General features: G+C 35.8%; 5 protein-coding genes, 2 long non-coding RNA genes and 1 pseudogene across 9 annotated transcripts in view; 2 read left to right on the forward strand and 6 right to left on the reverse strand.

Moving 5' to 3' along the window:
- The window catches only part of LOC145127463 (protein FAR-RED ELONGATED HYPOCOTYL 3-like), a 1324-nt gene extending 721 nt beyond the window's left edge, over nucleotides 1–603 (reverse strand). The window contains exons 1-2 of the mRNA XM_079062655.1: nucleotides 583–603; nucleotides 40–466 (exon numbers count right to left, since the gene is read on the reverse strand). Coding sequence (XP_078918781.1) covers nucleotides 40–466; nucleotides 583–603 — 448 coding nt within the window. The remainder of the gene's footprint in view (nucleotides 1–39; nucleotides 467–582) is intronic.
- A 3772-nt stretch (nucleotides 604–4375) lies between these two features.
- Nucleotides 4376–6376, forward strand: LOC145125235 (uncharacterized). 2 transcript variants are annotated; one of them, XR_013715879.1, is made up of 2 exons: nucleotides 4376–4446; nucleotides 4893–6376. It is a non-coding gene; the product is annotated as an uncharacterized LOC145125235 (long non-coding RNA). The 2 variants fall into 2 exon arrangements; XR_013715878.1 differs by having other exon boundaries at nucleotides 4382–4556.
- A 10728-nt stretch (nucleotides 6377–17104) lies between these two features.
- LOC145125300 (DNAJ heat shock N-terminal domain-containing protein) lies at nucleotides 17105–20221 on the reverse strand. Of its 2 annotated transcripts, XM_079060774.1 has the most exons (10): nucleotides 20087–20221; nucleotides 19600–19712; nucleotides 19402–19461; nucleotides 19202–19284; nucleotides 18958–19123; nucleotides 18527–18656; nucleotides 18151–18309; nucleotides 17892–18064; nucleotides 17627–17707; nucleotides 17105–17306 (listed from the first exon to the last, which is right to left on the reverse strand). In XM_079060774.1, exons 2-10 carry the CDS (start codon nucleotides 19684–19686, stop codon nucleotides 17214–17216), a joined length of 1032 nt encoding a protein of 343 aa, XP_078916900.1. In that variant the 5' UTR covers nucleotides 19687–19712; nucleotides 20087–20221; the 3' UTR covers nucleotides 17105–17213. The 2 variants fall into 2 exon arrangements, with proteins under 2 accessions (XP_078916900.1, XP_078916901.1); XM_079060775.1 differs by lacking the exon at nucleotides 20087–20221 and having other exon boundaries at nucleotides 19202–19327; nucleotides 19600–19617.
- A 1261-nt stretch (nucleotides 20222–21482) lies between these two features.
- LOC145127464 (uncharacterized) lies at nucleotides 21483–22417 on the reverse strand. Its single transcript, XM_079062656.1, has 2 exons — nucleotides 22330–22417; nucleotides 21483–22249 (listed from the first exon to the last, which is right to left on the reverse strand). Exons 1-2 carry the CDS (start codon nucleotides 22415–22417, stop codon nucleotides 21483–21485), a joined length of 855 nt encoding a protein of 284 aa, XP_078918782.1.
- An 11408-nt stretch (nucleotides 22418–33825) lies between these two features.
- LOC145126308 (TATA-box-binding protein-like) lies at nucleotides 33826–36249 on the reverse strand. Its single transcript, XM_079061700.1, has 10 exons — nucleotides 36011–36249; nucleotides 35612–35700; nucleotides 35376–35463; nucleotides 35130–35201; nucleotides 34984–35034; nucleotides 34769–34813; nucleotides 34575–34667; nucleotides 34369–34470; nucleotides 34210–34283; nucleotides 33826–34083 (listed from the first exon to the last, which is right to left on the reverse strand). Coding segments are annotated over exons 2-10 (603 nt in total). The 5' UTR covers nucleotides 35689–35700; nucleotides 36011–36249; the 3' UTR covers nucleotides 33826–34082.
- Nucleotides 36250–43751: 7502 nt separating this feature from the next.
- LOC145127465 (uncharacterized) lies at nucleotides 43752–45680 on the reverse strand. The gene is made up of 6 exons (XM_079062657.1): nucleotides 45343–45680; nucleotides 44649–45231; nucleotides 44537–44560; nucleotides 44330–44439; nucleotides 44090–44239; nucleotides 43752–44013 (listed from the first exon to the last, which is right to left on the reverse strand). The coding sequence occupies exons 1-6, from the start codon at nucleotides 45678–45680 to the stop codon at nucleotides 43752–43754; spliced, it is 1467 nt and encodes a 488-aa protein (XP_078918783.1).
- Nucleotides 45681–60172: 14492 nt separating this feature from the next.
- On the reverse strand, nucleotides 60173–61729 carry LOC145126081 (uncharacterized). The gene is made up of 3 exons (XR_013716299.1): nucleotides 61656–61729; nucleotides 61444–61509; nucleotides 60173–60592 (listed from the first exon to the last, which is right to left on the reverse strand). It is a non-coding gene; the product is annotated as an uncharacterized LOC145126081 (long non-coding RNA).
- Nucleotides 61730–76990: 15261 nt separating this feature from the next.
- LOC145123376 (pentatricopeptide repeat-containing protein At4g21065 pseudogene) lies at nucleotides 76991–78906 on the forward strand (annotated as a pseudogene).
- The last annotated feature ends 65273 nt before the right edge of the window (nucleotides 78907–144179 follow it).

Raw genomic sequence — 144179 nt, forward strand, 5'->3', positions numbered from 1 at the left:
CTTTATATATTTCTTTTTGCACCTCAAAAAATAATGTACTTGTATAAACCTTTGATGCTTGCAGTTCTATTTCTCGAGGTGTTTGCATTTTATATGATACTTTCTTTGATGCCTTATCAAGCTCACGTTGAGTATTCCTTTGCTTTTGAATGGCAGTGTCGTAATTCATCATGAAATTCAAAAGTAAGTTCCCACTTTCTGAGTATGTATTAAAGAATGAATTCATACTCTCTGACCTCGACGTAGTCTTCATCAAACCACACATTGGAATATCACTAAAATATTCAGGTATCCATGAATCACGAATTGTAAACATGTCTTTAAACCATCTTGTGTCTTCAAGATTGAATTCCTTCATAAGCAAACCCCACTTCACCTCAAAAACATCAGGTTTCATATTAATGTCCCAAACAAGCTTCGAAAACCTTTTTCTAAAGTCCGTGTTCGTAAATAAATCATCTGATATCTGTATTAAAACAAAAATATTCATAAATGAATAAATAATAATAAGTAAAATAACAATCAATATTCATAAATGAATATACTAATAAGCAATATATTTGAAATATATTAAAATAATACCTTTTTTTTCAACTTTTTCATTATATGCCACATACATAATCAGTGCTTTGAATTAGGAAACACATTCTCAACGGCTTGTTTTATTGCAGTATCTTGATCGGTTAAAAAAAAGTGTTGGTTCTTTCCCATGAGTTTTAAGAAATGCTTTAAGCAACCAAGAGTAAGACTCAATGCTTTCATTGCTTAGCAACCCCGATCCAACAGTAACTGATTTTTTATGATGGTCAATAACAGTAAATGGAACAAAAACCATTCGATACCTAACACACAAAAAAATGTTCATTAAAGTTAATTTTTGATGTATTCATAAGTGAATATAAAAATATTAATATATGAATAAGCTATAAAAAAATAGATAGAATAACTTACTTGTTTGTTCGGAAAGTCGCATCAAACGAGATAACATCACCAAATTCAGCATAATATGTCTTCTCCATTTCATCAGCCCAAAACATACAGTCCAAAACATCATCTTGATAATTAAACTCAAATGAGTAATTTGGATAGTGAGCTCGACGGTCATTCATTGTGTTTACTATCATTTGGACATCTTTATAACCAATAACCCTGTTGATATCTCTCTTTAAATTTTTATAGTCAACTACTTTGGGCTTTACAAACTCATACCCACCTCTCAGACTTGCCCTCAACTTATGAGCCATAGTTGGACCTATTTTTGATGTGGAAGCACGCACAATAAACTCTTTTTCTGAATATGACATTTGCCTCGCTTTTTTTAAAATCGCTTCTCTTCTCAAGTGGATGGTTGTGAAGTTCATCAAACTTAAAAACTTTATAATCTGGAGTTCCATACACAGATTCAAATATAATCTTTGCTTGACAACCAATAGCTCTTGGATTTGAATTTCGTTTCCTCCTAACACCACTTGTACCCAATGTGTCACAAGATTTCTTTTTCTGTTTGCCACCATGATTACATATAATATGTTTCTTCTTTATAATCTTGTTATCAAACCTTGACTGTGTGCTCAGTCTAACATCAAAACCACCAATTTCAGCATACTCAGAATACATTTTGATAGCCAACTTTAATGATTTGAAGATTAAACCCTTAAATGGAATAAGTTGAACAGGTACATCTGGCTTATAGACATGTTCTCCAATTATATCATCACAATATTGCGCATCATGTACTGAACTTGAAGATTCACCACCTAAAATAATAATGCATGAATAAAACAATCATATATGAATACATGAAACTCATATAAATAAAACAAAAAAACATTCATATATGAATACATAAAATTCATGAGGATTCAAAATATATAAAATAAAACATAACTTATTCATATATGAATAAAACGAAAAAAATAATAAATTCGAAATTACAATTATCACACGTTTATTCATATATGAATAAGACAACAATTTATTCATATTAACATATTCATATGTCAATAAATGATAATCAACAAAATTAAAAACAACAAAATAATTCAATAACTGATACCTTCAAAAAATGAGTTCTCAACATCTTCTTCTTCACTCTCACTCATAGAAGAATACAAATCACCATCAATAACACTAGAATTCGACATAATAAACCAAATGATCTGTATAAATAAACAAAAACAATCTTAATATCGAATATATCTCACAAAAAAGTCGTAAATATGAAAACCTGGTTAATTTCGAATATATCTCACCTCAACATACAAAATATCTGAAAGAAACTTAAATCAGATCGATCAGATGATGTAATTAAGCAATCTCTCTCAGTTCAGAGCGTAAACACTACAACGATATATCCGATTAAAATTAAATCAGCTCCGATTTGAAATAAATATCTCAAACTACTTAACAAAAATCCGATGAAATAACTCCAATACATATTCGAAACTTTATAATCTTCATAACGAACTCCGATGAAACAACTCCAAAACGAAGATAATAAGCGTAATTCCAAAAAAAAATATAAAAAGCAATAATCTTGATTATGAACTCCGATCTATCCGATTCAAACGATATACATACCTGATCAAATCGGAAACTGAATATGAAGAAGAAAACTGAAACACATATGCGAAACTTCACGATTAATGGAATGAATACGTATAATTGCTAACGAGTTATATAAAAAAAAGAATATTGATAATGAATTCCTCATATCCGATTCAAACGAGCTAAAGATATCATCAATTTGGAAACCGATAACAACGAAAAGGTAAGTTCTATGTAAAAAAGTTGCTAATTTACAAAGATACCCTTAATGAAAATGGACACGCGTATTTTTTTTAAGGTGAACATGTTAGATAAATGATTGACTGAGAATGATTCCTCCATTCTCAACCTTTTTTATTTTCTCAATTGAACTTACCTCTCTCTCTCTCTCTCTCTCTCTCTCTATATATATATATATATATATATATATATATATATATATATATATATATATATATATATATATATATATTGAAAGGTTTATTATTAAAATAATGAAGAAAAGATAATGAAACATACAGATATTATATGTTTTAATTAAGACAGAAAATGTCCAAATATTACATACATGTATATTTATATACTTGCTACAAATTCATGCATATATGCATATATATATACATGCATGAGATGTAAACCTTAATTATACATAGAGTATAAGAATAGTATGAACATGCCAGTACTATATTTATATTCATACTTCATACACATAGTTAATATGGAACATACAACATCCGTACTTCATTAATATTATACATGCATGATGTTTTCTGGGTAATATAAACCCTAGCTGCAACACAGTAACATATACATATAGATGACAATTATCTCGAAAACTTATAGAGTAACGCATATAAGTAATACTCCAAAAGGCATATATATTATATATATCGCTAACTTCATAGATACTGCATGTGTAGAACGTGTAGCTGAGCTCTAAGGCGGTGCCTAGTTTGGTATGAGTTTGAAAGGAGGCTTGACAAATGTTGGTGCAGGATCTGGTCGTCCATAATCTTTCGTATTAGCCCTTAGCAGCCTCTCATGAATATTGTCCCTCTTTGAAATTTGATCATCTTCTGAATATAAAGATTCCTATATATACATATACACATATCAATTTATATGATCAAAACCCCATAAAATATGAACAGCTTTTATGTTTAATGAGTGACAAATTTAACCTGATTCTGATCAGTTGCACCAAGTTTCTTCATTGGAATGGAGGATCCACATCGGGCTGTTTCACATGATAATCATAAATGATTCAGAGAAAACTAAATTTAAAGGCATTCACCATGGTTACTTAATTATGGAAGAAGATTTATGCAATTGATGAATTATAAACCTGCAGATGATGATGATACAAGCGATGCTACAATGAGAAAAGTCAGGAGACATATCTTCAAACCCATGTTTATTTTCATCAACTTGATTGATTCTCTCTCTTTGAAAGCTTCTTTCCAGACCAGAGGATTCAATAAATGATGCAAAGTTTGTATATTGTATACAACAACGGGAGGGGGTGGGGTGGGGGGTTATAGATGAAGTTAATTAATCACAGTAGTGGTGTTGGGGATAAGAGCTAAGAATTGATTGTTTAATCTAAAGAATTCTATCACAATGCAATGCTTTTTTGCTGTGCTTAACTTTTGGATTAAATAAAAGCCTAAAAGGTGAGAGGAAACCACTTTGCTGTTGTTGGGGCACTAAGTCCATAGGGTTAGTGGAAATTAAAATCTTAGTGATTAATTTAATGTGTTAATGGGGAATGGACCCTTATAATTCAAATTATTGTTAACCAATAATATCACATCCTTTTTTGTCTTTTCATCGATAAAGAGGAGAGACTCAACCTAAAATGCGTGGAATTGAAGGCTAAAGTAGACACATATATTGTTGGTAAGAGTTTCTTTATCAACTTAGTTTGATTGATTAATGTCAACTCTCAAGACATTGGTTATATCCAATACCCCCCACAATGATCTTCGTTGTACGTACAAAAATAATATGTAAGTTAGTAGATTATGATTGCACTAAATGTCTATTCTTGATATTTCTTTAATTATAAAAGCCATATTTATATTTTTGGAAACGTAGTAGAAGGCAACTTGACATATAGTTAATGTTAATGAGTACTTATATAGGAAATCTTATATACGATCCCCAAGTAAATGGGATGAACAAAAGCTTGTTCATATAAGCCTTATTTTATTTTGGACTCATCTTTAAGAAAGACACATCAAACAATATTTCAAGGAGAGGGAATTGAATGGAATCTTTCATTACGTAGAATAATTGTGTGATCCATTGTGTGATCCATATTTGCTTCGTTAAATTGTCAAAAGTAATTAGGTCATGGTTCCCGTGGGTCCCTTAATTACGGCTGACGTGGCAAGAACGGGAACCCCATTGGAAATCGCAGAAGATGTTCTTTCTTATAGATTTTGCTTCCGAATGAAGGTTAGTCAGCACAAATCTTTTTCTTTGAACAACAACAAAAACTTTCATAACAACCATCTAGCCCAGCAAGAAACTGGAAGACCAAGTCACGATTACATGCTGGATAAAGCTAAAACTAAGTGGGTTTTTAAGTCACTCGGTCCACGATGAATTACAAGGCCTTTCCGATTAAATATTAATTCAACAATTGAGAAAAAGGAAAAATATCACCCTGCTTAGGTTGCTAAGCTCGAACCTTATTATTCAAGATTATTCGTATTTTCTTTGAATCAGGTACATAGATTAGCTACACACAAAAACAAAGGTATAGCGAAGAATTTAAATGGGTTGATCCTAATTAAATTCCCTTCTTTCAGGTTAAATGACTCAAAAAGCACTCACATATGCCAACCTCAACATATATAGAACATCCTCTAGCAGATTACTAAAAGAAAATGCATCGTTTGAGTTCTTAAGAGAAGGGTTAACGTTCTTTAATTGATTCTATTGCAGTATTACTGATTGAATATGAACTGCGTTACACAAAATGTGAAACGTCTAACGAAAAGAGTGATCGGGGAGATCATAATCTCCTCCTTTTGGATCAAAAGGCACATAAAGTCAACTTGGAACACTAAACACCAACTCCTGCAAGATCACTAAAGGAAGCATCATGCTTGATAAGTTCTTGAAGAGCTAAGTGAAGGTTCTTTAATGGATTGTAGCGCATTATTACTGACTGAAAAATCGCAAAAGGCAACTAATGACCGCTTTAGAAACATTAGGGTTTTGTGTTTTGTCCTTTAACTGATTCGCTAGGGTTCCAAAAATATTTAAAATAATTAGTGGGTTTTAAAAAGGGTTTAAATCTTGGATGGTTAGTGCTTTCAATTATATATATGGACAAAGACTTGGCACCAAATACCATCGAAAGGACAGCGATGGAGAATAAAGACACCACTCTCTTATTTTATTCATCTTTTCTTTTCCCTTTTTTAGTCTCATTATCAACATTTTTTTCTCGAGTCGTCTTAATTTATAGGTTTATATATCAAATGTCTCTTCTATCGACCTAATAATTTTTCTCCTTTTGAATGATAGATGCAACTCTTTTACAAAAATGCACAAACAATAATGAAAACTAAATTTTCTACATGCAAATATGTTAGATCTCACCTCGATCCGTAGAAGACATTTAACTTTTCTTTTATCGTTTCAGGATACCCCACCTCCCAGAAAATGAAAAGACTTTCTCTTTAAGAAGAAGGAACACTTGATTTGTCATTTATCTTTAAGCTGATTAATTGCTTTTGCAATTTTATTTTATTTTTGTACATAATATAATAGCATTTAGATTTGAAAGAAATATATAAATGATTTTACCTATAAATGTTATATATGTAAGAAATGCACAAAATTTAGTTATATATCCATATTTAATTTATTTAGCAAGGTTTAATTAAAAAGTAAATCATGGTACTCTTTTAGCATCTTTTATCTACAGTCACTTAGTGATGCCTTCCTAATCACATCATAATTTGCATGACCTTTAAATGATAACCCAATTCGTGAAGACTTTTGGGCAACTTTAATAGTATCATTTATTAGTGTTTAACTGAATTTAGGTTAAATGAAATCATACATTATTTAACTAAAATTATCTCCTTATGTTTGTTTTAAGGCGATTCTAAATATATTTTCTTATAGTTACCTTGTATATATCTACTTATATAAATATAGTATTTTATCTAATTTATTAGGGAGAATTTCGTATATACCCTTTATAAACATCAAAATATCATATTTGTCAAACCTTTTTTTTTTAAACGGCAAATCTAACCTACTCCTAAACTACACCTTAAATCCACATATGTCCACGACGGGACTTGAACCCTAAACCTCAAGGAGGGAGAGCAACACCGGATACCACTGGGCTAGAAGCATTTTCTATTTTTTAAATAGTTTTTTATATTTTAAAATCGTTATTTACATTTTAAAATCTTTTTAATTATAAAATAAAATAAAATGACCATATTAGCCCTATTATAAATTGTCCATTCTCCCTTTGTATTCAACTCAAAGGCCTCATTTCTAATTCTTCCACATCTCCGACCGCCATTCAATTTCTTAAACGAGGTATACCGATTCATCTTAATTTTTCATCATTTTCCACACAACAATTGCTCAAGAGTATTCCATTGATTTAGTAGTATTGATTGAAATTTAGTTGAAAAAAGAGTGATTATTGTTGTTCTTCATTTTCGGTGAGCAAAAAACAACAATACGTAAGTCAAAATCTTTTATTAGTATTTTACAATGTTTTAAAACCCTAAAACTGGAACAAGTATTTTTAATGGATGGAAGAGTCATGTAAGTATCTCACACATTTAGAGGAAATTTTTTATTGTAACGACCCAAAAATCAAGGGTAAAAATTTCATTTTTATTATAGTCAAAACAGATATCTTTTAAATCCAAGTATTCCAAAAACATTGCTAGTTAAAAGATTATCAGAGTTCATCCCAAAATCACATATTGCGGAAAAATAGGTGTGTGGGTTGCGATCAAGCTGGACCTTTCCTTTTCAAACCAATGATACCTGAAACCATAAACAAAATTGTAAGCACGAAGCTTAGTGAGTTCCCGAGAGCATACACCACATAATCCACATAATCACATAAACTATATCAATCACATAAGTCATGCATATAAACATATAAGGATGCCCTGGAAACTAGGGATGATATTTAAAACCGGAAAACCGGACCGGAACCGGAATCGGACAGGAACCGAAACCGTTAGAACCGGAATATATAGAACCGGTTCTGGTTCCGGGTTTAAAAATTGGCTTTATCTGGGTTTCGGGTAATCCGGGTTTGGGTCCATCGGGTCCGGGTAAATCGGGTTTAAAAACCGGAACCGGTGTTACGAACCGGAACCACTTTAAGGGCCGGAACCGGTTTTTGTGAAACGTTTAAAAGATGCATATCTCATCCGTTTAAACTCCGATTGACATGCGGTTTTTTCCAAAGTGTAGTTTAGAGTTTGTACATGATTTTAGATTATAAATCTTCCATTTTTAGTTTTATATTCATTGATTTACAGTCCCCCAAATTCGAGATATCAAAGCTGAAAGTTTTTAGTTTTTCAGTTTTTTTGTATTCTGTGAAAGTTTTAAAACATGCATATCTAATTCGTTTGAAGTCGGATTGACATGTGGTTTTTTCCAACTTGTAGTTTACAGTTTGTACATGAGTTTAGACTATAATTTTGTCATATTTGGTTTAATATTCAATGATTTATAGTCCCCCGAAGTCGGGATATCAAAACTGAAAAATTTTCAACTTTTCAGCTATTTGTTTTTTTTACTTTTATTTTGTGAAAATGTTAACACATGCATATCTCATTCATTTAAAGTCGGATTGACATGCGGTTTTTTTCAGAGTATAATTTAGAGTTTGTACATGATTTTAGACTATAATTTTGTCGATTTTGGTTTCATATTCAATGAGTTACAGTCCACCAAAGTCGGGATATCAATATGAAAATTTTCAAAGTTCAACCCACTAAATAGTAAGTAATTACCAAAAAAAATTCCGGTTTTTCCGGGTTTTCCGGTTCTAAACCCACTTTATCCGATTCCAACCTACCCACTTTGATGTTTCCGGGTTTTCCGATTCTAGACCCACTTTACCCGGTACCGTACCTGGAACCGAACAGGAACAGGTTCCTATATACCGGTCCGGTTTCTGGTTCTACAAAATCCCGTTAACCGGTTCTGGGTTTTCTGGGTCCGGGTCCATCCGGTCCGGGTTTGGACCCACTTTCATCCCTACTGGAAACCCTCAAGGGTCTTACTCCGGGTGCCATGGGAACCCCCACATGGTCTTAGCCCACTACCATATAAACCATACATACAAACATATAAGGATGCCCTGGAAACCCTCCAGGGTCTTACTCCGGGTGCCATGGGAACCCCCACATGGTCTTAGCCCAATGCCCCGGGAACCCCCGAGGTCTTAACTAAGGATGCCATAGAAACCCTCCAAGGTCTTACACCCTAGTGCCTAGGGAACCCCCCGAGGTCTTTACTTAGGATTCCATTGAAACCCTCCAAGGTCTTACACCCAAGTGCCTCGGGAACCCCCCGAGGTCTTTCATGCAAGTATCACAGAGACAACTAGCATACAACATAATCAACTAGCATACCACATAACACATATTCAACTGGCATTCCACATAGCACATAATGGGCCGAACTTTGTCTTCGACCCATTGGTATGGTGAAGAGACTCACCTCACACTGCTGAAGTCCCACGAATAAATCCCTGACTGCTGGCTGACTGATCCCCGTATTGTCAATCATCAAGACAAAACCCAATTAACCATTTGGGTTTCAATGCATAACCATAAATCCACACTTCGGGTAAATGGACCATTTTACCCCTAACCTAGCCTGGTTCAAAACCAAGGCCCAAACTTACACCCTGAAAGCCCAAAAGCCAAATAATCAACCAAGGCCCAACATATGGCCCAATTTTCCAAATTGGGCCCAAACCTCTACATGGTCTTACCTTAAGGCCCAACCATTTATTCTAGTCCAAACACTTGCCATTCCGATAGTCCAATATCTCATAATCATCAAAGCCCAATTATAGCCCACTTATGGCCCAATTTTCCAAATTGGGCCCAAGCCTTTCCAATAGGCCTTATCCTAAAGCCCAATAATTTCCTTAGTCCATAAACTTGTTTCCAATTGGCCCACGAAGGCCCACAACAACCTAGTCCAAGAAATGGCCCAAACTAAGGCCCACAAACGCGAAGTCCAATCTGACTGAGTACGTTGGGCGTACTTAGTTGTACGTTGCGCGTACTTGCTTGTACGCCCAACGTACTTCCCTCTTAAACCCACTTTTGCCATTAAGCACTTAATGCTTAAGCCATAAGTCCAAACTACAGATCTGAATCCCAAATAACGTCTAAACCGATAAAGTCACTGACTTGGTGACTTTGCATGCCCTAAATGAACCCAAACTCCAAAAATGACATTCTACTTCCATGGAAATGACTCAAACTCTAACATAGATGGTCTTAAACCTTAAAGGTGCCAACTTTATGGACCTTGAACCTTAGAAACACTAAGAGGGGTAACTCAAAGCTCCTAGAATGAAATCAAGACCACTAGATCTCATACTTGGGACCAAAATGAACAAAAACCCGTAAATGGTAGATCTAAAACATCAATGATCAAGTTCAAAGATTTATACCTTCATCAAGCTAAAAATGAGTCACAAAAGCCAGATCCATAAGCTTTTCCTTAATCCCCATCTTTGCATCAAACTACACCTTCTTGAAAATGGGCCAAACACTCCAAAAATGGACTCCATAAGCTTAAAATGCCACCATGAATGATTAAGGATGATTTCTAGGGTTTTAGAAGGTGGGGGTGACTTAGAATGAAGAAGGAGGCTTAACATTATGCTTATATAGGGTACAACCCTAAGATTAGGGTTTTTCAATCTAACCCTCGTACGTCCAGCGTACCTTCTCGTACGCCCCGCGTATGAGGCCGCGCACCCCGACCCAGCCTCGCATCTACACTACGCGTTCCTCCTAGCTACGCCTTGCGTAACTCCTTCTCCTTGGTACGCCCTACGTACCACCTTGGTAATCCCCGCGTACTAATGCTTTTCCCAAAATCCTAATTCTTCCGAAGACCCTAACTCACTCGATACAACTCTGATTCCAACCATTCATATATCCATAGAAAGGTATCGAGACACTCAACACTAATATCAATTTATGCCTGCCATAAAATATCCCGAACTAAAACCCACTTCCCAATAAAACCCAAGCTGATAAATTACCGAAATACCCTTTTACCCAAAAACTCAAGTGAATACCCGAGCAACCAAGATACATTATCTAACTCCAAATGGGTCCAAAACTCAACCCCTCACTTATCCATAGCTTGATAGAATTTAATCCTTTGATCACCAATTCAAAATGGAAACAATTCGAAACAGGATGTTACGTTTATAGTTTTAAGCTAATTAATTTTCTTGAATGGTCGCAGGTGTATGTAGCCTTTGACCCACATCGCAAAAACATCATATGTGAAGCTTTTGGATGCTTTTACTTCAAATATAAAAGCTTTACTACGGGATAGATGTGTATTTTTATATTTCAAATTCTATACCATAATAAAAGGTTGGCTTTTTAATCCTAAAAATTGCACAGTCGAAATTTTCCTTTACTATGGAAGAGCTAGGTAATATTATTAAATGTCGCAAAGCAAAGGATTACATTTGAAATATTTCTTCTTTATCATGCCGCATGTATAATTTCTTGTATTTGATAAGTTTGTTTTTTATCATTTCATAGATTTATGAACATCTAGTAGACGACGATAAAGTGCATAATAGTGAAGGGTAATATGGTCAAACTGTTTATTGATAAGTTATAATGGTTTTAGAATATAAAAAAAGATTCTGAAATGTTTTAAAAATAAATAAAAAATAGATTTGGGTAAATATGAGATAGGGGTATGAATAATAAACCTTTATTTTAATGTATGTTTGTGTTAAGGATAAGAATGTAAATTTTTATAAATAACGTTTCTGTTAAAGCCTAGACATCAACTTCTTTATTGTGAAATTATTATGATTCACTTCTTCAACATTAACTATAGAACCGAGTTGTGAAAACACCCAAAAATGACTTTAAAAAACAATATAGAAAAACACAATGTAATTGATTGTAATATCGAACAAAATCATTTTGTTAATAGAAAAAAGACAAATTTACCCTAATTTCTTAATCATTTTCTAAGAAATAGAAAAAAAAAGAAATAAACCCAAATAGCCAATGAAATTCCAGATGGTCCTTCACATGCTACGATTTATGTCATCTGGGCTACGATTTCGTCAAAAGTATATAAAAAATCGTTTTGTGCAATATTCACGTGACAACTGTATAAGACATTGTCATCTTCAACTCCTTCTCCTTAAATGAGATTGTACATGTGTATAATGCATAACCTTATGCATTATATACATATACAATCTCATTTAACGAGATGAAGACCCATATAAGATTTTGGAGAGGAAATCATAAATTTTTGGAGAGAAAATTATAGATGATAGGTTTCATTTGCGCTTTAGCCATGTAAAAATTGCAAAAAAACATAAATATATATATATATATATATATATATATATATATATATATATATATATATATATATATATATATATATATATATATATATATATATATGGGCCAATCAAAATTAAAAAATTATTGTGTTATCGTATGCATAAATATGGGCCAATCAAAATTAAAAAAAAATTAAATAATTTAATAAATAAATAAGGGTAATTTAGTAATATGATTAACAACTTCCAAAAATAATCCCTATAATCATGGTATTGACTTTTAATCCTAATTTCTCCAGATGCTTCATCTAACCGTCCATCTATAAAACCAACCAAGGGGCACCTTCCTCCTCCACATGACCGCTTCCCTTTTTCGAATCTCTAGAAACAGAACGAGAATTTGAAACCAAAACTTCGACAAATTCAAAATTCTTACATAAAATCAAATCAAAGATCGCGTGGATCGGATTATTAATTTGAATTTGATAAGTGTTCGGATCATACAATCATCTAGAAATCGATCTGTTTTTTTCTGCTAGGTTTAGGGTTTGTTGATTTTCGATGTACGATTTAGTCTTTCATCCCGTGGTAATCAGTAGCTTTTTAATCTTGGTAAAAGTTTATGTCTGATTTTTTTTTACGTTTTCCGATCGCGAATTGGTATTTTAGGGTTTTAAAACTTTCGTTGTAGTGAATCGTCATCGGAGTTCGGAGTGGAGATGAATGATCAAGCTCAGATGATGAATCAGTCGCAGCAGCTTCCGATAATGCAATCCCATCAGTTGATGAATAATCAGAACTCCCAGATGTTGATGAATCAGTTAATTAATCCTTCTCATATGATGATGAATCGGTCACAGTCGCAGGGGATGTTGAACAACCGAGGTGGTCGTTACGGGATGTGGCCGTCGGCGCAACCGGAGCAGCTCAAGTTCCAGAATCCGAACACAAAGCCTTCAGGTTTTGTTCCGTCTTCGATGTTTGGTTAGATTCGATTTTTGATATAATGAAGTAACATGAAGCTCTTTTCGAGTTAATTTTCACTTAGGGTTTTTTCCTTCCGTTTTTGTTTGTTACAGGAATCGATAACTCAGCTTTATAATTCCAATTCAAGTGAAATTTGGGGGTTTTGAGTGATATGGAGATCATCTGTGTTTCTTTCAAATGGTCTAATTGATGCAGCAAAGGGACTGATTCAAATGGTCTGATTCATATTTCAATTTATTTTTTTATTTTTTTTTTCTGATTTAACACTTCATTTATGTGGACAGTGCATGATCTTGACAAGGTTGAATTCTGAAAAGGTATCAAGTATGTTTATGTAGATGATTCAATGGATGATATTGGTGAGATTCTAATTCTATTGGAAGGGAATCACGTATTCCAATTCTGTTGGAATGGAATCACGAATTCCAATTCTGTTGGAATCACAGAAGTTGATGCTTGAAGAACGGACCACAAAATTGAAACGGATCACATTATTCTTTTAGAATGTATTAGTCTTTTTTAGATTTTGATGTTTTCTTTCCCATTTTGAAAGTTTTTTTAGTTTTATTCTTTAATAATAAATGTAATTCTTAACAATTGTTACCCGTATTCTATAAGAAATAATGTATTTTTTGTTTTTATTCTTCAATTGATTGTTCAAGAATTTGTTATTCTACAAGAAGTTCTTAAAGTCATGATCAAAAAATAGGTTCAAGAATATTTTTATTATTTATTGTTCAAGAATATTTTTATTTTTGAGTTAAATAATTAAATAAATAAACATATTCTGTCAGAATGTCCGAATTAAAATAGTTATAATTCGTAAAATCGGATTTTTAAAATTAATAGAATCTATGATCCCTTAAAATATGCAATTTTCCTTTATTAAATCTATATTAATTGACTAAAATACCCTTGTAATTAAATTAGATGATATTTTTCAATTACATTTAATTCAATAATATATATTAATCATTTTCTTAAAATAAGTAAAATTGATTGGCCCACAGTTATACATACAATAACACAATAATTACTTTGAATAGAATAACCTACGCATATATATATATATATATATATATATATATATATATATATATATATATATATATATAAAAGTCCCAATATTTTGGGCAAATTTTTAATAAAGTCCTAAATTTTATTTTTTGAATAAAAAAAGTCCTTACTTTTTCACATTTTGAATAGAAAAGCCCAAGAAACCGACTAATTTATTCATTTTAGCCCTTTTTGACCTGTTCAGCAGGTCATGAGACCAAATTGTTAATTTTTCGAAAATAGTGGGACTTTTTTGCAGATTTCGTCAAAACTTTTATGTAATGTATAAACATATTTTTTACATATCTATATCTATTTTTACGTATTTTTGTATTTTTTATGTTTTTATATGTATATATTTACGTATTGTTATGTATTTTAAATGTATAAACGTATATTTTTACTTATTTATATGTCTTTTTAACCATTTTACAGATTTTTTATGTATTTTTATGTGTTATTTTTTATGTATTATGTATTTATTTGTAGTTTTATATATTTTTACGTATTTATGTATTTTTTAAACTTTTTATATAGATGTTTATGTATTTTAAGTGTATAAACGTATTTTTTACGTATTTATATCTATTTCTAAGTATTTTACATATTTTTTATGTATTACATATTTATGTATTTTTTATAAAGTTTTTATATAGATGTTTTTGTATACTGATGTATTTTAAATGCATAAACGTATTTTTTTACGTATTTATATATATAGTTTAAGTATTTTACATATTATTTGTGTGTTTTTATGCGTTTTTTATGTATTATGTGTTTATATATATTTTTACGTATTTATGTGTTTTTTTTAGTTTTCTTATATAGATGTTTATATATTTTTATGTATATTAAATGTTTAATTGTATTATTTTTACGTAAAAAAATATAAACACGTAAAAATAATACAATTAAACAATTAAAAAACATAAAAATACATAAACATATATATAAGAAAACTTAAAAAATACATAAATACGCAAAAATACATATAAATAGATAATACATAAAATCACACAAAAAATATGTAAAATACTTTAAAAAAATACATATAAATACGTAAAACAATACGTCTATACATTTAAAATACATAAATATACAAAAACATCTATATAAAACACTTAAAAAATACATAAATACGTAATATGTAAAATACATAAAAATAGATATAAATACATAAAAAATATGTTTATACATTTAAAATACATAAACATCTATATAAAAAGCTTTAAAAATACATAAATACGTAAAAATACATATAAATACATTATACATAAAAAAATAACACATAAAAATACATAAAAAAATATGTAAAATGGTTAAAAATACATATAAATAAGTAAAAAAAATACGTTTATACATTTAAAATACATAAAAATACGTAAATATATACATATAAAATACACAAATACGTAAAAATAGATATAGATATGTAAAAAATATGTTTACACATTATATAAAAATTTTGACGAAATCTGCAAAAAAGTCTCATTATTTTCTAAAAATTAACAATTTGGTCTTATGACCTGCTGAACAGGTCAAAAAGGGCTAAAGTGAATAAATTAGCTGGTTTCTTGGGCTTTTTCTATTCAAAAAGTGAAAAAGTCAGGACTTTTTTATTCAAAAAATAAAATTTAGGATTTTATTAAAAATTTGCCTAAAATATTGAGATTTTTCTGAAGATATCTCATATATATATATATATATATATATATATATATATATATATATATATATATATATATATATATATATATATATATATATATATATATATATATATATATATATATCACATAAGAGCCTTCAAAATTGCATGCCATGAAAACACACCTAATATTTCATAGGCTATTTTGGTTTTCTCTTAATTTTTTCACTAAATGGTTAAAAGACCGCAAAAATTTGTCTTTTTTCTCTTTTATTAACTTTATATAGAAAAGCCGTTATTTTTTTAATTTATCTTTAAATTTGATTAATTAGTAGGTTTAACTAAAGTTATAAATAACGTTAGGTGTGACTTGGCGGCAATGTCAAGACTCAAGTTTTTACGAGTTGATGACGAGTCACATTGTTTGTAAGGGGTGACTTAAAACGCCAATTTTGTATATAATTTACGATTCTATATATATTTTTTTCTAATAGTATATATATATATATATATATATATATATATATATATATATATATATATATATGTGTGTGTGTGTGTGTGAGAGAGAGAGAGAGAGACGTACAACCCTTGAAGTCATGACGTACTATTTAGAACCTTGATCAAAGTGAAAGACATGCCATAGTGCACACCAAGGCATGTCATGGTGTGGGGCACGACTCCGATTCATGGCATTGCTGTTAGGCATGACGTGTGACAGGGTGTGATATGGTGTGTCATGACGCATATTTTTTCATTTTGAGACACGTTTTTTTGCTCTTTGTTAGGTCTTTTTCTAATCGGACATACAAGTATTGAGGTTTTTGTTAACTTTTTGTCATTTATTGTTGATAACACTTCTAAAAACTAGTTATATTTGATATCAATTTATATTTATTGGCAATATAATTATAAATTAATATAAAATCACCACATTGCATCAGGTCTTGAAAAACGCCAAAACCCGTAATAGGTTAGGCCTTACCGTCACGCCATGTGTTTCGCCTTTTAGAACCGTGTGTATACTATCATGAACCCCATCTAGTAATTTCAATATTGTTGCATTAATTTACATGAAATTAGCGTGCTTTTTAGTTCTTTTTTGTTTATTTTATATTACGCAGATTTCTGAAGATTTGATTGAGAATTTTTGTGTATATAAATCAAAACTATAAAATTAAAATCACAAAAACGTGAATAACTTAAATTCATGAAGAATGGCAAATTCAAGCGGTAAAAAAAACATGTAATGCTTTTTTCGCTAAAAAAATCAACATGTTTTTTTCGGTAAAATAAAAACATGTGTCATTTTTTAGAATATTAATATTAATATAATACAGTACACAATGTTAAATGAATATGAATAGTCGACATTTGAAATTATTTTGATGAAGAAGATGAAGAAGCAGCTGTTTTTTGCACGGTGGTTTCCTGGCGCAAACTGTTATCTCTTCTGTAATTCGACTTTGCTCCCTGTAAAAATCATATCAAGAATAATTATTTGAAATTAATACTGAAAAGAATAATACCCTTATGATTACTACACTAAAGTTCTTTATTTATTTATTATTTTTATGAAGACCAACACTCCACTTTCCACTAAATGAAAGAAGTATATAATAATCAAATCTTGCACTACTCCCCAAATACGTCAAACTATAAAAACCCTTTTCTAAAAATAATTACTTAAATTTAATCGGAGACAAAAAAAAATATAAATAAAAAAATAAATAAAAGTTCTGCCCACATATTAAGTACGTCCCTGGATAGGATGTTACTAATATAACACTTACTTGAAATATTGTTCCAAGCTTTTTCATTCCTCTAGCCCTCTGCTTTAAAATATCCTTTGAAACACTAGAATCTCTAAGCACCTAAAGTGGAAAAAAAAATTATCTCATAATTTAATAATTATATTAACCACAGTATCATACGAAATTTTTTTGACAGGACATAATAGAACAGACTGTATTGTGTTTGGTATTAGTCTTGGTCCAAACACAATACAAGTTCATTATGTTCTTGTTCTGTCTTGTCCTGTGTGATACATGAACTCACAGCTTGACAAACATGGGACAATGTTGTTTCAATATCTACAACATTAAGCTGCCACAAGGAATTAAACATTGCGTCTTTTTTACTTTCAATAACTTTTATTATCTCCTCTTCTTTGGCTTTTGATTCATTTAACTTCTTCAGCTCCTCAACGGTATGAATTAATTGAACAGCGCCTACATAGAATGAAAAGGTAATAAACATTTCAGGTTCATTTAATATATCAATAAACGTAATTGTTGACTTATAAAAAAAATTGAACCTGAAGCGGCTGAAACTTGTGATTTAATTTGGTGTCCTTTGTCCCTAACCCATTCTGCAAAAAATGGGACACTCATATACCTTCTATCTTTTCCAAGTTCTTTTGCAGCCTGCCTTGTGTAGATGTAGCCAACAGTGTGTAGCATAGCCTCACCAAAAGCTAACACAAGACATGAAACCTTTATCACACTGAACTGATGAGACTGGACTGGACAAACTTTTTTGCATCATATTTTATGATAAGAAAGAGAAAGGTATTCTCGTCCTTTGTACATATTAAAGATGAAAAACGAGTCACTGCCCCAAATAACATAGCAGATAGCAGATAACAGATAGCAGATAGCAGATAGCAGATAAGGATGTAACTAAGAACGTACTTGTGGGTGAAAGACGTTGAGCTTCCGATGTGGCCCAATCTACAAATTCCGCTGTTTTGCCTTCAACAAATAGTCGAAGGCGATCTTTAAGATTTGCTATGAGCTTGGATTCTCTCTCCTTTTGTAATGCCTAAGCAACACAGATCACCAAAGCTTCAACATGTATTTAACAATTAGCAATTAAGACCTTTTGGTAAGGTGTTGTATCTTTTTTACTTAATAGAATTTTTAGGGACATGACTTAATCTAGTAAACTATATATATGTGTGTTTCTTTTTTACGTCTTTTTTACTCAATACAGAAAAAACAACTTAATAAAGAAAGTTAGGGAAACAAATCTTTCACGTTGTGTACTTTACGAATTAACCCTTATTTACTTTTTCCTTCAATTTTCACAATTCACCCTTAGCACTTAATGGGAAAAAACAAACCTTCATCCTCTCCTGAATTTTTTGTCTGCGAACTTCAGGAACCTTTGACTCTTCTTCAAGCTCTACAGTCTGTATAGAAGCCATATAAAGCTCCCCGATATAATCCTCGAATAAATCACTACCAAATACCATTCCAAAAACAGCTGAAGGATCCACCATTGTCTCCCTATAAAAGGTAGGAATTGTTTCTATTAAAAATCTTCATGATAAAGAAAGCTGTAATGAAATAATGAATTATACTTACTGTTTTAATCCTTCTTTTCCATTTTTGTCATATGCTTCACGCTTTTGAGGATCGCTTAGAACCTGGTAAGCCTCTCCAAGCACCTTCATGATGAAGAAATACAAGCGAATTCCATTTATCTTCAATCTTCAATATTTAAAATGGAAGATTTTGAGAAATTTAATGTAGAATTTAAAAGATTATAGACCTAAGCAACATACCTGGAAATTATGAGCTGCTTTTGGATCCCCTGGATTTTTGTCAGGGTGAACTATCCTTGCCTAAAATATAACATACGTTGTATAATTACATAGTGTGATATCAATCAAGCAACACAACATTTAAATGAAAAATATTATCTTTTTGAAAGTTTTAGCAATTGGAGTGAATCATGATTCATGAGAAATGAGTAAACGTACTTTGAGGTAGTAAGCCTTTTTAATATCAGATGCAGATGCTTCAGGATTGACTCCCAATGTGTCATAATACTCAGTTTCCTTCACCATACTTCAGAAATCACAAATTTGGAAGCCTACATTGAAGAAACGCGTTTTTTTACATCAACCCTAACACAGAAGTTGTTAATCAGCACGATTTCTTCCAACTTATACACGTTTTGTAAAGTTTAACGGGATTATCAAAGAGCTTACAAGCCACAAAAAAACTGAACTTGCAAAGTAACACATTTGATTTTCAATGTCGCGATTAAGCACTTTAGCGTTGGAACTTTGTGGGGATGATCCAGGCGAGATAGATTCATTTGTTGTAAATTGAAAATAAAAACCAATTTACTCGAATCATTGCTAACATATATGTTTATTAACAAATTTGAAATGTTCGTCGATGACAAACAATCACAAAATCGCACATACATCAAAGATAAACTGAGAGAGGAAGGAAGCTTACGATTGTTCCAATCACGGGAGAAATTCAATCGATCAATGTACGAATATGAAAAGAAATTCCGGAAATTAACGCAATAAGTCCTTTGATTCTCTCGGAATTTCTCTGTTTTCTGTTGATAAACTTACGTATGTCCAATTGTTCGTGACGATTGACAGTCATTATCAACGTGTTCGTTAGGCTTTATGGATTGTTCCTTGACGACGTGGTTTAAATTTTTTTTAATAAAAATTGTATTTCAAAAATTGATGGACTTATTTAATAGAGTAAATAACGGGAATGGTCCTTGTGGTTTAGTATAAATTGCACGCTTGGTCTCTAACTTATTTTTCTAACTCGGACTGTCCTCAAGTTTTTATTGTGTAACGCGCCTAGTCCCTATTTTAACAATCCGGCAATTGTTTCCGTTAGACACCCCACGTGCCTTGCATGTTGGGGGTATAATAGTCATTTACCATTGCTAACGATCTTTAAATAGTCGCTTTTTCATCAGATCGACCCTAATTTTGAGTTTCTTTCAATTTCTCCATCGTTGAATCGTTACACCTTCTCTCCTTCAAATCAGGGATGGTTAAATGCGATTGTGGGCGTGTTGCTGTAATTCGGACTTCAACTACTAACAATAATCCAGGAAGACCCTATTACGCATGTCCAAGTAAGGTATATTGTAGTTGAGAATTTTGTAATCGTAACCCTAGATGGAGATATCATTGTATGCGATTGTGGGTATTGTAATCGTGGCTTTTGAAATTGACAGGGACCACGTAAAGGATTTATTGATTGGGTAGATGATGATGAAAAGGATCATGTTGACGGATTAACAATCTCCTGGCTTGTGAGGTTGAACAAGAAGCTGAAAAATGAAAATCTATTCTTGAAGATATGTTTATTTGTTAGTTGGGTATTGTTCTTGGTGATACTTGTTTACAAGTTGTAAGGTGGAGATGAGTTGTTATTGTAATGGTAAAGTCTTTTGTAATGGTTAGGTTGTAGTAGTGAATGTAATGGTATCCTCTTCTGTAATGGTTAAGTTGTCTAAGTATTGTAATGCAAATGGTTAAGTTCTTTAAGATCAATGAAAATGGTATTGTGTTGTATTGATTATGTTTTAAAGTGATGTATAAGCAGCATATTGACCAAAACAAGTAGCAATGGTGCATCATAAGAAGAAAACATTCCATTAACTAGTACCAAACTATTACAGGGCAATGAGATTTAGTTGTTACAAACTAGTTCATTCAAAAGTGCCAACATATTGGCCAAAACAAATAGCAAAATACTAGCCCTATTACAAACTATTCATAAATAATGTACCAAAATATTAGCCCTATTACAAGTAGCAACATAAGACAATCCATTCATATTGAAAGTAACAAAATACTATCCCTTTTACAAACCATCAAGTTGTTGCCTTCCCTTTCCCTTTTCCTTTGACTTTTGACTGTCCACCACCCCCACCAACAATTGGTCTTTGCCCTTTGCAGGTTCTTGCATTGTGACCAACATTGTTACACTTCTTACATGTTACTGATCTATGGGCTCTCGATGTTGTGTTTCCTCTAACAAAGTCCTCATTTTCCACAGTTGATATCGTTCTCTTCTTCTTTGGTCTTCCTATGAGAACACAATGTTTTGGAGGCAACAAAGTTGTTGGTATAACTGACTTCTCCCACATGGATCTTCCATTGATTGGACTAACTTTAAAAGAATACATCTCTTTCCAGCTTGATAACCAGTAACATGGATGCACAAATGATTCTGGGATACCCACATCCTTATTATTCCTCCCCATGTCCCAAATAGCAGCCACACCATGTTTACACGGTATTCCTGTTAATTCCCACCTTTTGCATGTGCAGCTTTGTACACCTACATCCACAATACACTGATCTTGCCAAGGTCCAACAACTTGATATTTTCCATCACCACAAAATGTTGCAATATACTGTTCTGCCTTACTCTTTATCTTATCCAATATTGTTGTAGCTGTAGGAGTCAAAGGACCTACAACTTTCTGAATTTCCTTGTCAACTTTGACTATCTTCTTCATAATGTAATCTCTAATGAACTCAATGCAGTTAATGATTGGTGCATCACGACCTTCTTCTAGCTTGCTGTTAAATGCTTCGCACAGATTATTAGACAAAGCATCACAATGTGCTTTCCCTGAACATAGACAAGTTCTATGTCAGTATTCAATATACCTTCTTTTAAAATTATTAATTAGAGAGCGAAGATCAATATACCAGTAAAGTGGGAGCGAGCCCAACTTTGAGGAGGTATTTGTTTCAGCCACTCGTAAGCATCATTGTTAAGCTTCTTCAGTTTTTTCATTGCTTGATGAAATTGTTGAACATTAGAGGTCGTGGAACATTCCTAAATAAGATCTTTGAACTCCTTTTCCCTCCAGATCTTTTTCATGTTCGCGTGTATGTGACGAAGACAATATCGATGCTCTGCACATGGAAATAGTGTTGAAATTGCAGGCAACAAACCCTAGCAACATAACATGTTTGTATGTTAGTAAAACTAAATCAAAACTATAAAACTATAAAACCTAGTTTGGATAGGTTTGAATACCTTTTGCCTGTCACTCATAAACGTGAAATTGGAATTGGTTCCCAATCCTAAGTCATCACCCAAATTACTTAAAAACCAAGTCCAAGAATTCAATGTTTCTGATTCAACCACAGCGTAGGCTAAAGGATATATCCCATTATTACCATCCAATGCCTTTGATTACATACATAAATTGCCAGAAAACATTGGTTAGTTAACACTACTTTCAATAAAGAACAGATAATACAAAAAGAAATAAGAAGATCTTACCACAGCAGACAAGATTTGGCCTGGATATGGACCTTTCATGAAGGCTCCATCAAGTCCAAGAAAGTCCCTTCTTCCCGCTGCAAAACCTCGCTTCAAAGCTCCAATGCAAACATAGATACGTCTGAATGTTCTTGTCTCAGCAGTTGGATTCTCTTCACTTTCAACATCAATTTTAACTGTAGTATCTGGGTTACGTGCATGTACCTCTAAAACGTAATCCCTCAACAACCTGTATTGGCTGGCATAATCTCCTTGAACATGCTTTAAAGCTTCCTGCTTTGCCCTAAAAGTTTTCATATGTGAAATGTCCATCTAGTACTCACGTTGGAGTTGATCTCGTAAAGCCCTAATAGGAATCTTTGGGTTTGTTTCAATAACTTGTACTATATGCTCTCAAAGGAACTTATAGTCACATGTTTTGACTTTCCTTGTTTGTAGACATCGATGCTCTTTCGTGTATGTCTTAACCATCCAATCTATGTCATGCTTCCACTTACTACAGTAGATAACCCATGGGCATTTCTCTTCTTCATTATTAGCAAGATTTGGTATAGTTGTTGGATTAATGTCTAAGTCCATAACTATAATTGGTAAGACTTGACCCGGCCCGGCATGGTCCATTTGGGTTGCATGGCATCATGCATTTATAATGAGAGAAATAACACTTAAGGTTGGTTAATATATTATAAGTTCTAATATATTAATAAGGTTATTTAATTAGTATTGATCAAGAATTAATTTGGAATTAATTAAGTGATCAAAAGGAGACTAATTAAATATATGGGTTGATTGTGTAAATCATTCATTCTTATATATGTGGGCTTGTGATCCAAGATTCCTTATGTTGGACTAAGTCCATGAGGTGACCCATGGATACTCCATGGAGGTTAAAATCCATGGAGCATAAGGAATGGGTAAAGTTATGAGTTACATGGTGTAACCCTAATAGCCACCATATAAAAGAATCCCATGGCTCAAGAAATCGTGCACTAATGTGTGAGTGTGAGGGCTAGACGATTTCAAGGAGTGTTCAAGTTTCTCTCAAGTTATTCCAAGTGTATTTGGTGTTGTGTGAACCATTTGAGGTGTCACACTTGGGGCACTAGGCACTCAAGCTTCATGAAGACATTCTACATCAAAGAGGTATGTATTCTATCTTGTTATATTTATTATTTTGTATGCTAGATTAGGATAATACCTTGGATGTTCATAATTGTATGTATAATAGAGAAAACATAGATCCAAGGTATTTAGGGTTGCATGTACACTTAGGAGTGTTAGAATGCTCATAACCCAATAGTGGTATCAGAGCCTAGGCTTGTTTTCTTGTTATACTTGCAAAAGTAGCTGAAAAATCGAGTTGGATGCATATATTCGATTGTTTTGGCTGGAATTGGACTAGGAACATTACCCTAAGATGTTTTTGGACTTATAAACTTGTTTTTGATGTGGTAATGTTCATGCTAATCCAATTTCTAAGATAATTGTCATAATTTCAAGATTTGTATTAGTTTGTATGTTCATGCTAATTTTTTGAAGATTGATGATTTGAATTATCTTGTTCTTATGAGGTTCTTAGATTAATAGAAAAGTTGTGTGAAATAGTTGTTTTCAATCCATTTTAATCTAAGAGTTGATTCCAAATTGTGTTTTTGTAACTTGTCCTCAAGTTATATGAAAAGTCACATTTAAGAATCATAAAACTCATAAAAGTTGGCAAAGGTTACAAAATGAAGAGTCTAGTTCTAATTAAATGGTTTTATGACTCCATAACTTGTCCTCAAGTTATGGAGGTTCAAGAGTCTCTTCATTAAATTAAAAAAAAATGTAACCTTAATTAGTTCCATAAGTTACAATAAAAAAAAGTTATTTTTTTTTATTAATTAGTTTAAAGTCTTCCATAACTTGTCCTCAAGTTATGGAACTTGAAGAGTTTTTTTTTTAATTAAAACTACTTTAAACTCATAAGTTATGGAATTAATTAGTTTTGAATAGTTTCAAAACTTGCCCTCAAGTTTTGGAATTTGAAAAGTTTTCACTTATGAATACTTTAATTCCAAGTTAGCCCTTAGAATTTTAAAAGTTAAAATTCAACCCTTATACTTTATAATATTATAAGTTAATAATATTTATATATATGTATAAGAGTAAAGTCAGTCTTACCATTAGTAGGCCTCATTCACGAAGCCGGTCTATAAGGGGGGTATAAGGTTACTGCCGATAAAATGGCAGTTTAATGGGTGTCCACTCTCACCCACCGCTTCCTTGACTGGTGGAGGGTCGTTAGCCGAACGGGTAGGACAAGGACTATAATTCTCCTTTCATTAAAAGTATTAATGATAAATACTAAGTAACTAAACTCTTATTAATACCCAATCTTAGTTACTTAGGAAAATGTGAATTTGGTGCTAACCCATGAAATTACACTTTGCAATTTGCTTAAGTCGTTAGTGGAGCGTGTGTGGTTAACCGGCACACTAACCTGGACTTAACAAGGTAGGCGAAGGGTAATTTAATATTTATCATAGTATCGGTGGAGCGTGTGTGGTTAACCGGCACACTGATTAAGGGGTAAATATTAAGGGTACCAAGTATATTTGCATGGTTATTCACACCTTGTTTTGTGATCCTCGGCATCCCAGTCAAAAAACCTGAAGGGCACACTCGAGATTGAAACATGCCTTTGAACAGTTCAATGAATCTCAAAGATCTAGGACTTTCAAATCCAATTAAAACCTAATAAATTATTTCGTTTTTCATGGTGGAAATTGGTGAATCGTCATTCACCTACCTTCAAATATTTTATAGCTTGGATTACGGCATCCCTCTTCTAAGTTATAAAATAGTTTGTTGGGTCCTAGCCTTAATATTTCATATTGGGTGTCATATTAAGGACTTTAAATCAACTATCTTGAATATCTCCCAAAAAGATGTCTGGTCTAGACATTTATGATCTTCCCAAATCTCTTGAAACAAGCTTTCCTAAATGAAGATGATGTCCCATGGATATCATACTTCTTTCACCTCCTCCAATTATTCTCCCTAACCCACAAGTTCCTAAAAAGTTTAAGGTCACTCAAGCCCTATTGGCAAGGCAAGGTCTAGGTGTGATCACATCTTGGAGATGTAGTCACATATTGACAAGCCGGGAGAGTTGGGTGTCAAAGTCTTGAGAAAGTTGGTGGCTCAACTACTTTCTAAGTCACATAGTGAGTTCTTTTGGGAATCCTATGAAACAGACTAAGACAAGACCCTTAATGATCTTATCTATTTGCTAAGATCAATTTCCTAAAACGCTATGGACATTGACAATGATGACATTGGATATCCAGTAAAGCTCTCTCTTCCCAATGGAAAGGGATCGGCCATAGTCAACTCGGTTGACCCAATGGTAAAGAGAGAGGCGAAGTCTGAGATAGTCCCATTATCAAGGATCCATAGGTAACTATTGCCAAAGGAAGGGGCATTGGTTACGAAGCTGCCAAATTTACCTAAGGATGTTAAAGTCAATAAGTTTGGCTCTACTTCAGGTAAAGTCCATTGTCTAACTCTATTAAGTACATGCTGATTCTGATCGCGAAGATGGATTCCAATCGCATGGTTCGGTGATCAGAATTTTGGGCTATTACTTAAGAGTTATGATATTTATATTGCTTAGGAATAGATAACAACAAGGTTTTCATATGGATTGTAAGGATAAGTTTTTCCGCAAAGTTTTAAAATAAAAGAAAAAGGTTTTGATTTTATTTATTTTAAGTATCCTTACAATGGCATTTGTGAAAAGTTGTTGCTTATAAGATTCCATTGATAGCAATATTGGAAAAATGGATTTGATTCTTTCGGTTGTGGTAGTGTCTAATATTACCAAATAAGGAAAGATTCGCATCACGCAAGGTTCAATTGGACCGAAACTTGGAATCATGCAAGTTGTATAGTATGATGAATGAGAACTTTCAGCTTGGAAAATTAAGACTAATTCCTTATGTGAATAAGGAAAGGACTAAGGGATCGAGTACACATTCTTGTGCACTGGTCAAGTCCACCACAAAAGATCAAGAAGACTATTCGTCATGATTTACTTAAGTTCAGTAAATATGGTTATACTTATAAGTTTAAGTATAAGTCTGTAGCATTGGAGAAGTTTCAATGTGAGACAGAACGAATAAGAAGAATCAAAGTATGGCAGAAAGATAAAAGTTTCTCAAATCTGAAAAGATGGGAGAGTACTTTAGTATCATGTTTATGATCATCTTAATGATTAAGATACCATATCACAATTGGTCCTCTAAAGTCAAGAAGAGGAGTCATGAATTGTTGAAATGGTTAAATCAAAAAGATGAGTCATACTTCGTTCCAAAACAATTCTTAGAGTCATACTCCAAGATTGTAACTTGAGTGACATATCTTAAAGAGGGTTTGTTAACACTAGTCAAATGTAAGAGTAAAAGGTTATCTACTCTTGTACATTTGAAATTGGTAAGTTGTGATGTTTTGGATAAAACAGAGACCAACTTAGGCCAATTGTGTAAAGTGTTAGTCTTGATAAAGAATCCGCACTATCTCTTGAATATTTGACAAGGGAGTCTTATATGTCAAGAGGACAGTGGGAGTCTTAAAGCTCTTGAAAGTTTCAAGACTTAATCAAGAATAAAACCTAAAGTCCTTCACTAGCACACGACTTGAGGTTTATAACCTATCGTGTTGAAATTTTTGTGCCTATTCAAGTTGGCTTTGCATAGGAGTTCTGAGAGTTCTCAATTGGTTGCACAACTACTTGGAAGCAATGGCAGGCACCTGAGCTGCCAAATGGCAAGAATTTAAGATTACACAAGTTTAATCAATATGAGTTTGGATTTGTCACTAACCTTGTCTTGTGATTATGGTTTTGACAAATTCACATGGATAAGAACACATACACTATTAAATCTAAGTGTCATAAGGTTTCTCTCCGATTCATGAAAATGATGGTGAGGAAACACTTTCACTAAGTAGATTTTAGCTAGATAGCAATTGTGATATTTGCATTCTCAAAGTCGTTAGTGGAGCGTGTGTGGTTTACCGGCACACTAACATGGACTTGTGAGAAGTGGCAAAGGTCTAAACAATTGAGACTATGATTACGGCATCCCTTTTCATAGTTCTAAAATTGTTTAGACACACATGTGAGCTATCTAAGAAAGGTGTATGATTTTGATAAAGTTTTATCAAAACAATCTAGTATCAGAAATCTGAACTTTGGTAAGAAAGTCAGCTGATTTCTGAGTACATGTCAAACCTGGTGGGAGCATAAGTGTTATGCTAATAATCATCATGTTAGTGGGAGCATGATAATTATGACAAAGGTTGCAAGTTAGCAATGTTAATTATAGAAAACAAAAGTTTCAATTCGTGAGGTTGCAGGGGTTGAAAAAGTTGTTTTGCTATAATTAAGGGAGAGGAAATTATACTTCATTTCAATTCTAAAAAGCTTAGATTGAGATTTTAATCGTATTTAATCAAGGATATATATATGAATTTCATGTTGGAATGGCTCAACATAAGGAAATTCTATATATGGGTCCATTATTTGCGTTCTAAAATTCGATTATGATTACGGCATCCCTTTTCATAATCTGAATTTTGAGAACTTGGCAAATTGAAATGGAAATATTATAGCAAAAGACTGGTTTAGTCTTTATGTGAGACATCATGAATCGTGTCCCATATGCTTCGGATATAGGATCGATTACATGTGCTATATTCATCCTTTCTAAAATTTTCCAAATGCCTGGGGCATTATGAAGGGAAAAGGTCTAGAATTGGATATGACTAAAATGATTAAGCAATTGTCGAGGACAATCTAAGGTTTACCAAAGATTGGTTGCTCAAGGACAGTTGGAAGTATAATGTTAATTCTAGAAGGACCATATTGACGTAATCTGTAAGGAGGCAACTCTTGTTCAGAAGTGATAGTCCAAATGGAATATGGAAATGTTTCAAAGTTAGAAATTATTCAATCTGTGTAAGATTAGGAAACTTAATGAAAGAAGGATGTTTCCAAGGAGCTGATCTCCTTTGGAATGCTCTGTAATGATTGTTGTCAAGTCTTTCTGACTTTGTGCATAATCATTAAGAGGATCAATGCATATAAGTTTAGAATCTAACAGATTTCAGTAAATGGCATGAATTTGGAATTCTTGCATTTGCAGTAAGGATTTGGGACTGTGAAAAGAGGATCATTGGAGTGATGTTCAATTGATCTATTTTACAAAGTAAAGATCATAGACAAACATAGTATGCATACTTGGTGTATGGCATGACTAGTGTTTAGAAAACATAGTGTACATGCTTGGAGCATGGGACAACTATTGTTTTAAATTCAAGTATAAAGTTGATAAAACCGAAACAATGAATAATGAGTAATTAGTATGGTGATAAATAAAAGTGTTTATTTATATTCATAGGGTTTGATACCATATTTGATTCATTTATTCTTGTGTTTCACTTTGCATGTTTTGACTTCCAGAATACCTAAGTCGCTCTTCCTGAATGATTAAGTTATTCAAACCATCCACAGTCGGTCATATGTTGGAAGTAGATATTAATTAAGACTGTCATGGGTTGGTTTGTAGAGGTCCAAGTTGGTGGACAAAGTGGTGCTACAACACTCATGAGTGCTCATAAGTTCTGAGTATTGGATTCAACCCGCGCTCATTTGAATCACTTCATGGATTTTATCACGAGTGATCATGAGACGATAATATCTTATATTCTTCAAACCTAGAGATATGAGTTGTTACTATGAGTTGGTTATACATTGATTGCACGAAAACGCATTGGTAACTCGATGTTATAAAACATGCCTTTGTGTATGATTCAACAAGTAGTAGAACAAGCCATATGAGTCGAAGTTTATCCATTCCTTTTACCTTCGGGATAAAAGCGATATTTGTGGGCCCCTCGATGATTTAAAGATGATACATGTGAGTGCTTGGCCAAGCAAGGACTGATTTGATTTGTTCAATCAGTTAGTCATCATGAATCGGAAATCTGGAAACAACAAATGGACAGAGAGAATGATTGATAATCCATGTCTCAGTCCATATGATATCTGGAATGGAGGAATATATGATCCCTTATCTAATGGACAAGTCATTGACAAAGGTCAGAGTTCATCGACAAGGTCAGAGTTCGACAGAAGCTTTTGAGAGCTACGATTGCTGATCGGTTCCTGAAGTCATACGCAATAATAGTTTTAGACTTATCCAAGTGGGAGACTGTTGGATTAATGTCTAAGTCCATAACTATAATTGGTAAGACTTGACCCGACCCGGCATGGTCCATTTGGGTTGCATGGCATCATGCATTTATAATGAGAGAAATAACACTTAAGGTTGGTTAATATATTATAAGTTCTAATATATTAATAAGGTTATTTAATTAGTATTGATCAAGAATTAATTTGGAATTAATTAAGTGATCAAAAGGAGACTAATTAAATATATGGGTTGATTGTGTAAATCATTCATTCTTATATATGTGGGCTTGTGATCCAAGATTCCTTATGTTGGACTAAGTCCATGAGGTGACCCATGGATACTCCATGGAGGTTAAAATCCATGGAGCATAAGGAATGGGTAAAGTTATGAGTTACATGGTGTAACCCTAATAGCCACCATATAAAAGAATCCCATGGCTCAAGAAATCGTGCACTAATGTGTGAGTGTGAGGGCTAGACGATTTCAAGGAGTGTTCAAGTTTCTCTCAAGTTATTCCAAGTGTATTTGGTGTTGTGTGAACCATTTGAGGTGTCACACTTGGGGCACTAGGCACTCAAGCTTCATGAAGACATTCTACATCAAAGAGGTATGTATTCTATCTTGTTATATTTATTATTTTGTATGCTAGATTAGGATAATACCTTGGATGTTCATAATTGTATGTATAATAGAGAAAACATAGATCCAAGGTATTTAGGGTTGCATGTACACTTAGGAGTGTTAGAATGCTCATAACCCAACAATAGTTCCCTTACACACAAACCTAACCCTGTTCTTATCATTTTTCTCTAATTGTATTTCCCTTCTTGTCCTTATGGAATGTAGTTTCACTTGTGTCTTACAGTCCTTATATGAACTGAAAGTTTGAAAAATGTAGAAAGGTTCACTAACCAAAGCTGCATCATTTTCATAAGCCCTCTGTATGGCTCTCATAGTTTTCCTTCGCTTACCATCATTTTCCTCATCTGATGAAGACCCAGACAACAAAACCTCCGTGTTAATCACTTCCAAGTCACCTTGTTGTGTATCTTCAGATACATTACTTTCAGAAGAACCTCCAACCCAGTCTACATCCTTGTCAATGTTCATATGGAAATCTTTCATATCCACATCAACATCGTGTATGGGATTGTCCTCATCAATAAAAAAAATCACTATCTTGACTCTCACTATCATCATCAAACTCATCACTTCCACTACAATTGTTGTGTCCACTACCATCATCATCATCATCCTCATTCTCTAAATTCATTTCAAAATCAACATGGTCGACCACAGATGGTTCTTTGTCTAAGTGACTATCATTCTCAACTTGTGTTTGGTCTGGAACACTCTCATGGTCAACTAGGGTTAGGTCTGGAACACTCTCATGCTCAATTGGAGAGTTATGCCACTCCAAGAACAACCTTTTAGATCAAGCTGGTGGCTCTTTAATTTCAACAATTTTAACCTTACTAAGGTTGGGGGACATAGAATAAGTATGTAAGTTTGTTTTCCCATGCTTAATATATACGTCTATTAGCTTATGGTTACCAACATACATACCCAGATGCTTAACATCCTGATCAGAACCCAAAGCAAATAACCCAAAATCCAAATCGCCAAACGGTCTCAGGAAATGATAGTAGAGCAGGAAATGATAGTAGAGCAGGGTCTGGTCTGAATCAATACGACCAAGTTCCTCCATCATCTCGTCAATGTCGTGAATGGAAAAGGTGTCAATGTCTAGTAAATCAACGTAATTTTGCTTGCCTTTGATGTACTTTCTTCCAGGGAACTGTGTAAATTGTCCACCATAGTGTAATCGAACAGAGAATATCATCGGATGTCCAGATGTAGATTGAGGGGAAGATACATCAGTCACATATTTTTTTGTTTAAGTTACTAACTGATCGAGGGAGTGAACACTTACCATATCGACGAGCAACGTCAATCTCGTCCATGGTAGCACATATCCTCCAAGGCGCCATCGTCGTCTTCAAATGTAGGGTTCTTTCGATCAAAGGTTTTCAAGGGTTTTTCAATGGTTTTGTCTGTGAATGTTTGTGTCTGATCACACTAATAACCGATACGTCTTTTATTTCTTGGCGGTAGAATGTTGGCAATGGTAAATGACTATTATACCCCCCAACGTGCAAGGCACGTGGGGTGTCTAACGGAAACAATTGACGGATTGTTAAAATAGGGACTAGGCGCGTTACACAATTAAAACTTGAGGACAGCCCGAGTTAGAAAAATAAGTTAGGACCAAGCGTGCAATTTATACTAAACCACAGGGACCATTCGCGTAATTTACTCTATTTAATAAGTCTATAATTAAACATTTAGTAAACTAATCATAATAAATTGAATTGTGATAATTGTTCTCTTATATGCGATTTATCTTTTTTACACCAACAAAATAATAAAATTATATGTGAGTTAACATATAGTTCAACAAAAGTATATGTAATTTGTCTAGTAGGAAGGAGCTAAAAGCATGTTTGAAAATGTTTTGTGATAAGCTAGAATTTGTTGGAAGAATTAAAACTCAAACAAATTGAAATAAAAAGAATTTGAATATGCCATGAACCATGCCTTTGGTTAACATAAAATGAAACCGAATTCTTTGACTATTTGGTTTATAATTTGAATGAGTTTAATCTAATCATATAAGATGAACAATATGGTTTTCATGATGGTTTGTTATGTTTATTTTGTTTTAGAAAGTTTATTTATTAATTATTTTTAAACAATTGTTCTTTTATGTAATTTTATACATTTTAAAAACTCTATTTTTGACAAACATCCATGTAACAAATAAAAACTACAACTTTCAATTACCAACTAGTTTTATCAAAAACATCCTAAGTTTTTTTATATATCTGTGAAGCTATATTTTAAAAACTCTTTTAGTAAAGAATAAAGAATGGTATTAGATTGTGGTTTTTAAGCTCTATAAAATAGGTCTGACTATAGGTCATTTATCGATGCTACCTAATAAATAAAAATAACTTATGTCACATGTTATTTTTCTAGATTATTAGTTTAAAATTTTATCTTTTATTCTCATCTAGTAGTAGTCTCATATATTTTTCTTTATTAATTCAGTTTTTTAAATTCAAATAAATCAATATATATATATATATATATATATATATATATATATATATATATATATAAAATCCAACGAGATTTACTTATATATACACAAACCATCTATACAACTATTTAGAATATTTATTCTATTATTATATCTAAAATTTATAAACTTTATTTTATTGACATATATTATGAGAAAATGTAAATAATCTCAAATCAATTTTAATAAATAAAAAAAAATTACCACATGTCGTACTCTCATTCATTTTGGCATATGTTATTTTTTGGCTATAAAATTAATTTTTTTTTAAAAACAAGTGATTTGCACGGGTCTCTAACCTAATAGACTAATAAATGAAACCAAAATTCGTTTTCCTCACTCATAGGAATAGCAAAATCTTGATTTTGATGGATTTCAAATGAATTCAACTCTTTCGAATTCACATGTTGACAAAATCTTCCATTTCAATTCCTTCAAAATTCATGATTCTGAGAAACATTTATGAGTAAAAGAAAAAAATTGTAATTGAAAACTTATCCAAAACCTTCATGTTCCCCTTCAACCCTAAGAGATGCAAAAATTTGTTTCTCCGATTGTATAAAACATTATATTATTTTTATATATAAGTTTCTGAATTCCAAAAAAAAAAAAAAAAAAAAAAAAAAAAAAAGTGGGCTAATTTGCCTCACTTAATCCCTTCCATTCCATTTCCATTTCCACCATCATATTTACACTTGCCCTTCCTTATACCAGTAAAAGTCCCATGGCAGGTCAAACCCTAAAGTCAACTCCAGCCCCATAAAAAAACCATTTCACCCAAAATCAAGAATCTGCAACAAAAAAAAAACAACACATTCTATCAAGTCTTTGCATACCCTTTTAAAACTATTTGAGGGAAATATCAAAAAAAAAAAAAAAAAAAAGATTCAATGGATTTTACTGAAAGAAAAACATACCACTGCTGATTCTTTCTGAATTCTGTAAGCACAGGATATATGTTCTCAAATGCAGTATAAGTTTCATCTCTAACCTGAAAGGGTAAAATTGGAAAAGATTAAAGTGAACTTATTACTTATGGAATCAAACATTCAAAAAGGTTAAATAAATTATCACACCTTAGCTCCTGTAAGAACAATCTTCCCAGAAACAAAAATTAACAGAACAATTTTCGGTTGTTTCATTCGATATATCAGTCCAGGGAACAACTCTGGTTCATACTGTATCAAGAAACAGACATGTCATGTCAAACACAGTACAAACTTATCTGTCATGTCATGTCATAACTGTTATGTCATGTTATGTTATGTCATGTCAGACTTACACTTGAAAAGGCACCATGAGAGTATGCAAGGCCTTCAAGTCTAATGGGAAATTTTACATCACATGACCCCACAATGTTTTGAATTTTGAAATCCTACAATCCATCATCATAAAACAATACATCCTGTTAAAATGTTTTTTAAAAATTTTTAAGACTTTATATAATGATAAGTGTGATTTATGGTGAGTGGTTACCTTAAATTTGGCTGGAAACCCAAGTTTCTGAATAATTCTTGCATACTGAAGCACCAACATTATGCGTAACATGATAAGGAGAAAATAAGAAAGGAAATTAAGAGAATACGATGTGTTGTTGACTTGTTTCTTTTTTTACTTAATTCATTAAGCTACATATTGGTGTGTTTCTTTTACTTAAGAAGAAAAGAACGACTTAATAGAAAAAAGTCAACCTTCCGTGCTGCCAATTTTGACTGTTGTTCACTCTTGGCTCCTGTACATACCTAAAAAAAATACGTGTCAATTTTCTTTTTATTGATTTTATACATAAAATGTAAAAGAAAGATTATTTTTAGAACAATGGAGAAAACTAACTTACCATTTTTCCAGAAGCAAAGATTAAGGCTGTTGTTTTTGGTTCTCTTATCCTCATAATTACAGCAGCAAAACGCTGAGTAACAATAACAATAAATGAATATATTATCGAATTTTATTTTTATAAAGAAACACAATTATCAGTTTATATATAGAGTAATAGAGGAAGCTTCAATTTCCCCAAGTGTGTCGCCATTTCCTCAAATGATTTTTAAAACTTCATTAATCTAAACAACATCTTAACTCGTACCTTTGGATTATATTCAGCATTACGAGCTTGCAGTGCAATTGCCTTCAGGTCTAGCTTGCAATCAAGATTCACAGTAGACACAATGTTCCTATAACAGTAAATTTCCATCAATCAAGAACATGATTAGCTCATTACAACATATATTGACACACACACGAGTATGCTAAAGTATTCAAACATAAGGAGATGATTATGATGATGATAACACTAAAAGGGATAAAAAAAAAATTACTTACTGAAGAGTAGGAACGATTCCAGATGGGTGCTTGGTTAGATCAACTGGTTGGCTACCCTCCAACACATGCTCTGCCATATAATCCCTTTACTGTTATGCACAAAAGTTAGGTTAAAAATGTAATACCCAGACACCAAAAATCAAATAAATTATTTTCTCCGACATTGAAGGAGAAATTACAGATGTATACATAAAAGATTCACGAATATAGACGAAATTAGGTTTATTAAATTCCGATATAAATGAGTAGCTACAGTTACAATTTACAAATTTACAATACTAACGGATCGCTCAGCCGCTTAGTTCTAAATCGATCACTATAAAACTTCGATTCATCAACATAAAACTCGTTGGATTAAGAAAAAAATCGAAAAATCGGAAGAACGGACATGTATTTGACCTTTTGGGGTGTGGGGTATCACTAATGATCCAAATCTACAGCAGAAAACTGAATTGAGAATAAGACAGGATCTAGATCGGTGGAAATCGTGAAAAGGGGTTGAATAAAAAGCGGTGAAATTTTGAAAAGGGGGATCTTTTATATGAACAGATGATGATTTATAGGTTCTTGTGGAGAGGGATTTGAGACAAAGAACACGAGGTTTGCGGGGAAAGATCTAGATGCGATGAAGAGTTTGTGTGGTGGGTGGATGATATTTCGCGTTTGGGGTTTCTTTTATTTATAAAGTTCCGAAAACACCCTTCGTGAAATTTATTGTTGCTGTTGAACCGTGGGTATAATCGTAAATTGAGGACTATCAGACATCAATAGTTACAGTGTGGTTTTGACTTTTGAGTTTTGGAGCTTTGGGAATTGGGCTGTGACAAATTCGCTGTTTTTGGGCTTTAACTTATAAAGAGTGATAACTGATGAGCTTTTACATGTAGATTACGAAAAATGGGCTCATAGTGCAAATAAAAACTGGGCTCATAGTGCAAATAAAATTATGGCTTATCAAGGGTACGGGTGGAGAGTTTCACTCATTTTTTGTGGGTCACACGTTATTTCTTTCACTTTTCTTTCCCTCATCTAAAGCCTAAAACTCAAGGAATAGGTGGGAAGCTCCCTTTACTATTTTTTTATTTTTTTTTTTAAATATATTTCATACATATATTATACTCATTATGTAGGGAATTAAAAACCATGAATTTTGATATATTTTTTATATTTTTTTAGTAGGTATATAATTTTATAAATATTAAAAAAGATTTAAAAAAAGAACTGACCAATAGAATGAGAAAAGAGAGTGCGGCACCCCCTCCCCCACCTCTTTCCCGCGGGTTGCTCCCCTCACCCACGGTATGGTGTTCCAGTGAGAGGGAAGCCTTCCCCCTCCCCTTTCCCACTCCATACCCTTCGGCCTGACTATTAGAGGTGCACAAACCGGTTTTTATAGAAATCGGATCCAATTTAAAATCGGTTCGGTTTGAGTTAACAAAGTCAAAATTGGATTGGATTAAAACTGGTTCAAACCAAAAATTATCTGAACCTAACAAACTGGATTGGACCGGATCGGGAAAAACCAATATGGAAAAAACCGACATATGCTTAAATAATCAAACTTTTAAAGATTTTTTGATTTTGAAAAATACATAAAAACATGAAAAATAATATTTATAATCGCTTGCGGTAGGCGTTTTTGAATTTTTAGATATTTGAGAGTGATGTGATTAAACTAACACATCCATTATGCAAAGAACAACTCTAAAACAGCTATATGGTCGTTGGGTATAAAATAAAAAAATAAAAAAAAAGGGAAATAATTGATAGTTTCCCAAACCAATTCGACTCAAACCGGCTCCCAAACCGAGTTCAACAAAAATACTCTTTCAAACTTAAACAAACCATTGGTTCAGAATGAAACCAGGTTGGTTTAGCTCAAACCAGTTTCTGACCGGATTGGTTTTCAAATCCTAAGCATGTTTCGTATAATGGACTAGTTTTTTTGTACACATTTATGTCTATGGAGTTATGGCTTATGCTTTTGATATATTTTTAGAGTAAAGTGTAAATTAGGTTTTTATGCTTTATCAAAAAATCATAACTTTAGAGTAATTTTTAAAATTGTTACAAATAGTGTTTTTGGTTTTGTATTTTTTTGTGCTTATGGTGTTTGGTCCATATAAAATGGTTTCATGGTTTACGTTAAATCTGCAGTTTTTGAGCAAAACATATGGACCATATCTGCAACAAAATACAAACTTAAGGAAGACACGGAGACAATTTCAAAATTTACATTGAAATTGCAACTTTGTGTAAACCATACAACAAAATTTGTAATTTACTTTACTTTTCATGTTCAATCCTAATAGTCTTCAGTCACTAACGATAAAGTCATAACTTCATTGTTTTAATAGAAAACGACAAAAAACTGGTAATTGCTTACAAAAATGACAAGAAACCAACAATCATTGACATATTTTGTCTTGCCTTGAGTTGGGTACAAGTGACACATTTTGCAATAAACTACGTATTCCTCGCATTCATTTTTAGCCACCAATATGTCTTTCTCAAGTCACAACACATTCATTTTTAGTCTTTTCAACGATACTTGAATCTTAAGTCGCGGTCAAATAGCTTGAGCCTAATGGGTTGGGTTGGTCGTCTGCGAAGTATGTGGGGCGTACTCAACTCGTACGCTGCATGTACTAGCCCCGGAAGGAGTACACTGAGCTGAGTACGCCAAGCGTACTCAACAGTTTGACCTTTCGGTTGACTTTCACGGGTTTGGGCCATATTTTGGACTTTTAGGGTTTGGGCCTTGTTGGGCTATTGGACTTCTGACTTTGGGCCATTGCTAGGTTATGGGCCTTCTTGGATTTAGGCCATGATGGGTTTTGGACCCATTTAGGAAGTTGGGCCATATTGGGCTTTGGGATGTCATTTAGGAATTTGGGCTTTTTTGAGCAAATGGGTTGGGCCAAGTAAGAAAAGGGTAAAATGATCTTTTACCCTGGATGTTGGACAAGCAATTTAGATTCTTGAATATGGGTTGAGATCCAATTATTAATTGGATATTATTTGATGGTGTTAGCACGAGGATTTTCCGAATCAGTAGACCGAGATTTAATTTGAGAGATTCAACAAATTGAGGTGAGTTTCCTCACTGTGTTTGGCAGGTCAAAGACACCAATATTGGCTCATAGTTTATTATGATTAGGATGCTAGTTTTTTGCATGACTCTTGCATGTATGATATCTAACATATATGTCAGGTGGGGCCTGATGATTATATTGTATGCTATTTATATGTGATTCTTGCATGTGTTTATGTGTTGTATGTATACAATGCCAGGCGAGGCTTGATGATTGATAGATCTGTTTCGAGCGGGGCCCGATGACGAGCGAGGCCCATTATATTTTTGATATGTATGGTATGTAGTAATTTGGGGAACTCACTAAGCTTTGTGCTTATGGTTTTCAGTTTATGTTTCAGGTACTTCCGGATCCGAGGTGAAGAGCTCGGGGTGATCGCATCGCACACATCATGATTGTTCCGCATTTTACTTTACTCTGATGTATTTGGATGTTTTGATCATACTTGGATTTTATTATGGTTTATGGATATGTTTTGAAGGATGGTTTTTATTATAATTAAAATGAAATCTTTGGCCTTAATTTTGGGACGTTACAGCATCTTTATGGGCAACATTGTCGCCAAAAATCTTTTATTCTTCAAGTGAAAATAGTTGTAGTTTTTTCATAGTGTTCTTTTTATCATTATCAATACGCATTTCTTTGTATCGAAAGAAGCTAGAACTTGACGAAGGCATTTCTTTGTATTGAATCGAAATTGATTTTGGTTTTCAAAACATGGATGCGAATAGTCAAAACTAAATTCAAATTCGACCCGATCAACCAAATTATAATTCAGTTGAATTGGTTTTAACAATTTAGTATTCAAGAACCAAGATATTTAATATATATATATATATATATATATATATATATATATATATATATATATATATATATATATATATATATATATATATAACTTGAATATTAGTCAAACATTATAAAAGAAACAAAAATAAATCGTTTAGTTGTAAATTAAAATTTATAAACACCTATTAAAAATATTTTTTAATTCAATTAGATAAATAACTTTTGAGAAGAAATGCATATTAACATTTTTTATTGGGTTTAGTAGATTTATAAATGATTAAAGGTATAAGTACAAAATTAAAGATATAGATAAATAAATAATAATTTGTTATTCGAATTTTGTTTTATAAACTAAAACTAATCCAAGATAATAATAAAATCATTACCCATATATATAAAAGAATTGAAATTAACAACCCTTTTAGAGACTTTTACTGTTCACTCATGCTATTTGTCTATAGCAGACCATAAAAATATATGTTGTGTTTAATCCCAAATCTCGACCAGTTTTTAACTAACAAGAAATTAACCTACTGGTGTCTTCTTCTTATGCTGAATATACACCGTCTTCTTTCATATATTGGTCATTGGTGCTGCTTCATTATGATAAACAAAAGCTTATGTATTTTAAGTTTTCAATGCATGGAAACAGTTCTTGACATACAAGAATTGACTTAAATTCTATGAAAAAACTTATTATTGCTGCTTCATTACAGATTAATATGGTTTGTGACTTAAACTATTCAATGTATATAATTGTACCATTTTAGCATAATAGAAAGTACCATATATTTTATAGGCAATTTCTGCTATCTTCTAAAATATTTGAAGAATTTTTAAATTTCAATATTTGGTATCGATATAAGGTCTTACAAGACTTGTAAAATACTAGTTTGTCATTTCTTCTTGTAATATACTTTTATGACAAAATTTCACTCAAAAAATTACACAAAATATATATTTACTTCATGTTTTTTTTTCTTTATTTCAGGAAGCATGCGAAGTGCTAATTGCTAAATCAAGTAGGCATGCTAATTGCTAAATATCCTAAATTATTAATGTAAAATAGAATTATGCTCTTGAGTCTCGAGCAACCAAGCCAAAATTTGAATGTAAAAATCTCAATTAGAGAGAAATACTTTAAAAATCAGTCAATTATAATTTAGAGCCATTGAATCAGAAACAGAAAGTTAGAATAGAAACATACCTGATTTAGTGATTTTAAAAGGTTGTTGAGTTGAATTATAGTCAAGATTCAAGATAATTAGAAGAGTCAAAGATAAGAGCATATGATTGTGACATTTTAATTAAGGTTGAAGAGTAAAGACAAGAACTGAGAACAAGGTTTCTGAATTAGTGATTATGACTATAAATTTTGGATTGCGATTGTGATTCATAAATCCAAATAAGAGTCTGGGACATTGAGAATGAGATGATTATCGGTTAGTCGCTTACCAAGGATGTGAATCGTTGCCATTAGTTTTACGTGTATCACTAATTGGCAATTGATCATCGAGAAACTAAAGCGACATTCTTGTTTTTTAATTTCTAGATTAATTTCACACGTCTGGAGTTCCAAATACATGAAGTCCTGAACATTAATTAACCTAAAGAGACTTGGGCCTAAATGAATATAGGCTGGTATTAAAGTGGATGGAAATTTTGGGTCTTAAAGAAGAATGAAATTAACCTAAATAGACCTGAGGCTAAATGAATATAGGCCGATATTAAAGTGGATGAAAATTTTGGGCCCTAAAAAAGAATGAGCCTTGTTCAAAGGCACATTTGAAATCCCTTTGGGCCGACCTTAATCAAATCAAAGTGACCAAAAATATTTGGTACAAATATATTTATTTGTTTCAAAAAAAAAAAAATCTAATTTTTTTGAATAATTTTTTTTACATGAACCTCATACCAGCTCGAAATGCACAACGACCATTTTTTTCCACCAACATGATATGATAATTTATTAAATTTGCTATATAGAAAATGACAATAATCAAATGTTGATAAAGTTACATAGCAAATGACAATGCTGACAAAGTTATATATTTCATGTCTTATTTAAAACGTTTTAATATTTTATAACTAAACTAGTTGTGAGACTCATGTATTACATGAGTTTATTTTTTAACATAAAAAATTAAGGAAAATGACGCAACGGCCCTATTATGTATTTCGATTTTACCATTTCAGTCACTAAACTTTTTTTTCTTGCCTTTTAAGGGAACAAAATGTGTTGAGACATGTTCATTTAGTCCCTTTAACTTATTTTAACGGGTTACAAATGCCACGTAAGCAAGTTAAGCCAGCTCAGTTATGACTTGGAGGAAATGACGCCGTTTTGGACATGACGCAACATAAACCAGTACACAATTGACTTGGACCATACGACGTCGTTTAGAGTATAACCCTTAGGGAGCAAGTTTCGGACTGTTCATTAACCTAAGTGGTTATAAAACGTATGTTGGTGCCCTAAAACGATTACAACCACTAACTTTGTTACCCTAAATTCACAAAGCAAATTGTACCCTAACTAAGCCAAAAATGCCTTCTATGACGTCACCGCGCAACAGCTGGTCCTTCGAAGACTGGCGTCACATTCTAGCTAACGACTCTATTGCAGGCAAGCCACAGGACATCCATATCACTCTTCTCCAACTTCAACTTGAGGTTTCACTCATCAGTGAGGAAGTAAATGCAGACCAGCGTCAGCTCAGGGAAAGTCTGCGCCGGGAGATGGATTCCATGATTCGTGAGGTCGATGATGTAAGGGCAGGTGTGTTGGAGATGTCCCATTTGACCGATGACATGAGGAACCATTTTTATTCACTCCAGCTAGTGTATATCAGGAATCGACTGACATAGCTAAAATGAAGAAGATGCTTGATGTTACAAGTCTATTCGGAGTGGTCGTTGTTGCGGGAGTGGTGGCAGCTTACAAGTGGTTCTGATGAAGGATCGTTGCTTTGCTTTGTTTGTGTTTTGATTTTTGGGTGTTAAGTGTTAATGTTTTGGTGGAAGCCAGTAGTATAGTTATGGATTTCTTCTTTTGGTATGGTAGATATTGTGTTGTTTGTAGATGGCAAATATGGAAGCCACTCTTTTGGATGTTAATGATATTATTTAGGATTATATACAAAACCCAGATGAATGCAAATAACTATTATGGCATTATACATATTGTGCCTTTATTTTAGAATATGTCAACTCATGTTGTATGACCCAAAGGTTGAACTTGTTTTGTTATATATACATATTTGGGGCCATATGCTTTACAGAAAAAAGGTTTTGTTTGTATGCTCACATGTTGTAAAGGTATAAGGGAAAAATGTTTTTGTTTTATATGCCACATTGGACGTGAGGGCCCTCAATCCCCACGACCTGCATATACAAGTTACTAAATAAAGTAACCAGTTATATAGATAGAAAGTTACCAAGTGTGACAACTTTGGTAGGGTGAAATATCTAAAAAAACCTGCATGGCCCAAAACTGTGACATGCATTTATTCTTGATTGTTAAATAAAGGGGACATTATGGAAACTAATTAAACCAACGTCTAAAAATAACAATTAAAACGCAATACAAATTACATTAACATTTAAAAACCAATTCAAAGTACATAAACATTTAAAAACCAATTCAAAGTACATAAACACCCTTGTGTACAACTAGCTTTCAACATATTCCATTAAAAGCAAAGGAAATTATGTAATTACCCATCCACCATACACTACACCCACACTACTCCACATCCATTAGCTTTGATGCATTGCTACCTTCACCTTCAATTTTTTTCCAACTTCAATTTAAGGATTCTTTCAGATTTTTTCCTCTTCCTTGGTTGTTCCACTTTACCAAAATGCACTTCCTGCTCATTAACCCTGTTATCTTGACCACCAGCATCATCCATTTCAACATCTTCCCTATCAGCATCACACATTGCAACATCTTCCCCACCAACATCACCCATTGCAACATCTTCCCCACCCCTCTCCATGTTCACTGACTCTTGTGTTTGTCTCAAACTTTATGGCTTCCTACCCTTAGTCTTAGGAGGCCTTTCAACTTGAGGACAAGTGGTCTTGTTGTGTCCTTTCTGTTTACATACACCACATCATACAGATTTCCCAGCCTTTGATATCGTGTGTCTGCCAAACCTTTCTGAACCATCTTTTTTTCTCTTCATAGTAGGTCTGCCATGCATTCTTCTTTTAATTGGGGGCAAAGGAGGGACTTTGTCTGTAGATGGCTACATGTTCATTCCATTCATCCCATGTATGGGCTCTTTGTAAGTATTATGGTATAATGCTGCAAAGTATATTTTGTCCACATGTGCCTGATAATGTGTAGTATTTAAGAATGATAATGCTGCAACTGAGTACACACAACCATAGTCATTCAATTGCCACAACCTGCATGTACATTCCCTCTTCTGGACATCAATAACATAAGACTGCTCCAGGTTTCTTGTTTCAAACTTCATAACCCCACAAGAAATAACTTGCCAATACCTAAATTTAGCAACACCAGTTAACTATAATTCTAAGTTGTGAAATTGTTCATTCAATGGTAAATTTAGTGACATACATTTGCTTCATTTTTAACAAATTCAACTTGTCCCTAATATCAGGAAAAATATTTAAACAATCCCATCCTTGTCCCTTAACTTGCATTTTTACCATCCTTTGCATGACATAAATACGAATATCCTCTAACATATTGATAATAGGTTTCTTCCTAGCATCCACTATAACAATGTTGAAGCTTTAAGAGTATCCATTCTCCACAGATTCACAAGCTTGGTGAACTTTGAAGAAAGACAAATACCATGTGTTAGGATCCCTCTCCATAAGATACACAAAGGCAACATGATTTAGTTCTTGAATCTCCTTCGTGGCTGCATTGAAATGTGCTTCAGTAGTTGCTTTACTGGCCCCCTAGAAAATATTTTCAAATTGTGTTCCAGGAAATTTTTTCTAAAGTTAGCATATATATATGCCTTGCACATTGTCTATGTTCTGCTTCTGGAAGTACCTCTTTCACTGCCTCAATCAATACCTAAATGAGCATCAATGATATAAGAATGCAGAATGACATACCGTATATTGTCCTTATATTGTAACACATTAACAAAAAAGTACCATACCTTATGTTGATCAGATATTAGTACGACCCTAAATCCTCCATGTTGTAGGTTCAAATCTTTTGTATGATTATCAATAAACCACTTCCAATTGTCTTTGTTCTCTACACATACAACAATCCAAGCAATTGGGAATATGACATTGTTAGCATCCCTACCCACAACACAAAGTAGCTCACCCTGGCAATAACTTTTCAGAAAACAACCATCAAGGTTAATTATCCTTCTACACCCACCCCTCCAACCCGCTTTCACTCCCTGAAAACATATGTAAATCCTACTGAAGTAGTTTTTTCCATCAGGCATTGAATCAACAGAAATTTTTACAGTTGAACCTGGATTTGATCTTTTAATCTCCTCACCATATGACCATAACTTGGCATAGTTGTCTGCAAGTGCACCTTCAACTAGAGTAAAAGCAAATTTCTTGGCTCTCCTACATTGACTCATACTCACTTCAATGCCAAATGTGTTTTTGACCTCATCTCTAAGCAGTGTAACACTCATCTTATAATTGTTTACAAATTCTTGGGTGAAATGGTTTCCTATGAATCTGTAAGTGACAATTGACCCAAATTTAAAATTCCTAGAACAATTATGATCAATTATCAGAGACTTTATCTAGAAAGACTTATCATCACTCATCCATGACCCCCAAAGCCTAAATGTACAACTTCCATTACAACATTTAATTAACATCCTTCTACTATCATTTTTCTTAAAATATAGTTGATAACCATTAGCAATTGCATAATTACATAACATGTGTTTGAGTTGTTTAGGATTCTCAAACCTCATACCTAACACAGGTTGCTGCTCCTTCCAAGGTTGCTCTTCATTGAATATATTTGGCAAATCGGTATCAACATCAGCCTCATCATCTTTATTCTCCCCCACGCTATCATTAACAGGTTCGCCTTCACCTACATTGTCACTCATCTCACACTCTAACTCATTATCTTTTTTGAAAAAAGGAGGGTTGCCATGTATCATCTGTTTCACCATCATCGTGGGCATCATCAACAACTTCTTCATAATTAGTATCAACAACTTCATCTCTTTATTCATCCAACCACTCATGCATGTTAGTTGTACTAAAATGGTCTACATACAGTGGGAGTACGACACCATATTCATACGCAATGGCTATAAAGTGGAATAATCAAGTTTATTCCTAATTAACCTCAAACCTTTTGGAAAATCGATATCAGGAAGACAATAGTACAGTTTCTCACATTTTTCTCCTATGAATCTTTCCATGAATGCATAGCACTCGTTCTTGTCCATGCCTGCGAAATCAATGTTCTCTAGTCTCTGCGTAGTACCATCACTGTATCGTATGTTGTACCTTTCAGATATTGTTGGAACCTGAAAGTGAACCTCTAGCAATCTCTAACCTTTTGAAGTTCCGAAGTCAGTCTCAGTTCCAAAACAGAAGTTAGTGCGAAGTAAGTGTGCAGTCCGGAATAATAGCTTAAGTCCGGAAGAGAAGTGAAGGTTGTGTGATTGTGTTCTGAACCAAATGAAGGCATTCCGGAATGGATGTTATGTCCGGAATGTTAACTTGTTTGAATCAATGTTTTATCCATTTGTATTAATTGTATTTGTCATTTAGATTGATGTCACATATCATAAGACTAGATCTCTTTGTCAAACTTAGATAATCAGTGTCATGAGTAACTCTATTATCCAGTATTATGTATGTAAATCAGTTTGTACGATGTATCATGTTCTCATATTTATAGGACTTTTCAATGACAAATCAATAGACAGATTGTTCATTCAAAGATAACAATATTCTAGTTACCTCACCTTTCAAGTTATTCTCTCAAACATTCTTCTTGTTCCTCATTTATTATCTTTACCTTGATCATTATCTTCACTCTTCATTTAATATCTTGAATACTTTGTTGAATGCATTAACTCAGACTTGACTGGTCTTGCCAGATTTGATTGGAACATTCCTTACCAAGCAGACATTGATCTTAAGCATTCACTCAAGGTTTGAGTTTTCAAACCTTGTCCCTGCGCATCAGATCGTCCTTGTTCTCACAATTGGTATCAGAGCTTGAGTGGTTGTCCTTTAAATCTATAATATCATATTATAGTTGATTCGAGATTACCATGGTATTTCGATCATTTCTGCGTTCAGGATAAAAGTTCTTCTATATACCACTTTTGCTCAAGATATCTTAACTTCAATGGCTGCTTCTAATACTCAACAAATGTATTCAATGCAAATAGCAAATAGCATGGGTTTCCCTACACGTGCCCCACTGCTAGTTATTGAAGAATATGATCATTGTAAAGTTAGAATGGAAAGATTTTTACTTGGAAAAGAGAAAGTTGAATCTATCTGGAGATACGTTAAAGAAGGTCCTCATGTTCCAGTTCGAACCGTGGTTAGAGATGCTGCTGTAACTCTCTTGGGACAGGATCAACAACGTCAAGCACCTCTCACTGATGATGATCTCGAAAAGTTGCATGCTGATCAAGTTGCCTTTTCGGAAATGGTGTTTGGTGTTCCATCATCTCTCTTTGAGCACATCAAACTGTGCAAGTCTGCAAAAGATATTTGGGACACACTTCAAGACTAATTCGAAGGGTCATAGAACATGAAGGATAAGCGTTTGACTTCGGTTGTCAATGAATTCGACACTTTCACTACAACACCTGGTGAATCTGTTGCCTCAGCCTCAAACAGATACCAAATTATTGTCAACAACATGACAGCTCATGGGATTGTCCGAACTCCACTTGAGTACAATCTCAAGTTTATTAACAGTCTTGGAAAGTTATGGGGAAACGTGAAATCATGTCTTCAGAGCAATGGATCTCTGGAAAAGCTCAAGCTCTATCAACTTTTTGATGAACTTCAAGGACATGAGTCAAATGTTGCTCAAACTCTACGTGAACTCACTGGAGGTCCTCTAGCCTTAGTCAGTTCCTATGATCCACAAACCTCAAACCCAATCGTTTCAGACCCTCTCACCGCTGTTGTTCCATACATTCCTCTTGTTTAACCCTCACCTCCTAACGTTCCTGCTCTCACAAACTCTAACTATCAATCTATGGTTGATCTTAACCCTGATGAAATGGACTATGAACTACGCTTTCAACAAGAACTTGCCCTACTCTCTTCGAGATACAACCGTCCCTTCAACAAGCCTCACAAAAATCGATTCCAAACTTCTTACCAAAATAACCGTTTTCAAGCTCCTCACCAAAACAATCATCAACCATTCAAAAAACCTTCCGAAAACCCTCCAGCCTACAAGCCAAATCTTCCTACTCCAATCACACCTCGGAACCTCCACAACTTTCGAAGTTTGAAAAACCCAAGATTGCGTGTCACAAATGTGGACATGCAAATCACTTTCCTAAAGATTGCTTGGCTGAAGTCCCATAAAACCGAAGATCAAGGACTCAGCTTACTATGCACACCGATCTCAAGAATTTGCTGAGAGTGAAAAGGCTTTTGTTGACGTAACCACTCGAAGAAACATGTGTCTAATGGCTCGACAAGAAATTGAATGTGATGAAGGCTACTGGTCTTCTGGGTCTGAAAGAGATGATGAAGATGCTGAACCAAACTACTGCTACATGGCTACCAACGATCCACCCAGCTGAAGCATCGTTCAGCAGGTAAAATCTATGATTACTGATAATAATTTTGATTTGTCTCTTTGTGAACTGTATCTAACCCAGATCCAATCAGATATGACCATCATTACAAAGCCTATGAGTCAGCCATAGAAGCCATTGAGAAGAAGGACAGCGAATTGAGTCGTCTTAGGTTACGTTTCGAGGGTAAGAAGTTAAAAATTGAGTCTTTAGAACATGAGCTTGTAATGTCAAAAGATGAATGTATCATTCTTAAAGACAAATGTGAAATCACTTATTCTGAAATAAATATTTAATTTCGGATAACAAACGTCTTAATGCTAAGATTGATGCCATGCACCATGCCATAGACATTCTTGAAGAAAATGAACGGATGACTTACAATTTTCGTCATCCTTGGTCAAAAGCTCCTGGTCTCGGAAGCGAGTTTCCGAAACCAATTGTTTGTCCCTTAAAGGAGTTACAAAATCTGACTTTTATAGGAGATGTTTCGAACATTAAAAATCCGGATACACCTGTTTCTCCCTTCTCACCCCTTCATGAGACTCCTGACCATTTTGCATCTTTGATTCCTGAGTTTAAGCCTATAGTTATCAAGTGTCCCGATTCCACTCAATTTCCACCTCTGATATAACCTGGACCTGAATCGGACCTCGGAACTCAACTCTAGTACTCCAAAGTCTGTTGTTCAAAATCCGAACCACAGCCCTCCTAACAACTGTGTTGTTGAAGAAATCTTCCCGGAATCAACTGAACCTGAAACTTCAGAGTGTGTTTGGGCATCCTTAGATAGTGATGTTGATGAGTCAACTTCATGTGATTCTGAACCTCAAGCGATTTAAAAAACAAATCTAGTTCCCATTAAGCATGTGTTTAACAATACCTCGATAGGAAAGACGTCCAAATCTTCGTCTCATTCCAAAAGAAAGCCAATGTTGAATAGGAAGGATATTGTAGATCCTAAAGTGGAAGCTCGGAATGCACACAAAAAGGAAGTTAAGACTAGACAAAATTCAAGATTCCTTGAGAACTCCAAAAAGCGTGTATCTCGGAATTCTCATTCATCAACCCATAGTCAAAACTCCTTCACACCCACTAAGATTCTCAAGAGACCTTCCAATCCTCTCAGTCCTGTAGAACAAAAGAAAGTGGCCAGTCCCACTCAGAAAAAGTCAAGTGTAAGCACCACATCTGTCTGAAACACCTCTCCTCGGACTGTTTCATCTGTTTTCATTGCAAAATCCGATGGCACAATTTTTAAACCTCGACTTTCAAAATCAAATGTGTCATCAAGCAAACCAAAAAGTGTTAAGAAAACAAATTCTTCAAAATCTTCAAAACAAAACCTTGTTTGGAAAGTCAAAACTCACATCGATGGAACAACCACTCCGGTAAACAAAGCAGTTCCCACTACTCCGGAAGTTAAAAGTCTGAAGAAAGCGATTCTGAACTCTCCTGTCATTGAATATGACTACTAGATAGATGAAAGAACCATGCCCTTCTGTTTGTTTCCTAAGGAATCTCGGAACAAACCTTCTAAACCATCAGTTGCTCAAAAGTCACTACCGAAGCCTAAGACTCGTGCCTTTGTCCCAAAACCTAACATGTAGCCTAAAAACTCCACCACTCACTAATTTTGCAGGCACACTGTGCTTCAGAGCAAGAGACAATATGGTATATTGATAGTGCTTGCTCCATGCACATGACGGGGCAGAAGGACTTTCTGCGAGATCTCAAACTTGCACCAAATACTGGCTATGTGACGTATGGCAACAATTCCAATTCTCAGATCCGAGGTTATGGCATCCTTACCAATGACAACTTCTCCATTTCAAACGTGGCATATGTAGCTGACTTGAAGCATAATTTAACAAGTGTGGCTCAACTCACTGATGCAAATCGTCGAGTTATATTCTGCAAGAAATATAGCCACGTCATGTCCGAAGATCGAAAGGAATGCTTGATCAAGTCAAATCGCAACAAGAACATGTATCCTCTTGATATCAACATGATCATTGGCAAGCCCTAACTATGCCTTCTCTCAAAAGTTGTTCCCGACGTCAGTTGGTTATGGCATAAGAGGCTTGCTCACTTGAATTTTAGATATATGAATGATCTTGTTTTGGGTGAAATGGTTAGAGGTTTGCCACTCCTCAAGTTCGAAAACGATCATTTATGTGCTGCATTTGAATGTGGAAAGCAATCAAAGAAGGGTCATCCCATCATCATTGAAAAATCAATCTCGGAACCATTAGAACTTCTACACATTGATCTGTGTGGACCATCAACGATAGAGAGTTTGCATCACAAAAAGTACATTCTTGTGATTGTGGATGACTTTACTAGGTTCACTTGGGTCTTATTCCTAAGGCTGAAATCAGAAACAGCCTCCGAGCTCATCAGTTTTATCAAAGGAATAGAAGTTCTCATCAAACTCCCAATAAGGAGAATCTGAAGTGACAATGGTTCGGAATTCACCAACTCCACCATTGAAAACTTCCTTACCGAGAAGGGAATCGACCACAATTTTTTTGCTCCATACACTCCTTAACAAAACGGTGTAGTCGAACGACGAAACATAACACTTGTTAAAGCTGCTCGATCCATGCTCAATTTTGCAAATCTTCCACTCTATCTTTGGGATGAAGCTGTTTCTACTCCATGCTTTACTCAGAATAGAAGTATCATCAATCGACGCCTCAACAAAACACCGTATGAAGCCATGAACGGTCGGAAACCAACCATCTCATTTCTTCATGTTTTCGGATGCAGATGCTTCATCAAGAACAACCGTGATCAACTTACCAAGTTTCAACCCAAAGCTGATGAAGCCATATTCCTTGGATACTCTTCTAAATCAAAGGCTTATCGAGTTCTTAATCGGAGAACTCGTGTTCTGGAAGAAATATTTGATGTTACCTTTGATGACAATTTCGTTCGGAATTTTGGCCCAACCCACGTTACAACTCACATCATGGAGTCCGATGCTCCAGCCCCAGGATGTTCGAACCAACAAACAATCTTTGAAGTTGATTTTGAGACCTTATTCGGACCTACAGAAACGGCTCTTGATTTGGAATCTCGAACAAGACAAACCATGTCCGAAGCTCCGGTCTCTCAAAACGTGTTCGGTCCGACACCAAGTCTTCCTCCATTTGATTCTAAACCGTTTCAACCTTCTCAGGTTGAGGGGGAGAATGGTCACTCTTCCCTTGAATCAAATGTGGATGGATTTCAAGATGCAGCTACTGAATTCGATCCTGTCAACATTGATGCTGATGCAAATTTCTTTGAATTCCCACCTGAAGATGACGTCAACCAATCTGGTTTAGAAGTTCAGGGGGAGCATCATCCACACGTTCAAACTATTCAGGGGGAGCAACACAACCCCATTGTTGATATTGGATCATCTATTGCACAAGAACTTCCAAGGTTACATGTCTGGACCAAGGATCATCCTCCAAACCAAGTCATTGGAAACCCAAACGCTGGCGTACAAACTCGCTCTACTACAAGTCTTCAAAATGAATGCCATTTTCGGCATTTATCTCTATGGTTGAACCCAAATCCATCAAAGAAGCACTTGAACATGCTGATTGGATTACAACCATGTAAGAAGAATTGGCAGAATTTGATAGAAATGAAGTTTGGTCTCTCGTCCCTCCTCCTCAGAACCATCCCATTGTTGGTACTAGATTGGTATTTTGCAACTAATTAGATGATACATGAGTTATCATTCGAAACAAAGCAATATTGGTGGCTAAAGGATTTACACAGATTGAAGGCCTTGATTATGATGAGACCTTTGCTCCTGTTGCACGTCTTGAAGCTATCAGAATCTTTCTTGCTTATGCTGCTCATAAAGGCTTCAAGGTTTACTAAATGGATGTCAAAAGTACTTTTCTAAATGGTAAACTTGACACTGAAGTATATCTTCAACAGCCTCCCGGTTTTATCAATCTATCATATCCGAACTATTGCTACAAACTCCAGAAAGCTGTCTATGGCCTTAAGCAAGCTCCCCGCGTATGGTACGAGACCCTCACTGATTTTCTCAAGCGTTCAGGCTTTCAAAGAGGAATTCTAGATCCTACTTTGTTTCGAATGTCAAATGGAAAACATCTCATGTTGGTCCAAATTTATGTTGACGTCATCATTTTCGGATCCACCGATTCTTCAATGGTTGTTGACTTTGCTAAGTTAATGGTCAGTAGATTTCAAATGAGTATGAATCGGGAATTAAGCTTCTTTCTTGTCCTCTAAGTCAAACAGACTAACAGAGGAATCTTCATTCACCAAGAGAAGTACATTTCGGAACTCCTCAAAAAGTACTCAATGGACACATGTGCCTCAGCCAAGGTACCAATGGGTTTTGGGCACAAGATCTTTGCCGACCCTTCAGGTGTAGCAGTTGATGAAAAGAAGTACAGAGGAATGATTGGATCTCTGCTCTATCTCACAGCAAGTCGTCCGGACATCATGTTTTCTACATGTTTGTGTGCCAGATTTCAAGTCAACCCAAAGATGTCTCATCTTTTGGCTGGTAAGCAAATTTTTCGATACCTTAAAGGTACAAAGAATCTTTGAATCTGGTACCCAACAAATGAGAGTTTCCTACTTCAAGCATATTCAGATTCAAACTATGGTGGTCTACAACTGGATAGGAAAAGCACATCAGGTGGCTGTTAATTTTTAGGTGGTCGATTGGTTAGTTGGTCATCCAAGAAGCAGAATTGCATTGCACTCTCTACAGCAGAAGCAGAATACATTGTTGCTGCCATCTGTACCTCTCAAGTTCTATGGATTAAATCTCAACTCTTGGATTATGGTTACCGTTTTCAACGCATTCCTATCTATTGTGATTCTCAAAGTGTCATTGCGATTTCGCACAATCCAATTCAGAACTCCATGACAAAGCACATTGACATACGGTACCATTTCATAAAAGATCATGTCTTAAATGGAAACATTGAACTCATTTTTGTTCCATCTGACGATAAAATTGCTGTTGTCTTTATTAAGGCATTAGACGAAACCAAATTCATTGGTTTTCTGAACAAGATGGGTATGATGATGCCTGATCCTCAGCTCTTTCAAGAGACTTGCACTCTATGATGGAAACATCAGAAAGAAAACTGGTTCCGAATTCAAAATTATTTTTCATCTCGGAACTATTGTCTCTCGGAATACATAGGATCATTTTACTTGTCTTTATCTCTAACCACCACTTGAGTTTTAAGTTGTACAGTTCATCTTATCATTTGATGTCCATAGTCCACATAGTCACATTGGTCAAATTTTCACCTCAGAATTTACTTCATAAGGTCATCCTAGAATTCAAATCTGGAAAGGTATTGCATTCTAAACATCGGAAATTGCTCAAATCTCACTCCAAAAATTTTTCAAATTATGTTCTGGAAATTCTTTCAAATGCACTCCGGAACATCTAAATGATCATTTCGGAATTTCAAACTTTGCTCCGGAAATCTTTTTCAAATTTCCATTCGGACATCTTTCTCAAACCTTATTCCAGAATCATCTCAGATTTTCCACTTCGGAATCTTTTCAACATTTTGCTCCAGAATCCTTTTAAAACTTTGTCCCCGGAATTTTCAAAACGTTACTACGGACCATTTTAAGCTTTCACGCTTCATTCCGGAACAAATCACGTCTCTCATTCCAGACTTCTCTTTTTAAGAAACCGATTTCAAATTTCTGAAACACCATTGTTCCGGAATAAAACATTCAGAAGTCCAAAAGGTTTTAAGGTGAAACGTTTTTATAACGGTAACTTTTTGAGGATCCTTATCGTGTCTTCCTTGAAATTCGCACCACGATTACACGTTCACAAAAAGCAACCATCACATCGCCGTTTGTGGTTTCCATTTTAAGCTATCATCCATCCCAACCTTTCACTATCCCCGATCTTTTCATCCCCTAAAACGGATAAACAATAAATGCAACACATTTCCATTTCGGATCCTCATCATTACCATTCCTGACCGACACGTTTCCATCACCTATATAAACCTCGTTAATCCCCCATTTATCTCTTTACACGCTCAAACTCTCTAAAACCCCCAAACCTCTTCCGTGTTCTTGTGTTCTTCAAGCATTCATCTCTCCTGCAACAATGGCGTCTCCTTCATCTCCTCCAAAATTCGATCAATCTGCTCCTACAACCCAGAAAACTGTTGCCAAGAAGAAATCATCCAAAGGATCGGCATCTTCAATGTCGATTGAACCATTCCTCATAGATACCACACAACTCTTCTCTTTAAACCCTATCGATTTTGACGAGCCAATTCGTGTGATGATTGAGTTCATCGTACATCATCCTATTTCAATTCCCCTCACTAAAATCCCAGAACCACCACTCCCACTTAGTCTGCTCTACACTGCATTTTAACGAGTCAAAATCCAAGATGATGTTTTGGAAACCAAAATCACCGGTGACAGAATCGTGCCTATCTACAAATCAACGTTTCTCAGGGAAATAGGTGTCAAAGAAAACCCCAAGGGTTTTAAGGTTCAAGAACCAACCAACGAAGAATTTCAACAATTCTTGAACCACATCGGCTACGATCAGGAGTACAAAGCTAAAGAATTCAAGAAGTCGGCGGTTTCAGGTCTCTGGACCGTGTTGATGCACTTTGTCATCCGGGGATTGTCCGGAAAGCACGGTGGTATGGACACCTTGAGCAAAGATTGGCTGTATGTAACATCTACTACGGACGCGACAATGCTGTAGAGCTTCCTGAGGTGCTTTGGCAAGACTTCCGGAAATTCGCCATCAAGAGGAAGAACAATGAAATCTCAAGCCCTAGATTTTGGGCCTTGACGATCCAGGAGCTCCACAGAGAAAGATCCGAACCAATTCCAGTTGCAACCAATCTGAAAGAGGTATATGTCTCTTTTAAAACTGTTAAGCACTATAAAGTTCCGGACCAATCTTCTTTTGGACCTGTCCAACGTTTTCCGGAACATATGTTGACCCTAATTCATTCCGGATCCATTCATATTAAGAACCATTTGGAGACTTCGATTGTGTACACCCCAACACAATCTACCCAAGTCCCCATTGAGCCCATTCCGGAAGAGGCCAGACCGACATCGTCCGGTGGAAAGAAAAAGAAGTCCGTCAAAAGAAATACTTCACCCTCTAAGCCAAAACCTAAAAAGAGAACCAAAGTCAGCTCTTCCTCTCAACAGGAAGGAGCTCATGACATTCAGGCTGACTCTGGCAGACCGAACACCCCACCTACCCACTCTTCCGAAGTACCCTTCGGAGTTTCAACAACACATGCACACACTCACGGGGAGTCTGCTCATAAACCACCCTCACATTCTCAAAAAGGTGATGTCGGTGTTGAACAAAGTTCCTTGCCCCCCTGGACCACACTCACGTGTCATTTTTGATATCCCTCTTCCTTCATCACAAGCATGGTCCGAAACCCCTGTTCCGGACCCCAAGCATTCCGAGGCTGGAGTAGTCCCTCCAACCTCAGGTGCCTCAACTGGTCTGATACCCGGTAAGGGTACAAGACGACCAGGTGTTAATGATCCTTTGTGGGAAGATTTTGTCAACAGGGCACATTCGAGGCATCCGAAACTTACAAGATCCCAAGTTGAAGTTACTCTCATTTCAATGCGAAATAGAGTCATTCAGAGCAACCAACCATTTGTTGCCCCAACCGAAGATGAAACCGATCTGGAGTTTGCTTCCGGAGAAACTCCAACAACTCCTCATAATAATTTCATATAGACATATCTGGATGAAGAGCTTTCTGAAGAAGTGCTGCTGACCGACGATGGTGCAAATATTGCCGATACTCATGTGCTTCCCTCTGTTCGTTTTCACTCCAAGCCATCCTCATCCAAATCCGCTTTTGATTTCAGATCCTCCTCATCTACTCATGACAATGAAACCGAAACAACTCCAAAACTCCAAGATGATGCTGCTACTGCCGAACCTGGTCCTTCACAACCTCCTATCAATCTGTACCACAACAAAAACAAATCCCATGCTTCCACTTCAGACACTGGATCTTCCGCAAGAGACCACGTTGATCCATTTGCCCTCCATGAAATCCGAGACTCTATTTCGAAGACCATGAAGAAGGTAAACACTATAGAAGCTTCAGTGGCCGGACTCAACACCAGAATTGACGTCAAGGTTTCCGGATTGGATTCCAAACTAGATGCAATCCTGAAATCCTTGTCCACAATCAACAAATCCGGACCCACCATTGTCGAACGTGAAGCACAGCTCGACCAACTCATCTCTCTCCGGCTCAAGCACACTATAGAAGAAGTTTAACACAAGTATGATGCTTCTGTTGATCATTACTTGGATACCATTACCCAGATGCTGAAGGTTCATGATGACCTAGTTGCTGCCACAAATGACCTCATCAAGAAAACTCATGTTCGACATGAGAAACAAATTCAACGGCTAGAGAAAGAAATTCGGAAAAAAGATGAAATGAACCTGATTACGCAGCAAGTTCTCCTTAAGCTTCTCAGAGCATGTTGGAACATTGTTGATGTTCCAAACAACAAATTCGATGAAATGTTGTATATTCTTTAGGATTTGTTCAACCATCTCAAAGCCCAGGCCCCCACTGCTGAAGCATATGACACTCTCACCCTTCAACTCAACACTATCTTTCAGAAGGTGTTTGATAAATTTCCCGGCTTGAAGGAGTCTATTGCACTTGTATCGGTTGTCAGGCCTACCATTGCAAGAGGGGGAGAAGGCCCAAGTCAACCCTGGAAGTCTGCCTCAGAATATCAGCTTCGAGATGAAGTCCAAATTCTTTCCGGACTTCTAGGAAATGATGATGATGGAAGTGATGAAGAGGAAGTGGAGTATGTCACCAACGCTATAGTAGGACTCCAAGCTCCAAAGAAATTTCCTGCCAAGGTCCTTACGGAGGAAGAACAACGAATATGGTCCGTAGTATCATGGCCATCCACTAAACAAGAGCGTTGAAATGGCTAAAGCCAAAAGCTAATTGAATGCTGATGCTTTCCGAGCTACTACCTCAATGTTGCCTCCTATTCCGGCCCCAAAAATTGCTCCGATTGACGAAGGCTCTCCTCTCCGGATTCCAGATGACATTCTGGAAGAACCTATTCAAACCTCTCCTCCGGAATTCACCATTGATGAAAATATGAAGCATGTAATCTCGGTTCTCAACAAAGACAATGGCAAGAACCCCATCACTAAAAGCCATTAAGCTTACTACTCCGGACCTCCACCAAAGCCTAAATTAGGATGGTCTCAGGAGGAAATCAATCAAGCTTTAGAGGATAGCATTCGGATTCAGGCGCTCAAAGATAATCCCGATCCGATGATGGGTATCTCTCCTCTATGCTGAGAAGGAATCCTTCATGATTTGGACATAGTACCCTTCATGTACTATGACATTCCTACAAATGATTCGGAACAACTCGATCTGCCTCTTTCTTCGAACAACAAGTTCTACATCAAGTTTGCTCCTCTCCACCCCAATGACAATCCGGAGCTGATCATCTGGACTGAGCATGAAAGACTGAAAACCTTCTATTCCAAGAATGTACAGCCTCAAAAGGAAGTGTGGATAAGGAAGAGGATAACAAAGATCTCCGGGTTCGGAAGGAAGATCTTGAAAAAATTTGAACTTAACTGCACAATGTTCCGGTATCACATCATCCGGAACATGTCACACCCCCAAACCAGAATGACGGAAACATTCGGGGGTGGATGACTTCACGTAGTATCATAACAGTTGAATATTTGTAAAGAAAGTAACACAACCATCATAAATATAATAAAAGTTACATCGGTTCATGTAATACATGTTTCAAAAGAATATTACAAATATGATGATTTAAAATGTTTTGATAACTGACGCCTTAGCGTTCCTTCTCCAAAAGATGATGGTTACCTGTATTACTGATTCCCTGAGAAATACAAGTAGTTTTGAAAAAGTGTCAATCAATTAAGTTGGTGAGTTCATAAGCGTTTTTGTACTAAAATTTGTATGTCTTTAGGTAAAATAACTGAACGTGTTTTTCCAGAAAATCCAATATTTTCTATGTAAGTGTGATAGTTTGAAAAGGTTCCAAAGGCTGGAATGCAATAGTATCTTTCAGGCTAAAATGGTGAAAGTGGATTTATACATATATAATGTAACACTGAATGCATTTAAGAGTCTTGTAAATCAAGATATTTCGATATTCCATGTGAGATTTATAACCATACTATTGACCCAGACTGCCTGTAACAACGTTTTTCAGGCGTTGCAGTGTTATGACGTTTGTCACCCCAGACCTGCCGGTCTAACTGTAGCTAACAGTTTAGGTGCGGGATTGTCAATCCCGTATAGATCTATACACAAGTATCACGCTCTCCCTACAAGAGATTATGGTTTATAATACAGGACTTGAAATGCGTACTCGAGAGTACGGTGAAGCCGGATGTCTCACAAAACTTAGTATCAATAGATTTACGGAATGAAAAGTCCACATTACTTGTAAATAAAAGTATTTCCTTTTTATCGTGTTTATGAGAAGTTGTCATGAATATTTCGTAAACTATACCTATTATAGTTTTTCAAAAGTGTGTTCCATTTGGTGATAAAAATTTGACGTAATACCAACTTTGCATGTAAGGTGTAACTTGGGTATTAACGTTGTTTAACATTTATAAACAGGATGTAAGTAAAATATTCGAAACCATATATAACGGTGCGTATTTGAACATAAGTTTTTCTCGTGTTTCACTTGTATTTCCCCCCCTAAAACATGAAAAAGACGTGAAAATGTAGGGGTATGAACTCACCTGGAAAGTGTGGTGTTTTGAAGAAAACAAGATTTTCTCGGCGGCACCTCGACCAGGAAGTGGTATATTCCTCGGGAATCTCGGAGCTTCGGAACTTCGTCGGGACTCGGGTATGTAACCGGGGTGTCGGGGTCGTCTCGGGATGCTAAACGTAGAGTAGAAGTAAGAGAGAAAAAGGAAATGAGCAAAGGAAGTCGGAACCCTCGCATCTTATTTATAGGGGGGCTGACAGGCTTCGTACGCTGGGCGTACTCCGAAGTACGCGGGGCGTACCTCGTATGCTGGGCGTACCCTCGTACGCGGGGCGTACGTCAGCGATGACGTCTCCGGTCTTCAGATGGGACGATAGTAGAGGGTGTAGGGGCGACGTGGCTGATCCGAGGTCGTGCATTGGGTATGCTGGGCGTACTCCGAAGTACGCTGGGCGTAACCCTTCGGATAAGCCTCGAAGTGTGTGCCCAAAACATCAAAAATGCATAACTTTCGCATACGAGCTCCGTTTTTGACGTTCTTTATATCGACGCGTAGGTGAGAATATACTCTACAACTCTCGTTTAGACTTCATCGGCAAATTTTGAATTTATTTTTAATAATATATTTTTAACAGGCCGGGACAGGATAAATCCGTTAAAAATTCATAACTTCTTCATCCGACGTTCGTTTTTGTCTGTCTTTTTACCGTTGTATTACCATTGACGAGATCTTCGATACCTGTTTAGGTCGTGTCGGCTAAAGGTAACTCGATCTTTATGTCGAGTTTTTAGCTGTCTACTGTTGTTCCGAAACTTAGAAAAATCATAACTTTCTCATACGAAGTCAGATTTGGGCGTCCTTTTTATGTATGCTCACGGTTTAACCTAATCTATGACTTTCGTTTAGATATCTAAGGCTAAAAAGTATTTTATTGAGATTTCACTTTTTACGCTTAACGGTGTTTTACCGGTTGTGTCGCGGATTTTCGATTGATCATAACTTCTTCGTGATAACTCGGATTTGAGTGTTCTTTATATTTCTGAAAACCTTGACGCGATATCTAACACTTTCTGTATCCCAATTGAGACTTTAGAACACTTCATTTTTTACGCTATTTTTTATTGATTCAAAATAGTTTATAATATTTGACTTTTTGAACATTACATTGACTCGAAATATCGGGTTGTCACATCATCCCCCCGTTAGAGGGAATTTCGTCCCGAAATTTAATCTAAGATAGAGTTTATGGACTAGGAAAAAGATGTGAGTACTTTTGTTTCATCTGATCCTCGCATTCCCAGGTGTATTCATGTCCTCGCTTGGCATTCCAACGGACCTTCACAATGGGTATGCGGTTTTGTTTAGTTCTTTTAATTTCCCGATCCATGATTTCTACTGGCTCTTCTACGAAATGGAGATTCTCGTTGATTTCAATTTCGTCCAGAGGGATGACGAGGGTCTCATCGGATAAGCACTTCTTTAGGTTCGACACGTGAAAGGTAGGGTGTACGTTATTGAGTTCCTGCAGTAATCGAAGTTTGTACGTGGTGGGTGTCGAGACCACCAAATAAAAAAACCTTATATACGACGACATACAAAAATGAACTGTAGTAGCGGTAATAGGGATCAAATCCACATGGATTGGTTCGAATCAAATCTATGCATTCAGATCTACGAAATAAAAATATACAATGATATGGGGGGGTTTTCAAAATGTTAAATGCGATAAAAACTAATTTACAAAAATAACAAAAATGGAAAAATACAAAATCTATAAAATAAAACGTTCCAATATCGAGATAAATCACAAGTTCAATTAGTTGACTAATCATCATAATTTTGTGGTGCAATGAGTTTAATGGATACTAATTTGGCTATAGCAATCTAAGAAGCTTAAGATCACCTAGACTTTTCTTAGTTAATACAATGGTTAGAGAAGCTCATAACACATTTTCTTAGTTAAAGTCATAATTTCCATGAAACATGTAATTAATGAAAATTAACTAGCATTAAGATTTAAAAGTCACCAAATCCAAGAGGAGTCAAATTGTTTCACTACCATATTGGAGAAAATATTTTCATGATTGTGTGAAAGATAAGCAATCACAAGAACCATTTGTCACTTGTTAATTTGATGATCTATTACGTAATCAAGAAATTAACCAACTAATTAAACATTCACATATCTAAACTCATGATTAAAGACATATGAACATAAATAGATGTTTTACTAGAAAATATTTTCATAGCATACCATCAAAACCACACAAAGCTATTCCTAATTAATTAATTATTCCATAGATTCACCCAATATTGGAAATAAAAACTAACTACACAAAATAATAATAACAATAAAAATGATAGAAATTATACCAATACCGATTACGAAAAGAAGATGACAAAGCTTCTTGAAATCGTCACTTCTTGTTGCTCCAAAAACTACATCCATAATCCAAATATTAATACAAAAATTAACCTAATCTAATTACAAAGATAAATGACTCATTAGCAAATTATGATCGTAAATCATAATTGCAAAGTTCCAAAAATAAGAAAAGAAAAGAAACAGAAGACAAGAAGAAAACCCAAAGAGGCGCCGTTCTTGTTCTCCCTCTTCACTCACTGTGTTCTTTTCTTCTTAACTCCAAAAAATGCCCTACTTGCGTGACTTGCTTTCCATCCACCGCCAACACAAATGTATTGGGCTAATAAATAATTCATGTGGGCTGCTGGAAATTAAAATTTGGGCTGCTGGAAAATACACTTGGGCTATTTAAAATCTGAAAATGGGCTGCCACAAGCTTTATGTATTGGGCTGCCAAAGCTAAAGCTGGCAGCTTCCTGCTCTGATGTTCACGAGGCCAAAAACCCGACCAAAACTTGTCCGAATCCGCTCATTTTTTGTGAGGTCGAAGATTGATGAGTTGGGAAGATGTCCGTAAAATTTCAGCTCAATTGGACGACGTTTGCCCCTCCGTCTGATCGCTTGAAGAAAGCCGCGTAAAGCTGTCAAAATCCGAAAATTTAATTTATATCGTTTGGTTTTTCTTTTCGCTTCCGGATTTTTCTACGAGACTTCAATCGTGGTTGCAAGGCATTTAATGTGGCTTTAACAATGCTCCAAATACCATCTTGCTCGAACAAATCTACACAAAATTAGCTTAAACGAGTAAAAATATTCAAAATAATAAATCTAACGATTTATTGCAAAACGAATATAAAAAATGCTAAAAGTAAAAGAAAATGATTGCTAAAATATATACAAATAATCAAGCTATCAGTACGCCATCGGGCCGATCCTGGCAAGGATCTCGAATGGTCCGATATACCTTGGGTTTAGTTTCCCACGTTTTCGAAAACGTATTAAACCCTTCCAGGGTGAGACTTTCAATAGTACCCGGTCCCCAACCTGGAATTCCAAAGGTTTCCGTCTTTTATCTGCATAACTCTTTTGTCTGTCTCTTGAAGCCTTCAGTCGTTCTCGGATTTGGACAATCTTCTCTATAGTCTCCCTTATGATTTCCGGTCCAGTGAGAGTGCTGTCGGGTACTTGACCTCTTGCTAGTTGCGTGTCACCCACTTCAGCCCAACACAAGGGTGATCTGCACTTACGGCTGTAGAGGGCTTCAAATGGAGCAACCTTGATGCTAGTGTGATAGATATTGTTGTACGAGAACTCAACCAATGGTAAATGGGTATCCCAAGCTTTACCAAAATCGATCACACAAGCTCTTAGCATATCTTCCAAGGTTTGAATGGTCCCCTCACTCTGACCGTCAGTCTGTGGGTGATAGACGGTACTCATGTCCAGCCTTGTTCCTAGAGATTTTTGTGGTGACTGCTAGAACCTCGAGGTGAATCTACTATCTCGGTCCGAGATAATGAATATTGGTACACCATGCAGTCGTACAATCTCACTGATGTATGTTCTAGTTAGTTTCTCCAGCTTATCTGTTTCCTTTATTGGTAGGAAGTGCGCGGATTTGGTTAACCTGTCGACGATCACCCATATGGTGTCAAGTCCACTTGTTGTCTTGGGTAACTTGGTTATAAAATCCATGGTTATCCGCTTCCACTTCCACTCGGGTATTTCCGGTTGTTGCAACAATCCCGAGGGCTTTTGGTACTCTACCTTGACTTTGGCGCAAGTCAGATATTTGCCTACATAGGTAGCGACTTCAGCTTTCATGTTTGGCCACCAATACAGGTTCTTGAGATCCAGATACATCTTATCCGATCCAGGATGTATGGGGTATCGAGTCTTATGGGCTTCATTCATGACAACATTTCTGAATCCCCCAAACTTTGGCGTCCAGATCCGATTCATGAAGTAACGAACTCCGTCATCCTTGACTTCAAGATTTTTATCCATTCCTCTTAAGGCTTCATCCACCACATTTTCGGATTTCAAGGCTTCTATTTGAGCTTCCTTGATTTGTGTGGACATGTGTGAATGGATCGTCATAGTTAAAGATTTCACTCGGCGGCCCGAGTATTCCTTTCGGCTGAGGGCATCAGCTACTACATTAGCTTTCCCGGGATGATAACGAATTTCGCATTCGTAATCGTTTAGTAGTTCTACCCACCGTCTTTGTCTCATGCTGAGTTCCTTTTGATTGAGGATGTGTTGAAGGCTTTTATGATCGCTGAAGATTGTACATTTCGCGCCGTAGAGATAGTGTCTCCAGATCTTTAGAGCGAAAACGACTGCTCCTAGTTCGAGATCGTGCGTGGTAGAGTTGACCTCGTGCGTCTTGAGTTGTCTCGAGGCGTATGCGATGACCTTCCCTCGTTGCATTAGGACACATCCACGTCCCTGGTTTGACGCATCACAGTAGACCACAAAGTCTTCTGTTCCTTTTGGCAAAGATAATATAGGTGCGCTGCATAGGGCTCGCTTTAGTGTTTGGAATGCAACGTTTTGTTTTTCTCCCCAGCTGAAGGTTACCTCCTTCTGAGTCAGGGTGGTAAGTGGCTTAGCAATCTTCGAGAAGTTTTGTATGAACCTCCGGTAATACCCGGTAAGGCCCAACAATTGTCGGATTTATGTTGGAGTCCTTGGAGTTGTCCGGTTCTCGATTGCCTTGATTTTGGAAGGGTCCACGTGTATCCCCTCCTTGCTGACCACGTGACCTAGGAAATCTACTTTCCGAATCCAAAATTCGCACTTTGAGAATTCCGCGTATAGCTTCTCTGTCCTTAATGTTTCTAAGACCAGACGGAGGTGTTGTCTATGTTCCTCCTTGCTCCTTGAATAGATGAGTATATCATCTATGAACACGATCACAAATTTGTCCAGGAAAGGACGACACACTCGGTTCATCAAGTCCATGAACACCACCGGTGCATTTGTCAATCCAAAGGGCATCACTACAAACTCGTAATGACCATAGCGAGTTCGAAATGCCGTTTTGGGAATGTCTCATTCCAGGACTCGCAGCTGGTGATACCCAGATCTTAAATCGATCTTTGAGAAGTAGCTCGCTCCTTGTAGTTGGTCGAACAGATCGTCTATGCGCGGTAAGGGGTATCGGTTCTTGATCGTGAGTTTGTTCAGTTCCCGGTAATCGATGCACATGCGAAAAGATCTGTCCTTCTTCTTTACGAACATAACCGATGCTCCCCAAGGTGAGAAGCTCGGTCTGATGAATCTTTTGCTTAGAAGTTCGTTCAGTTGGCTAGATAATTCCTACATTTCTGCCGGTGCTAGACGGTACGGCGATTTTGCTACTGGGGTAGCTCAGGGAATCAAGTCGATCCTGAACTCGACTTGACGTTCTGGTGGGACTCCTGGAAGATCTTCAGGGAAAATATCGGGGAAATTTCAGACTTCCGGAATGTCTTTAATGTCTTTCACTTCTCGTTTCTTGTCTACCACCTGGGCTAGGAAAGCATGATATTCCTTGCGAAGGTATTTTCGGGCTTTGACGCAAGAGATGATTTGTAAATTGGTACTGGGTTTATCCCCATAAATGATAAGAGTTTTGCCGATTGGCAGAGTAAGGAGAACGGCCCTTTCGTGACAAAGTATATCGGCATGGTGAAGGCTTAACCAATCTATACCGATGATGACATCAAAGCTTCTTATAGTGATCGGCATTAGATCGATTTGGAACGAGTGTTCATTTAAATCTAACGTGCAGACTATGTACATATCGTTAGTGTTTTCTGTCTTACCATTTGCCATTTCTACTGTAAAGATCTTATTAAGTGCTTGGGGTTTTTGATTAAGTAAGTGTTTGAATTTATGACTCACGAAACTTCTCTCCGCACCACAGTCAGAGAGTATGCATGCATAAATGTTGTTGAGGAGAAACGTACCCGTAACCACTGTAGGATCGGCCATTGCCTCGTTCTGCCCTATTGCCAGCACTCTTCCTACACCGCCAACATTCTTTACCTTAGGGCAATCTCTCTTGTAGTGCCCAGTTTCCCCACACCCATAACATGCCTGGCTTACTCCAGTACCAGGAACTTGGGTGATTGGTCGCACTGGTGCCTTACAGAAATGAGCAGTGTGCCCTTTCCTGTCGCAGTTTTTACATTGCATCTCCCGACAATTCCCGTTGTGATGGTAATTGCATTTGTTGCAATTTGGTAGGTTTCCAGCATATTGTTTTACCGGCGTAGGGGTAACAGGGACAGCAGTGGGGGCAGTAGCGGCATGGACCGCCACTATTTGCTTCTTTGAAGGTTCTTGCGAAGTTTGACCCTTCCTCCTGTTCCAAAACTTCTTCTTGTTGTTGTTGTTGGCATTGCTGTTATTGTTGTTGTTTCCTTTGGTTGGTTCCGGGACGACGGTCGTGACATCTTGGCAGACCCCATGATCGACGAGGGACTGTGCTAGTTGTTTGGCACTGTCGAACGTCGTGGGTTTGGAAGCTAGCACACTTCCTCGAAGCTGGGGCGACAGCCCCCAGACATACCTTTTCACCTTCTTGCTTTCTGGGGCCATCATCCCTGGGCAAAGTATTGTCAAATCACTGAACCTATTCGTATAGGTTGTGATGTCCGAGCCCACCATAGACAATCCCCAAAGCTCCTGTTCAAGCTTCTAGATCTCGCCCCTTGGGCAGTACTCTCGCAGTAGCATTTGCTTCAGGTTCTCCCAACCCATGGAGTTTGCCACTACCAGAGTTAGTGACTTGACGTGGCCATTCCACCACGTTAGGGCTCGTTTGGAGAAAGTACAGGCGGCAAACTTTACTTTGCTCTCTTCGGGGCATGAGCATATCTCGAACACGGCTTCCATTTTCTCTATCCACTGGGATAGAGCCATTACTCCCCCAGTTCCATTAAAGGGGATGGGTTTGCTGTTGGAGAAGTCCTTATAAGTACATTCCCCGGAACGTCCCTGGTTTTGGCCATTAGTAGAGCTATTTATTCCTCCCCCTGATTCGTTGTTACTCATTTGAGCCATTGCTGCAGTTACGACAGCTGTTACAGCAGCCTGAAAGGTAGCAGCATCCATCGACGGAGGTGGAGGTGGTGGTGGTGTTGGTGCTCCTGTAGTATTGAAGCGTCGAGGATTCCTTCTTGGTGGCATGATTCTGCCATAAGTTAAGATACGAATTCTTGATAAGTCTCCAGAAATGATTATGAAAAGTCTTAGTATCCTATGCTTTGCGCTCCGAACATTACCGAAATTTGTAAGTAAAGGGGAAACTTTCAATAATAAGTGTATGATTTCCTTAGTATCTGAAGAACTTAATGGTATACTCAAGGAAATAATAAATGCGTGTCATTCTCATTGATATTAATATTTGATACAACGATCAGGAAAATTTGACCTTACATGGGTCTAGGGTACATCAATGATAAAAGGGAAAATTTGACAGCATTCGGGCCCCCGAATTGTGCACTCACAATCCGTCGGGTTTACATTTAAAGGAAAGAGTAACACCAACACTTAGTCGATAAGTATATATATATATATAGCGCCAGAAGTACGTGCTCTACTCCGAGCGGGTGGCACGCTGCGGACCATGGTATGTGGTTGTGGAAGTCTGAGCTCGGGCTACTTGACGTTCAGCCTCGATGATGCGCCTCTCCATCGTGGCTTGGTTTTTACGGAATTCCCTTACTTCGGATCTAGTAGCAGTAATATCCTTCTGAAGGGAAAATATGTGCTCTATTGTCCGCTCATGTTCTTCGTCCAGACGACAAAGACGTACCGCAGTGACAGTAGCGGTGGCCCCAATGTCCAAGAGTTGGATGGCATTTGCTCTTGCTTGCTCGCCTTGGTTGGCAATGCGACGAACCATGTCAGCCGAACCCCCGTTGATGAGGTTATAAAAGCATCGTGTCATGCCATAGGGTGGGCGTTGCCCTTGCTCCCTGCTCTATCGCTTCAGATCCACAGCCCAGCGGGGCGCCGGGCCCTGGAAGTTCCTTTGGGGATTTGCTGCTCCTCGGGGAGGATTGTAGACCTCGGGTTCCGAGTCAGTGCTCCCACCATCTCCTTCCTCTTCTGACTCTTCATCTAGGTCTTCCCCGGGATCCTCTTCGGAATCCTCTTCTGGCTCTTCCTCGGGGATCTCTTCGGGATCCTCTTCTAGCTCTTCCTCGGGGATCTCGTCGGGATCTTCCTTTGGGTCCTCCTCAATCCAGCCTCCATTACCCTGGTTAGGGTAATAGGGATCCCCGGGAATGTGAAATCCTGCCATTTTGTCTAGTCGAGAAATAGAGGCAAGAGAATTATATAAAAATTTGGGAGTAAAAGGTAACTTTTGATAAATAAAATTTTTATTTATTTGACGATTCCTAATTGTAACTAAATATCGAGGTTCGCATGATTATTATTGTTTTTATGATTTTATAAAATACTCCTATAGTATTTCAAATTTGTAAGTTTGATTCTAGTATTACATTTGGTAAGTTTTCGACTTGTTGCTCACTACGACCATTCCTCGACATACGTTGGTCACATACAGGATAAATATAGTTGATCAGGCTATATTTATTCTCGATCTGCTTACATACCCCGGGGCCTAATCGTAGTGTCGCAACTTGCCTTAATACTTTTGTAAAATTTTAGTTATGATACGAGACCGATGCATGCGTGTACTTATACTTTTATATAAAAAAAATATATCATTTTAATTTATTAAAAGTATAGTTTATGAAAACGTTTTGTCAGAGGGTTTTAGTCCCTTTGCATTTATACTTTGTATATCTTATGTGGTTCGATATACTTAGTTCACTATAAACAATGCTCTGATACCAATCTGTCACACCCCCAAACCAAAATGGCGGAAACATTCGGGGGTGGATGACTTCACGTAGTATCATAACAGTTGAATATTTGTAAAGAAAGTAACACAACCATCATAAATATAATAAAAGTTACATCGGTTCATGTAATACATGTTTCAAAAGAATATTACAAATATGATGATTTAAAATGTTTTGATAACTGACGTCTTAGCGTTCCTTCTCCAAAAGATGATGGTTACCTGTATTACTGATTCCCTGAGAAATACAAGTAGTTTTGAAAAAATGTCAATCAATTAAGTTGGTGAGTTCATAAGCGTTTTTGTACTAAAATTTGTATGTCTTTAGGTAAAATAACTGAACGTGTTTTTCCAGAAAATCCAATATTTTCTATGTAAGTGTGATAGTTTGAAAAGGTTCCAAAGGCTGGAATGCAATAGTATCTTTCAGGCTAAAATGGTGAAAGTGGATTTATACATATATAATGTAACACTGAATGCATTTAAGAGTCTCGTAAATCAAGATATTTCGATATTCCATGTGAGATTTATAACCATACTATTGACCCAGACTGCCTGTAACAACGTTCTTCAGGCGTTGCAGTGTTATGACGTTTGTCACCCCAGACCTGCCGGTCTAACTGTAGCTAACAATTTAGGTGCGGGATTGTCAATCCCGTATAGATCTATACACAAGTATCACGCTCTCCCTACAAGAGATTATGGTTTATAATACAGGACTTGAAATGCGTACTCGAGAGTACGGTGAAGCCGGATGTCTCACAAAACTTAGTATCAATAGATTTACGGAATGAAAAGTCCACATTACTTGTAAATAAAAGTATTTCCTTTTTATCGTGTTTATGAGAAGTTGTCATGAATATTTCGTAAATTATACCTATTATAGTTTTTCAAAAGTGTGTTCCATTTGTTGATAAAAATTTGACATAATACCAACTTTGCATGTAAGGTGTAACTTGGGTATTAACGTTGTTTAACATTTATAAACAGGATGTAAGTAAAATATTCGAAACCATATATAACGGTGCGTATTTGAACATAAGTTTTTCTCGTGTTTCACTTGTATTTCCCCCCCTAAAACATGAAAAAGACGTGAAAATGTAGGGGTATGAACTCACCTGGAAAGTGTGGTGTTTAGAAGAAAACAAGATTTTCTCGGGCGGCACCTCGACCGGGAAGTGGTATATTCCTCGGGAATCTCGGAGCTTCGGAACTTCGTCGGGACTCGGGTATGTAACCGGGGTGTCGGGGTCGTCTCGAGATGCTAAACGTAGAGTAGAAGTAAGAGAGAAAAGGGAAATGAGCAAAGGAAGTCGGAACCCTCGCATATTATTTATAGGGGGGCTGACAGGCTTCGTACGCTGGGCGTACTCCGAAGTACGCGGGGCGTACCTCGTATGCTGGGCGTACCCTCGTACGCGGGGCGTACGTCAGCGATGACGTCTCCGGTCTTCAGATGGGACGATAGTAGAGGGTGTAGGGGCGACGTGGCTGATCCGAGGTCGTGCATTGGGTACGCTGGGCGTACTCCGAAGTACGCTGGGCGTAACCCTTCGGATAAGCCTCGAAGTGTGTGCCCAAAACATCAAAAATGCGTAACTTTCGCATACGAGCTCCGTTTTTGACGTTCTTTATATCGACGCGTAGGTGAGAATATACTCTACAACTCTCGTTTAGACTTCATCGGCAAATTTTGACTTTATTTTTAATAATATATTTTTAACAGGCCGGGACAGGATAAATCCGTTAAAAATTCATAACTTCTTCATCCGACGTCCGTTTTCGTCTGTCTTTTTACCGTTGTATTACCATTGACGAGATCTTCGATACCTGTTTAGGTCGTGTCGGCTAAAAGTCGCTCGATCTCTATTTCGAGTTTTTAGCTGTCTACTGTTGTTCCGAAACTTAGAAAAATCATAACTTCCTCATACGAAGTCAGATTTGGGCATTCTTTTTATGTATGCTCACGGTTTAACCTAATCTATGACTATCGTTTAGATACCTAAGGCTAAAAAGTATTTTATTGAGATTTCACTTTTTACGCTTAACGGTGTTTTACCGGTTGTGTCGTGGATTTTCGATTGATCATAACTTCTTCGTTATAAGTCGGATTTGAGTGTTCTTTATATTTCTGAAAACCTTGACGCGATATATAACACTTTCTGTATCCCAATTGAGACTTTAGAACACTTCATTTTTGACGTTTTTTTTATTGATTTAAAATAGTTTATAATATTTGACTTTTTGAACATTACATTGACTCGAAATATCGGGTTGTCACAGAACAAACCAGCATACCGCACCATTACTGATGCTGATTTCCCTACAATCAATCCGAACGATGTTCTGACCATTGCTGCTCATCTCCGGAGTCTCCAAAAAGATGATATCAGCATGGGTGCTTATCATGCAGCCTTAAGTTTCCTTAAGGATTATGTTGCTGAATTTTGTCGATGTGACTATGAGCTGGCACACCTGTTTGGAACCGAGAACCATCTTGCCAAGATTGATTACGTTCTGCCAGAAGCTGAGCTACATGCAGAAGGACCCATTGATTATCCGATTCTCGGGTTTGTCTACAAGCCAATAAAGACAAACAAGAAGGACTTCTTCCGAGTCCTTGACAAACACCTAGTTCCTAATAGGGCTCTTCAAAAGTTCATCAGTCGTGCATCCAAGTCTGATGCTCCTGAACATGTCAAATCCAAGTTTGTAAGTCAATTGCGGTGATATATCGAAATCAGAGATTAGTTGTTCAGAGCTTACACGTTCATTAAGGAAGAAGCAAATTGAGCTGACCTGATTGCTAAGTTCACTTAGGGGGATATTGTTGGAACCTGAAAGTGAACCTCTAACAATCTCTAACCTTTTGAAGTTCCGAAGTCAGTCTAAGTTCCGAAACAGAAGTTGGTGCGAAGTAAGTGTGCAGTCCGGAATAATAGCTTAAGTCCGGAAGAGAAGTGAAGGTTGTGTGATTGTGTTCCGAACCAAATGAAGGCATTCCGGAATGGATGTTATGTCCGGAATGTTAACTTGTCTGAATCAATGTTTTATCCATTTGTATTAATTGTATTTGTCATTTAGCTTGATGTTACATATCATAGGACTAGATCTCTTTGTCAAACTTAGATAATCAGAGTGTCAGGAGTAACTCTATTATCCAGTCTTATGTATGTAAATCAGTTTGTACGATGTATCATGTTCTCCTATTTATAGGAGTTTTCAATAACAAATCAATAGACGGATTGTTCATTTAAAGATAACAATATTCTAGTTACCTCACCTTTCAAGTTATTCTCTCAAACATTCTTCTTGTTCCTTATTTATTATCTTTACCTTGATAATTATCTTCACTCTTCATTTAATATCTTGAATACTTTGTTGAATGCATTAACTCAGACTTGACTGGTCTTGCCAGACTTGACTGGAACATTCCTTAGCAAGTAGACATTGATCTTAAGCATTCACTCAAGGTTTGAGTTTTCAAACCTTGTCCTTGCGCATCAGATCGTCCTTGTTCTCACAAATATTCCTTGAAAATAAACATCGACAGTGATGTAGATAGCCATGGTTGAAGCAAGGGATGATTAGAAATGGATGTGGTAGCTAGAAAGAGTTGATGAAGACGGAAAGAGTGGTTGTCGGTACCTCATTAAAAACCCTAACTAAACACAGTCATCCGTTACACGTGGAAATTTTAAATGATATGGCAAAGATGTTACCGACTGACCCCTTCAATTATTTAAAAATGACCAAAATGACCCGACAAAAAATATTTTGTTCCCTTAAAAGGAAAGAAAAAAAATTTAGTGACTGAAAGGGTAAAGTCAAAATACATAATAGAGCCGTTGCGTTATTTTCCCTAAAAAATTAAATATAAAGGTCTAAATATTTGAGAAGTTTTGAATTTATAAGAAAAATAAAAAAATCTCTAAATATTATTAACAGAGAACCCTTAATTATAAACTAAAGAAGTATGACCCTTGATTAAATTTCATTTCTATCTTTTCCACCATTAGATCTTTTTGCTGACATCATCCTTAACCAAATTAACAAATTACGTAGAAACCTAAATCCCGCCTATTCTTTATTCTTCATTGTCTTCCTAATTTTTCTTCAATTTAAATTTTTAAATAGGCAATTCCCTCAATCTCGCAGGCTGATTTCTTGATTTTTCTATAATTTGTTACCGTCTCTCTTTCGCTTCTGCAACACTCCTCCTTTAACATTCGACTCCCACATTCTATCAATTACCAATTTAACGTCTTCCCCACTATGTAACTCCTCCTATTTGGCACTCATCCTCCCATTATTTCTATTCCTAATCAATTAGGATTCTTTGTTTCTCCTCATATCTCCTCTAACATCCGTGTCGTCGAAACCCTAGCTTCTTCATGCTAAACCCACCATCTTTGCTTCCCCGCCGCTACACCTCATCTTAGACTTCCATCTGACATCCAACAGCACCTCCAAGTTATGAAGGCGGATCCGTCGAGTCCAGGTACGATTAGGGGTTTGATTTTAAGGTTTTTTTTCCTATGCATCATATTTTAAATCGGCTATGTTATTTTCTTCTGTTCCTTTCAGTTTTGATGAAGAAATTTCTAATACAACTCAAAAAGAGGTTCACGATTAAGGCTTTAGTAATTATTATTCTCCCTTTTGTAGAGGTTATTCTGTTTTGGATCTTCTTTTGAGTTTTTTTATAGTTAAACCTTCTTTAACTGTTTTATGTTCTACCATTAAACCATGAAAATCCATTTCCATTGATGTTCGTGGTTTTTTAATTGAAAATCTGGTTATATTATTCCTTTATATGAAATGCTATAACTCCATTTGTGCCGAAAAAACAAACTCATTGTAATTTTTAGGTTGAATGCTAAAACTTTTTATTTCTCTATTTTAGTTATTAAATAATTTTTTTTCATTCCATTAACTTTTTAACTGTGGTGACATACTTTATTATAGCTGTGGTTTGTTGTTTGAGTTTGGCGTGTGTTTTATTTTTAGGGTAGTTCAATAATCTATAGTTTATTTTTAAGTTGTGAGTTTAAGAATTTTCTTTGGTAGAGTTATATTTTCAGTTTAATGTAATTTGGGGGTACTTTGGCGTGTTTTGTTCTTGGTTCTTGGTTTTTCCTTTCAGGTTAGATGAAATTTCCCTTGAGTATAATACTATCCCACTTCATGTTGTGGTTGCTTGCTTGCTCTTGGGTAACTTTATTTAGAAAATTGTACCCGATCAATTTATAATGTATACTTCCGCTTTATGTTAAAGATACTTAATTTTGGCGAAATTGCCCTTGTGCCTTTGACCCTATTACTGAATTTTTTGTCCCTGCTCAATGGTAGTTCTTATTCAATTGTTGAGTTGATCTTGGAGCGTTTCCTCAAAAATTATATGGTTATTGGTGGCAGAAAATGAAATTGCATTGATTTTGAGGTGGATCAATTTCTTAAGCTTATTGTCACTACGTGGTTGTGCTGGTGTATTCGTACTTATCTCAGAGTTCTGGAAAGTTCAATTATGGTGTATTCATAACCATAAACCATATGTATGCCTTATGCCATAAGTAACATACCAAATTTGTCCATACTAATCATGGAATTTCGAATTTTGAAATATGTCACCAGATTTTGCTGCTAAAACTAAATATTTTTTTATGTAAAAAAACTTTTTCCCTTTCTCAATTTCTATTTCACACGTTCGATTTCTCATTAAGCCATTGCAGACTTTGAAGAACAATAACTTCAAGCTTCACATTCATCTAATATGTCAGTTATATTTTTCCTTCTCCGTCTGTACATGTTAAACATAAATTTTTTTAATTTTTTTTATTGTTTTTTCCTATAAAAACATTGTACTTTGACATATTTTTTTTATAGTGACGATTTTTTGTGTTTGTATCACTCTCTCCTTCAAAGCATTAAGGTATGTATGATGGGGATGTGAAAGTACATTGCTATTACTTTCTTTATAATTTTTTCTACATTAATAACATTTTACTTTCAATTACATTTTACATTATTTCGATTTTCATTTTTTTCATTATTTCTGTTTTCAATTACATTTTACATTGTATTTTCATTGTTTCACAATTAATTACATTTTAGCTTTCAATTGCCAGTTAATATGTTTGTGTTTTTCATTTTTATCATTTTTAGCATTGCACTTTAAAGTTATGACATTTAAACCTAAAGTGTGAACACTTATTTGTTTAATTGTCATGTATTACAATCGGTCAAAAAATGTCAGTTTACAATGTACAATGCTATAAAATGAGTCCTTTGAAAAGTACAATGCTAAAACATAATATACATTAGTGGGGTTACGTTTTACGCAATTGAAACTCTTTTTATTACTGTTAATTATAATATGCTTTTTTACCTAATAACTTATTTGCTTTTAAATTACTTGATGTATTTTTTTTACTATTTTTATTAATTGTCATTTTAGAGCTTTCTCTAATTATCTTTCACTCATTGTTTACTTTTTAAATTGATTTGTAGTTTTATCACAATTTAATCACACATCTTTTCATTTCTGCAAAAACGAGGACGCCTCTTCAAAGAATTAATTTGTCATTTCACACATCTTATGTTCATACTTCTTTCAGTCACATTGTTCTTTTATTTTATTGATTTTGTCACCTGTATCTGTATGAATCAAAGTAATGTCAAAAACGTTACTTTGCAAGTAGTAGCAACCAAGATTTCATCTTTAATTTGGATCCCAATTACTCTACTCACAAACAAACCTTAATTTCACCTTTATCAAATCAGAAGCAGGAAATGGGGATCAGTTATAATTTTGGATTTGTATTTCCCTCTAGAAACCAAATGTAGCCTCACAAACCGTTCCCTCATATCCCAATGGGTCTTAGCATTTCCCAGAATTAAGTCAACCTACTGACAAAACCGAAACAAGCTTTTTGAGAAATAGAAATGGAACGCAAGAAGATCCGAGAGTATTATTCCTAGAGGTTTGTGAAAGAGCATTATAAGAGGATTTATGGTTCTGAATTGCCCATAAAATCTGCATATGTAATAAACAATTTCATGATTTTTTTATTTTTAGCTCTATGGCTTTCATTTGGTTTGGTGCCCTAACTCTTATAGTTATATACCTATATACAGACTTTACCTCATCACACAAATCATTTTCTTTTGTAATATGTAATTTCCTACTCGAATATCTACATGATACATCATTTGGCTAATTAGACTTGGTGATTGTTTTGATTTAAATTCCCTTTTGACACAAAATGTGGTTTTGGAGATTAAAATATGCTTCATCTGAATCCACATAAAAAGAAATAAAATACTCATATATACATATGTGACCTTTTAGCACTATTTTATCATTTTTTTCCAAATTCTTCATTGATCGATGTCCTTTTGATGCATTAGGTTATTAAATCAACAAACTTCAATGACCTTCTAGAGAGGGAACCATGGTTATATTCGTATGAATTTGGGAAGATGCTAAAAAAGGTTGGAAGGAAAAAGAAGAAACATGATGAAATAGACAAAAGGACATGATGTTTCAAATGACCTTTTAGAGAGGGAACCATGTTCAGTAAAGTTCCATATTTTTCTTCATTTTCCTTAAGAAAGCTTCTTTTTTTTGGTCATTAATAAGTTGATTCTTTGTATTTCATTTTTCCAAACTCATCATAAATAATGATCTTTGTTTTGTTGTAGCTATCCATGTAAGTAGATGAAAATTCTTCTATAATGTTAAACAAAGGAATTGTCAATTCCAAGACATATATCAGAAAATTCAAATCTTTTTCCATGATGTTGGATGTATCTATATGGGTTTTAATCAAATTAATTGATATTTCATTTATTTCTTATCAGTTTTGTCATAATTCAATCACACATTAGAAGATTGTCACTAAAAATTTAGATTTTCCATTCATTATATGTCTGCACATCTTTACTAGATCTAACAGACAAAATATGTTTCATCAATAGGGGTTTGTTACTTGGAACAAAGTTAGTCATAAAGCTACTGTACAACATGTTTTAATCAATGAGTCGCATCAAGTTGTGATAAAATAAAGAACAAAGATCATGTGGATCATTTGTGTTAAATATTACTGTTCTAAAAAAACAAATTGTTCTAATATAAATATTAAATATTTTTATTTAATAAGTTTGGTTCAAAAACTCTAAAAATGAATCTAATTAAGATTTTTTTATTAAAATTCCACCAAATAAAATGCCGCCTATTAATATGATATGTATTTTTTTTTTCTTCCGCGTTTAACGCGGGTCATAATCTAGTTGTATTATTATAATCAAAGTGTTTTTTTTTTATAAATTTAAATAAATAATTTAGATAAATAAACAAAGGAAACTAATAACACTTTAATTTAAGAATTTTGAAATTAAAAGATAGGTCATTAATGAAATTGATATGCATTTATTATTATATTTATTGCAATTATTATATTTAAATATTATATAAAATTCAATAAAATAAGAAAAAACCATAAAATGATAAATAAAATAAATTAATTTAAAATAACTACAAAATAATATGTGACAAAATAAATAAGTCTATGAAAAAAATGTTTATTTATTAGGGTAGAATTAGATTAAATAACTTTTATATAATTCGATGATAATTATACTGAAAACTTCGATAATAATTAACTTTTTGGACCCAAAGTATCGTGTACCCTAATAACATACAGGGAAGAACAGTGAGTATAAATTCCTGCGCCAGCTCTCTTTTACAAAGCTTACAGGGACATGGAAATCGCAACAATGGCGCAAGCGACACAGCTACATGCTCAATTACTGAAACACCAACAAACGGATCCCCAAAACCTAAGCAAAATATTCAATTTCACAGCTCTATCACCCTCCGGCAACCTCACCTACGCCCGCCACATTCTCAACTCCCTACAAACCCCTACGAACTCCTATTTCCATAACACCATGATACGAGCTTACTCCGACTCTTCTGACCCGTTTCAGTCAATCTCCCTCTTCCTCACCTGGCATAATTCTCAAGACCCCTTTTCCCCTACACCCGACAGGTTTACTTACCCATTCGTCCTCAAAGCTTGCTCCAAACTAAAACAAAAAAGATTCGGAAAACAGCTCCATGGGTTGATATACAAGTCTGGGTTTTCCCCCGATTTGTATATCCAAAATGCCCTGATCCATTTCTATTCCGGTTGTGACCAAATGGGGTTTGCATCCAAAGTGTTTGATAAAATGCCTGAGAGAGACGTGGTTTCTTGGACTTCAGTAATCAATGGTTATGTTGACAACAAAATGACCCTTGAGGGGTTACGATTGTTTGATAAGATGGTAATGGAGGGTTTTGAGCCAAATGACGTTACTGTCCTTTCTGTTCTTAGAGCTTGTGCTGATACTGGAGCTTTGAGTGTTGGCATAAAAGTCAACGACTTTGTTAATCTTAAAGGTACCCAGTTAAAAAAGAACGTTGTCACTGCTCTTATTGACATGTATTCAAAATGTGGGTGCATAGATAGTGCAATGAGAATCTTCAATGAAGCAGACAATAAAGATGTTTATGTTTGGACAGCAATGATATCAGGACTTTCAAGCCATGGACTATGCAAAGAAGCTCTTGAATTGTTTGAGGATATGAAGAATCTTGAAATAAAGCCAGATGAGAAGACAATGACTGCTGTATTATCTGCTTGTAGGAACATGGGATGGGTTAATGAAGGTTTACATCATTTCAAGAACATCAAGAAAGTTTATAAACTAAAACCAACTTTACAACATTACGGATGCATAGTAGATTTACTTGCTCGATCTGGACAACTAGAAGAAGCCCAAAAGTTTATAAAATCAATGCCAATCGAACCCGATTCTGTAATGTTTAGATCTTTGATTTGGGGTTGTAAGGTTCATGGAGACGCAGAAAGATTGGAGCATTTGATCGAACAGTTTCAAGATTCTTGTTCTGATTGTGGGACTTATGTGTTACTTGGTAATGTATACGCATCAAAAGGGAAATGGAAAAACAAAGCAAAAGTGAGAAGTTTAATGAACAAAAAAGGGCTTGTGAAACCATCAGGGTATAGTCGAATTGAAATCAATGGTGAAATCTACCAATTTACAGCTGGAAGTACTTGTAACATTGAGGCAGAAAGTATTTATAAAAAGTTGGAAGAAATAGAGGAGAGATTAAAGGGTAGTGGTTATGATCCGAAATTATCAGAAGTGTTGCTTGAAATAGATGATGAAGAGAAAGCTTCACAGTTGCTTCACCATAGTGAGAAGCTTGCAGTATCTTTTGGATTGATGAAAATGAAACAAGGGAGTATAATTAGGATTGTGAAAAATTTAAGATCTTGTGAAGATTGCCACTCTTTTATGAAACATGTTTCGAGTGTTTATAAACGAGAGGTTTTGATTAGGGATCGGATACGGTTTCATCATTTTAGGAATGGAGAGTGTTCTTGTGGGGATTATTGGTGATGAGAAAGAGGAAGGGGTTTACTATTTAAAGAGCATGCAAGTTTAAAAGCTATCATAGTTTTTCATAATTGATTTTGTTTCTTTTGTATTTGAATTTTCCATTTATAAAATGGCATTTGTTGGATGTTTATTGATTGTGGATTATCATTTATAAGTTACAATAAATGTTTGATTAGAAAGCAGGTTTTGGTCTAACGGTATCGGAAGTTGATGAATAGATGTTCTTAAGCCAAATGTTGATATTGACTTCAAAGTTCAAACAACCTTATAACATTTAGGGCGTGTTCGGCAAAAATAGTTAGTAGCAGGTAGTGAGTAGCTTCTAGCTTGTAGCGTTTTATTAAACACTACGTGAAACAACATTTGAATTTTGAGCGTTTTGTTTAAACTAAACGCTACAAGCTTGTAGTGCCAAACAAGGCTTTCTGTTCAAAACAGAGCGTTTTGTCAAACGCTAGAAGATAGAAGCTTTCAAACGCTCCGTGCCGAACACGCCCTTAGACAAAATACTTATCCGTGACTGGCTAAGGGCTAAAATGATTTTTTTTAAGTAATGGCAAATGGGGAATAAAAAAAATGTTGGGGCTAAATGCAAAGTCATGCGTAAACATTAGGGCTAAATGCAAACTCATGCGTAAATGTTGGGGCAAAATGTAAACCGAAAAAAAAATACAAAACCGACATGTCATCATCACCTATTGGTGACCGGCCAAAGGCCCGAAAATGAGATGTTTTCTAAAATATAATGGCAAATAAGGAACAAAAAATAAAGCTGAGACTATAATAGAAAAAAGTTGTATATACAATAACTTTTGTAGCATAAACCCTTTAGAATTTCTTAAATTTCACATGTTATTATGATATTTTTACTTTTTTATTAAAATCAATTTCAATAATTAATACGTCTATATTTTTACTTTTTTATTAAAATCAATTTCAATAATTAATACGTCTATTATATGTGTAAATTATTCATTCTATTAAATGTGTAAACTAACACTTCCCGATTCGTTTCTTTACTACTCTTTTTAATCTCCTACATTTATAGTATATAAATATTTATTAAATTTGCAAGAATATCGGTTTTATAAATAAGGCGACAATAATGTTAGAGCAACTCAACAAGTTTTTAACACCTTAAAATATTTTTTTTCAAGGAATTGGGTTTGTTTGATTTCCGTACATGAACTGATTTATTTATTTATTTTTTATAGATATGTTATCTACAGCCGGCTTTCAAGTCTCTCTGGATTGGTTAGTGACACATAAAGATGGTTTGGTAAAAAAAACAAGCCAACTTTGTAAATCCTATTTATGGAGTTCTGTGTAATACTATTAGTTATGCATTTTACCTTTTTACTCCTTCATATGAAATTTATGAAGTTTGATACTTCTTGTGTGGACTTAAACTAATACTAACGCTTCACCATAAAACTTCAACATTGAGATTGTGTGGTGGAAATCAATTTAAATATAAAGTTATAAATTGTTTTATTTCTCTTGAGAGATTTAAATTCCAATAAATAAAAATGTGAAATTTTATAAATAAAAATGTTGTACTTTAAATTTATTAATAAACTTATAAAATTAAGTAGCAATGGAATTGTATGATGTTTTTATGTAAATACAAATCAAATGAAAGTATGTTGCTATTGCTTGCATCTTACTTGACAAACTTGAGAAAAAAACAATCAAATATAGCATTGTACTTTCAGAAATAGTCCTTTTATAACATTGTATTTTCAGAAACAATCATTTCATAACAATGTACTTTCAAAATCAATCATTTTATAACATTGTACTTATTAAGATCCTATTGGAAAATATTGTTATAGAATTCCTTAATAATTATTCCTTCCTGTTAAGAACAATGTTTCAAAAGTAATCATTTCATATGTTTTTTTTAGCATTTATCGAAGTATACTATTGGTTTTACGGATATAACAAAAGAATAAATTAAAAAAATATAACGGTTTTAGTAAATATGAAAATAATTTGATTGTTTTTTTAAGAAAAATTGGGTAATATGCTGCGTTGTTTTGAATATTACCATTTTTTTTATAAAGATGATGTATCGTTTTTTTTTAATAATTTATTGATCAAAAGGATGTAGCTTTTATTAAGTAAGTTTAAAGATATTTTCCATCTTACTATAACCTACTATCTAATTCATCATTTCAGTTTTTATTTATTTCAAAATTTTACTATAAAAATGTTCAATGTTTAGACATTGATATTTAATTTTTCTAATGAACCTATGTAGTACATATGTCTCACACCTAGTTAGAAAATATTATATCAAAGTTTAAACATGTGACATAATAATCACACATAAATTGTATATATATAGGTATCACGAAAGCCTAGGCAATGATGCATTTGAAAATTCAAGCAAAATTTAGTAGTTGATACGATGAAGCTGGAAATGATGTCAATTTTGATATATATATATATATATATATATATATATATATATATATATATATATATAATCAAGATCAAAATAAGAAGTAAATATTTGGCAGGAATGGTAACAAATGCATCATTGGTAATAAATCATTAGATGATATAAAAATAATATAATTCATAAAAAAATTCTTCGAAAAAACATTTATGATTCATTTTTTTTTACTGAATCACGTTTTGATTCATTTTTCGGAAAACTTTAGTGAATCATCGCAAAAATGAAACATCAATTCATTTTTTTTGCTAAATCGTATTATTGTTGTATTTTAAAAAAAATTCATTTTGTTGATTCATTTTGCAAATCCAGTATATCCTCTCTCTCTCTCTCTCTCTCTCTATATATATATATATATATATATATATATATATATATATATATACACACACACAATCAACTTGTGAATCAACAATGGGAAGAGGTGTGCGATGCAAGATTGATCCACACAAGCCTTCAAAATCTGAATGTAATGCCATCAAAAACTAAACCAAACGTTGTTCTTCCCTTCTATCAATATAAATCTTGAAAGACTTCAACTCAGCAGGTTCTGTAAGAGCCAGTTGATCCCACAAATCCGACATAGTTGCATATAATTCCTGAACACTGATATTGTTCTGTTGAAGGGCTCGAATATCAAACTCTTTCTGGTACTGCTTTGCAAAATTAGACTGAGTATACAACCTATCCAAAATGATCCCAAACCTCCTTTATTGTGTTATACTTCACCAATTGAGTACCAATACACTCGATAACATAATTATTAATCCAAGTAATGATCTTAGAGTTATCAGTCTCCCATGAATCCAATATGGTTGCATAATTCCAGCCTTGTCATCTGTTGGTTTTTTCTTGTCACCTTTAACAATCCCCCACATATTCTTGCCTCGCAAGAAATTCTTCATAACATAACTCCAATATGCATAACTCTTACCATCGAGTTGGATACTAATGGACCGAAGAGAATCATCTTTCGGGGCAATATTTCCAATAATAGTAAAATAACCAAAACCAACAACAAATACAAATAGCAACAACAACAATCAAGATCTCGAAATCAACAAAATCAAACAAATCATACCAAACATAATTCATAAACGAAGCAGGAAATCATAACCAAAACCTTGAAAATTGAACAGTTCGATCCACGCAACGCCGTGCCTACTAAAACTCGCCCCCAAAAATCGAAAATACAAATGATCAACCGATCTCTGATACAATGTGAAGTAAAAAGTAAAAGACATAGAACGACTATGGTTTCATATTATTATTAAATGAGAAGTACGAATACAATGAAAGAGAAATACATAATTTATAGACTAGCTAATTATGGGCCAATATAATACGCAATACAAAATAATGCCCAAAATCTTATTAGGCTAACACTAATATGTTTTCATACTTATTGTAACTCTCATGAAGTTTTAAGAACACGTGTTTTATATAAAGGAGTCTTTCTTAATTTATTTTGCTGTTTTCCCAATAATGATTTTATATGTGCTTAATGTCAACTAATAAACTCATGAACTTACTAAGCTTAACTTGGGATGAACTCATGGGCCTATGACATCATTGGCATGGTTTGGGCCTTGAATTACATACCCACCTTGGTTTTTTAAGAATACCAAGTCAACACACCGGAAGTTGTTCATTTTTACTCATATTAATCACTCTATTTTGTAATTCCCTCTACTTATGTTCTGTTTTTTCTGTACTTTTGCCTGCGTCTTAGTTTCTTGCTGAGCGTTGTGCTCCTTTTATATATATATATATATATATATATATATATATATATATATATATATATATATATATATATTTGACGTTTCCACAAAAACACACATACTGGGATTTGGGCTGCTCTTAGATCACTAGAGGTGAGGAGAGCACCGAAGGGCGAAGCTCAAATGACAAGCTTCGCTAAAAATGGCTATGCTTTAGTGTGAGGCTTTATTGAATATATATGCTTCTTGACTCAACCCTTTGTTACGCCAAATCTTGACTTCACTCAAACTAGGTTTCGTGCCGAAGCCTTGGATTCTTCTTCGGTTTCTCAGAGCTCCGCTCCTGATCGAAGCTAACTACTGCGCTCTAGGTTGAAGCCGAGACTGTGCTCTAGGAAGGCTTCGCCCTTGGCCGAAGTTGCAACAACAACTTAACCTTCACTATTAGATAGAATCCACACCTCAACATTATGCTTACATGTTGCATGACATATAATTCAAGCGTTAGATAATGTGACTCTCAAATTAATGGCTGATGCCAGTCTTCTCATAAGATTTCTTTCTGGTACAAGTAAATCTGTAAATGTACACTAGGGGATAACACTTTTGTATAGGATTGTTCATGTCCTTTGATGGTCAGCCCATATTGGTAGCGCCCAATCTGGTTTGATATTCCCATATCATGTTAAAAATCACCCCACATAATAGTGGCAAGTTTGTCACCATGGCCAAGTGGGTTCCCTATCTTGAAAAAGATCGAGTGGTGAGTGGCAAAAGTGTCATGTGAAGCAAAGATGAAAGGTTCTGATTCCATTATTGGCATATGTTTTGCAGACAGTACATCGCTTTGCAGGATTCCTGGATCTTGATGATGTACTAGAGAGAAAGAAAGGTACGTACAGAATTCCATTATGGCATTATTATTACATGTATAAATGGAAAATTATTTATGTTATTATAAGTTCTTGATGGTTGAATAAGTCCAATGACAAATTTTAGGTGATTTCAGGTAGCACTTCTTTCTGAAAATGAGAGATCTTCACTCTTTCTCCCTTATTTATATATATATATATATATATATATATATATATATATATATATATATATATATATATATATATATATATATATATATATACTCGGTTTATCCGTGTAGTAGAAGTGTTTTAATGTGCTGTGAATGGTTTTTGGAAAGTGAAAAGACGAAAGGTTATTGCTCACTTTCGAAACCAAACTTTTGCATATGGAGAGAACTACACCTTTTCTTTTCTGGTATTTAGATTGGCAATTCCACCATCATAATCCATAATCATAATATATTGTTATATAAAAATATAGGTCAAAACCAAGTGGCTTAACCATTATCTTGTTATTGAAAACTCTACGCTATTGGCAATTTTACCACCCTACCTAGAATGACCTTACTTACGATCGAAAAGAGAACAGAAAGTACCACTTCCCAAATATACCGTATTATGGAGATCCCTCCCATCCAATATAAGACCAACTTCATATCAATTTTCTTAAGAAACTTTGACACGTACGACAACAATAAGAAAACATATTTCACATTTTCCTAGTGAAGAGTTTAGACATTTGAATAGTACGAAGTAGGGTTCGTTGTTGTAATTTTTATTGAACGTTAGATATATAAGTATATGTTTCTAGAGCTCTCATCATCCACCATTCATATTCAACTAATAAGACAACTCACCAAATTTATGACCTATTTCTTTTTTGGTAAGGTTCTAAAGCATATAATCAATGCCTAACATTTGAAGATTACATTTAAAATACAATTAATCACCCACTAAACAAAACCAAGAAAAGGACACCTTTTCCCAGACTTCATGTGAACCATTCAAAAGTTTGAAACTTAGCGTAGCTGGCCACATGTTACCACAATATATTATAAACAAATAGGAAAAAAACATGACAGAAGATTTCATCATCTTTGTCTCCTCTTATTATGCTCACTATATTTGATTTATGACTATTTTGTGAATTAGATATGCTTATTTCACAAAATTTATAGCTCTTGTTAGACACAGTATATATAGTTATAGTTTAATTTATATTCATGTAAAAGTTCTGAATTTAGATCAAGTTTGAAGTCAAAGTGTATCTATGTTATCAAGGAAACAATAATTCAGCATAGGTATAATAAGTTCACTACGTGCATTCTATTTTGTTATTAGGTGAATATGAACGATTTTTGTAATCAACGGTAGCTAGCTAGGGAACCCATTGGGGAGTATAGTCAAGTGGCGATGGTGATGGCGATGGTGATTGATGGTTGGGCGGTGGAGGAGGTAGAAGGTGGATTCTATTAATTAAATGCCCATAACATACATATATTCGAAATCAAAAGAGAGAATGAGCATATAATCTATTCTGATAGTTTTATTATTTTCTGATGATATAATTAAAAAAAGTTTTCTGTAATTGTTCAAACTAAATACAATATATAAATTACATGCATCTGATCTGCTGATACCCCTTCTAGATGCTTAAATCTTAATCCTGACATTTTGTTAAAGATATTGTAACTAAAAGTTACTTTTTTGTGTATTATTATTCCTAATATCATTAAAACACTTTATTATTTTTGACAAATCAACCTTTTTCACTAAATTTATTTAACAAAAACGTATAATTAAAAATAATTTTCAAAGGAAAAGTTTTTTTTTTCTCTAAGATTAAATTAATATACCACATGGTTTATTTAAAACATTTTATAAAACACTATCATTTAATTTGTCGGTTTATAAACACAAGTTATATTTGATAATTGATATTGGCTTTACTTTGATCTAATATATAGTTATAAAAAAAATAGATGATAAGCTTATAGTATGATCGTTATGTTTTCTAATGTTATATATTTGTGTCATATTTTTTCTAATGATATATATATATATTTCCTATACAAACATCTATTTTTTAGGGCTTTTGACATAAAAGTCTTAGACAAGTTTTGTTGGTCTTTTTCCGTTATAATTTTTTGTTTGTTAATGCCCATAAGTTTTGTTTAATGATAATTAATAATTCTTTTACATATCTAATAATCTAAGATTAGTTAGTCAAAAGATAATTAATATTTATTTTATAAATTTGATTAATGTTGATAAATTGAATAAGTTATTAGAAATAGGGGATCAAGTGTCGAAAATATAGTCCACCGTTTCATAGAAGCACAAATAGAGCAAATGAACGATTGAACATTTCAAATTGTTAATCAATCTTATTTTTATGTAATGTTAGGTGTAAAATAGATATTAATTGGATAGAGTGACTTTAAGACACAATCTTATCGTTTTTTTGATTCATTTGTTTCTTTTTGGCTAGCTTCTTGCTAGTCTATTTTTAATAAGGTTTTTACCTTTAAAAAAAAACTTTTTAGTCACATCCTCCAAGAAAATACATTCAATTTGATAGGAACAAAAAGAGTTCCAATTTATTGAACTAGTCTCCACACTCAAAGTCCATCTAGTTGAAATAGATAAATAAGTGATTAAAGAAAGGTATAAGTTGGGACAAATTTCAGATAATAAAAAGCTATATTAAGCTTTAGTTGAAATGCTCCGAGTACAATTCTCAAATTTGGTTTATATATATTTAACGTTCACCCATTCTGGGCATTTTGGTCATTTTCCTTAGTGTCTAATAAATCGTGATGCCGGTTGAAGGTAAACGATGCACTTTGAGATGGAGCTATTGAAAAGAAATTCCTGTACGAAACCATGATTTTTCTTGGCTTGGATTGCGACTTAATTGTGAGTTCCTTTGTCTCTTTGCTTTTTTTGGTTCTTTTCAAAGAAAATAAGCAAAGGCATACAATAATAATGGGTTTGAGTGCAAAATTTCTCCCATTGATCATTTTCTTAAAGATTTATGTTCTTTGTTTTCTTTACTAGAGTTAGAAACAAAAGTTAATTTGGATTAGTGGAGACCCATCACTTTGTATTTCTTAAATGGGTTCAGTAATTGATTGGTATAGCAACTATTTATCTTATTTTTGTTAGATTTATATACCAAACTATTTTCTTCATCAATTAGGTAACTTAATTTAGGGACATTTGAAATTATTTATCTAAAGTGTTTATTAGTTTCTTATGACTTGACAAACGCTTTTGAGTGTTTGGTACCCGATAATAATCATTTTGACTGAGTTATATCACTCTAACTTAATTAAAGGTGCTTATTACATGTAAGAACTAAATTACAATATTACCCTCATTTTAACTATTAAAAAAATCACATACTCCTCATAACTCACACACAACCATCACTTAAATTATTTCCGATTACGAGTTAATTCATATGTACTGTTGTAATACGTATTCGATATTTCTTTTGTGGGGCTTGCTTAGTTGCTTTGCATTAAAAAGATTTCAATTAACATGCGACTTCCATCCTAACTTCTCTTTAGTTATACTCATTGACATTACTCGTTTTTTGTTGTGAAATTAAGATCTGCATAACGCCAACATCCCATTTTGCAATGTGAATTTTGTCTCTGAATATATGTTGTATAAAAAAATTGAAGTTATAAATGATGTATTTTAATATTATTGATAACGATATAAATTTTATAAAGATATTATTATAAATAATAAAAAGATACAATGTTATATAAAAAAATTAAAAAGTCTATAAGATATAAATATGTCATTTTTTGTAATTTTGCATGCATAATTTTATTTTACCAAACACTTAAAAACAACTTTTCACTTTATTGCATTTTGGTACTATACAAAATAACAATCAAATTTCCCAACATGAACAATCTATTTTATTAATAAATGAGATCGTTTGCTAACTTTCACTACATCAACCCTAACTACTCTCACCAAAGCCACTCACATATAATTTGATGAACAAGATGATCAAATAACATGACAGATTAATCGAAACCCTAAGAACAATAGTAACCCTTTACAAATGAGAGAGAGAAGATATTTTGTGTTATGAGGATCGAACGGAACCAAGACCACATATAACATCCTGTAACAATCTATATCCACGGATACCCATGGATGGACAGACCCGCTTCCTCATACAAAAGTTACATTTGTACCTTTATAGAAACAAAAACATACAAAATATATACAAAATAAAAATAACAATCATTTTAAACAATCCAGGTCAACTGAAGTTTGACTTAAGTCAAAACCATTTTATTCAACACCTCCCCTCAAATTGAACACTTGGCACTTTAAAGGATAAGACTAAGAAACAATTGAAAAAAGATCAACCATACTAAGTCTGACAATTCTCGACACGACCCGCGACACGGCTTGCAACACAACACAAAATAAACGGGTTTGGGTTGAGTTTTTCAACCCGTCAATCCGCCAACCCGTCAACCTATTTATTAAACAGGTCATATATGAGTTTCTAAAAAAATATACGGGTTGACCCGCCAACCCATTTAGAATTTAAAAAAAAAAGATTATATATATTTTAAATGTATTAAGTATTATACACTATTATACATTTTTACAATTTTACTTAGTGTGTTTTAACATTGCCTATTGTTTCTACTTAAAGGTTGAAATTCATCATAAAGAAAAAAACAATGCTGGAGAAATGATTTTTTTTTGGGAGAAAAAATGGGAATTGTGGCTATTACATTATCACTTGAATTTATCTATATCGGTATTAATGTTTTAGTTTGAACATGTTTCTATGAATGTTTTTAATTTTAATTTGGATGTTAAAGACTTAAGTTTCTAAAATTCGGATATGTTTTCATTAAGAATTTATTCTTGTTTAATTATCAATTATATTTATGGAATCTGAACCACGAACACACGAACCTAAATTTGACCCACGAACCCGCCAACCTGTGAACCCGTATAAAGAAGTGGGTTGATGGGTCATATATGGGTTTATGTTCATAACTCGCCAACCCGTGACCTGTATAGTTAAATGGGTCGTGTTCGGGTTGGTATATTTTGACCCGCCAACCCGTGACCCGCTAACCCGAGCACGACACAATTGCCAAGCCTAAATCATACCAAGTTTATTTGAGAAAACATTATGTTGAGGCATAGTTAATCCTTTTGTAAAAACATTTTATCCGATTCAATTTTAAAAAGTTTAATAACATTTTTAGAAAAAAATTTCATGAGCAATGTGAACATCTATATCAAAATGTTTAGTCATATCGTGAAAAACTGGATTTAAAGCTAATTTTATTGCATAATCATTTTCACAGTAAATATTAGATGGAAAACATAACTTTTAGACCAAGATCAGACAAAATTTTATGAACCCACATCATCTCACACGTTCTATAACCCAAGAATCTATACTCAGAATCAGTGGATGATCTAGAAACCATACTCGGTTTCTTACTCCTCCAAGAAACCAAGGTTTTACCAAGATAAGTGCAATAACCTGTTACACACCTTCTTGAAGATACACATTTTGCCCAGTTAGCATCCACGAAACTAGTGACAACACATGACTCAGATTTTATAATGGAAATACATTTCCTGGATTTAATTTCAAATATCCCAAAAGTCTAATTGCAATTTCTAGGTGTGATTTTCTTGGACTATTAATCCTAGTAATTGTCAAATAAATCAAATTTCCAATTAACTTTTACTAATCAGTTATATTAGTTCATAAATCATTAGAATTATCAATACCATCCTTATTAACTTTAAAACTAGGATCCAAAGGAATTTGAACATGTTTATAACCAAGAAGCTCAAACTCATGTAAGAGTTCAAGACAATACTTTCTATGTGTTAAACACACACCAATATCAGTTTTAATCACCTCAATACCAAAAAATATTTCAATTTACCCAAATCTGTAATTAAGAAAAGAGATTGCAAAAAAGACTTAAGATTCTCAAATTTTGTGACACTATCACCAGTAAGTATGATATCATTAACATACACAAGCAAAACAACGATAAAATCATTCTTAACACGAACAAATAGTGAAAAATCATTTATAGTTTGAATGAAACCAAAACCAGCCAATGAATTACAAAATTTTTTATTCCACTTACGTGGAGCTTGTTTTAACCCATAAATAGACTTTTTTAATTTGCATACACGACCTTCCTCCTTCGTATGATAGCTTTGGGGTAATGCCATATAGATATCCTCATCCAAGCTACCATACACAAAAACATTGTTGATATCAAGCTGGAATAAACCCCAATTATTATTGATAGCAAGAGTAATGACAAGTCTAACAGTGACCAATTTAGCAACATGTGAAAAGTCTCTGTAACGCTTAGTTCCGGTATGAATTTATTTCCTTTAATTGTGATTTTTCCTGTTGAACTCGACGACTTGAAGGCTTTAACTCGACGTGTTGAATGGATTTTGACCGCAAGAATTATTGGACCAACTAGACGAGTTGGCGGCTGGGAAGGAAACCCTAATTTTTAGGGTGTTGCACCCTATTTAAAGACCTTAAGTCCCTTGGCTGACCTCCTTACGAGCCTCCTTGTCCAGAAAACCCTAATTTCATGCATTATCCTCTAAGGTTGAGTGTGTGAGCTTGTGGTGAGATTAAAGAGTTGATTTTTGGCATTCTTTGGAAGGAGCTTTGAAGTTGGAGGTGTCTAGTTTGGAAGGAGGGCTTTAGATCCAGAAACTCTCCATTTGTTGCAGTACTTTTGAGGTATAAAGTTGATGCCTTGCTTTGTTATCATCTAGATCTCTTGGTTTGATGGTTTGTCTTGATTTTTGGGTTTATGTTTAGGTTGTCCCAAGAAGTTGAGGGTTCCATGGGTTATTATGTTAGATCTGACCCTTTCATGACCTCTCTTGGCTTAAAGCTGCATGCTTTACTAGGTTCTAAGTCCCATTCATGCAATAAGTCCTTTATTAAGCCATTTTGAGTCCTAGGGTTCCTTTCTAGCATGCATGCACGTAAAGTTGGAAACTTTACGTGATTTTCCAGTCTTAGGATGCTAGATTTGTGTTTTGGAACTAGTTTTTGAGGGTTTAAGGGTTTAAAGGGTTATGTCTCACTCTTTTGAGACTAGGGTTCAGGTTTGGGCTCATTGTGGCGGTTCCTAAGGGTAAAGTTGGAAACTTTACCCTTCTAGACATCATTTTGAAGGAGATATGAGTATTAGAGTTCCTTGATTCGATGAAAATAGCTTAATGCATTAAGTTGTTGGATTTCTGGCTAACTCGGCGAGTTGATGAGGGTTTTCCCGATCTGTACAGTTAACGAAGAAACTCGACGAGTTGAAGGACAACTCGGACCGTTGACTTTAGTCTTTGACCAAGTTTGACTTTTAAGGGGTGTTAGGGGATTTTGGGTTGTATTTAAGGAATTTTTTCTTCTTAGGGGTTGAGTAGAGCTGATATTTGGAGGCCGGACCTAGTCAGCTATTGTTTGATATTTGAGGTGAGTCTTCTCACCACACTCATGGGTCGAAGGCACCAAGGCCGACCCATTAACGGTTACGAAATGATTTGTATGGGAATATATAATTGTTTGTTATTGGATTTATATATATAGACCATGGGAGGAGCCCGTGGCATTTGGCAAGACCATGGGAGGAGCCCATGGCTCAGGGATACAAGACCATGGGGATAACCCATGACGTTCCAATGAAGACAATGGAGGGAGTCCATGACAAACTTATATGTGTTTATGTGTATGCATGACAATATGTGATTATATGATTAGAGTATTTTGGGAAACTCACTAAGCTTGTGCTTACAGTTTTATTGTATGTGTCAGGTACTTCTTCTGATACGAGCAAGGGCCCGGCTTGGTGGCGCGACATGCATTCCCCTGGTGTTTTCATATTTAGTTTTCATACTCTGGATTTTATAATGATACGGATATGTAATGTGATTTTTGGATATGTTGTGATTGATATTTATGAAATTAAAAGTTGAAATTTTCTGTAAAAATTTGGGTTGTTACAGTCTCAACATGATCTCTTCCTTCCCTTTGGTTATACCCTTTAGCAACTTGTATTTGCTTTATACCTATCTATTTCTCCATTAGATTTATATTTTATTTTGTAAATCCACCTACACCCAATTGGTTTTCTGTTTTTAGTTAAATCAGTTATGTCCCATGTGTTATTTCTGTATAAAGCCTCTATATCTTCATTCATTGCCTTGATCTAACTTGGATCATTACAAGCTTCATTATAGGTTTGAGACTCCAAGGTTTTGTTTAAATTTGAAACAAAACACTTAGTTTCAGTATCAAGAAAAGAGTAATTTACTGATTTTACAATTCCATATTTATACTTCCTTTCAATTATATAATCATTAAATTTAGTGGGAATTTTAGTAATTCTTTAAGGTATGGAGGATTGAACAAAATGTCTTGGTGTAGGAGAAGGATACATAAAAACATTTTCCTCAGTCTGATCAGATGTATTTGGAAATATTCATAAACCCAAGGCACAAATGCTTCCTCTAAAGGAGTAATGTATATATATATATATATATATATATATATATATATAAGTATTAGACTATATAGTACTAGAACCATCAGTTTGATGGGTCACTCCCAATTCATCCGAATTAGAACTATTAATCATATTCTCAGACAAATCAGACTCATCATAGGAAAAAGGGCCAGGCAATATGAAATCTGTAACATCCCAAAAATTCCAGGCAAAAATTTTACTTTTAATTCAATTCAAACATCCAATAATCGCATCAAAACAACTGAAGGTATATCATAGTGAATAATATCAGAGTACAAATCCCAAAATCACATAATACGAAAAAACATGGACGAATGTGGTGCGATCAAGCCATGCCCTTACCTTTTGAGCTGGAAGTACCTGAAACATAAACTGAAAACCGTAAGCACAAAGCATAGTGAGCTCCCCCCCAAATACCCATACCATACATATATATAACAGTTAAAACATAATTGGGTCTATTCCGACCCCTTCGGTCTCTTTTAACCGGTATTGGGTCTATTTCAACCACTTCGGTCTCTTTCAACCGGTATTGGGTATATTTCAACCCATTCGGTCTCTTTCAACCGGTACTGGGTGTATTTCAACCCCTTCGGTCTCTTTCAATGGGTATTGGGTCTATTTCACCCCTACAACTAGCATATAATCATAACAACAAGAGTCACAGAGACAACAAGCACATACAAGCATAGTAGGAAATTTTCCCAAAGATGACTATTAACCTCTAAACATAATTCGGTGGGCCGACATTGGTGCCTTCGATCCATGAGTATAGTGAAGGAAAATCATCTCTCGATCGATAATCAACTACTTCTTCTCTTACGGTCAGCTACACCGGTGCTACACCACACCTAGATAATCATACAAGGCAAACCTTTAGTCTACCCTTCAAAACCAAGAGTTGACCAAAAGTCAACTCCTAAAGTCAACGATCAACATTCTCATCAGCTCATCCTCATGTCGTGACCTGTTCTCTGGTCACATCGTGAGAATAGACTCAACCCTCTCCTACTCAGCGAGACGACTCAGTCACAACTCATCCAACCAGATTCCTTAGATCAGGACAACCTCATTTCTCATGTTGTAAAATTCCTATTTCTCACATCGTGAGATATGTTTTGACCAACTTTGAGCATTAAGCTCTTAATCCTGTAAGAAATTCTTTGGGACCTTCCAGAGGACCTTCATCAACCCTAAGGACCATAAAAATCGTAGCTTTTCGATCATGAATGTCCAATGCATGGCTTAGATACTAACTAGGTCCAAAGAAAGTTAAGAAGATCAAGACTCATGCTTGGAGTCTAAAACCAACAACAAAACTCAGATCTAAAGCCTCATATATAGAAGATGTCTCAATGATCCATAAAGTTGCCAAATTTATGGATCCCATGCATGTTATACAACCCAACTATGCAAAGAAATTTCTCAAAACCTTAATCTAGCATGCAAGAGGCAAAAAGGTAAGACCTTTATGACTTACAGAGGTCCAAAAGCTCAGCAAGACCAAGAGGTAGAAGCTAGATTTCCAAAATGAAGCACCACAAGCCTTCTTCCACTTCAATGGACCAAAAACCACCAAATAAGCTCTTCAAGATCACCAACAATGGCCAACGGTCTCAAGGAGGTCGAATCTAGGGTTTTCAGGAGGCTAGAGAGTGAGAGAGGCTGATGATGGGCAACCCTAGCTCTCTCATTCCATTAAATACTCAAAAATTAGGGTATTGGGTCATCAGGCCTTGCTCACGTCGTGAGGCCTCATGCTCATATCTTGAGATTCAAGAATGCGGGTCAAATGGTCAATGGTCACTCATGTCGTGACCACTATGGCTCACATCGTGACCTTCCTCCAAAATGTAAGAATTCAATAATTGAAGTACCTTAAGGATTCAGATGCTACAAAATCATTTTGACCATTCAAGGAGAAATCATTAGAAGACACTTGATAAGACTTTATCTTAAAAGGAAACACATTATCATAAAACTTGACATCCCTGGAAAATAAAGTAAGACTAGTATCAAGACTTTGTAATTTGTAACCTTTCTTCTCATTAAAGTATCCAATTAAGACACATTTTTCAGACCTAGCTGAAAACTTATCAAGAAGATTTAACCTAGTTTCAAAACACAAATAGCCAAGCACCCTAAGATTTTCAAATTTAGGAGAATAAGTATATATCTTCTCAAAATGAGATAATCCATTTAAAACATAAGTAGGAATACGATTTATCAAAAAAATAGTAGTCACAACAACATCTTCCTAAAAATTGAAAGGCAAACCAGATTCAAATAAAAGGGATCTTGAAACATTTAAAACATGCCTATGTTTTCTCTCCATAACAACATTTTGTTATGGAGTATAAACACAAGAAGTCCGATGAAGAATACCTTTTGATTCAAAAAGATTTTTCATTTTATGATTTAAAAGCTCAATCCCATTATCAGATCTAACCATTTTAGTTTTAGTAGAAAACTGATTACTAATTAGATTTAAAAAACTTGAGACATAGTTAAAAACTTCTTCGTTAGACTTAGGAAGATAGACCCATGTGCCTTTAGTAAAACCTTCGATAAGGGTCAAGAAAGACTTAAAATCACCAACATAAGACACTTTGTAAGGACCCTAGACATCAAAATGAATTAATTCACCAAGTTGTTTTGATTTATGAACACTAGAAGGAAAGGATTCCTTAGTTTGTTTGGATTTATAACATATTTCACAAGGAGGCAAAATGTTATTAATGAAATTTAAAATTTCTTTTAAGCATGTTAAGGCATGCTCAGTTGGATGTCTAAGCCTACTATGCCAAGTTAGTTTCTAAAAAAAGAATTTAATTACACTAGAGTTGCAAAGAGGACTTGCCTGAAGGAGTACAATTATGGTAGTAAAGTCCCCTTCCCTCATTACTAGTCTCCACAGTCTGCAGAGACTGTCAGTCCTGCACCAAGCATTTATATTCATCAATAATAATTTTTCATTTACTATCTTTACCAATTTTTATACATACAGTAGGATAAAATTAAAATCAGGCACGACAAAGACATAAAAAATGTCAGTTATCTGAAAGATTCATATTTCCAATCTTATGAATTTTTGAAGTGGATCTACTGGGATGATCCACCCTTAGATTTAAATTAAATTAAAATCAGGCACGACAAAGACATAAAAAATGTCAGTTTATCTGAAAGATTCATATTTCCAATCTTATGAATTTTTGAAGTGGGTCTACTGGGATGATACACCCTTAGATTTAAATTTGGCACATTTACAATACTATTTAAGTTTGACTCTGAGGAGGTCATGTGTTGATTATCCCCAAAATCAATCACCCAATTATTTGATTTAGAAGAGGTTTTAAAGAAGGAATTATGTGAAGTACTTGCCATATTAGCACTGCCAGTCACTTCATCCATAGATTGTTTGTAACAAATTAATTAAAGAAGTTTGGTGAACTGCTTACCAGTCAGAGATCTACGATCAAGGGTTGTTAACACTAGAGGAATGCCCATCAGTAGAGTTGCTAGTAGCATTATTACCAGAGAAGTATCTCTCAGAATTGTTGTTAGAAAAGTTGTTATTACTAGAGTTATTTGAATTTTTATTGTACCTATTTCTTGGTTTAAACTCCTTAGGATAACCTACAAGTTTATAACACTTCTCTATAGTATGGCCTTTAATACCACAACTCTTTCATTGAAGATTTTGATTTGGACCTTTATTTCTTCTATTATCATTGAATTTGCTCTTGAAAACAGTTGGAGTTTGAGATTTATTTACAGTATTAGACATGGAACCATTTTTTTTTGAATAGATGCTTCTATTGAGATAATAGAAAAGGCATTTCCTACAATTGGTAAACGATCAGTTAAGAGAATATGACTCTTCACCTGATTATATCAGTCATCAAGACCAGTTAAGAATAGCATGAGTTTCATTAGTTTAGATTGATTATTAAGTTGAGTAGAAGCAGGACATACACATTCAGCTATGTTTATCAAACCATCAAACTCTTTCCATAAGGAATCAAGCTTATTATAGTATTCTAAAACAAACAATCCATTTTCCATTAGAGAATTAATTTTTTAATGGATGTTGAAGACAACAAATCCATCAGCCTTAAAGTGTAACACCCTTAAAAATACAACCCGAAAATTTCATTTTTAAGTTTATCAATCATAAAATAAACCATATTGTTTTCCCCTAAACCATGTAAATATAAAATAGTTTAGTTGTGCAATCCAACGATACATATAAAATCATCATCAGAGTCATAATCTCAAAATCATTAATGCGGAAAATCATGGTGTGATGCGATGCGATCAAGCCGACCCTTTCCCCTTCGAGCTGGAAGTACCTGAAACCAAAATTGAAAACCGTAAGCACGAAGTTTAGTGAGTTTCCCCCACCATGCCACATACAAATCACAAACATACTGTCAAACATATCTGGGTGGCCGACCTACCTTGCTAAGCATACCTGGGTGCTCAGCCTACCCATGTCAGACATACCGGGGTGTCCGACCTACCCTTGTTAGGCATAACTGTTAGATTAGGTGTCTAAGCCCATAACTATTTTGGTATGTACTTGACCCGATTATGAGCATGGTCCTTTTGGGTTGCCTTTACCATAGCAACTGATAGGATGAATTATGGAGAAAGAGGATTAATTATGATTTATTAATATATTATATGAATAATATATTAAAAGAGAAATCATATTGTTTAATTAATATTGATCAAGAATTAATTTAGTATTAATTTGGTGATCAAAAGAGATTAATTAAACTAAGGGGACTGATACTGTAATTATAAGATAATTGCAATTGGGCTGATGGATCACCTTGGAATATAGGTTGGACGAATTCTATGGGAAGCCCATAAGGAAATCGTCCAAGAGATATTCTAGAAGGAGTCCATGGGGTGCTTAAGGCTTAAGCAGTCATATTAGGGTTTCCAGCTAAAAACCCTAGCAGCCAAAAGAATAAATAGACCCCTAGCCTAAGGAATTCGGCCCTATGCTTCCTGGTGTTGCCCTAGCCGATTTCCTCCGCTCTCCTAAGTCATCTTGTTGCTAGTGGTGTTTGTGACTCCATTAGAGGTGCAACATTTAAGGCACTAAGCTTTTAAAGGTCGAGGATATTCAAGGAGAACTTGTTATTACTACATAACAAGAAATGTAAGATCTAAACCCTAGTTTATATGTCAATTTGATTGTTTTATGCTAGTTCTTAGGATCATTGCTTTGGTATTCAATGTTGTTGTGTTCATAGTAGAAAACCTAGATCAAAGAAATTAGGGTTGCATGTACACCATAGGAATGATGTAATGCTCATAACCCAATAGTGGCATCAGAGCCTAGGTCGTTTTTCTAGCGAATATATGCAAAAGTGAACCACCAAAGATCAAGAAAATCGTAAATTTTGCCTTCTAACTGGCTGACTCGCCGAGTCCATGAATGGACTCGACGAGTAGGTCCTACTCGACGAGTTCCATTGTGGACTCGACGAGTCCAAGGGTCTGGTGCCGGGATTTCCGATTTTTCTGCCAGATTTTGTTGAGGGTAATTGCCAAAACCCGTTTTTCTTGCCAAAATCAGATTTTTTAAGTTTGGAATGGTTATCCTCATCAAAATTGATGGATTTTATTAAATATGGATAATATAGGATTATTATTAGTCAAATATTTGACCTAGTAAGTTTGAAAAGTTTCAATTTACACCCTTTAGGTTTTATAGTTTAAATTTAAACTTAAAAGTTTTAGTTTTTAAATTTAAATAGTTAAACCCTAATGTTTTGAAAGGTTTCAAAATTTGTTCTCAAGTTTTGGAATTTAATATTTAATTAAAAGGTATTAATTTTGAAATATTAAATTCTAAGACCCTAGTATTTTGAAAAGTTCAAATTACACCCTTATGGTTTTATTAAATTAATTAACTGCTTAATTAAAGGAGATAACTAATAAATCCATAATAATATGGTTTAAGTTAATTAAATTAAAAGTTTAACTTATTAATAGATTAAACCACATAGTATTTTAAAAGTGTAAAATACACCCTTATACTATATAGAATTAAAAGTTTAATATTATATATGTATAAGTAAAGAGTCAGTCTTACCGTTAGTAGGCCTCATTTACGAAGCTGGTCTCTAAGGGGTGTTTAAGGAAATTGCCTATAAAATGGCGATTGAATGGGTATCCACTCTTACCCACCGCACTCTTGGCTAGTGGAGGGTCGTTATCCGAACGGGTAGGATAGGACACAACCTTCCATTATAAGTATAATGAAGTACGAAGTAACTAAACATTCTTATAAATTCCCAAATCTTAGTTACTTTAGGAAAAATGTGGAGTTGGTGCTAATCCATGAAATTGCACATTGCACCTTGTTCGTCGTTAGTGGAGCGTGTGTGGTTAACCGACACACTAATATGGGACCAATGAAGGATGGCAATGGGTAGCTCGTAGATTATCATAGATCAATGGAGCGTGTGTGGTTAACCGGTACATTGATTAGGTGATAGACATCTTCGAGAGTACCAAGCTAATTTTCATGGTTATCCACACCTTGTTTGTGATCCTCGGCATCCCAGTCACAAACTTGAAGGGCACAATCGAGATTTAAACATGCCATTGAAAAGTTCAATGAATCTCAAAAGATCTAGGAGTTTCAATTCATTTAAAACCTAATTTTCAAGATTCGTTTTTCATGGTGGAAAATGGTAAATCGTCATTACCTACCTTCAAATGTTCTGAAATTTGGATTACGTCATCCCTCTCCCAAATTGTAGAATATTGTGTGGGATACTAGCCTCAATATTTCATTTGGGTGCTATATTGAGGATTTTATCAACTAACTTGAATTTCTCCCATTTTGTAGATGTCAAAGTCTGTCAACTATGATCTTCCTGAATCCATTGGAAAAAGTTTTCCACTTGAAGATGATGTTCCACGATTGGATTGTGGAAATGGAAATCATGCTTCACTTCCTCCACCTCCTCTAATAACTTTCCCTGACCCACGTGTTCGAAGACTTGAAAAGTTCAACGTCACTCAAGCCCTATTGGCAAAAAGACACAAAGATGGAAAGTCTGTATATACTCATGTCTTGGATATGAAGTTGCATATTGATAGATTGGGAATATTGGGTGTCGATGTCTCAAGGAAGTTGGCTATTGACTGGGTTCTTCAATCACTTATTGACTCATATAGTGAGTTCATTAGAGAGTACTATATGATGAACAACGACATGACCCTCATTGATTTGACTTATTTGCTTATTGCTGCTGAATCAACGATGATTTGGCGCACTGGTCAAGCAAATATGTCTGATAAATCAATGTCCCAAACTTCCATGGACATTGACAATGGCAACATTGGAAGCCCAAAAAATTTTTCTCTAGGCAAGAGAAAGGCTAAGTCTGAGATTGTCCCGTGTACCATTCCAAAAGAGTCCATTTCTTTCTATTACCAAGAGAAGGGGCATTGGATGCAAAGCTGCCAGATTTACCTGAAAGATCGCGAAGATGGGAGAGTCAAGATGTATGACTCTGCTTCAGGTAAAATCCACTATATAACTCTATTATGTTTTCTATTTTAGATTCTTAGTACATGATGTGATAAGATTGCATTTTGATGTGTTGTAGGATCGGAGAAAAGAAAGGAAGCTTAAAGGAAGAAATGAGCTGAGTCTGATCGCGAAGAAATGGATTTCGATCGCTCGATTCGATGATCGGATTTTTGAGCTGCTGCTTAGAGTTATGATAGATTGCTTAGGAATATGTAATAGCATAGTTTTCATTTGAATTTTCGTTGTAAGGACAAGTTTTCCGCACCTTTTATAAATAAAATAAATTTTGAGTTTTGTCTTATTTATATCCTTGTAATGTCATTTGTGAAAATTGATGCTTGTGTATTTCTATTATAAGCAATATTGAGTGGATGTGATTCTTAGTTATGTTATTTATGGTAATGTCATAATTTTCTAAGTAAGGAAAGATTCGCATCGCCCAAGTTTCAATTGGACAGAAGATTGGAATCATATGATTTGAGTCATGTGATGTATGGAAGTCTTGGTACTTAGGAAAATTAAGACTAATTCCTTGTTCACAAAAGTATGTGAGTCAAGTGAAAGACTAGGAGACCTGGTACACAATGTTGTGCACTGGTCAAGTCCACCACAAATAGCAATAAGATTATTCTTCATGATTTACTAAAAGTCTAGTAAATGTGGTTATGCTTACAAGATTAAGTGTAATTCTGAATCATTGAAAAGTTTCAATGAATGGTAGAACGAATAAGAAGAATCAATTAGGCAGAAAGATAAAAGTTTCTCCAATATGAAAAGAAGGGAGAGTACTTAAGTATCATGTTTTATGATCGTCTCATTGATTATGAAACCATATCACAATTGATCCTCTAAGTAAATCTTAGTGCACTAGTATGGCTAGGAAGAGGAATCAGAAATTGTTGAAGTGGTTAAATCAAAAGGATGAGTCATACTTCGTTCCAAAATCGAGTCTTAGAGTAATACTCCAAGATTGTGACTTGAGTGACAAAATCTTAAGAAAAGGTTGAAGAACACTCGTCAAATGTGGAGTAGCAAAATGTTTTTCTTACTCTTGCACGTTTGAAATTGGTAATTTGTGATGTCTTGGATAAGACAAAGACCAACTAAGACCAATTGTGTGTAGTGTTTGTCTTGATAAGAATCCGCACTAACTCTTGAATATTTATTTATCAAGAAATGTTTCTTGACAAGAGAATCTTATATTTCAAGAGGTCAGTGGGAGTCTAAATGATCTTGAAAAGATTCAAGAACTAATCAAGAGTAAACCTATTAGACACTAGCACACGACTTGAGGTTTATAGCCTATCGTGTTGACATATTTTTTTTGTTTCTGTGCCATTCCAGTTTAGTCAACTATGCATGTGAGTTCTATGAGTTCTCAATGGGTTGCATAGAGGCAAGGCACCCTGATCAATGGAAAGTACATTGATAAGAATGGGTGAGTTGCTCAATAATTTGGAAGCAATGGTGCGACCCTTGATGACAAGAAATTAAAAATGAACAAGTTCTGTCCATAAGAGTTTGGATTTGTCACAAACATTATCTTATGATTATGGTTATGACAAATTCACATGGATAGGAACACATACACCATAAAATCTAAGTGACAAGGTTTCTCTCCGTTTCATGAAAATGATTGTGAGGAAACGCTTTCACTAAGAAGAGATTTTAAGGAGATAGCAATTGTGATAATTGCATTTTCAAATTCGATTATGATTACGACATCCCTCTTCATAGTTCGAATTGTGAGAAATGGCAATAAGTTTGAACATTCGGGACTTACTGTTTTAGGTTCTAAAATTGATTAGACACACATATGAACTATCTAAGGAAAAGTGTATGAGTTTGAGAAGCTTAGATAAAGGCTTATCAAAGCATATCGTATTAAAATATGAACTTTGGAAGTCAGTACGTATTGATTTCTGGAAGTCCAACTGTTTTCTGAATACGTGTCAAAGCTAGTGGGAGCATAAATGTTATGCTGGTATGAATATAATTATCATGTTAGTGGGAGCATGATTATTATTTTATGTGTTGAAATTTAGCAATATTAATTATAGAAAACAAAAGTTTCACTTTGCAAAGTTGTAGGGGTTGAAAAGTTGTTTTGCTATAATTAAGGGAGAGAATATTATACTTCGTTTCAAATCTAAAAGCTTAGATCAAGAAATTTTAATCAAATTTAGTCAAAAAACATATATGGATGTTTTGTTGAAAAGATTCAACATAAAGGAATTCTATATATGGCAATATTATAACAAGAAACTAGTAAAGCATCATGTTTTTCATTATGAATCGTGTCCCATACGCTTCGGGTATAGGATCGATTGCATATGCTGTAATATTCGAACATTCTAAAATTTTCCAAATGCCAAGGGTATTAAGAGGGAAAAAGGACTAGAACCGGATTTGACTAAAATAATTAAACGACTATCAAGGACAATCTAAGGTTCGCCAAGGATTGGTCACTTGTGGGCAGTTGGAAGTATAGTAACGAATGGACCATAATGCCATTATTATGATTAGATATGATTATATTAATAATGAGTTGTCGTATGGCAAATATGGAAATGTTTCCATATTGGGAGTTGGATATCAAGAATCTATGTCTAGATTAGAAACTTTTATGCAAGAAGGATGTTCAAAGAAATGTACTTTGAATGTGAGACTTCATATCTAAGGAATTGCCTTGTAACAATCTCCAATATAGCACTTTGTAATTTCATTGACAAAGTCTTGGTGGCTTTGATGTTGTGACATTACGAAAGGATCGTTGCATAAAATGTTAGAATCTAACATATTCGAATAGTGGTAAGAATTTGGTATTCTTACACTTATGACAAGGATTAGGAGTTGTGAAATGAGTATCATTGGAAATGTGTTCAATTGATCTATTTCACAAAGTATGGATCATAGGTAAACAAGAGTGTGCATGCTTAGAGCATGGGACAACTGTTGTTATAATTCAAGTAATAAGTTCATTATCCGAAACATTATACAATGAATAATTAGTAATCAATATGGTGATTAAATAAAAGTGTTTTATTTATACTGAAAAGTTTGGGGCCATATAGGATTAGTATTATTCTTGTGTTTCACTTTGCATGTTTTGACTTCCAGAATAATAAGATTATTCAAACCATCCACAGTTGATCATACTTTGGAAGTAGGTATGAAAGAAGACTGTCATGAATCTGGCTGTAGATTGTCTAAAATATTTTAGACATAGCAAATGTCTGCTACAGTGTTCATGAGTGCTCCTGAAATAAGATTTGAGTATTGGATTAAACCCACGCTCATTTGAATCACTTCATGGATTTTATCACGAGTGATTAGTGAGACGCTAATATCTTATATTCTTGAAACCGAGACGTGTGAGTTGTAATTTACAAGTCGGTTGCACATTGATAATATGTAAACGCACCAGTAACTTGGTGTTATAAAACGTATTGTTGTGTTTGATTTGATGAGTAGGTACAAGCGAGCAATTGAGTCGAAGTTTATCCGTTCCTTTTACCCAAAGTTGGATAAAAGTGATATCTGTGGGCCCCTCGATGATTTAGTAATGACACCCTAAGCGCTTGGCCAAGCCGAGACTAAGTTGATGTGTTCAATTGTAGTCTGTTGTCAGTCGTCATAAATCGGAAATCGGGAAACAACACATGAACAAAGAGTATGATTAAAATCCATGTCTCAGTTCATACGATATCTAGAATGGAGGAATATATGATCCCTTATCTAAAGGACGCGTTTCTAATAAGATCAGAGTTGACAACGAATTTTGAAAGCTACGATTGCTGATCAGGTTCTAAAGTCGTACTTAATAGTTATTAGACTTATCCAAGTGGGAGACTGTTGGATTAGGTGTCTAAGTCCATAACTATTTTGGTATGTACTTGACCCGATTATGAGCATGGTCCTTTTGGGTTGCCTTCACCATAGCAACTGATAGGATGAATTATGGAGAAAGAGGATTAATTATGATTTATTAATATATTATATGAATAATATATTAAAAGAGAAATCATATTGTTTAATTAATATTGATCAAGAATTAATTTAGTATTAATTTGGTGATCAAAAGAGATTAATTAAAAAGAGGAATGATACTGTAATTATAAGATAATTACAATTGGGCTGATGGATCACCTTGGAATATAAGTTGGACGAATTCTATGGGAAGCCATAAGGAAATCATCCAAGGGATATTCTAGAAGGAGTCCATGGGTTGCTTAAGGCTTAAGCAGTCATATTAGGGTTTCCAGCTAAAAACCCTAGCAACCACAAGTATAAATAGACCCCTAGCCTAAGGAATTCTCCCCTATGCTTCCTGGTGTTGCCCTAGCTGATTTCCTCCCCTCTCCTAAGTCATCTTGTTGCTAGTGGTGTTTGTGAATCCATTGAGGTGCAACATTTGAGGCACTAAGCTTTCAAAGGTCGAGGATATTCAAGGAGAACTTGTTATTACTATATAACAAGAAAGGTAAGATCTAAACCCTAGTTTATATGTCAATTTGGTTGTTAAATGCTAGTTCTTAGGATCATTGCTTTGGTATTCAATGCTGTTGTGTTCATAGTAGAAAACCTAGATCAAAGCAATTAGGGTTGCATGTACACCATAGGAATGATGTAATGCTCATAACCCAACAATAACTGGGTACCCGACCTACCCATCGGTTTTATTCCAACCGATTACGGGGTCTATTTCACCCCTACCACTACCACATAAATCATGTATATCACACATAAGCACTAAACAATAGATACCACCTTAATAATTATTACAAAGACAATTACTAAGTCATATCAGTACTAGTGGGCCGACATTGGTGCCTTCGACCCACAGTTTCTACAAAGGGAGACTCACCTCATTGTGTATGCCGAAATCGTACTCCTCGACTGGCTCGGAACTGCTCTCCCTAAAGCATAATAAATTCCCTAGTCAGTCATTGGGTCCAAATAGAACTCCCTTATGGCCCAAACTTCTAATTCATGTCCCAAGGCAAGGTTTCCTAATCCTTGGCCTATTGGGCCTCTTTCTCCCAAGGCTCAACTCCTAATTAAATTAAGGCCCAAGTCCATCAATTTAAGTTTCAAGGCCCATTAAGGCCCAATACCATATATCCTAGGTCTAGGTAGGCTTGCACAAAAAAACCGGTTCAGGATCCGAACCGGTCACTGAACCGGTAAACCGGTTCACTACGAACCGGTCCACTATGAACCGAACCGATTCAAGAACCGAACCGCCGGTTCGCACCCGTTCGAGATTTTAGATATTGAAACCGGTTTAGAACCGGTTTAATAACCGTGAACCGGTTTGGAACCGGTAGTCAAACCGATCGAACCGGTTTAGAACCGATTGAACCGGTGTAACCGGTTTAGACAGGTTCGAGATTTTCTATGACGGAACCGGTTTGAACCGAACCGGTTTATGGTTGAACCGGTTTTACTATTCACGAATCTGAACCGAACCGGTTCGGTTTGAAAAAAAACCGATTTGTTCACCCCTAGGTCTAGGCCTAGAAGCCTTTCTCCAAAGTGGGTCATGGGGCCCAACTGTTTTCAGGCCCAACATCCTAAGGCCTAAATACCCATTTGACCACTCTACATGCGTACACGCGACGTTCCTAGCACGTACGTCCAACGTATGCTGGTCTTGAATACTTCAGGGAGATTGACCCAGTACGCGCATTGTACCAGGGGTACGCCCAACGTACTGGCAAGTTTCCTTAGAACTCCTTTTGTGACTTAATCCATTAAGTCCTAACGTCCAAAACATAGATCCATGTCCTTTAAGACGTCCTAGACGATAAAGTTATAAACTTTATGTCTTTGCATGCATGGATGGGGGTTAAGACATGTTTTAAGTGTTGGATTAGGTGTCTAAGCCCATAACTATAATTGGTATGTACTTGACCCAAGAGTAGCATGGTCCATTTTGAGTTTCCTTCACCAGAACAATTTGACAGGATGGATATTTGAGAAGAGGTTATTTGTGATTTATTAATATATTATAAGAATAATGTATTAATTGAGAAATCATATTATTTAATTGGTATTGATCAAGAATTAATTTGGAATTAATTTAGTGATCAAAAGAGACTGATTAAATTTACGAGGACTGATTAGGTAAATCAGTAATACTTATAGTTTAGGCTAAAGATCCATGTTGATTAGGATTGGACTAAATCTTTGTGAGAGTCCATGAAGAATTGGTCCAAAGGCTAATGGGTTTTTGGATTAAAAACCCAAGTGAATTAGGGTTTACAAGTTGAAACCCTAGGATCCAAACTATAAAATGAACCCCTAGCTTGCTAAAATCGGCCCCTATGACTCCTAAGGTGAATGCCTAGCCGATTTTAGGTTCATAACCTCTCTGTCATTATCCTCCACTTGTTCATGGTGTTTGTGACTTGTTTGAGGCATCACACTTGAGGTGCTAATCTCTTGAAAGGCCAACAACTACAAGCTACAAATAAGAGGTATTCTTCTAACTAGTTTTATGATTCATGTACCAAATTTGTATGCTAGATATGTTTCATGCTTCGGATAATTTTTTGTTGCATGTATAACTAGATAAAACTTAGATCCAAAACATTAGGGTTGTATGTGCACCATAGGAGTGTTATAGTACATAAAAACCAACAGTGGTATCAGAGCCTTGGGTAGTTTTCTGTTATATTGATGCATTGGTATTATTTTCAAAGCTGGAAAATCTGTCAATTTCGATTCTACATGATCACCACGACGTGGCAATGCTTGCCACGACGTGGTGATGCATCTGATGGCAGATTTCGGATTTTATGGCTTAATTTGGATTTGGATAATTACTATAAATTGTTTTGTTGATAAACAAAATTCGATTTTTATATTATGAAAATAATTATCCTCATCTTAATTAAAAGACAATTATCAAAATTATAAGATAATTGATAGTTTATATGAAAAACTAACTATTTGTAAAATTTGAAATTATCTTACTACACAAGTATTTAGTCAAATTGGTAAATGATAAATTATATGATAATTTCATTAGTTAAAATTTGACTTAAATGTTTCTTGAAGAGTTTCATAACTTGTCCTCAAGTTATGGAACTTGAAAAGTCTCATTCATGAAACAAATTAGCTCTTTAAGTTATGGAATTCAAGAGTGTTGAAAGGTTACAAAACTTGTCATCAAGTTTTGGAATCCAAAAGGTTTTGATAAGTTACAAAACTTGTCCTCAAGTTTTGGAATTTAAAATTTGATTAAAAAAGTTTTATTTGTGAAATATTAAATACTAAACATTTTTGACTTCATAACTTAAGTTTAGAATTAAAAGTTTTTTAATTATGGTTTTGTTGATAATTAATTAAAAGATTAATTAAAAGAGTATTAATAAATCCATAATTATATGGTTTGAGTTTAATTAAATTAAAAGTCTAGTTTAATTAATAGATTAAACCACCTAGTATTTTAAATGTTAAAATACACCCTTATGCTAGATAAAATTAAAAGTTTAATATTATATATATATATATATATATATATATATATATATATATATATATATATATATATATATATATATATATATATATATATATATATATATATATAAGTAAAAAGGTCAGTCTTACCGTTAGTAGGCCTCATTCACGAAGCTGGTCTATAAGGGGTGTTTAAGGAAGTGTCCTGTAAAATGACCGCCATTGGGTATCCATTCTTACCCACCGCACTCTTGACTAGTGGAGGGTCGTTAGCCGAACGGGTTTCATAGGACATTTAAATCCTCATTAAAAGTATGATGAAATATTAAGTAACTAAATCTTTTATAAATTCCCAATCGTAGTTACTTAGGAAAAATGTGAATTTGATGCTAACCCATGAAATTGCACATTGCACCTTATTAGTCGTTAGTGGAGCGTGTGTGGTTAACCGGAACACTAATATGGGACTAATGAAGGATGGAAATGGGTAGCTCGTAGTTTGTCATAGATCAATGAAGCGTGTGTGGTTATCCGACACATTGATTAGGTGATAAATGACTTCGAGAGTACCAAGCTAATTTGCATGGTTATTCACACCTTGTTTGTGATCCTCGACATCCCAGTCACAAACTTGAAGGGAATAATCGAGATTAAACATGCCATTGAAAAGTTCAATGAATCTCAAAGATCAAGGAGTTTCATTTAAAACTTAATTCGTTTAAAAATTTCGTTTTTCATTGTGGAAATTGGTAAATCGTCATTTACCTACCTTCAAATATTTTATAATTGGATTAAGGCATCCCTCTTCCGAATTGTAGAATATTGTGTTGGGTCCTAGCCTTAATATTTCATTTCGGGTGTTATATTAAGGACTTAAATCAACTAACTTGAATTTCTCCCTTGTAGATGTCTAGTTCAGACAAGTATGGTCTTCCCGAATCTTATGGAAAAAGCTTTCCTCATGAAGATGATGTTCCCAGAAATCATACTTCACTTCCTCCACCTCCTCCAATAGTTCTTCCTAACCCACATGTTCGTCGACTTGAAATGTTCAAGGTCACTCAAACCCTATTGGCTAGCAAACACAAAGATGGAAGGTCAGTGTGTGCACATGTCTTGGAGATGAAGTTATATATTGACAGGCTGGGAATGTTGGGTGTCGTTTTCCCGAGGAAGTTGGCTGTTGACTTGGTTCTTCAGTCACTCCCCGAGTCGTATGGTCAGTTTGTTAAAGACTACTATATGACAGATCACAACGTGACCCTTATTGATCTTACATATTTGCTAACTGCTGCTGAATCAGCAATGATTTGGCGCACTGGTAAAGCAAATTGGATTGGAAGATCTACCTCCCAAACTTCCATGGACATTGACAATGGAAACATTGGAAGTCCAGAAAAGTCTTTTCTTCCCAATGGAATGGGATCAACCATGGTCAAACCGTTTGACCAAATGGAAAAGAGAAATGCTAAGTCTGAGATTGTCCTATGTGCCATTCCAAAAGAATTTGTTTGCTTCTATTGCCAAGAGAAGGGGAAATGGATGCGAAGCTGCCGTATTTACCTGAAAGACCACAAGGATGGTAAAGTCAAAGTGTTTGACTCTGCTTCAGGTAAGTCCACTATCGAACTCTATTAAGTTCCTATTTCTAGATTCTTAATACATGATGTGATAAGATTACATTTTGATGTTTTGAAGGATCGAAGAAGAGAAAGGAAGCTTAAAGAAAGAGCAGGCTGAGTCTGATCGCGAAGAGATGGATTTTGATTGCATGATTCGATGATCAGAATCGTGAGCTGCTACTTAGGAGTTATGATAGATTGCTTAGGAATATTTAGAAACATAGTTTTCATATGTACTTGCATTGTAAGGAAAGGTTTTCCGCATTTTATAAATAAAGAAAATTTTTGATTTTATCTTATTTTATATTTCCTTACAATGGCATTTGTGAAAATTGATGTTTGTATGTTTCTATTTTTAGCAATATGTATTTGATTCTTTCGTTTGTGGTAATGTCGAAATCTACCAAACAAGGAAAGATTCTCATCACCAAAGTTTTAATTGGACAGAAACTTGGAATCATGCAACATGTATTGTATGATGAATGAGAACCTTCATCTTTGGGAAATTAAGACTAATTCCTTGTTCACATATAGATGTGAGTCAAGTGAAGGACTAGGGAATCTAGTACAAATTGTTGTGTACTGGTCCAGGTCCACCACAAAGAACGATAGGACTATTCGTCATGATTTACTAAAGTTAGTAAATATGGTTATACTTACAAGATTAAGTGTAATTCTGAATCATTGAAAAAGTTTCAATGTATAGCAGAACGAATAAGAAGAATCAATTAGGCAGAAAGATAAAAGTTTCTCCAATCTGAAAGGAAAGGAGAGTACTTTAGTATCGTGTTTTATGATCATCTTAATGATTATGAAAACCATATCACAGTTGATCCTATAAGGACACCTTAGTGCATTTGTATGGCTAAGAAGAGGAATCAGGAATTGTTGAAATGGTTAAATCAATTAAGGTGAGTCATACTTCGTTCCAAAATCGAGTCCTAGAGTCATTCTCCAACATTGTGTCTTGAGTGACATGTCTTAAGTAGGTTTAAAACACATCATGAAAAGTAGAGTAGAAAAGTTTTCTTGCTCTTGCACATATTATATTGGTAGTTGTGATGTTTAGATAAGACAAAGACCAACTAAGACCAATTGAGTGAAGTGTTGATCTTGATAAGAAACCACACTAACTCTTGAATATTTGTTTGTCAAGGAATGATTCTTGACAAGAGAATCTTATATGTCAAGAGTTCAGTGAGAGTCTTAAAGGCCTTGAAAAGCTTCAAGAACTAATCAAGAGTAAACCTATTGTTAATCACTAGCATACGACTTGATGTTTGTAACCTATCGTGTTGACATATTCTTGTTTATGTGCCCATTCCAGTTAAAGTTGACTATGCATGTGAGTTATATGAGTTCTCAATTGCTTGTATAAGGCAAAGCACCTTGATCAGTGAAAGTTCATTAATCAGTAAGGGTGAGCTGCTTAACAACTTGGAAGACATGGTAGGCCCTTGCGCTGCCAAGTGACAAGAAATTAAGATTGAACAAGTTCAGTCCATATGAGTTTGAATCTACCATAGACCTTATCTAATGACAATGGTTGGAAATGACAGTTTCACATGGATAGGAACACATACACCATAAAATCTAAGTGACAAAGGTTTCTCTCCTATTCATGAAAATGGTTGTGAGGAAACGCTTTCACTAAGTAGATTTTAAGGAGATAGCAGTTGTGTTAATTGCGTTCTCAAATTCAATTATGATTACGACATCCCTCTTCATAGTTTGAATTGTGAGAAATGGAAAATAGTTTGAACATTCGGAACATATTGTTGTAAGTTCTGAATAGTTTAGACACATATATGATCTTTCTAATAAAGGGTGTATGAGCTTAGATAAAGGCTTATCGAAGCATCTCGTATCAGAAATCTGAACTTTCGTAAGAAAGTCAATAAGTATTGATTTCTAGAAGTCCGACTGATTTCTGGATACATGTCAAAGCTAGTGGGAGCATAAGTGTTATGCTAGTAAGAATATAATTATCATGATAGTAAGAGCATGATTATTATGTGAAGTGTTGCAAGTTAGCAATACTGGTTATAGGAAACAAAGGTTAAGAATTTGCAAAGTTGAAAAAATTTGAAAAGTTGTTTCGCTATAGTAAGGGAGAGGATACGTATACTTTATTTCGAATCTAAAAGTTTAGATTGAAGTATTAATCAAACTTAGTCATGGATATATGAATACCATGTTGAAATATTTCAACATTGGAAATTCTATATATGGAAATATTATAGCAAAAGACTGGTCAGGCATCATGTCTTTATGTAAGACATTATGAATCGTGTTCCATATGCTTCGGGTATAGGATCGATTGCATATGCTATAATATTCACCTGTTCTAATTTTCCAAATGCCTGGGCATTAAGTGGGAAAAAGGACTAGAACCGAATATGACTAAAGTGGTTAAACAACTGTCAAGGACAATCTAAGGTTCGCTAAGGATTGGTTGCTTAAGGACAGTTGGAATTATAGTAATGGATGGAACATATTGACATTATTATGAATAGACAGAATTCTATTAATAATGCATTGTCATATGGAATATATGGAAATGTTTCCATAATGGGAGTTGGATATCAAGAATCTATGAGCAAGTTAGAATCTTTTAGGCAAGAAGGATGTTCAAAGGAATGTGCTTTGAAAATGAGACTTAGTATCTACGAAATTGTCTTGTAACAATTTCTAATGGAAAGTTTTGTAATTGGCAAAAGCTCTGTGACTTGTGTACATAGTCGTTACAAAAGGATCACTGCATATAAGCTTAGAATCTAACAGATTACAGTAAGTGGCAAGGACTTGGTATTCTTACACTTGCGATAAGGATTTGGAATTATGAAATGAGTGTCATTGGAAATGTTTACAATTGATCTATTTCACAAAGTAAGGACCATAGGTAAACATAGTGTGCATGCTTGGAGCGTGGGATGACTATTGTTTTAATTCAAGTATTAAGTTGATCAGTCGAAACATTATACAATGAACAATGTGTAATCGATATGGTGATTAAATAAAAGGTGTTTTATTTATATTCAAAAGTTTTGAGACCATATTGGATTCGATTATTCTTGTGTTTCATTTCGCATGTTCTGACTTCCCGAATAATAAGATTATTCAAACCATCCACAGTCGATCATACTTTGGAAGTAGGTATTGAGGCAAGACTGTCATGAATCCGTCTGTAGATTGTCTAAGTGTTAGACATAGCACAAGTTTGCTGCAGTATTCATGAGTACTCCTGTAATAAGATTTGAGTATTGGATTAAATCCACGCTCATCTGAGTCGCTTCATGGATTTTATCATGAGTGATTGTGAGACGATAATATCTTATATTCTTGAAACAGATACATATGAGTTGTAGTTTGCAAGTCGGTTGCACATTGATGATGGGTAAACGCACAAGTAACTTGGTGTTATAAAATGCATCGTTGTGTGTGATTTGATGAGTAAATAGAGCAAGCATATGAGTTGAAGTTTGTCCGTTCCTTTTACCCTGAGAGGGATAAAAGCGATATCTGCGAGCCCCTCGATGATTTAGTGATGACAACCCTAAGCGCTTGGCCAAGCCTGAACTGATTTGGTTTGTTCAATTAGTCGGTCGTCATAAATCAGAAATCGGGAAACAACACATGGACAGAGATAATGATTATAATCCATGTCTCATGTCCATACGATATCTAGAATGGCGGAATATATGATCCCTTATCTAATGGATGCATCATTGACTAGGTCAGAGTTCGACAACGGCTTTTGAGAGCTATGATTGCTAGTCGGGTTTTGAAGTCGTACTTGCAGTTATAGTTATTAGACTTATCCAAGTGGGAGATTGTTGGATTAGGTGTCCAAGTCCATAACTTTAATTGGTATGTACTTGACCCAAGAGTAGCATGGTCCATTTCGGGTTGCCTTCACCAGAACAATTTGACAGGATGGATATTTGAGAAAGAGGTTATTTGTGATTTATTAATATATTATAAGAATAATGTATTAATTAAGAAATCATATTATTTAATTGGTAATGATCAAGATTTAATTTGGAATTAATTTAGTGATCAAAAGAGACTGATTAAATTTACAAGGGCTAATTAGGTAAATCAGTAATACATATAGTTTGGGCTAAAGATCCATGTTGATTAGGATTAGACTAAATCTTTGTGAGAGTCCATGAAGAATTGGTCCAAAGGCTAATGAGTTATTGGATTAAAAGCCCAAGTGAATTAGGGTTGACAAGTTGAAACCCTAGGAATTCCAAACTATAAAATGAACCCCTAACTTGCTAAAATCGGCCCCTATGACTCCTAAGGTGAATGCCTAGTCGATTTTAGGTTCATAACCTCTTTCTCATTATCCTCCACTTGTTCATGGTGTTTGTGACTTGTTTGAGGCATCATACTTGAGGTGCTAAGCTCCTGAAAGGACAACAACTACAAGCTACAAATAAGAGGTATTCTTCTAACTAGTTTTATGATTCATGTACCAAATTTGTATGCTAGATAGGTTTCATGCTTTGGATAATTTTTTGTTGCATGTATAACTAGAGAAAACTTAGATCCAAAACATTAGGGTTGTATGTGCACCATAGGAGTGTTATAGTACATAGGAGTGTATAACTAGAGAAAACTTAGTCCTTAAACACACTTTGTGACCATCTAACACTTGAATGGTTGTGTCTTAACCATCACGCCTTGATTTTTATGGCTCTAAATGCTTCCAAGAGCTCAAAAGGACAGCTCTTATGGGCTGGAACTACCAGAACACAAGAAATCTCAACTATGGAGTCAAAATGTCACATAAAACTCCCCAAAACGACAACTAAGCATGCAATGGTCAAGTTTGAAGCTTGATACCTCAAATGAGTCAGAAAAGATGCTAAACTCCTAGATCTACAAGCCCTTTTCACGTTCTTGCTCCTTCTTCTAACTTCCTCTTCTTCAAAACCACCAAAAAATCACCCAAAATTGCACCAAATTAGCTCACAAAGCAGGCAAGAGGTTTAGGGTTCGATTTATACTATTTAGGGATAGTGGAGGATGAGGGAATGAGGTTTAGGATGGAGTTAATGTCTTTATATATGGTGCAAACCCTAAAATTTAGGGTTTGCAACTGGACAGGTTATGCCCAGCGTACGCGTGGGTACGCCCATCATACACAAGGCTTCCCCCGCTTCGCGCCTCAATCTTGTACGCCGTGCGTACACTATGTACGACCAGCGTATGACCTTTCTCCAAGTTACAATATATTATACTTAATTGAATCAAAGGAAAATACCTGGTGACTCGGATGTTACAAATCTCCCCCACTTGAATTAGACTTTTTCCTTGAAGTCTGCTGCTGCTGCTGGGAATAGCTCGGGGTAATGCTGCCTCATCTCGTCCTCTGGCTCCCATCTCCATTCCGAGCCCTTACGGTGCTGCCACTACACCTTTACCAGTTCTACTTCGATGTTTCTTAGAGCCTTCATCTTCTTGTCAAGAATGGCTACAGGGCTCTCGATGTAGTTCAGGCGGTCATCCTCATGTATGTCGTCTAAAGGAACCACAGCGGAATCATCGGCTCTGCACTTCCGCAACTGCGAAACATGAAAAGTGCTGTGGATCTATCTAAGCTCTTCCGGAAGGTCCAACCGATATGCTACCTTGTCCACCCGGGCTATCACCATGAAAGGTCCGATATACCTGGGGCCTATCTTGCACCATTTTATGAAGCGGATGACACCATTCCAAGGTGACACCTTCGGAAGGACCATATCCTCGACCTGAAACTCGAAGTCTGATCAGCGTCTGTTAGCGTTGCTCTTCTGCCGACTCTGGGCCGTCTAGAGTCTACTCCGGACCTGCTGGATCTTCTTCATCGTCTTAAGTACCATTTCGATACTCCTCATGACCCTCTGACCAACCTCACCCCAATATATTGGGGTTCTGCACTTCCTCCCGTAAAGCATCTCGAAGGGAGGCCGGTTGATACTGGCGTGGTAGCTATTATTATAGGAAAACTCTGCCAAGGGATGGTAGGTATCCCAGCTACCACCGAAGTCTAGAACGCATGCCCGCATCGTATCCTCTAAGGTCTGGATGGTCCGCCCGATCTGACCATCCGTTTGCGGGTGGAAAGCTGTGCTGAAGTGCAGACGAGTACCCAACTTGTCATGAAATTTCTTCCAGAATCTGGAAGTGAACCACACATCCCTATCAAAAATCACAGAAACTGACACCCCATGTTGAGCTACTACCTCCCTGATGTAGATGTCTTCCAGCTTCTCAGCTGAAATACTCTCCTGAATCGGTATGAAATGGGCGCTTTTGGTCAAACAATCCACAATGACCCATATCGCGTCAACTCCGTGTGCCGACTGAGGTAACTTCGTAATGAAGTCCGTGGTAATATCCTTCCATTTCCACACAGGGATATCCAACCGCTGCGTCTTGCCATGAGGTCTCTGGCGTTCGGCCTTGACCTTTTTGCAGGTCAAGCACCTCTCGACGTACCAGGCTACATGCCGTTTCATGCAGGGCCACCAGTAATCAGGACAGAGATCTCTATACATATTCGTCTCCCCGGGATGGATGGAAAATCTGGATTTGTGTGCCTCCTCCATCAAGATTTGGCGAACTACGGAACCCACACTCTACGATGGAGTGTCAATAGCCCGCGACTATCATAGTCGAAGGAGGAAATCTGCCTCACAATACACTCACACTTCCGGTGTTCCTCCTTTAGAGCCTCCTGTTGAGCCTCCCAAATCCGCTCCAAAAGTGGAGTCACTACTGTCATCCTCAGGAAGATGTCTCTGATCTAGGCTGTGAATGCCTTGCAGCTAAGTGCATTGTCCACAACATTGGCCTTCCCCGGGTGGTAGAGGATCTCACAATCGTAATCCTTCACCATGTCCAACCACCGTCGTTGTCTTATGTTCAGATTTGGCTGGTCCATCAAGTACCTCAAGCTCTTGTGATCTGTGTAAATGGTACAACGGGCCCCATAGAGGTAGTGTCGCCAAATCTTGAGGGCAAAAACGGCCGCCCCCAACTCCAGGTCGTGCGTCGGGTAATTCGCCTCGTGAGGCTTCAACTGCGTCGAGGCGTAGGCGATGACGTGCCCTCTCTGCATCAACACTGCGCCCAAACCCAAGATAGATGCATCACAATACACTACGAAATAATCAACGCCCTCTGGCAGGGCTAAGATTGGTGCCTCACACTGATTGGTTTTATGCATAAGAACAATCCTATGTGCTCATACAAACCCTAATGCTTGGATCTAGGTTTCTCTATTGTACATGCAATGAATCCAAGACTTACAAACCCTAGATCTATCAAATAAGAACTGAAATAAGGGTTTAGTAATTACCTTTGATTGTTATATAGCAATAACATTCAATCCTTGCTTTGATTGGCTTCAGAAAGCTTAGTGCCTCAAATGCTGCACCTCTAATGGAGTCACAAACACCACTAAGCAACTTGGATGAAGAGGGAGGAGAGAGGATGCACCAAAAACGGCTGGAAACCCTAAAGGATTACTCGTCCACGTTTTTGGGGCTTAAGGGTCCTTTATATACATGTAGGCTATTAGGGTTTACAACTAGGAAACCCTAATCTGGCTGCTTAGGCCCTAAGCAGCCCATGGACTCCTTTAACATATCCCTTGGACGATTTCTAATGGGCTTCCCATAGAATTCGTCCAACCTATATATTATTAGGTGATCCATAGCCCAATCGTAATTATCTTATAATTACAAATCCAGTCCCCTAAGTTTAACTAATCTCTTTTAGCCAGAAAATTAATTATTAATTAATTCTTGACTAATATTAATTAAACTATATGATTTCTCCTTTAATATATTATTCTTATAATATATTAATAAATCATAATTAAACCTTTCTCTCCTTAATTCATCCTACATATTGCTATGGTGAAGGCAACCCAAAAGGACCATGCTCATAATCGGGTCAAGTACATACCAAAATAGTTATGGACTTAGACACTAATCCAACAGTCTCCCACTTAGATAAGTCTAATAACTATTCTGCATATGACTTCAGAACCTGATCAGCAATCGTAGCTTCCAAAAGTCACTGTCAACTCTGATCTTATCAGATACACGTGTCCTTTAGATAAGGGATTATATATTCCTCCATTCTACAAGATATCGTATAGACATGAGACATGGATTGAAATCATTCTCTCAGTCTATGTGTCGTTTCCCGATTTCCGATTTATGACGACTGACTAATTGAACAAATCAAATCAGTCCTGGCCCAGCCGAGCACTTTCCTTTGTCATCACTAAATCATCGAGGGGCCCACAGATATCGCTTTTATCCCACCTTGGGTAAAAGGAATGGATAAACTTTGACTCAAATGCTTGCTTGCACCTACTAATCGAATCACACACAACAGTAAGTTTTATAACACTAAGTTACTGGTGCGTTTACTTATCATCAATGTGCAACCGACCAGCAAATAACAACTCACACGTCTCAGTTTCAAGAATATACAATGTTATCGTCTCACCAATCACTCGTGATAAAACCATGAAGTGATTCAAGTGAGCGTGGGTTTAATCCAATACTTTAATCTTATCAAAACACTCATGAACTCTGCAGCAAACTTGTGCTATGTCTAAACACTTTAGACAATCTACAGACAGATTCATGACAGTCTTCCTTCATACCTACTTCCAACGTATGACCGACTGTGGAGGTTCGAATAACCTAGTTATTCTGGAAGTCAAAACATGCAAAATGAAACGCAATAATAATACTAATCCTATATGGTCCCAAAACTTTTGAGCGTAAATAAAAACACTTTTATTTAAACACCATATTGATTACTCATTATTCATTGCTTACTGTTTCAGAAAATCAACTTATTACTCGAATTATAACCACAATTGTCCCATGCTCCAAGCATACACACTTTGGTTTCCTATGGTCCATACTTTGTGAAATAGATCAATTGAAAATTTTTCCAATGAAACTCATTTCACAATCCCCAATCCTTATTATTAGTATAAGAATACCAAATTCTTGCCACTTTTAGAATATATCAGATTCTAACATTTTATGCAATGATTCTTTCGTAATGTCATAGCACAAAACTCACCAAGACCCGGCTAATGAAATTACAAGGTATTCTATCGGAAATTGTTACAAGACAATTCCATAGACGCGAAGTCTCACATTCAAAGTACATTCCTTTGAACATCCTTCTCGCATAAAAGTTTCTAATCTAGACATATTTCTTCATATCCAACTCCCATTAATGGAAACATTTCCATATTTGCCATATGACAACTCATTCTTAATAGAATCTTATCTATTCATAATAATGTCAATATAGTCCATCCAGTACTATACTTCCAACTACTCACAAGCGACAAATCCTCAGTGAACCTCAGATCGTCCTTTGATAGTTGTTTAATTATTTTAGTCAAAACCAGTTCTAGTCCCTTTTCCCTCTTAATGCCCTAGGCATTTGGAAAATTTTAGAATGGTCAAATATTATAGCATATGCAATCGATCCTATACCCGAAGCGTATTGGACACGATGCATAATGTCTCACATAAAGACATGATACTTTATCATCCTTCTGCCATAATATTTTATGTGCCCTGTTCCCACAATTCGAACTATGAAGAGGGATGCCGTAATCATAATCGAATTTTGAGAATGCACTATGTATCCTTGACTAAATTTATTAACATTTCTCGATCTAAGCTTTAGAATTTTGAAACGAAGTATAATATTCTCTCCCTTAATTATAGCAAAACAACTTTTCAACCCTTGCAACTTTGCAAAATGAATCTTTGTTTTCTATAATTAATATTGCTAACTTGCAATACTTACCATAATAATCATGCTCCCACTAACATGATGATTATTTTCTTACCAGCATAACACTTATGCTCCCACTAGCTTTGACATGTATTCAGAAAACAATTGAACTTCTAGAAAACAATGCTTATTGAATTCCTTAAGTTCATATTTCTAATACCTAATGCTTTGATAAGCCTTTATCTAAGCTTTTTAAGCTCATACACCTTTGCCTTAGATAGCTCACATGTGTGTCTAAACAATTCAGAATTTATGTTACTAAGTCCCAAATGTTCAGATCAATTGCCAAATCTCACAATTCGAACTATGAAAAGGGATGCCGTAATCATAATCAAATTTGAGAATACAATTTTCACAATTGCTATCTTCTTAAAAATCTCTCTTAGTGAAAGCATTTCCTCACAATCATTTTCATGAAGGAGGAAAACCTTATGACACTTAGATTTTATGATGTATGTGTTCCTATCCATGTGAATTTGTTAAAACGAAAGTTTGCGACAAATCCAAAACCATATGGACTGAACTTGTTCAATCTTGATTTCTTGCCTCATGGTAACACGAGTGCCCACCATGTCATCCAAGTGGTTTAGCAACTCACCCTTACATATCAATGTACTTTCCATTGATCAAGGTGCTTTGTCTTTATGCATTCAAATGAGAACTCATAGAACTCACATATATATTTAGCTTAATTGGAATGGCACAGAAACAAATAATGTCAACACGATAGGTTATAAACCTCAAGTCGTGCGCTAATGATGATTAACTAGGTTCACTTTTGATTTGTTCTTGAAACTTTTCAAGACCATTAAGACTCCCACTGACTCCTTGACATATAGGGTTCTCTTGTCAAGAAACATTCCTTGACAAAACAAATATTCAAGAGTTAGTGTAGTTTTTATCAAGACTACCACTTCACATAATTGGTTCTAGTTGGTCTTTGTCTTATCACAACTTACCAATCTCAAATGTGCAGGAATAAGAAGACTTTTTCCAATTCCACATTTGTTGAGTGTCATAAACCTACTAAATACTTGTCACTCAATTCACAATCTTGGAATATAACTCTAAGACTTAATATTGGAACGAAGTATGATTGACTTCTCGATTTTAACCATTTCTACAATTCTCGATTCCTCTCCTTAGACATACAAAAGCACTAAGACTCACTTCGAGGATCAATTGAGATATGGTTCTTAATCATTAAGACTTATCATAAAACACAATAAAAGGTACTCTCCCTTCTTCTTAGAATGGAGAAACTTTTATCTTTCTGCCTACTTGATTCTTCTTATTCGTTCTGCTATTGATTGGAACTCTTTCACTCAACTCAGAATTATACTTAATCTTATAAGTACAACCATATTTACTAAACTTTAGTAAATCATGATGAATATCTTTATTACTCTTGTGGTGGACTTGATCAACGCACAACCTAGTGTACTTGATCTTCTAGTCCTTCTCTTGACACTTTGTCAAAAATAGTCTAATTTCCAAATATGAAGTTTCTCATTCATCACGCAACCTAGTTGTATGATTCCAAGTTTCTGTCCAACTGAAACTTGGGCGATGAGAATCTTCCCTTATTTGGCAAATTCTCGACATTTCCACAAACAACATAATTAAGAATCCATTATTGCTAATAATAGAAACAATCAAATGTTAATTTTTCATACACACCATTGCAAGGATAAATAAATAAGACAAAATCAAAATTTATTTTATTGCGGAAAAATTTGTCCTTACAATGCAATTCAACTGAAAGACTATGCTATTTCATATTTCTTATCATTCTATCCTAACTCTAGAGTAGCAGCTCAAAAAATCTGATCCTCAAGTCCATGCGATCGAAATCCATTTCTTCATGATCAGATTCAACACGCTTCTTCCTTAAGCTTCCTCTCTTTTCTTCGATCCTGCAAAAACATCAAAATGTAATCTTATCACATCATGTATTAAGAATCAACGAATAGGAACTTATAGAGTTAGTTAATAGATTTTACCTGAAGTAGAGCCATACGTCTTGACTCTCCCATCTCTCAGATCTCTCAGGTAAACAGGACAGCTTCGTCTCCAATGCCCCTTCTCTTGGCAGTAGAAGCAGATGGACTCTTTTGGAATGGCACAAGGAACTTTCTCAGAATTTACCTTTTCCGGATTTCAAATGTCACCATTTTCAATGTCCATTCAAGTTTGGGAGTTTGATTTTCCAGACAAATTTGCTTGATCAGCACGCCAAATCATTTCTGATTCAACAGCTATAAGCAAATAGGTGAAATCAATGAGGGTCACGTCATGGTCCATCATATAGTACTCTCTAACGAACTCACTATATGATTCAGGAAGTGACTGAAGAACCCAGTCAACAGCGAATATTTCTGAGATATCGACACCCATCATCCTTAACCTATCAATGTGTGACTTCATCTCTAAGACGCGTGCACACACAGGTTTCCCATCTTTGTGTTTACTTGCCAAAAGGGCTTGAGTGAGCTTGAACTTTTCAAGCCTTTGAACTTGTGGGTCAGGGAGAATAATTGGAGGAGGTGGAGGAAGTGAAGCATGACTCTCATTTCCTTGATCGTATCATGGAACGTCATCTTCATTTGGAAGGCTTGTTCCAAGGGACTTGGGAAGACCATTGTAAGATTTAGACATCTACAAAACGGGAGAAAATTCAAGTTAGTTGATAAGAATCCTTGATGTAACACCCAAATGAAACATCAAGGCTAGGATCCAACACAACATTCTACAATCTAGAAGAGGGATGCCGTAATCTAGTTGCAGAATATTTGAAGGTAGGTAAATGATGATTTACCAATTCCCACCATGAAAAACGAAAAAGAAATTTAAGTTTTAAATGAATTGAAACTCCTAGATCTTTTGAGATTCATTGAACTTTCAATGGCATGTTTAATCTCGATTATGCCCTTCTATTTGTGACTGGGATGCCGAGGATCACAAACAAGGTGTGAATAACCATATGAATCACGTGGTGCACCCAATTGCTACTATCACCTAATCAATATGCCGGTTAGCCACACACGCTCCATTGATCTATGATAAACATCGAGCCACCCTTCGCCACCAATGTCAATCCCAAATTAGTGTGTCGGTTAGCCACACACGCTCCACTAACGTTTGACAAGGGTACGAAGTGTAATTCCATGGATTAGCATACAAATTCACATTTTGCCCTAAAGTAACTAAGATTGGGAATTTGTAAAAGCATTTAGTTACTTTGTACTTCATTATACTTATAATCGAAGGTTTCGTCCTATCCTACCTGTTCGGCTAACGACCCTCCACTAGTCAAGAGTGCGGTGGGTAAGAGTGGATACCCATTCAATCGCCATTTTATAGACAATTTCCTTAAACACCCCTTATAGACCAGCTTCGTGAATGAGGCCTACTAACGGTAAGACTGAATCTTTACTCATATATATAATATTAGACTTTTAATGTTACATATATATAGTATAGGGTGTATTTTACACTTTTAAAATACTAGGTGGTTTTATTAACTTTCTCTTTTAATTAAACTTTTAATTAACTTAACAAAACCATGAGGGTGTAATTTGAACTTTTTCAAAATACTAGAGTTTTAGAATTTAAATATTACATAATTAAACTATTAATCAAAATTTTAAATTCCAAAACTTGAGGGCAAGTTTTGAAACTTTTCAAAACATTAGGGTTTAACTATTTAAATTTCAAAAACAAAACTTTTAAGTTCAAATTTAAACTATAAAACCTAAAGGGAGTAATTTGAAACTATTCAAACTTACTAGGGATCAAATAACAAATAATATAAATCAAACAATTAATTTAGTGATTATCTATATTTGACCTAATCCAATTTTAGTCACAAGATAATTACCAAATAATTTGAATAATCTATATTTATCATATAAAGAAACTATTATTCAAAAGATTTGAAATTATCTTTTGTTTTGGTAAGGATAATCATTTAATACAATAAAATTCGGATTTTATTATCAAAAAACGATTTTGGCATCAATCCTACAGCAAAACAGCAAGCAAATCCCGAAATATACTCTGTCAGACTCCCGGGCTCGCCGAGTCAGTCCTGAACTCGCCGAGTAGGGCCAACTCGTCGAGTCCAGATACTGACTCGCCGAGTTGAGTCGGGCAGAGGCAAAAAAATTGATTTTCAGCAGAAAAACGACAATTGCATCACATACAACAGAAACCAATCAAGGCTCTGATACCACTGATTGGTTTTATGCATAAGAACAATCCTATGTGCTCATACAAACCCTAATGCTTGGATCTAGGTTTCTCTATTGTACATGCAATGAATCCAAGACTTACAAACCCTAGATCTATCAAATAAGAACTGGAATAAGGGTTTAGTAATTACCTTTGATTGTTATATAGCAATAACAATCAATCCTTGCTTTGATTGGCTTCAGAAAGCTTAGTGCCTCAAATGCTGCACCTCTAATGGAGTCACAAACACCACTAAGCAACTTGGATGAAGAGGGAGGAGAGAGGATGCACCAAAAACGGCTGGAAACCCTAAAAGATTACTTGTCCACGTTTTTGGGGCTTAAGGGTCCTTTATATACATGTAGGCTATTAGGGTTTACAACTAGGAAACCCTAATCTGGCTGCTTAGGCCCTAAGCAGCCCATGGACTCCTTTAACATATCCCTTGGACGATTTCTAATGGGCTTCCCATAGAATTCGTCCAACCTATATATTATTAGGTGATCCATAGCCCAATCGTAATTATCTTATAATTACAAATCCAGTCCCCTAAGTTTAATTAATCTCTTTTAGCCACAAAATTAATTCTTAATTAATTCTTGACTAATATTAATTAAACTATATGATTTCTCCTTTAATATATTATTCTTATAATATATTAATGAATCATAATTAAACCTTTCTCTCCTTAATTCATCCTACATATTGCTATGGTGAAGGCAACCCAAAAGGACCATGCTCATAATCGGGTCAAGTACATACCAAAATAGTTATGGACTTAGACACTAATCCAACAATCTTCCGCCTCAAAGTCTCGAACGCTGCCTGTTGCTCAGGCCCCCAGCGAAAGACAACAACCTTCTTCGTCAATCGGGTTAGGGGTACCGCTATCTTGGAGAAATCCTGAATGAATCTCCGATAATAGCCTGCTAAACCGAGGAAGCTCCGAATCTCGGATGGAGACCTCGGAACCTCCGATCTCATCACGACCTCCACCTTGGCCAGGTCGACCAGAATACTGTTCTGGTTGACAAGGTGCCCCAGAAACTGCACCTCGCGCAACCAGAATTCGCACTTGGAGAAATTTGCATACAAGGTATCCCTCCTCAGGGTTTCCAACACCTCTCACAAGTGCCCCTCATGCTGCTCCTGGGTTTTGGAGTAGACCAGGATATCATCTAATAAACACTATCAATGATCGGTCTAACATCGGCCTGCACATGCGGTTCATGAGGTCCATGAACGCGGCCGGGGCATTGGTGAGCCCAAAAGGCATCACCACAAACTTGTAGTGCCCATATCGAGTCCGGAAGGCCGTATTATGCACATCCTCTTCCCTGAACCTCATATGGTGGTATTCTGAGTGCAGATCAATCTTGGAAAACCAAGACGCCCCCAGAAGCAGGTCAAATAGATCATCGATCCTCGGGAGTAGGTAACGGTTCTTCACTGTTAGCTTGTTCATCTCCTGGTAGTCTATGCACATCCGGTGCGACCCATCGTTCTTTTTCACAAACAGGATCGGTGCACCCCACTACGAGCTACTCGGCCGGATGAACCCCTTGTCTAACAGCTCTTGCAGCTGCGTAGACAACTCCTGCATCTCTGGTGGAGCCAATCGATATGGTGCCTTGGCTATGGGAGCTGCACCGGGAACCAGATCGATCCGAAACTCCACCTGCCTCTCTGGAGGCACCCTAGGTAGATCCTACGGAAATACATCAGGGTACTCACGAATAACTAGTCCCTCATCAATCGTCGCACTAACCTGTTCCCATGTATCCTTAACATAAGCGACAAACCCCGAGCAACCCTGATGGAGATAACATCTGGCCCTAGCAGCCGAACATAAAACGGGGTCGCGCTGAGCTCTGTCCCCCTGGACCATCAACTCTCCCCCACTTGGGGTCTGCACTCGTAGCAGCTGGTGCTCACAATCAATCACTGCCCCATTGGGGCTCAACCAATCCATCCCTACTATGAATTTGTTCCCGCATAGAGGGATGCGAACCAAGTCGATAGCGTAGCACTCATCGTACATCCTCAAAACACAACCTCGATGAACCCTCGATGCCTGAACGGTCCGATCATTTGCAATCTCCACCTCTAGTGGGTAGTCTAACATGCTTGAAGACTCAGGAAACTTCTTGCTGAGCGCAAGTGATACGAAAGATCGGGTGGCCCCCGATTCAAATAACACCCAAACAGGAATATCGTTCACAAGGAACGATCCTAAAACAAGACATATAAAAATGTAATTACTGTCATGATGTAAAATAAAAGTTAAAGGAAAGAAACATACACGTCACCACATCGGGTGCGGCCCGCGCCTCCTCGACGGTCAACTGAAACGCTCGGCTCCTCACCACTAGAGCATCCGTCTTGCCTTGCCGGCCGTCTGTGATCCACAGGGTTGCTAGAGCCGGCGCCACCAATGGTGCAACTGGTGCTAAGCTCGAAAAGTGGGCCTTCCTGTGGCCCTTGTGATTGCAATGGAAGCAAATTAGATCTGATGTCAGAATGGTAGGAGCGGGAGCGGTACAATCCTTGCTAAAGTGCCCGGTCTTGCTGCACTTGTAGCAGCCTGAGCTCCCCAGCGTACAATCTCCCTTATGTGGATTGCTGTATTTCCCACAACGGCCCCGGACCTGATGGCCCTTCGACCTCGAGTCGAATCCCTTGGGTTTCTTTGTATAAACCCCTCCTGTCTTCCCAGCCTCCGCCTTCCTCTTCCCAATATGCTCCATATCAATCTCCCTCTCGTGTGCCCTAGCTATCATGTCGTCCAGTGTCGGGCACACTGAGTAACTAACAAACTCCCTGATCTCTGGCCTCGGCATATCGTGGTATCGAGTCTTCTTCATCTCCTGATCAATTACGTATGTAACACTAGTCAAAATAGGTCAATAACAATCACATGTGATTATGCCAATCATGTATTGTGATTTTGTTAAACTAGTAATGTAATAAGTGTGCTATGTAGCTCATGATAAATTCTAATACAAATATGAACTTTCTTTATGATGCAACTCAAAGTATACGTCCATACGATTCCAAAAAATATAGAGAACGTCTGAATCTGACTTCGCATGAAGAAGTTATGATAAACCGAACACTATAAATCTCTATAATAATAGGAATTTAAAATAGACTTAGAACTAGCTATTAGAGTCTAAAATATAGTTGTAGTACTCGTAAATACCTATGCGTGGATATAAGGAACGTCAAAAACGGAGTTCGTATGCGAAAGTTACGACCTTCCGAAGATACAACTGTCAGAAACCCTAATCCGACTGAACTCACGAGGTGAGCATAGAAACTCACGACATGAGGAGTCAAATTGCCACATTTCGGATCTACAAGGTGTATGACGAGGCTACGAAGGGATAAGTTCCAAACTCACGATGTGAGCAAGGATATCTCACGACGTGAGGAGTCATTTGGCCACCTTTCGAAGCTAGGGACCCAAATGGCAAGTCTACGAGATGAACATGCTTGAATCACGACGTGAGTCTTATAAAACTCACGACGTGAGAGTCCAAAAACTTACTATAAATAGCAAGTTCTACCCCAGCCATTCTTGCATTTGAAACTCTTTCCTTCTTTCTCATTTTGCTGAAGCCCTCTTGCATCCCGAGCCCGACAACCTCGTACCACTGACCGTTTCTGCTTAGATTACATAAAATCACACTACTAGGGTAAGTTTCACGGCCCCACATTCTAATATTTTCCGGGGAGAACGCATGCTAAATATTGTATATACGTTACTATTATGTCTATATGATGGTATATTAGTATCAACGTAAATAGTTATATTAACCGGGATATAGTTGTTCTAAATATAATATTTTGAATATATACAACTATTATCAACTTGTTAGCATGTTATTATACTAATGTAGATCTTGAGTTATACTTAGGATTCTATATATATATGTTGTGTGCGATATAGTTCCGAAGTTATATTTGGAAGTTCTATATGTTAATTTATAAAGTATGTTGCTATTATTGGTTTTATGTCAAGATAAAACTTGGTATGCTATATGTTGTTATTGTTAGTTTTATGTCAAGATAAAACTTGGTATGTTATATATTGTTGTTGGTTTTATGATAAAACCTGGTTTTTCCTCAAGTTATAGCTGTTATACTGCCTAAACTAATATGAACTTAGGAGTAATGTTTAAAAGCAAAGTCTAATAACTTAGGGTTGTAGACACAAAAATGCTTTTGTTGTTAGAGCTATAGGAAGCCGTTGAAGTCTACATGAGTAATTGTATTCATTAACTAAGATTGGGGATCTTAGCAGAAATCCTCTGAACTGTAACCGTTAATCCCGTGTGAGCGAGGAAGTCGTGTATAATTAGTATACGGGTTGACAACCCCACTCATGATTGCTAGCTATAATCAAACATAAGCGAGTGACGATCCATCCTTTTATTTGTTATTTGTTCCAGCGTCGATGAAGCGTGCGGTGTTCCTCATGGAAAACATGAGTGGGTTGTCCTCATGGAAATCATGAGTGGGTTGTCCTCATGGAAATCATGAGTGGGTTTTATCAGAGGTATTATGTCATAGCAGCGGTTACAGGCTCATGGTAGCAAATTGTCAGAAACATTATACTTTATCGTCATACAAGTATAAATGTTAAGTATAAGTTTCCCCATACTTATACCCTAGGTACATGGAACGTTTAGGTATATCACTTAATTGATAAGTAAACTATTAATATATCTACTAAACGTTGGAGTCAAAATGATACTTTTAAAACTATACTTTTGACCTTGGAAAATGTATTATTTTTATATGGAGTCAAAACCTGTGGACTCACCAACTTTATGTTGACGTATTTTAAAATGTATGTGTTTTCAGGAACTTGAAAAGCTGGTATGTATTCGAACAGGAGAAGTTTTACTATTATCCTTTATGTTCATTAAGAAGTATGCCATAGTCGGATATTATGTAATAAGTACTAGGAAAACAATAATGTAACTTTCAATCATCAATAAAGGTATGTATTTAATAAAACTCTTTAGTACTGTTCAATGTATGTTATATAACTGTGATACGAAGAATGACGTTACACAACCCGCTGTTTCCGTCGACGGCCGGGGTGTGACAGATTGGTATCAGAGCTATTAACTATAGTGAATTAGTACTTTCTTAGGAAAGCACGACTATAGTCTAGGGTGTACTCTTTAGGTTTAGGTATATCCCTTAACCTACAATAAAAAGTATTATTAAATTATACTACTAAGGGACTACTTACGGGAGCGGTGACAGGATAGACATGTCGCGTTGGGTTGCTGGATTTCAGAACAACTATATGCTAAAATGATCCTGCCCTTTCGACTGTCCTGATTGGCCGGTGCCTTATCAGCTAGACCTGAAGTAACAAACAATAATTAATAATACTCGTGAATACAACAAACACAAAGATATAGAGTTATGTATCAACCCAGTCCTGCGATGAGAACACACACACACACACACACACACACATATATATATATATATATATATATATATATATATATATATATATATATATATATATAACCCAAAAATATAGAAAACCCAAACCCTCGATAAGAATTCAACGCAAGGTTTTAGGTCAAACTACTTAGTCGAGTTTTATTGTATATGGTACGAACCACAACTAAACGTAGACTGATCACCCATGTTTAATTATGGTCAGGCGGATACACAACTAAACTTGGATACGGTGGTTGATAGACTAAAACACTTGAAGATTTTAGAAGATTCAAGATAGATCTCAGATCAGGATACCATCAACTGGGAGTACAAGAAGACGATGATTCGAAGACAACATTTAGGACTCGGTATGGTCAATCTAAGTTCCTAGTTAAGCCTTTGGATTGACCAGCGCTCCAACAATGTTCATGGACCTCATGAATAGTGTTTGCAAACCGTACTTGGATAAATTCGTGATAGTAGTTATCGATGATATACTGATATATTCACGAACGAAGGAAGAACACGGTCAGCACTTGCAAATAATCTTGGAACTACTAAGAAAAGAAAAGTTGTACGCCAAGTTCTCGAATATGAATTTTGGATTAGAGAAGTACAATTTTTAGGGCATGTGGTTCGCAACAAAAGGGATTCATGTCGAACCCTCCAAAGTTGAAGCAATCATGTAAGGTCCTGACAGAAGGATCTTCACCAGTGATCAATCAAGCATAAGAAATAAAGAAGAAATGGAGTAGAAGATCGAATGAAACTTGAGCTTGCATAAAATTCACACAAGGAAATGTGTGATACAACTCAAGGACCGAAAATTGCAAATGAACAACCCTCGCAGATCTGACAGCCTGACAACTTATATATACTCACAAGGACCGAAAACAGTTTTCGGTCAGCAGACCGAAAAGTGGTTTTCGGTCACACCTTAACCGAAAGCTTCCTAGACCGAAAACATCAAACATATACAAAAGACTTCCAAAATGCAAACACAAATGCCCTAACTCATTTATACATTGGATGCCTAGCCCAAACCATATATATTGGCCCTTCAATCTCCCCCTTGCTTTGGGGCTAGCATGATTCAGTATTTGTCAACCACCAGCACATCAGACTTTCCCATAGCTCCATTCCACATATCCTTTTGAATAATATCAACAACCATTGAAGTGTACTCCTTAGCAGCAAACTCAAAAAGGTCTTCAGCCACCTTGATATGATGATGAGAAAGCTCATGTATATCCCACCTTCCAAATTGTAGCAGATCCCTCTTGTCATATAGACGAAAGCATCCATGTTCAAGTTTGATGACAGCGGAAGCTGTGGTTTCATCAAACACCCAGTATTGCATGGATTTTAGAGATCCATCTTGATGGTTCTGAAGGATAGGGATCTGCTTTACTTGATTAGTAGCAGGCCACATCACAGACCGAAGAGGCTGATTGGTTTGGGGATCAATGACATTCGGGTATATCTTGATGATGGACTCTGCAGTCTTCATTGAAGGAAAGCCCTTTGCCACTTGACCTTCCAAAAATAACTTGAACTGTGTCGCCTTGGGATCATTTGATGGATTTGAAAAAGGAGCATTAGACAACTCCGTAAGATCAACCCTGGTCCAAGAGTGGAAGTCGTGGGCATCTTTATACAATTCGGTATTTCCACTCTTTCTTCTCACGATCCACATGTTCAGAGTGTCGTGGAATCCCCATGAGATTATCCCTGACCTATCACCATATACGTCCCTGAAGCGATGTTCTCCAAGATCCGTAACGGTGATGTTTGGTTGATCCCCGGGAGCATTCTGATCCGAGCTCTTCTTGAATAAAAATTGACCCTTTTAGCGAATTTGGCTAGTTTAGCACGTTTTAATGCCACGACATTTGGAGCCTGCGCTGGTTCTTTGTCAAAGCGATCGACAACTGTGGTTGTTCTTGTAGGAGGTGGAACTACGGGAGCGTCTTGATTGGGAAGATAGACCCTTGGCTCATCGACAGATGATTTGAATGTTTCACCAAATTCTTCTTCCAGCTTCTTCTTCAGATCATAATAGCTGGCGGTCAACAAACCAAAATGCGTCTGAAGATCGGTGACCTGTTTTGTCTTCAGATCTTTATCTGCTTCGAGATCATCGGTGCGAGTGATAAGCTGAGCATTGGTGGCCTCAAGATCAGCAATACGAGACTCGTGCTGACTGATCATGAGGTCTTTTTCAATGAGTTTATGGTTCAACACACCAATCTCCTTTCTCAGCTCGGGCACTGAGACATCATCATCTCTAGATATACTCTCCTCAAATGATATTCCTTTTTCGCGGGAGGAGTGAGTTGGACTTAAATTTTGGGACAGATGCATGGCTAATCTCACAGAGGCAGCATCATGATAAGGCCTTGGAGGAGACAAACTCAGGTCAGCAGATGAACCACCAGGTTCATTAGTAGAACTGGGGCCTTCTTGAATAGGCACAGATGAGGAAGGGGCAACAGTTGTAGATGGAGGAGTCTCTATGGTTTGAGTTAGGTCAGGAAAAATTACTCCCACCCTTGGATCAATTCTGCGTCTTTTCATCGGGGGTTGGGAGGTCAGGACTGTCTGGGTATCACTTGTAGTTGGCTTGGAGGTAGGAACCACATTATCAAGGGGAGGAATCCCTGATGATGTGTCCTTTTGAGTTGAAGAATCAGCCGCTTGAACGGTAACCGGAGGCTCAACTTCTCGATCGTCAGCTTTCTCCCTTATCTCCGGTGTTTGATTGGCACCATCATCGATATCGTTGAGGAAGTCATCAAGGTTTTCATTTGACAAAGGGTGATCAAGTCCAGTAAACTGCATCGAAACATCATCTTCGTCGTAACCGGACAAATCAAGATTTTCATACTCATCCTCTTCTCCTCCTTCAGTCTCAGTGAATTCTTCTGTAGTTCCCTCACTGAAGTCACTCTGAACCGCCACGTTTGTGAGATCATGCTCTGAAGCAACACTGGCAGTTGGAACAACAGTTTCAATCTGATTGTCTGACGTATCGATAACATCGTCATTCATATTTGCATGTTCTGATGATGCTTGATCAGTTGACATTTATTCAGACGATCCATGGGATTTTGAAGAGTCTGACAGCTCAGCAAAATTTCCAAATTTCACGAGAGGGTACTTCCCGTGGAACATTATTTTCCCTTTTCGGTTCTGCTTGATTAGGGTCACAGTGTTTGGTCCGAAGGCTTTCAAGTCAAGTGTTTCTCCTGTCTTGACCAGATCGGGAAATAGGCTGTTGATGAAGATTTGAATAAATCTTGGATAGAGCAAGAATTGATCCTTCGACTTCTTTTTAGCATTAGAAACCATCTCCTCCAAGATAAACCTTGAGAAGTTGAAGTCAATCCCGGCAGCCAATGCAATGATCGCCTGAGTATTTCTCGAGGATATTTCGTCTGAATCACCCTTTCTCCCAGATACACAGTTGACAAAAATGTGGGCTAGAAACCTCCAGTAAGGAGGTAACAGCTTCTTCAGGGTAGGTGGAAAGACACCTTCGTATCCCATCTTCTCGAGATACTCATCAACCAGTCTCAGATCTATATCAGTCGGGAAGGTAGCTTTGTCATTGATATGGGCTTATTTAGTCATAAAAATCATGCATGATCTTAATACTTTATGTTAATTTTATCTCAAATAATGAACCAAAGGTGCTTAATTAGCTTAAATATTTCATTTTCAGCAACAAAGACATGCTCGAAAGGAAAAGGAAACGGATTTAGCAATTGGAAGCTTGGATCTTGGATTTTGAAGAAAGATGGATGTTGCTGGACAGCTTGACCCCTCGTTAGTATTTGGCCATATCTCATGAACCGTAACTCCATTTGACGAGATTCAAAATGTTCTGAAAACTAGACACAATTTCGAACGACTTTCATGTTTTGAGAAAATGTTGATTCCAAATGGACTCGACGAGTAGGCCATCAACTCGACGAGTTGGTCAGAAGTTTCGCGATTCTTGACTTTGCCTTGCCGTACACGGGATTTTAAGTAATGGACTCGTCGCGTAGGTCACTTGACTCGCCGAGTAGCCCCTGTTTTCAGAATATATATATATATATATATATATATATATATATATATATATATATATATATATATATATATATATATAAATGCTTCTCATTCGAACCCTAACTAATGGGGGAAGCTATGGACGATTTTTAGAGGCCAGAAGGGTTCTTAGAAGCTGTGGTTTTCGAGATTTCAACTTAGATTCCAATTTTGAGAAGATCAAAGGCAATTTAGGTTTACTCTTTACTTAATCTTTTGTTTAAACTATGTTTGCATCAATTGATTTCGTTTTTGAGTTACTTTCTGCTGTAATCATGAGTTAAAACTCATATCTTCTGTTTAGGGTAGATGAATTTATGACTATGGATTGATTTGTGGTTGGATTAATTGTTTATTGGTGAATTTAGTTTTATTAAGCTTGTTAAAGAACCTTATGCATTAACCATAACTATTTTCTGTTAATTATCAAGTAATTAAGCTGCATGATCATCTCTTAATTGCTTAACTCATGTGATTTATGTGAAAACATTGTTATGTGCCTAGGATTAACGAACGTGAAACTAGGATTAACTAGAAAGTGGGTAAATTAATGTGTGAGCTTGTGTGACAAACCATCAACAAGAGGTTAATTTAATTAGTAATTTGATTAGCTAATTACAAGTCTTATTTAACCCGAATAATTAACTAGGAAATTCATTAGTTTAATCACTTGATCACTACTTAAATTAATTTGTTTTCTAAGGATTGGTAAGAGCGAATGTGAATCTAATCACTTTAATCGGTAACCAATAACAATTAATCCATTGCACTTGCCATAAAATCAACCATAGAAGTAAATGAATCGAACCTAAACAGAAGTCTTCTCCATTATTGAATTTAGTTGATTGTTTATTTGCTTTAGCTGTTAGTTGCTTAGTTTGCGTGTTATTTGATTGCTGAAGTTTCTAGTCTTGCAAAACTAGAGAAAATCCCATTTCTATTACTTGTTATATTTAGATAATCTTAGCATTTATTTTAATTGTTTACCGTTCCCTGTGTTTGATACCCTACTTGGTTGAACTATATTACTAATCGATAGGTACACTGCCTTTCGTGTGTTTATTTTGTGTCTAAGTTAGTAGGATTAAAACTAGTGTATTCAACACACATCAAGTTTTACTCGACGAGTCGCTCATTCTTCTTACTTTTGAGCTGATGATTTGATGACATTTGATATGGGCATTGGTTCTATTCTTTGAAGATCATTTTCCGAGCATTTCCAAGAGTTTTTCCCTTATATTTGGAGCTGTCAACCACACGAGATTTTGACACCCAAGGCGTGGATGAGCGGTTCCCATGCCAAACTCAGCTGAAGTAGGAGCTCAAAAGAAGCAATATCAACCTCGCCACTACTATCCCATGGGAGTTTGTTCCAATTCCATCTTTACTTTGATGTTCTTTATCATGCATAACATGCAATGGGGACATTGCATAAATTAAGTGTGGGGTAGGGGGTTGATTATATTAGTTATATTAGAATCCTAATTTTTAGGCTTAATTTTAAAAATTTTGCATAAAATTTGCTAGGATTAATTTAGAAAATTTTGGTAAAAGCAATTAGGATTCCATGCTAGTGTTATGTTTGATGATTGCATGAAGACCTAAATGTTTAGTTGAGCCTATATACGTTATAATGCATTTGTGGCCTCCTTTATTCTAGTGAAATCATGGGACAAAAACACAACCTCGCTTAGTTTGAGGAATGCAATATGTTTAGCATCGTGTACTTGAAATGTATCCAGGAAATTTTTTATCTTTAATCAATAAAGGTTGAAGTTGAGCGCCCCTGCTTAAGCATGTAGGTATTGAGTGAAAAAAAGTGAGATACATGTAAAAAAAAGAGAGAAATTACCAAAAAGTTGAAAGAGTTTTGGAGCTGTCAAAGTGAAAATCCGAAGAGCAAAATTCAAAAGTTGAAGATACCAAAAATCAAAAAGGTGGTGAATTCAAAGAAATCAAAGATCAAATATCAAAGAAGTGAAGAATTCCAAATAAGTTCTATAGTGGTATCAAAAAGTTGTAATTGTCTAGATTATGTATGCTTGGGTTGCTCAACCAAAAATACCTTGAGGCTAGGAAGTTTTCTGCGGATGGATTCGAAGGGATGCATAAAATGAGCGTTGTTCAAAAGAAGTGGGCGAGTGTTTATGAGGATTGTAAGTATTTAGAATCAGGGGGTCCTTAGGAAAAAATTTAGACACAAATGCATGCGTTGCGGTCTTGGCATAATGGCTGGGTTCAATTGGGATTGTTTTATATGATATTAGTGTGCTAAAATTCAGTTTTCCTTGGGGGCAAGCAAAAGTCAAGTGTGGGGTATTTTGATATGTGCTTATTTAGTCATAAAAATAATGCATGATTTTAATACTTTATGTTAATTTTATCTCAAATAATGAACCAAAGGTGCTTAATTAGCTTAAATATTTCATTTTCAGCAACAAAGACATGCTCGAAAGGAAAAGGAAGCGGATTTAGCAATTGGAAGCTTGGATCTTGGATTTTGAAGAAAGAAGGATGTTGCTGGACAGCTTGACCCCTCGTCAGTGCTTTGGCCATATCTCATGAACCGTAACTCCGATGGACGAGATTCAAAATTTTCTGAAAACTAGACACAATTTCGAACGACTTTCATGTTTTGAGAAAATGTTGATTCCAAATGGACTCGACGAGTAGGCCATCAACTCGACGAGTTGGTCAGAAGTTTCGCGATTTTTGACTTTGCCTTGCCGTACACGGGATTTTAAGTGATGGACTCGTCGAGTAGGTCACTAGACTCGCCGAGTAGCCCCTGTTTTCAGAATATATATATATATATATATATATATATATATATATATATATATATATATATATATAGAAACGCTTCTCATTCGAACCCTAACTAATGAGGGAAGCTATGGACGATTTTTAGAGGCCAGAAGGGTTCTTAGAAGCTGTGGTTTTCGAGATTTCAACTTAGATTCCAATTTTGAGAAGATCAAAGGCAATTTAGGTTTACTCTTTACTTAATCTTTTGTTTAAACTATGTTTGCATCAATTGATTTCGTTTTTGAGTTACTTTCTGCTGTAATCATGAGTTAAAACTCATATCTTCTGTTTAGGGTAGATGAATTTATGACTATGGATTGATTTGTGGTTGGATTAATTGTTTATTGGTGAATTTAGTTTTATTAAGCTTGTTAAAGAACCTTATGCATTAACCATAACTATTTTCTGTTAATTATCAAGTAATTAAGCTGCATGATCATCTCTTAATTGCTTAACTCATGTGATTTATGTGAAAACATTGTTATGTGCCTAGGATTAACGAACGTGAAACTAGGATTAACTAGAAAGTGGGTAAATTAATGTGTGAGCTTGTGTGACAAACCATCAACAAGAGGTTAATTTAATTAGTAATTTGATTAGCTAATTACAAGTCTTATTTAACCCGAATAATTAACTAGGAAATTCATTAGTTTAATCACTTGATCACTACTTAAATTAATTTGTTTTCTAAGGATTGGTAATAGCGAATGTGAATCTAATCACTTTAATCGGTAACCAATAACAATTAATCCATTGCACTTGCCATAAAATCAACCATAGAAGTAAATGAATCGAACCTAAACAGAAGTCTTCTCCATTATTGAATTTAGTTGATTGTTTATTTGCTTTAGCTGTTAGTTGCTTAGTTTGCGTGTTATTTGATTGCTTAAGTTTCTAGTCTTGCAAAACTAGAGAAAATCCCCTTTCTATTACTTGTTATATTTAGATAATATTAGCATTTATTTTAATTGTTTACCGTTCCCTGTGTTCGATACCCTACTTGGTTGAACTATATTACTAATCGATAGGTACACTGCCTTTCGTGTGTTTATTTTGTGTCTAAGTTAGTAGGATTAAAACTAGTGTATTCAACACACATCAGTCATCAATCTTCAAGATACCTCTGATGACTTGCTCAGAGATAACAACTTTGCATCCTCTGACAGAAGCTTCAATTATCGTTGATCCATTTTCTCCATTCTTCACGCTTGCAGATCTCCAAAATTCATTGATCAGATTCAGATAAATGACTGGATTCCAGGTCAGTGCAGTGAAGATGCAACATTCCCTTAGCCCGTGCATCATTGATTTGAATTCGTTGTGTGCTACTGGAGGATCATCAAGAAGAATGGACACGTTGTGACTTTCTGCAATTTTGAGACTTGCCATTTTATTTGCACAAAACAAGCCAGGTGAGAAAACATTTGATTATAACAAATTAAAATTATTCTCTCAATTATGTCAATTAATTTTGGCCATTTTAATTGAATTTTATTAGTCAAACATGGGTTTTCGGTCAAGGCAGTTAGACCGAAAACTCATGGACCGAACACTGTGAAGACCGAAAGCCACATTGGACTGAAAACAACTTCGACCGAAAGCCGTCCAAGCCGGCTTGACTGAAAACGGCTCGGCTCGACCGAAAGCCGATGGACCGAAAGCTCGCCGACAGTTCTTGTATTCGCGATTTAGCCATGATTTCACGGATAATTCTCAATAAAAACTACATGGCTGGGGTCGGAATCTTCATACCTTCAAGAAAATCAAGTTAATTCGAGAAAATAACACAAAAAATTTTCGAGGGTTGAGAGGATTCTTGGAGGCTTTCGGTTAGAGAGAATGAAAAGGGGGAAGAACAGAAATCGGTGGAGCCTTTTTCTTTATATACTAGATCCATACCCGGTGGGCTGCACCAGAAAAATTGTGAGGTCCAATACCCGGAATTTTTTTTTTTGGAAATAAAACTCTTTGAGGATTAAAATAAAATAGAATAAAATAATAATAATAAAAAAAATAATAAAAAAAAACTTTCAAAATTTTACCAATAAAAAGATAAAAATAAAATAAGAATAAAAATAAAAAAAAACATTTTCTAAAATTTATCAATCCTAAAAATGAAAACAAAATAAAATTAAAAATACTAAAATCTTGATTCAACCTAAATTTAATCCTCTATCTTGAAATTGATTAACCTTTTGTGATATGGGATCAAAGTTATTAGACAATCATTTTCCATTTATCAGTACCTCTCCTTTCATGAACAGATATGGTCGATCGCCGGTATTGTGGTCCACTTAAGCACGTAAAAATGTGACAAATTTTAGGAATGCTATTAGTGACAGGACAGGTTGATCCTAAGTTACTAGATAAAATTAACTAATGACCATTTATTCTGACGACGACCAAGGATATTGTTGTCCACCTAAATTGAGCAGAGAGATCTATAGATAATTCAGAGCCTAGATAATTCAGCTTTAGTCCTTTACACAGATTCAGATTGCATGTTATCACTTGTTGATATCACTTCCAAACACATCACTTCACAATAATATTTTTGATTTTTTTGTTTTTCTAATGTTTTTGGATTTTCTGATTTTCTAATTTTTGTTTGGTTTTTGTTTATTTCTCCCCCTAAATTTGTGCATGGGTGAGAATGAAATTAAAATGCGCAAATTTAAACTAACCTACAAAAATTAATCCTCAAAGCGAATCATTTTCAAAAAGTTTACCAGCACATCGAATCGAGCTTTGTTAAACGGTTTGGTGAACAGATCCGCCACATTATTAGCAGTGTGAACCTGCTCTAGCCGAATGAGCGAGCGCTCATAACAATCTCGGATAAAATGAACTTTGATGTCGATGTGCTTGGTTTTTGAGTGCTTAACCGGATTTTTAGCAATTTGGATCGCAACCTCGTTATCACAGAATATAGGGGTTTCTTGAAAATTCAAACCGTAATCCAACAACTGATGTTGGATCCATATGACTTGAGAACAACAAGCAGACGCAGCTACATATTCTGCTTCTGCTGTTGAGGTCGAGACAGTATGCTGCTTCTTGCACTGCCAAGAAACCAGCCTATCTCCGAGCCACCATAATTGCTGTCTGCAAAAGCATAAAGATCAAATTCGGAATTTTTCGGATACCAAAGACCCAGTTTTGGGCTGCCTTTGAGGTACCGAAAAATTCTTTTAACAACAATAAAATGAGACAGTTTAGGATTAGCCTAGTAGCGCGCGCATTGACAGACCGCAAACATAATGTCTAGGCAACTTGCAGTCAGATACATCAGCGATCCGATCATCGATCTGTAGTACGTTTGATCTACGGATTCGCCTTCAAGATCAGGAGTCAGCAGTGGTCTCTCCGCCATGGGCGTCAAAGCAGGTTTGGCGTCTCTGAACCCGAACTTCTCGAGCATATCATCCACATATTTTGCTTGATGAATCAGGATTCCGGCTGAACATTGTTTGACCTGAAGCCCCAAAAACATGGTCATTTCCCCCAAAGAACTCATCTCGAACCGCTTTTTCATGACGTCCTCGAACTCCGTGCATAACTGAGGACTCGTCGACCCGAAAATGATATCGTCCACATAGATTTGTACAAGAATTTGATGTGGACCAACATGCTTGATGAATAGGGTCTGATCGATAGTACCGGGTGAGTAGCCATGATTGAGCAAGTGCTGTGTGAGGGTAGCATACCAGGCTCTGGGAGCTTGATGTAGCCCATACAAAGCCTTGTCTAACTTGTAGACATGGTTGGGAAGTTTTGAGTTAACAAACCCAGGAGGTTGGTCAACATAAATCTCCTCCTTCACCTTGCCGTACAAGAAAGCCGTCTTGACGTCCATTTGGTATACGGTGAAGTTCATGTAGGAAGCATAGGCGAGGAAGATACGGATAGCCTCCAAGCGCGCCACCAGAGCATAGACTTCTGTATAATCAAGACCCTCAATTTTCCTAAACCCACGGACCACCAATCTCGCCTTATTCCATACAATGACACCCGAATCATCTTGCTTGTTCCGAAACACCCATCTGGTGTCGAGAGATTTCTTGCCTTTAGGCAGCTCCACCAACTTCCAAACCCCGAGCTTTTCGAACTGATTCAGCTCGTCATGCATGGCATCCACCCAGCTAGGCTCATTCAAAGCCATTTCGACGTTTTTGGGCTCTATTTGAGAAATGAAGCAAGAATAAAGACATGTGTTGATGTCTCCATTCTGACTTCTCGTTTGAACTCCGTCACCCAGCTGGCCAATGACGTTTTCTATCGGATGATCGCGCTGTATGCGAGAGGGGATTTCGTGACTGATGTCATGGACTGAAACGGGAAGAGTATGGATATTAATACCTCCTTCATTTGCTGAAGAGTCCACGGTAGTACCAGCTTCGTGTTATGGATTTGCTACAAACTCATCAGCGATTTGATCGGGAAAGAGAAGGTCCATCAAATTTTGAATGACAACGGAAGCATCTTAGTTCATGAACTCTCTTTCGACCGGAGTTAGAGGAGTAGCATCAGCATCTGGAGCACATTGTTGCGTTGAAGACTCAGGAGAAACGATTGGAACAGAAGACACCATCGGAGGATCAGTAGCAGAAACCAATGGTGGTCTGTAGACAACCTCTTCATCTTCGTCTTCAAAGATAGTCTTCGAGCCAGAGGTAGACCCAGCTAGATTATCAGACAACACACTAAAGGATTTGAATAGCGATGTGTAGTCAAATAGCCAATCAGGACCCACCCTAGCGTCCGTTTCATTCTCTTCAAGCCAGCGAACATCGAAAGACTCCACGATTTGCTTCGTCTTCTTGTTGTATACCCGGTAAGCAGTACGAGCAACGTATCCGACAAAATAACAAGCATCGGCTTTTGCATTGAATTTTGGGTTGGATTCCAAGTGGAGAAGGGTGCAAGGGCAGCCAAATACTCGGAAGTGGCTGACAGATGGCTTGTGTCCATAGAGAATCTCATATGGGGTTTTCATCTGGGCTTTGTTGATCAGAACACGATTTTGAACGTAACAAGCTGTGTTGATCGCCTCCGCCCAAAAGAAAACTGGAAGTTTAGAATCACAAAGCATCATCCTCGCAGCATCTTGTAGCGTCCGATTCCTCCGCTCAGCAACACCGTTTTGTTGTGGTGTCCGAACAGAGCTAAATTGACGCACGATCCCTTTCTCAGCGCAAAAATGATCAAGAACATTGTTCTTGAACTCTGTTCCATTATCTGTGCGTAGCGCTTTCACTTGGTGGTTGGTTTGGTTCTCAATCATTACAATGAAGTTCTTGATGAGGTCAGCGATCCCAGCTTTGTTGGACATAAAGAATACCCACGTGAAACGAGAGAAATCGTCTATCACAACGAGACAATATGAATTTCGGTTGATACTAACGACGTTGACCGGACAAAACAAGTCCATGTGCAACAACTGGAGCACCTGATTAATGGAGTTGACCTCCTTTGGTAGATGTGGTTTCCGATGGTGTTTGCCTTGAGCGCAGGAAACACATTTTTCAAAAGTAATAAAATCTCTGACAGGCAGACCGCGGACCATTTCGTTCTTACCAAGCCGGTTCAGGTTCTTTGCATTTGCATGGCCAAGTCGACGATGCCACAACATTGCGTTTTGTTCTGAGACTCTGGAAAAGAGACAAGTGACTTCTTCGGGTACATTACTGTTCATGTCGATAATATAGGCATTCTCATCCCGCTTAGATTTGACTAGAATCCACTCCTCTGGAATGACAATGCCTGGCTTTAAGATTAGACATTCTTTATCGGTGAAGTGTGTTGAGAAACCCTTGTCATAGATTTGAGAAACGCTCAGTAGACTGTGCTTCAGCTCAGGAGTATAGTTGACATTCTCAAAACTGAGCACTCCGTTTGTTACCGTTCCTTTTTGCGTTATCTTTCTGCCTTCTCCGCCCGCGAAGGAGACATATCCCCCATTAAATGTCTGAATGTCGTGCAGTTGGGAGATATCTTCAGTCATGTGCCGGGAGCAGCCGCTGTCGACATACCACGGTCTGACGACATTCCTCCGCAACTGTCCCTCGGGTTTGGCTGGCTCAGGAGTAGTTTGCACCATGAACGCGAACTGAAGATTCATCATCTCTTTTTCTGGGTCTCTCTCTGCTTCTTCCTCCACACCATCCTTGATCTGGGCAAGATGTGAATTTTCAGGTCCTGAAATATTCAGAGCCTGAATTTGATCTTCCCAATCAAAGGATTGGGCCACCATCGCCAAGTTAGCAGTCTGATTGCTTGAAGAAGATCCCTTGTTGACATAGGTCACCGGCAACATGGTTCAATCAGAATTCTCTCTTCGGTCTGGCTTTGGACACTCCCTTGCAAAATGCCTAGGCTCATGACAATTGTAGCATCTCAACTTCCCTTTGTTGAACCCCACTTTCTTGTCAGAGTTCACACTCCAATTGTTCTTTCCGGTCTTCTTGGAAAACTGTTTTGCCCTAAAAACAGCCATGACCATTTGCCAGGTGATGTCCATCTCGTCTACATCCTCTGGATGGATCTGGTCTAGGTCAGCAAAAGATAGTTGTGGGGAAAGCTCTCCGGCCACAAAAGCATTGTAACAGTTCACCAGACCAGTGGCGAGGGCCAAATTTTCTTCCTTCTCTTTCAATGATGAAGATTGAGAACTGAAACCATGAGATTGAACGGGTGCAGCTGTGGATGAACCAACACTAGAACCAACTTGCTGAGAGAAAGTTTGAGGTTGAGGGACTTGAATGTGTTGCATTTGAGGGATCACGTATGAGTTAGGCTGATGAGTCACATAGGGTTGAACTTGTGGAACATGAGAAACTGAAGGAGCTTGAGGAGTTGAAAAGCTTGAGAAAGCTGTGTTGTTGGTGGTTTGAATCCCAAGATTTGCTGTGGAGTATGAATTGACATGGTTAATCTCCCTCTGCTTGTCATCGAGATCGCAAGCCTTAATGATTGCCATTGTTTATGCCAAGCTCAAACGGTTCAAATCTTTGGTCTTTTTAATCACTGAGACATTCATATCCCAAGATTTTGGTAGAGAGTTTAGCAGCTTCTTGTTGATCTCAGATCTTGTAACCATAACACCAGCAGAACTCATTTATGTGGTAAGTGTAATAAACCTTTGCAACTGATTCTCAAGTGTTTCCCCCAAGACATGGTTAAACATATTAAACTTTTGTCGCAGCATGTCTTGACGACTTTGTTTCATGTCTTCATTGCCTTCATAGACTTCAATCAGTGCTTCCCATAAGGCCTTTGCTGAAGTGTACTCACGGAAACCTTGAGCAATTTCCGGAGATAATGCCATGGTAAGTGTAGCAAGAGCCTTTTCTTGTTCCTCGACTCTCTCAAAATCAACATCAGTGTAATTCTCAACTTGCTTGTCCATTATCGTGCCATCTTCCAATGTTGTTGTGATGCGAATTGGACCTCTCAGAATGCTTCGCCAAATCTTGAAATCTTTCATTTTGATGTACTTTTCAATCCGATATTTCCATTCTGGAAATCCTTCCGCGGTTTATAGTCGGGGAATTCGAGAAGTGGTTCCCATAATTGCATCCAATTCATGGTGAGCTGACATGCTTTGAGATTCCATTTTTTTTAATTTTTGTTGTTTTTGATTTTTTTAAATTTTTAATAAAAATTAACTTGAAAAACAAATCAAAGGATCAAATAGAACGGGTTTTCGGTTGAGGAGTATGACCAAAAATCAAGGAATTCGGTATGATGGAAGGATAAGGTTTTCGGTTGAGAGATGATGACCGAAAAACAATGAATTCGGTTGAAAGAGGGTTTTCGGTTTAGGGTGATAAGGGGGTTTTCGGTTTATGAAGATTAAGAGATTTCGGTTTATGAGTGGTGTTCGGTTTCTGAAGGTTGAGAGGTTTTCGGTTGATGAACAGTTTTCGGTTGATGAAGATTCAAAGGTTTTCGGTTGAAGAACAGTTTTCGGTTTCTGAAGATTTAAAGGTTTTCGGTTGAAGAACAGTTTTCGGTTTCTGAAGATTCAGACCGAAAACTAACAGATTTCAATGGATAACTTGGTTTTCTGATTCGATTCTGATTTCCACGCAATGAGAACACCAAATGAAGCTTCAAAACACACTGGATCTGACAGAAATTGGTTGAATATATGTTTTCGGTTTATGAAGATCCAACCGAAAACAGTGAGAATTCAATGAAAAACTGATTTCCAGGCAGATTTCAATTCCACACGATGCAGTTTCTGATCCGATCTTCAAAACACTAGCGATTAGTAAGTTTCTAGACACCGAGAACGCGAAGAACAAAGCTGTGAAAACCGAAGAGCTGAAAAACACACTTGATTGACACCAGATCTGCTCTGATACCAATTGTAAGGTCCTGACAGAAGGATCTTCACCAGTGATCAATCAAGCATAAGAAATAAAGAAGAAATGGAGTAGAAGATGGAATGAAACTTGAGCTTGCATACAATTCACACAAGGAAATGTCTGATACAACTCAAGGACCGAAAACTGCAAATGAACAACCCTCGTAGATCTGACAGCCTGACAACTTATATATACTCACAAGGACCGAAAACAGTTTTCGGTCACACCTTAACCGAAAGCTTCCTAGACCGAAAACATCAAACATATACAAAAGACTTCCAAAATGCAAACACAAATGCC

The sequence above is a fragment of the Lactuca virosa genome, chromosome 7 (assembly GCF_052849685.1).
Source record: "Lactuca virosa cultivar CGN04683 chromosome 7, Lactuca_virosa_CGN04683_v6, whole genome shotgun sequence".
NCBI lineage: Eukaryota > Viridiplantae > Streptophyta > Magnoliopsida > Asterales > Asteraceae > Lactuca > Lactuca virosa.

Excerpts from the sequence above, each read along its gene's own strand:
- LOC145125300 (XM_079060774.1), bottom strand. The coding sequence starts at position 19,686 with ATGGTGAAGGAAACTGAGTATTATGACACATTGGGAGTCAATCCTGAA. Across the intron at positions 18,657-18,957 it reads AAATTCAGGAGAGGATGAAG|GCATTACAAAAGGAGAGAGA; the intron begins GTTTGTTTTTTC and ends TGTGTTGCTTAG. Across the intron at positions 17,708-17,891 it reads TGTCCCATGTTTGTCAAGCT|GTGCTTAGAGATTCTAGTGT; the intron begins GTGAGTTCATGT and ends TTTCCACTTTAG.
- LOC145127464 (XM_079062656.1), bottom strand. The coding sequence starts at position 22,417 with ATGAAAAAACTGAAGAAGCTTAACAATGATGCTTACGAGTGGCTGAAA. Across the intron at positions 22,250-22,329 it reads GGCTCGCTCCCACTTTACTG|GGAAAGCACATTGTGATGCT; the intron begins GTATATTGATCT and ends GTCTATGTTCAG.
- LOC145126308 (XM_079061700.1), bottom strand. The coding sequence starts at position 35,688 with ATGGCAGAGCATGTGTTGGAGGGTAGCCAACCAGTTGATCTAACCAAG. Across the intron at positions 35,202-35,375 it reads ATGCTGAATATAATCCAAAG|CGTTTTGCTGCTGTAATTAT; the intron begins GTACGAGTTAAG and ends ATTGTTACTCAG. Across the intron at positions 34,471-34,574 it reads CTCATGGTGCCTTTTCAAGT|TATGAACCAGAGTTGTTCCC; the intron begins GTAAGTCTGACA and ends TTCTTGATACAG.
- LOC145127465 (XM_079062657.1), bottom strand. The coding sequence starts at position 45,680 with ATGAAGAAGTTGTTGATGATGCCCACGATGATGGTGAAACAGATGATA. Across the intron at positions 44,440-44,536 it reads TGATTGAGGCAGTGAAAGAG|GGGGCCAGTAAAGCAACTAC; the intron begins GTACTTCCAGAA and ends AATATTTTCTAG. Across the intron at positions 44,014-44,089 it reads TTGTTAAAAATGAAGCAAAT|GTATTGGCAAGTTATTTCTT; the intron begins GTATGTCACTAA and ends TGCTAAATTTAG.